Here is a 144,179-nt window from a genome sequence, read left to right as displayed (position 1 = left end):
TAACTTTACATTTAATGAAAAACAGTCTCTCAGATTGCTCCATAAGGCAGATTATTTGCCCTTCCACCACTTGCTTAGCAAAGAAATGTAAATACACCACACTGTCATGGTTTTACCCCAGCCAGAAACTGAGCCCCACGCAGCCGCTCACTCACTCCCCCCCTGCCCGGTGGGATAGGGGAGACAGTCAGAAAAGTAAAAGGGAGAAAACTCATGGGTTGAGATAAAGACAGTTTAATAGGTAAAGCAAAAGCCACGCACACAAGCGAAGGAAGACAAGGAATTCATTCCCCACTGCTCACGGGCAGGCAGGGGTTCAGCCATCTCCAGGAAAGCAGGGCTCCATCACGTGTAGTGGTTACTTGGGAAGACAAATGCCATCGCTACAAACGTCCCCTGCCCTTCCTTCTTCTTCCCCCAGCTTTACATGGTGAGCATGACGTCATATGGTATGGAACATCCCTTTGGCCAGTGAGGGTCAGCTGTCCCGGCTGTGTCCCCTCCCAACTCCTTGTGCACCCCCAGCCTGCTCACTGGTGAGGTGAGGTGAGAAGCAGCAAAGGCCTTGGGTCTGTGTAAGGACCGCTCAGCAGTAATGAAAACATCCCTGTGTTACCAACACTGTTTTCAGCACAAATCCACAACACAGCCCTGTACTTGCTACTATGAAGAAAATTAACTCCATCCCAGCCAAAACCAGCACACGCACAGATGGTGAATACTGCATATGGGATTTGCTAATGGCTTTCGTTGTAAGTATCTGATCAGCTGTCAGTAAGAAATATGAAGCTTTTTGGAACTAGAGCTTGATTTATTTCCAGATAGTCAATTATATAAATAAATAATTTGAAATATCGATCTCCCTTTCTTTCCTAGTAAAGACAGATTTTCCACTGCTTTCACTGAGAGTGCTAGAGAAGCTAGAAGAAGGGAAAAATATGATAATGTTGGATACCCCCCAAACTATCAGGATTTCAAAGTCAAATCACTTTCACGCAGCTTACTTCTCTATATCAAATGTAGAAGTCAATAAGAAACATTTTTCTACCAAACAGTTAAGTAAGCTAGGAGGGAATGTAGATTCCAAACCAACCAAAAAGTATCCCTTCATTGATTTATGTATTTTGACTTAAGCTTAGGGTTAAACTAAGGGATTATAACATTCACTAGAGGTATTTCAGGCAGGGACAATCTGACATGTATAACAAAAACAAAACCCTCATTTCAGTCCTGGTAAAGACTCTTCATCATAACTTGCACAACAGCCATCTCGAGCCCGACTCAACCACATGCCCAGAGCTGCTACAGTTTTACTTGACAGTTGGTCCTTAATGAATGTGGTGACTACTGAAAAGTACATGGTACTGGGTTAAGTTTGCAGGAATTTTAAGCCGCACAAAAGGAAAACCACAATAAATCTCTGTTCAATGATTCTGTGTAAAAAAAAATAAAAATAAATCCCTTGTCCGTTCCAGCTCCAAGTACATCCTGGTCTCTCTAGCCACTGTCCTGATTCTTTTTCATAATGTTTTCAGTCTCTGTGTTTGCCTGAAAGACCTGGTTCTTATTCCAAGTTCTCTAAATATTGCTTATTATTTTCTGTCTCAGGCGTATATTTCATGGACTTAAAAACCTGGGATCACTGATTCCTCTGCTATATCAGAGGCAAACCTGTGCTGAATGGCTCCCAACACAATATTTTATTTTGAAAATCTGGCCATTTGTTTTCGCTAAATAGGAAGAGAGGCCACACGTACTACAGCTACTTGAAACAGCGGAGGGATTGGACACAACAATAAAGCAAGTTCTTTCAGTGCATTTAAGCTTTGAAAACCTGTTTTTGGAGGTGCTAAGCATTTTTCAGTCTAGTTCCAGAAATCATATGAAAATAAATTTGGAACCCAGCTCACAGCACTAACTCACTTTAAACTTATTCATGTAAGTATGCAGATGAGTAGGAAAAGTAAAAAATCAATTTAATTCACAAAACTGTTAGAAAATCCCAGAACAGAATTAGATTGATTCATCTGAGGGGACATGAAAGGCTGTGATTAAACTTGTTTAAATTTAATTAGAGATGGCACTAAACCCCATAAGCCCAACTAGCCATAGTGAATCCCTAAGAGTCCCCGAAGGGCTGTGAAACGAGAGAGGAAGTACGTGGGATACTTCTGCTATCTCTGTTTCTTGGTCAAAGGGCATGTCATCCCTCATAAATAACACAGCAAAAGCAGCAGCTTATTGCAAGGTGTCACATGATGGTGAAATCACGTAGCACTCAAGTTGTGTTTTCTGCCCATGAAGGAAGAGTAGAGCAAGATTTTTCCACCGACACACGCGCTATGCAGCGGGCGTCCATCCGCAGGAGCAGTCCCCCTCCGAGTCAGCTGGAGACGGCGCCTCAGTGCCCTGCTCACAGCACATGCAGCACAGTCAGGTGTGTTCACGGGGGTACCAAATTCCAGAAAAATCTGTCATATAACAATCTGAACAAATTTGAGACCTTTCGTTGGTTTGGAGATACACAATCCAAATATTATTGATATTTGCCTCATTTTATTAGCTGTGTTTTCATTTGATATCCATTAACTTTTTTAATCTGAAAAACAGAGCAAAAAGTCAAATGGATGTAGGAAACAATAAATATTTATTGCAAGCTATGAACTACAGCCACTCAGTCACCAAAGAAGCAGATAGATAATCAATCAAAAGTACAAAATTTCCATTGGTAATCTGTCACCAGTGAAAAGACTTTTCAGCACAAAATCCATTTGCACAGTTATTTTAAACGCATGATTCATAAACTTTTAAAGTGTTTGTGGTCAAAGTCCCCAACTGACCAGTGGTAGATACTTGAAAAATAGAAAACTGACTTGCAACTACATAGAAAAGAGTAGTCAAGAGAGGGCATATGCCCCATGGGATTTATTCTCTGTATAGCTGTTCTAGCATTTATATGTACAAGCAGCATCATGTTTCACTTTAAAAAATCCTTAGGATTTAATCTTCCAATTTGTCTACATGTAGCCTATTTAAAATATGAATGCCCTACTTACTGCATAATTTTTCAGTAGCGTTTAGTCTTCAAAACATCATATAACAATATGAATCCATCCCATCACCCCTGTGGGTCCACTGATATCCAACTAATAGTATCCTGCCACTTACCTTCTACATAAAACCTAAAATTCAGCCTTTTCCCAACATCTCTATGGCTGAGCTGGGCTCAGTGATATTTCAGGTCCTCCTTTGATGGTGCTGCCCTGAACAAATCACTAGTCTGTCTTACCCTTCTTGCCGTACAATATTTTGAATTTTCTAAACAGATGTCCTTACTTTGACATGTCTGAAAGCATGATGTTATGATTCAGCTCTTCCGTTATGTTAAGTAGGGTAAAACCATGCAGCAGGGGTATGGACTCAGCTCCTGCTGTCTGGAGTTAAGTGCTAGAAACAAGTCTTTATCAATGTCATGTCTGAACATTTAAAAAAGAACCCCAAACCTTTGACCAATGTACTCCCAGTTAAAAAAAAAACCCAAAAAGTCTTTCCACAAACATATCACTGCGTTATTATGAAACCAGTCTTACTGTTATATGCATTTCCAAGAGCTCTTCAGCCTGTGGATTAATCTTTGACATCTAGTTTTTCTTTCTCATAACATACTAGTCTTATGTTTGTCAAACAGACCTTAAAAAAATCAAAAAAGAAAGTAAAACCCAGACACTAGGAGTCATGACATAGCCCAGATCGTACACCAAGGAAAGGCTCGCGGGTTTCTGGAGAACAGAAACCCAAGGGGTTTTAGAAGAATTCATGGCCCATTTTGAAGTATTCAAGACAGACAACTAAAAGCCATTTTCCACAATAGCTTTCTATTTAACCAAAGACCACACTTTTTGGAGTTCTCAAGGTGCAAAAATTGCCTATTTGATATTTCCACCTGTCTATTCAATAAATTGTGCCTTGTGAAAAGTTTAAAGCAACTGAGTGCGGACATTCAAAACGTTGAAAAAATGAGGAAAGCCTACTACTAGGCGCTGCTGTCACAAGCCTTCAGTGAGTGTTCTGAGTCACGTTTTAAATTAAGTCCACTTTAATTAGAAATCAATAGTAAATATCATGTGTGGGAAAAATGTATAGGAATAGGTTGGCTATGCTCACAACTTTGACATAATTAAGCTGGTCAGAACAGTGATTTCTTTGTCTTTTTGTCATGAAAATGTTTAATTTTAGGAATATTTATGGTCAGATATTGTCTTGATCAGAACACTGTGTCATGTTTTAGTCTTTAACACTGCTGAAATTCCACTGACTCCACAAGGGGTTTTGTCAGTATTCAATCCCCTTTGCAATCAGGTCAATATTAATTTTGTCTTTCTTTAGACTTCGACAGCTATCGACCTGTAAAAGCCTGATGCACTGTGCATTACTTGAGTTAATTTTGCCTTGCAACCATCATAATTTTCAGGTTTAGCACAGGCTAGCATGAACACTACCTATTTGTTTTAGCTCTGCACCATTTAATGTTGGAATTGGTGTTGAAAACAAAGTAAAAGTCAAGAAGCTGGATGCAGCTGCAGAGGCGCAGCAGGAAAGCAAGATGGACAGAGCTGCTGTGTCCCGTGCATGGAGGGGAAGGCTGGACCACGACCCTGCTCTGCGGGGCTCGCCTGATGGAGGCAGACCCGGGGGGGGGGCAGCTCCGACTCGGTGCCTGGGCAAAACTCTGAGCCAGATGAGGAAGGAAGAGGGAAAAACACAAACAAAGTGAAGCAAACTTTCCATTCCAGATTTTATTCATGGATAAAATAGGGATTCCAGCGGAACTGTAGCTCAATAACCGCAGAGAGAGCTCGTAAAAGTTAAGAGCCAATTTCCAAGCTTTTGCTTTGCAGAACAGATGGGAAAGCTCAGCTGTAGTTGCACAGAAAACACATCAAACCTGCAAATTATGGCAGGGAAAGATAAATTACCCTCTCAGATATAGTAGTATCCCAACAATGCTAGTACAATCATAGTGCAGTGCCATTCTTGTTGAAGAGATAAAGTAAATGTATTTTATCTTACTTGGGAAGTTTAGCAACTTTTGAAAAATAAAATACCATTGGCTGAAGTATTTTATAGTTATTCTCGTCAAGATAACTTGAAGCAGGGACAAAAAAAGAATAATTTTATCTCAGCGTTTTTATGCATGCACTTACACACTAAACTACATATAAATGCACAGAAATTTTAAAAATAAAACTAAAAAACATGGTTATGACTTCAATAAAGTAAACAGATTCTAAAATTTCACACCTGAGGTTGCATCTGCACAGTCATTTATTGCATGGATGCATTTTAATTTTACTTCTGAAAGTAGAAGCAATTAGTGTTGTTATGGGGAGCATATGTAGTTATTAGTTAGGTAATGGTTTTATTAGTAGCACCAAAGCTCTTATTCTTTATATTTCAGGTAGTCTATGATAGTCTGCTCAACACTGAATTTGCTTCAGACATGCAACTACTTCCTTCCTACTAAAGACAGTAAAATGAAAGGGAAAATTTTTATTGCTAGAAATATAAATATTGTAAAATGGAAATAGTTTGGACATTTCCCGAGAAAGGAGATGGGTTTTCTAGATACACTCACTATTCTGTTGGAAGAAATGGGAAAAAAGGTTTTGGGTGGGATCTACTGATTACAAACTTCAAATATTTAATAATAGACATCTGCAGCTTTGGAAATCAAATATATTTTTACGACATATTTGCAAATAGGATTTCCAGACCACATTTGGACAGATTGCTCCCCCAAATGAAAGAGTGGTAATGAAAGTCTAAATTGGGTAGCTCAGAAAGAAAGGCTTATTCTTCTCCCTGTTGTTTATTTGTCACAGAATGAAAGCTGGCAGAATTTCTTTTTTTGATCCAGGAAACTTTCCATTTGGAGTGGTTTGCTCTCTTAATGAGAGCAGCCGTGTTTTTCTATGAAGTATTCCATAAAATGTTTCACTTTGTCAAAAAATTTTGTTAAAAAGAAAAGGGTTGATGATAGAAAAATTTTGACAGGAAACATGACAATGTAGTAACATTATTTATTGCATAATTTATAATAGCAATGTCTAGACTTGTAGCTCTTTTAACTTAATATCATATAAGCACTTCCTCTCAACTGACTAATATATGAAATGTCAGATATCAAGAATACTTGAAGAATTTGTTGATATTTTTTCAATAGCATTTTTTTCCTAGATAAAAGAAATAATTAAAAAATATTATTATTTACAGCCTTGATTAAGTGTTTCCTCTGCAATAGACAAATACTCACAAATACAGAAGCAAATACAAAATGTACTATTTGCTAGGCTCATACTGCATAAGAATCAATGTTAATTGATTGTCTCCAGCCTGCTTCCTGTTGTATAGTTGCCAGGTTAACTGCTAGATAGTAATGTGAGCAACGAAGAAGCTTTGCATTAGCAGTGGGAAAATCAGTGCTGTTTAATCTCTTTCTGCACCCTCAGGAAGCATCTCTTCCCACTGTCCTGATTTCCTAATGCATATTAAACACACTTATGAAAAGCAGCTTCAAAAAAAATATCCTAGGGATCTTAGTATAGGTATTATTGCAATCGCAAATTTTAATTGTGGTTCTTGGTCTGAGAGATGCCCATAACTTGTTCTGTCTGGCCTGCCAAAAAGACCACATTAAGAATGAAAGGCATTACTTCACCAACACCATGAGGACCTGCTCCCACGGCTGCCAGCACGATGCACCGTGTGGCTGTGGAACAAGTCCCAGCTGCAGAAACCTATAGCACACACTTGGTCATGCTGGAAACTAAAGATGCAGTGATGAAGGAATTTTTTAGGAAAACACCAATTAACTCATTGTCCCTGCTTAAATGATTGACAAGGATACAACAGTGACATTCCTTGTGTACAGAACCACTGCGGTGTCCTTCGCAGTAACAACAATAGCATCCCCCCTGCCCCACTGTTTATCTACTCTGAATGGCAACTGTGGGCTGTTGAAATCAAGCTACAAAAATCATACAAGTTTCAGTGGAATAGTGAATTATCCTGCTTCATAATTTCATTGCTGACTTCATTTGAGAGATCTCACTCTTACTGATGGCCAGGTTCCTTAGGTCCCTTGTGCAAGTCAGGAGGCACCAAATGCTCAGAGTCTCCTGCTACGTAAACAGAAGGAAAGTCTCACATCATGTGCTGCTCCTCAGGGCTCATGCAATATTCATTTCAGATAGAGCAAGACTACTGAAATCATTTTAACTGAGATCTATTCAGTGGGAAAACACCTCATGGCACCCGCTTTTCCTTTTCATAACTCCAGACCTGTCGAAGAGACCATGGTGCAGCTGCTGCCTCAGAGTGTGGGAAACAGTCAGAAGTGTGGATCTTGGGGAGAAACCTGATGTCTGAGATATTGGGAATGTCCAAATAAACCCTTAGACTGTAGTCCCAAACCATAAACCTCACCTGGGAAAATCTAACAGGACCGTCACCAAACAGTTACGATCAGAGAGCCACAGCTAGTTTCCTGTTTTCCCTCGAATCCATAGTTCTCTTTCCTAGAACAAAGCTGTACTATTTAGCAAAATATGTGGGAGCTTACAGCATAACAGCTTCCCAGTCTTCTCCCAAGCCATTTTCACACCAAGTGCCCGGTCAGCTACCCATGCTCGGGTATGCTCGGTGCTGCCTGGCACAGCATTCACCTGCGGTTATCGCTCTTCTCAGCCCACCTCTGCCAGGCTTTGGTTTCCGTGCAAAAAGCAAGTGCAGTCTGATATTCAAGGAAACAGCTGGAATGGAAGATCAGTGAATGACAGATGTGAACTTACACATCCAGGACAATTTGGACCTTTCACTTATACTTCAACTTATTCCTTGCTAACCCTGACAAACATTCATTTTCTAGTTAAGCAAAGCACATGCTGAATTTTGTGGAAATCTGGCTTGGACCTTCACTAGTTGCTGGGATTATATTTTTTGCAGGTGAGCAGAAAGCAGGTCTTCTACATGCTTGCCAATACAATAGGGGAAACAAAATACTGCAGCTAAGCTATGACAGAGGAAGATCATTAGGAGATCAACTTTAAAATCAGAACAGCTATTTCTACTGTGTGATTTTTGACACCTACTCACTTTGATTTTCCCCTATACAGGCACATAAGTTTGCCAGATAGGCAGCTGGTATAAGGAATTATCTGTGTGGAAATACAAACAAATTCTGCTCAATTCATTCTGCATGCTGATTTTCCTTTGATCCTTTATTGTATATTATTTTACATCAGTCACCACTCAAGCCACTTTGGTTACAATCACTGAAGGAGTACACAAGTGTGTTTATTATTTAAGTTCCCATAATCTGTGTAAGTGAAAACACATAATGAAACAATGACCTGTGACATAAAATAATTAGATGGAAGGCAAAATGAGTGACATTCAGTGCAAACATTTGGAACAAAATATTTTAAACTAAATTAAAAACTAATGAATAAAGACATAGTAGAAGAGATGCTGGTACCAAAATCACTACAAATACGATAGGAAAAGCTGGACAGATTTGGGCGTTATAAGGCCTGTGTGACATTGGGGGTACCTCTGTAACACTTTATCTGTTTGAAGACGACAGATAAAAGATCGATCCTGGGTCACATCCCATCATAGCAGAGCAGTGATTGAAGAGACATTATTAGGCCTGAGAATAAGAGGCGTGGGGAAAAAAAAAAAAAAAAAAAAAAGACTAAGAGAACTGGGACCATTTAACTGCTGCCTTATCTGGGGATAATGCTGCCCCCCAAGTCGCAGTGAGAACAAAGACAGTGACAGTTACACAGAAGAAAGGAGAGCATCAAGGTGTAAAACTGAGGAAGAAAAAAAAAAAAAGACAATTACTATAGTAAAGGCTGCAATTTAGGGCATTTTTATATCACCCAAATGAATGTATGTTTTGAGGGGACTGAACTTCAGAGATGAGAGGAGAACCGCAGTGACACTGCAGCATGTGGGGAAGAACAGCTTCTATTCCTGATTAACATCTCAGCATCTCACTGTCCTCCTTTATTGTTGTGTCTCCAAACAAATAAGTCACAGAAAAATCTCAGTCAAGAATATTGTTTTATTGAAAAACTCACTCCTTTTTCCCCACTCTGCATCTTTTCCTTCTGCCCTGCTCAGTCTCTTTGATTTTCAGTTAGAAAATGCAGGGCCTCTGCTTCAAATGATACTCGGTTTTGAAAATTGGTAATATTTAACTGCAATTTAAAAGAAAGCAAAAATATGTATCACAATGTATCACAAATGTATTAAACACATTATGTATTAACACATATGTATTAAATGTATCACAAAAGAGAGGTCTCTGTGACGAATTGTTATCTGCAACCTTGCACTAGACTTAAAGCTGAAAGAAGAGACAAGCTTTGTTTTTAAACAATTTCATTTTCTTTACTATTCTGTCTTCTACCCGGGACACATGTATGAAGCAGAGTACATACACACACGCTGTGGGAGGTGACAGCAATCGTTATTTTGTTCTTAGAATCAGCAGTATAAAAATCATGAAATATGTGTAAGCAATTCATTCGGGCTCCAAGGCATACTTCTTAATGTAGAAAAACCGAATTCCAATTAAATGGAAGTGCAGCAATTGCTTTGTTTCTCAACTTGCTAACGGTCTTACGAAATCTGTTGCTGCCCTTGTTGGCTTAAAGATTGGATCAAGAATGAAAAAAGCCACAACGTTACCATGACCTTTAACAGACATAACTGCTGAATTTCTCATCAATAATGTATCAGGAAAAAAAGATCTCTTCAGGAACCTAAGATACAGCAATTTAAGTGCATAGAAAGAGGAAAAAAGTACTGTGAAAAGTCCAACGTGATCAGTTATGTTGTTTTCTTAATATTGTAAGTCATGTAACAAAATTGTTCAACAGTGATAAATAGTTACCATTAGTGTACAAAATGACTATAAGACAATCCTTTACAGTGAGGAGTAATTAGCACAGTTCTGACACTCCTAGATACAGAAGTTTATGAAAACTCAATATTCCAGCATTTTGATTCCTAGTTTCAAGCCCCCATCCTAAAAATACTTTGAAAATTATTTTATTCCATGTACATGGCTAATATATCAGTGTCAGGGTTTAACCCTGGTAGGCAGCTCAGCCCTACACAGCTGCTCGCTCACTCCCCCACTCAGTGGGATGGGGGAGAGAATCAGAAGGGTGAAAGTGAGAGAACTTGTGGGTTGAGATAAAGACAGTTTCATAAAAAGTAAAAAAAGAACAAACAAAAACCCAATAAAGAGGAAAAGAAACAAAACCAAGAAAAACAAGTGATGCAAAAAACCCCTCAGTGGCTCACCACCAACCAACTGATGACCAGCTGTTCCCCGATCAACGGCAGCCCCAGCCAGCCTCCTTCCCTCCCCAGTTTTATTGCTGAGCATGACATCATATGGTATGGAATATCTCTTTAGTCAGTTGGGGTCAGCTGTCCCAGCTGTGTCCCCTCCCAACTTCTTGTGCACCCCCAGCCTGCTCACTGGCAAGGTAGTGTGAGAAACAGAAGTAAAAGACCGTGACAATTTGCAAGCACTGCTCAGCAGTAGCTAAAACATCAGTGTGTTATCAACACTGATTTGGTCACAAATCCAGAACAGCACCACATGAGCTACTATGGAGAAAATTGCTCTATCCCAGTGAAATCCAGTACATATATACTGGTTGTAATATTTAAACAAAATCTAGCTCTAATCCTTTTCCTGTGAAATCAGCAGTTAGGTTCTACCTCATGACCCAAAGGCAGCAATCGCAATACAGAGGACATGAGCACGGGCAGAGAGGTCTTAGACAATGCGTGTAGCTGGCATGGCTGCTGTTACTTCCATCCATTTGGGGCTTCATTTGGTAACCCTAATGAACGGGATACTCTGTTTGTAAATGCGAAAGCCCCTTTGGTTACCGAGGCATCCTGCAGGAGTGAGGAAGCCTGTGCTGCCTCTGAGGGAGGTGTCCAGTACCAGGGCCGCTGGAAGGACCAGGACATCACCAGCCACAGAGGGCACTTGGTTTGGGCTGGTCCAGGGGGTCCAGGGTCTGAATTATAGCTGAGCTGCTGGATGAACTTCCCCTTTTACCTGCCCTTTAGTGTTAGCAAAATCAAAAGGCAAAGCAGCATAAAGGCAATTTCTTGTCTTTCAGTAAACTGCTTTCCCTCAGGATGGGTGTGGAGTAACCTCTTGGCATTGTATGCTTGAAGAGGCACGTGCTAAATGTGTGTGGCCATGCTGATGTGAGGATGCCACACCAAAACTACCAAAAATTGAACTGTTCACTTGGAGGGTGAGGTTTTTATATGCTTGTTCTGTTCCTGGAATACACTGAAGTTTACACTATTAGGTCTTCCATCTACACATAGACTGTCTCCCTTTTCACAATTTCATTCAGAGGTTTCTAATTGGTGAGCACGATAAATTATAGGGATTCAGAGGAGAGGGTGGATGCATTCCCATTCTTCAGGGGACTGAAATAGCAAAGGCCAGCTCTGGTTAGAAAAGCTGAAGATAGAGCCAGACCTCCTGATAAAGGCACATGAAATTGTTCCAAGAGGACAGGAAGAATTTTTATTGAGCTAGTCAAGTTGGTGCAAGGTTGTCATTAAAAACAATGAGGGATTCTGCTTTGCCATTTAGCTAATATATCCCTGATTGGATTATTGTTGTTTACTGAATTTTGAAACATTTAAAGACAAGTTCCTCAGGGTTTGTTTTGTTGGTTTATTTTAATGCCTTTACAATGTGAAATGATGCAATAGGCTGACTGAAAGCATCACACGAGGAGAGAAATGAAGTTCATCTTATTACAGTATCTAAATAATAATGGCTGCAGCATATGCATGAAAATCAGGGAGTCAAATCATAAATTCATTTCAATATTGGGAATATCTTTGTTAGTCCTAAAAGCTAGACACTTAGAAGTGAAATATGTCAGTTGTTTAGCAGCAAAATGCTTCAGTGCTACTAAACAGGTAGCAACAAACCCAGGCAGTCTTCAATCAAACAGTGTAAATATATCCACTGAATTCAATGGGACTGGTCTCCTACTGTTATGATTTGTTCTAGGACATCTAGAACAAAGATCTAGGATGATGAATAATATTATATCATGTAGAAATAATGGAAAGTATAGTAAATGAAATCTGGGAGAATCTGTGGATAGTACAGCATGCTAAAAATAACTTCCATGCTGTGAGTTGTAATAGTCCCAAGTGAAAACAACCTTATTTTTTTCTGTTTCTTTGAGGTCTAGTAGATTTAGTGCCATATTGGAGCATCAAGTGATTGTAGTGCAGAGAGAGGATTAATGACACACTCTGAATCTCTTCCAGAGGCAAATGGACTTTTTTTTAGAGGCAGGCCATCCACATGTTGATCCAACATGCCTGACAAAATGCAGAGATGTTTATTTACAGGGGTATCAGGACTTGGAAAAAAAGATATAAGTAATAGCCTCCAATGGTTCAAGTAACTCATCATGGTATCTCACTATATATTGAATTCCACCCCTGCACCATGAATGTGAATTATCAGACATCATTGTTTTAAATAAGGCCAGCTGGTGTTACTGCAAAAGATAATTAACTTTTACCACATAACTGTCTTTAATTTCCAAAAATACACACTGTGATTTCAACATTTTACTGTGATTTATAAAATACATTATGAAAGTTTGGGTTGGATTTGATTTATAAAGTTGGTTCCTAAAGTTTTTATTTCTCTCCAGAATCACTCTTCTCTCTAAGTAAAGCATGTCTAATAGAAAATATTTTGATAGCTATATAGAATTAGTATTAGGAATAGCCCTGGTCACAAAGGGCACCAGATTTGCTAGTAACAGCCTTGTATGTCTGAGTTTTGGGATGAGCTAGGAAGAGCTGGAGATGCATTTGGAAAGTCAGCTTATTAAAAATCCTCCTCAGCATGCTCTGTTCTTTGAGGCATCCCACTGTGGGCACTAAGCCAACACAGTGCAAATGCATCAACTTAAATGACCATTTGTCTTAAATATACTCTGATTTTTTGACCTTTGTATTTGCCTTGTAGCTTTTCTAGTTTTTGTATTAGATTTAGTGTGTTTATAACAGGACTTAAACACTTAAGTATCTTCGAGGACCTTGTGGAAGAGGTGTTGGTAAACACTGGGATTTCTTTTCTTCTTTTCTATAATCCCACCATGGATATTTTATTTATAACACAGAAACAGTCTACAGAACTTACACAGCTTCAGGACCATGTGTGAGATACTGCAGAGCTGCAAAAAATGAGATACTCTTGTAGAAAATATATTATTAGAGATCCCAAACTTGTAAAGCTGGTGACTAATGGTACTCAAGATGCTTGTTCCCATTTCTCTTACAGAGAATAAAATTAAGCATGGCCTCTGTTGTTGGGAAGAGGCAGATGACAGCGATATTCTTTCTCAGTTGACAACGCTGGCCGAATTTTGAGATACAGACGAAAACTAGCAGTGGATAAATGGAAGGACAGTTTTCTGAGCAAATGAAAGGCTATCTGGTTTGATTTCATGCAGAATATGGTTGAGGGAGTTCATGCATCTAGTCTGCGCTGGGATACTGCATCTAGTACTCAGCCTGAAGCAAGTTTGTCCTCAAGAACGAATTATCTAATTGCTTATGCAAAATTTACGGAGACCCAATGTTGTTTCCCAGATGGATATGAAGACAGGGTTTGGGTTGAGCCCTGGTGCCTGTGGTGGGAGTGCTCTGGAGATCTGGTGCCCTGATCAGCCAGGACATCGCCACCACAGCTGCCCTCTCTTGCAGTCAGTGCAACAGCAGTGCTTTACTGATAAACTGAAAACAGCGTCACCTCCACTTACACCCCTTCTTAAAACATAATCATAATGTTTATTCAGAATTGAATAAAGACTTGGTTGAAGCTTTTGCTTCATCTTTTGTGACAGTAGCTGGATTACAGAGAAGACAAAAGCATATCACCAGCTGTAGGCAGCTAAGTAGCTCCCTGTACGCTCAAGAGGTTGGTGGCTTTGGGATGGCAGGGCTAGAGTCCAGATCTGGCTCATGAGACGCCTGCATGATGGATCTGGTAAATGAATCTGTCTGTAAGCACGCAACTTTATTATACTAGGCCCCAGTTTATTTAATTTGTGAAATCCTGCTGAATCACAAACCCAGACAGTGTGACAAAATTCATAGCACTACATTCATTTCTGGCATTATTTCTTTTATTAGATTTATTGTGACTGATTGCTATTTTCTGCCTGACTGTAGTTATATATGAAGATATATGAAGTTATTTTCACTCATGGATATGTCTCCATAGCATGTTGGCTCACTGCAAGTAAATAACTGTAAAATAAAATTATTCATAGATATAGAAGACCCATTTAGCAAAGATCTGTCTGGAAAGAGGATCCTTGTATATTTTTTGTCAGTTAGCAAACATGAGCTTGGATGGATTTCCAATAGCGTGGAGTTCAGTAGGAGGCATTTTGTGAAAGGAATGGGTAATATGATAACAAAATTTATCTTCTTGTTACTGGTTCTCATTTTCCTCCTCTCACTTCATCGTTCCAAATGTTCCCTTTTGTGCAATATTCTAGTCATGCTAACTGAAAACATAAGTTTTGGTATTTAATACTGTGGATACTGAAATACAATTCATCTGAATAGTCAGAAAACTACCAGCTGCTATAAGCCTTCACACATCTTTACCTGCTCTTTGCAGTCTCCTTTCGTGCAATTGTGCAATTTGAACTATCTGGTTTCACCGTTATGTGTCTCTCTGCTTTGTTTCTTGAGTGACCTACAGAGTTCTTTGGGTTTTTTTCCCCCTAGAGGTGTAGTCTCAAAGTTACGTTTAACAGGCAGATCTTTTGGGTACAAATGTAATTTGATAATTCACTATCAAAACTTCAAGCCCTTAGTGATTTTGTGTGGTCAGAAATGAGCCTCTGAAATACTAAGAGATTGATGCCTAAGTGTAAGAAAAAGAGAGCTTCAGTTAAAAAAGAAACAATCCGTTTCCTCTCTTGATATTTAACTTATTGAATCATGTGGAGAGAAAGGTACAGATGAATCAAATGAACGTTCTCACTCAGTCCAGGGCAGTGAAACCAGTTCTGAGAAATTTTCCAGATTTTTTTTTTTTTTAAAGGGCACTAAGTGAGAGACTATTGCCTTTTTATCTATATAAAACAGAAGATACCCAAAGTCCAGAAGGGTCAAAATTGTAAAAAGTTTAGCAGTGGGTTATTGCTTACATTACAAGCATCTTTTTGAAAGTTTTGCTGATTTGGTGAAAAAAGGTCTATATGTTATTGTATGGACATTTGGTCATCTAAGAATTTCAAGGTGGTGGAAGCCTATTAGCTAGATGTGGAAGAATGTAATGAAATGCATTACAACTGCTGATTCTCAGTACCCATTCTACCTATTTATGCTGTATTAAAACAAATGAAGCATGTGTTTGCTATCTGTCTAAAGTTTACTGATTATGTAATATAGGTTTTTCATTAAAAGTCATGAAAACTTTCAAAGTGAATTTAATTTACCTAACATTGGATTATAAATAAGATGTGCAAAAGACCTCATTACACCTTTTGGACAAAATGTCTATCTGGTGTTTATCAATCCAATATTTTTGAAAATGAAGATGTTCATTGGATATCCCTTTGTTTTTTAGTGGTTTTAATCTGCACTTGGTGGTGGAAATGGGAAACATTCCTAAGAGCTGTTCATATTTTTCATTAATATATAACATAATATATTGCTGTGCACCCAACCCAGAACATGTATTTATTATGTATAGTATGTGATTATGTCATTCTCTCTCACAACTATTATCTTACTGCCTGACTTTCTTTCACTGGAAGCCATGGGAATTCTGCTGTTGACCCTAGGCAAAGCAGCAATCAAGTCCTTGCTCAGCAAGCAGTCCTATTGATTTCACTCAAATCACTTGCAGGTCATAGTACTACTCAGCATGAATCAGAATGATAAAATAAAGCCGTAGGTCCCCTTTTTACATAAGGGACTACAATAAAGCAGAGAACACAAACTATCTGAACCTCTCTCCTCAGACTATCTTGATATCGAGTCCATTTCTATTATGGATACATAGATTTTTTCCCTATGAAATATGTTTGCCCTAGTATAATATATTAATATTTTTATTCAACAAATGCAAGATCAGAAGCGGGAAGACTGCTATCTGTTCTTTGGGCAAACTTAAGCCATAATCACACGGCACAAGGTCATCATCTTTTGTGGTCTTTCTTTAGATGTGTGCTTATATATTTTATTTATTCCATACTTGTTTTCCTATCTATGAAATTTCTTCTTCTTCATTGCCTATGCTCTCATTTCCTTCTTTACCCTACCCTGTTTCCCACCTCCAGTTCTTTTGTAGCTTTTGTTTTGCTTTCCATTTCTTCAATGATGTTCTTCATTACCATTCTTTTTGTTGTTATTTTTCTTACTCCTGCATTCTTTCCCCCCGCCCTTGTTTATTGAATCTTTCTCCTACATCTTCTTAAACACCATTTTATTTTCTGCTTCTGTTCTCTGAGAAGACAGTCTTCCCCTTTTTAATGATTGCTTTTTCCATCTCAATTGCTGTACCTTTAAATTTCCTGTTCACTTTCTCAGGTTGCAGTAAGTTTTATCTGGTCCACTTTTCTATTTTCCTCCAAATCTGCCTTTCCACTTCCCCTTCATTTAGTCTATTCTAGCTGTTGTCTGTGGTTTACCTTATTGTAACTTATTTTGCACTTTATTTCGCTTGATCCTCTGCCATCTTTCTCTGTTTCCCAGAGGAACATGGGACCTGAACCTGTCATTAAAACAGCACAATAGAGGCAGATGAGAGTTGATTAATCCCCTCCCACCTCCCTTCCATTCTTCTACAGTCACTCAGCTCAGACCTTGAGAAGTGGGACAGAAAGGTGGGAAGATGTGAAATTCCATTTTGAAGTGCGATAACTAATGTGCTTCAGACTACATAATTATTACAGTCCTGATTGCTCGTCTAATGGGGAAGCAGAACTCTCTAACAGACAGACTGGGGCTGGTAGGTTTTCCTGAAAAACTGGCCAAAACTAAAATTCAGGTTTAGTTATGTCCTGGTTTCAACAGGGATAGAGTTAATTTTCTTTCTGGTAGCTGGTATAGTGCTGTGTTTTGAATTTAGTATGAGAATAATGTTGATAACCCACTGATGGTTTTAGTTGTTGCTGGGTAGTTGTAGTGCTCACACTAAGCCAAGGACTTTTCAGCTTCTCACACCCTGCCAGGTGCACCAGAAGCTGGGAGAGCACAGCCAGGACAGGCTGGCCAAAGGGACATTCCCTGCCATGGAGCATCATGCTCTGAATATAGCTAGGGAAGCTAGCTGGGAAGCGGGATCGCTGGTTGGAAGCAGATTGGGCATTGGGTTTTTTTGCATGTGGTGAGCAAGTGCACTTGTACATCACTTGTTTTTTTAAATAATAACTCCTACTACTACTAATAATCTTCCTTTGTTATCCTATTAAACTGTCTTTATCTCAGTCCACAAGGCTGGTTTTTTCTCCATTCTCCTCCCCATCCCACTGAAGGGGGAGACTGAGTGAGCAGCTGCCTGGTGCTCAGTTACCAGCTGGGGTTAAACCACAAGAAGTTACTATGGAAATAATGCAGAACATGCACACGCATAATATGACCCTAGTTACAAAGAATTTACAATGAAAAAAACCCACTCCAAAATCTAAACTAAAAGACAGGAATAAAATGGACTTATAAGTTGAATGAGTATTTGCATTATGTTCTTATCCAGGCTTTAGCTAGAGATCTTATTCTTTCTTGATTTGCCACAGTGAAAATATGTTCAAATGAAATTTATCAATTCCAAGAAGCCCATGTTAATTTTACATAGATAACTGAGTTTTGGATAATTACTCAAATTGCATCAAAGTAGTAACTGCTTCAGGATTCTCCCTCCCTGGGAGAGAAATCTTTGATCCAGTTTCTACACAGATGGTCAAGCTGAAGCAGTCTGAGTTCATGCAAAACAGTTTATTGAGAACAACTGTGGAACAGGCAGCAAAATATTCCTTTACAAAGCAGGTCCACTAATAGATTTTGCGTTCACTTGAACAACTGAACTCTTGGAAGATGTCAGTGGTGACCACTGGGTTTCCTAGTTGAGGAGAAAGCAGCAGCCCACTCCTCGTTCTCTTACATGGCAGGAGAAGTTTTGTCACTCCAGATAAAAACACAAAGCTTCTCTCATCCCTGAGCCCACATTTCAATATTGCTCGTACACTGTGAAGCCCTCTGGAAAATTTCAGTTGGGGAGCAGATATTTCTGCTAAGGCTGTAATCCTCGCATGCCACAGCTGCTGAAAACCACCATTTGTGATTGTCTGCCAATTATTTTCCAGGTGCCATGGCAACAAAGTAGAAGAGGAGCCCACTCCTCCCCTGGCCCTGAATTGCTGAAGGCATGATCCTTCAGGCTACCTTGGAGCTGACTTGGGAAGATTCAAGCAGAATGCAAATGTGTTGAAGCAAACTACTCTCTAAAAAGCAGTGGGGGAAGTGATGACTATTTTCTACTACTTATGCATTTAGTAACATCCAAAGTTTTAGTTTTGCATGGAATACTCTTCTGAATTTAGGCAAAAATTGGTGCTCTGGCCATGTAAACATTACTGTGTTTACCTTTCGCTCCAAGCCATGTGGTGCTCTGTTATGTGTTACTTTGCAGCACATTTGATTTCCACAACTGTATCAATCAATTCCTTACAAACAGGGGTTATTTGCCAGCCAAAAGGTCGCTTAGGACTTTTTTTATGAGTCAAGAATGCATTGGTGTATGAGCTAAAGCTGTTTTAATTAGCTTACTAAAAGTGGTTTATTTTGCTTTGTTTTGTTTTTAACTCTGGATTGTCCCTCATATCAATAAGTGTTATCAAAACACAATACATTTTTCAGAAATACATATTCACTAATGGCAGGTGCCATTAGATCGCTTCTCCTGATTGCCTGCCACAGACCACAGAATCTCCCCATGCTGGCTCTGGCTCGAGCTCGGTAATTTTGTTTTACTAAATCGCATCTTCTGGGAAGGCATGTGGGACTGAAAAGGTAAACACAGACCCAAATTATGTAGTACGTTAAACGTATGAGTCTTTCACCTCCTGAGACTTAATTTAGACTTTGATTCTGAAAAACAAAATGCACCAAATAAATGCATTTAGAAATTGTTGGAGAGAGCGGCATGGATGATACGTAGGGAGGATGGTGCATGAGTTTCCTGCACTCTGGATTTAGTATGCCTTTGCCTTTAACTGAGTAACAGACAGACTTAGAAAGATGTTCAAAGCAGCTCACATATCACCAAGCTGTTTTATAGGAGTGAGGCTAACTTTGTAGTAAGAAAACCTTTTGTGAGTGTAATGCACTATTGCTGGGCAGAACTCTGCAAACTAATTTTTCAGTTCAGCAGTGGAATTGAGGGAAAATAAAAATTCGTGTCAGGCAGAGAATCATTCTTTTGTTTTACATACTGGTGGGATACACACCAATCTCCATTAATGTGAGTCAGTGCTGAACATGCTCCCGGGTGGCTGCATTTCTTCCTTCCTTCCTTCCCCTTTATAGGGATAAATTATATAGCTTTAGTTTAGTTCTCATTGTTACATAGTGAAACCATTCATGGGCAATAAGGGTCTATTCTTTATTAAATATTACCAAATTTTGTTTATTTGCATCAAAAAATATTGCAAGAAGTTGAAGAGTTTCATCATCTTAGGAGACTCTGTGTTGCTTAGGGTCTTTGAAGTACTCCCATTCTTTTTTTTCCTAACCTTTAATAGAGATGACTTTCTGCTGCTAAATGAAAGGGGTTTTTGTCCTTTTGGTGGTTGTTCATGACCAGTTACATAGGTAGTCTGCTGCATATTTCCCATCACTGAGTTACTGTTGTTTTGCCCACACATCAAGCAAGCATCCTCCCAGGCTGGGGCGTTGTGTGGGCAGTCCATGGGCGCAAACGTGTGGAAGCTCTCCCCACTTCTGAGTACAGTAGTGCCGGTGAAACAAACATAGCCTTAATAAACAGAAACAAAGGCAGTGAAGGTAAAAAGGTAAAAGATAACAAACACCCAACCCTTGCTTTAGTTTCTTTATATCCAAATACAGGTGATTGACAAATGTGGGTTGTGGTTTGTTTTTTGTGGGTTTTTTGTGTTTCCTTTTTTCCTAGCTGTATTGTATGGGGTGAGTGGGAACTGTAATGAAGGAAAATTACTATCAGTAAGATTATCTTGCTGGATTTTGTCACCAAATTGAGATGTAAGAGGCGGCTCTTGGTTCAATGAGCGAAACGCTGTACATTTGGACACCCTCTGGTAGTACTTGGTGTATTCCACACTTGGCCAGGGAGGAAGACCTACTTTCAGATATATCTATCGGTACTTTTTAAATATAGTGCAGAATCTCTTTTGTTTAAATCTTTTGCCCCAGACTCTTTTCAGTATAATCCCTGTTTTACTTGGCAATGCAAATACCCATACAGAGTTAGACAGGATGGTGACAGCAACATGACCTAATTTGGGGGGTTTCAGCTGGAGTACTCAGTCCTGGATAAAGTCATCCATACCTTTTAAATTGTTCATGCAATGGTTCAGTTTCGTTTGCTTGATCAAGAGTCCCTGAGTAGGATGAAAATTACAGCCTGACAGAGGTAGTGGTTGAGAAAAATGCCACTTCTATTGCTTAGATTGTCATTATTTCAGTGCTTTGAATTCTTTTTCAAAAAGAGCAAAGGGACTTGCAAAGGCTGTTTTCTCAGTTTGCATGTTTGATCAAACACTGATTTTCAGAAATTGCAATTTTCTCAGGAAAAAGCAAAAGTGAATATTTAATTTTTCATTCATAGCAGATCGGTGTTATCCTCTCTTAGGGAAATGTTCTTAAACATTTTAGAGTTTGACCTGCTCATAATTTCAGCCAACCATGTAGTAAAAGAATAAAACCAGTAATTATTGGGGGAAGCTAATATTGGTTTATGTTCTGTGTATTTCCTGGGATACTGGCGTTTTCTCTAGGCTGGTTCTGCCTCACCTTTATTTCCAGAGTTTCTATTGGTAAAAGGGCTTTTGGAGTTGCACTTCTGGGTGGTGCCACCTTCTCGCAGGCACTAGACTAGCAAGGGAAGGGGAAAGTAGAACAGGAACTGTTCCAGCGCACTACCACTTCTGACGAGCCTGAAACACAGAGTTTGCAGCAGGCACGTACTGAAGTGTGCTTTACAAGGTTGTGCTACAACCTCTTGACTTTGGACCTTTCTGGGTCTGTAATATGCCAGAGCTGATCCTTCTGAAGATTTCTGCAACCCATCTGAGCTCCCAATATACTTTTGCATCCCAACATTTGATATCTTGTTATCCCTAGAAGGTATTGCGTAAGGATTCACTTACATACAAGCAAGTTTTCACTCGTCTCTTGCTCGGCATTTTCATGCCATCCCTCTATGCCAGGAAAAACAGAGCCCGTCAGACTTAAGATCCATCTCAGTATTAGAAAAACAGAAGATTATAGGGAGATATTTGAAAAGGTACTGTAACACACTGATACACGTGCAATTATACATTTGCCCAAGTTCTGCAGACCAAGAAAGTTTTTCTGTGCCTAATCTTAATAGTATGGCCTATGTAAAATTTAACTCTTTTCTTTGTGAAAGCTGTGAATAATGTTTAATCTCCATATTATTTCAGCTTTTTTCTCCCAACACCTTTAGTTTGAGCCTCATTCAATTCCAGTAGGAAAACATTCAACAAATGCTCAAGTGAATTCTTAAGTCATGAGTGTGTGTTATAAATCTGTAAGATTTTTGTTTTGTTTGACCTCAAAATTTTGTCTCTTAGAATCCATGAAATTGATGAAGTCTGATAACTTTACCATAAACCTGGCAATGTGTGATGATTTTCAAGAAGTCCCAGTTGCTGGAAGGACTTGTCTGTTTGAAAGTCTTACCTTTCCTGCATATCCCTCCTTTTCTTTTTTAAGTCTGTTTTCTCAGAGACAAGACATCCATTCTGAACTTTAGAGAATCAAACTAAAATATTAAGTACATGGTTCTAAAGTCAGTGTCATGTTTTGAATGCACATCTGAATATTTGGAAACAAGAAATCTGAACATTTTGAAATGTCTTTTTTTTTTCTTTTTTTTCTTCTTTTTTTTCTTCTTTTTTTTTTTTTCCTATTCAAGGAAAGGAGAAAATTCCAGTTGGAAGTCGTATTACATTTGACAGAAGCCTTTGTGTCAGTTCATTGCTACCAGCACCACACTGGTCTAATTGCTCATATTTCACACTGGGAAAAAAAATGTTTCATTGCCGAAAGTGCTGGAGGTAAGTGATAAGTTAACAGTTTAACTTTTTGAGAGAAAGGCACATTCAGTAAGTGGAACGTGGACTACTCCAGCTCAGGGCAGACTCAAAGAGGTGAAGTTTATAGTGCGCCCTTTGTCCTTTGCCCAAGGGCTTGTTCTGAGGATGTAGAAAGCAATATGATGTCCAACCAGCAATGGGCTTGATGGTGTCTCCATTAAGATCTTCTATGTCTTTTAAGGATCGCAGCTCCCACATTTTGTCCAAAACCAGTTTGGCACATATGCATTAACCAGAGCAAGAACTTGTACTACGGTTTTCTGTATTGCTGGTGAGTGATGTAACTGCTAGATAAGAGAGTAAATCACACTTTCTCCATTTAGACCAATGAATATTTAGTTTATTGATATAAAGTAAATCAGCTTCAATGAAAGAGAGAGAGGGAGAGATAAAACTTCTGCCAAAATAACCCTGAGGGTGACTAATTAATGGAATTATTAACTCCATTATTGATGAGCTAAGGTGTCTAGTTTGTGTTCAAGAAGAAATCTAGCTCTCATGTTCTGGGTGAGCGCTCTGACTGGCAGCAGATACCTGCTGTGAAAGAAGAGATATCCCCACAGACTGCATTCTGACAGCAAGAAATCCTCATTATTATTATTATTAAAAACTGACTATATTGAAACTGATGTATTTGTAAGTACATACATACATAAAATGCATGTGTGCTTGCAGAAAGTTTTGGGTTTGCCAATTCTGTATTTTTAAATGAACAGCTTTCTGCCAGAACATTTCTGACCAGCTGAAATAGCAAGGCAGGCATCGTGACTGATTGCCACCTGCATTTTACCAGAGCTTGTATTTGATCATATTTGACATCACTTTTCACTTAGGTTTCCTTGATAAATAAGTGAGATTTAGCTGGAGAACAGTATGATGTTAGATTTACCATGTGATAAACCTGTTGTTTATGATTTCAAATTATTAGTTCTGTAACATGTTGTACTATATGTTTGGGACATGTACAGATTTTAAATCATTAGTATCATTAGAAATGCAGTAAATGGTGTGATAAGGAAAACACGCTCTTATAACAAGTATTATCATTAGGCATCTAGACAGTTCAGTAGTCTGGTTCCTTGGGTGTAGGGAAATATTTATCACATGGTTGTGAGGCCGTCAATTCTCAAGTAAAAAACCAGCCAGTTTAGAGCTCCTAGCAGCAATAAGGAAACTGTCCACAAAGACACTGAAACAAATCCTCCACTTACAGGAAACAGCACAGTATTTTCACACAGAAATTGCAGGGGATGTACTTTTTTAGGGTGGCATATGAAAATCCACAAAACAATAGACTGCATAGTGCTCAGTTATTCCATGATGTAGGAACAAACTCACTGTACATTCAGGGAGTTAAAAAGAAAAAAAATAATCATACCTGATATTTAAAGTTAGCTCAGTGCCTCTGGTTGGGATTTGAACCATTACTTCAGAATAACAGAGAAAGGAAAAAGAACAGTTTGGTTCTTTTTTTTTTTGTTTTGGGGTTGGTTGTTTTTTGTTTGTTTTTCTTTGGTTTTAAGGAGACTATGATAGAGAGAAAAGGTAAAAATGGCTTACCTGTGACAGGTGTCTTCTCTTGTGTAAGCCTCATCCAATTTAGGCTCAGCACAAGCCATGACAGGGTCAGGGAACAGATGCCAAAGGTAGCACATAGGTGCTGAAGCTTCCTTAACCTTCATTCAAAGTTCAACAGATGCTTAAAAAAAAAAGAATGAAAAAGTCACCACAGAGCACTTAGGTGTTTACAGTTGTGATGTAATTAAGCAGTATCCAGATGTGATTATGTTGATTTTATTGTATATGGAATACAGTATTTCCATAATGACTGGATGGGACATTGCATTTACATTGTTCTGTACTTTAATCTTAGACTTCATTGTTACTGATATCATCAGCGGATACCATGGCACTATCAGAGTTCATGTCTGTAAAGTCTCTCGACAACCATCCACGTCGTTTTGGCTCTCAATTCGTCAGATGTTAAACATTATAAAACAGTGCAGGATTGTTCCCACCTTAAAGTCCAACATTCTTCTCTATGCATATGACTAAATGGATCATTTTATTGTTCTTCGCTTCTTGTTAAGCATAAGAAAAAAACCCTCTTTTACACCCAATAGCTTTTTTTTGGTAATGGTCTTCTTGTTCCTCTGATGCTGGCAGTTATCACAATGAGAAAAAGCAGTGGTAGAGATCCAGCTTGTGTGCTATTGGTCCAGATTTTCTGTCATAGTCCATTGCTAGATAATTTATTTTTGATTTTTCAGTTCAAAGATCATGGGAGGTGGATCCCTAGAGCTGCTGCATATTCAAGGCTCTTATTCTACCAAATAAAACTCCAGATGCAATTTAGTCCTACCTAGGAACAAAGACCTATGGACCCCAGATTTCAGAAACCTTGAAGTGAAAAATAGGCAGGCTAGCAATCCCCCATCTTCCCAGTGAGACTGAACGGTAGGGGAGTTATAGTAGATAAACCTGAAGTTTATCTTTTGACTCATTCTTCAGATAGAGATCTATACCACTGAGAAGTCACATTTCAGTTAGAAACTCAAAGCTTATGCAATTGTATTCATGATCTTCTTACGCACAAAGTTAATGAGACAGAAAGTTCCCTACCTTCTTAGCAAACACCAAAAATACCTGCCAGCAAATAAATATTTATTCAATTTTTTTTAGCAAGTGTTTATTCCAGTTACTGAAACAAATTTCTTAGTTAACTAGGATGCATCTCATTTCCCACTCTTCCACTATGTAACAAACATTGCCAAAAACTTGAACATGGATAACAGAAACTACTTTCCTGGACTTGAAGGGGGAAGCCAAGGACACACTTCAGCTGGAGCCATCCTGCTAAGTGGTAACTAATGACAACATGTTGACCTTTGTTCAGCTAGGACTTCCTTAACTGACTTGATCATGACCTGGCAAAAAAAGAGTCCTAGGCAGAACTAAATTCAAAAGGCATAATTTTTCAGCTGAACTAAAGTTTTATAGCAAGATACCTTTATTTTTTTTCAGTGGCCTTTTGAGCTAGGACACCACTGCATAAACCATAAAGAAAGATTTAAAGGCATTTTTATATAGCTGCAGGTTTTCCCAGTCTATGTTTGCAGAATAAGAGATAAAGAAGAGGATGAGTTTTGCCCTGGGGTTTATTACATCCCATGTTGGTAGCATGCAGTTAAAAGGCAGTATAACTTAGATTTTTTTTTTTTTTTAAATGTGGTAAATTGATTTTCTGGGGGAAAATTTTTGGAAAAAGTATTTTGCAGTAAGGCCCAAAATACTGCAGAAAGAATCTAGTGTGGTTTAGCTCACAGGCCACACAGGGCTTCTACAAGTACATATGTGACAAAAGGAAGACTAGGGGAAATGTGGGCCCATTGCTCAACAAGATGGGGGACCTGGTTACATGGGACATGGAAAAGTCTGAAGAACTGGATGTCTTCTTTGCCTCAGCAATGTGCCCTTGCAGCAGAAAAGGCTAATGGTATCCTGGGCTGCATCAGGAGGAGTGTTGCCATCAAATTGAGGGAGATGATCCTTCTTCTCTACTCAGGACTGCTGAGAGGACATCTGGAGGACTGTGTCCAGTTCTGGGCTTCCCAGAATTGGACATATTCAAAAGCCATCTGGACATGGTCCTGAGCAGTGTGCTCTAGGTGGCCCTGCTTGAGCAGTGGAGTTGGACAAGATGACCTCCAGAGGGCCCTTGCAATCTCAACCGCCCTGTGATTCTGGGATCCCATTAGCAGATCAGAGGGTCCCTGACTAAGGCACGTGAGAGCCATTCTTTCTTTCAAACAAGTGAAACAATTAGGGTACATGATTCTGATGTAACTTCAGGATCATTGTGTTTCCAAAGTTATGCCTTAGAGAATAAATTTGCTTCATGATATTAGAAGGGAATAATTGTTTTCTCAGATATCTGTATGTAAATATCCGTATGTAAATATCTGTATGAGGATGTGCTGGTTTTGGCTGGGATGATAGAATTAATTTTCTTCATAGTAATAAGTACAGAGCTATGTTGTGGATTTGTGCTGAAAACAGTGCTGATAACACAGGGATGTTTTCATTATTGCTGAGGCGTGCTCACACAGAGTCACTTCTGCTTCTCACCCCACCTCACCAGCGAGCAGGCTGGGGGTGCACAAGGAGTTGGGAGGGGACACAGCCGGGACAGCTGACCCCACCTGACCAAAGGGATATCCCATACCATATGACGTCATGCTCAGCATATAAAGCTGAGGGCAAGAAGAAGGAAGGGGGAGATGTTCGAGTGATGGCGTTTGTCTTCCCAAGTCACCGCTACGCGTGATGGAGCCCTGCTTTCCTGGAGATGGCTGAACCCCTGCCTGCCCGTGGGCAGTGGGGAATGAATTCCTTGTCTCGCTTTGCTTGTGCGTGTGGCTTTTGCTTTGCCTATTAAACTGTCTTTATCTCAACCCAGGAGTTTTCTCCCTTTTACTTTTCTGATTCTCTCCCCCATCCCACTGGGTGGGGAATGAGCGAGCGGCTGCGTGGGGCTCAGTTGCTGGCTGGGCTTAAACCACAACAAGGGAACATGCTGACATCAATAATTTAATCTTTCACATGCTTTCTAGTAGTTCATAAAGTCTGGTTACAGAGTAGACCATGAAATTAAGTCACCACTAAACACAAAAGGAGAAACTGTCTGCTTACACAATTAAAGAGAGTGATCACATCACCCTTTTGCTGTTCTAAACTTGAACTTCATGGAGAGTTTGTATTTTCTTGTATCTATGAATGGTTGCAATTAATACAATACATATAGTATAGTACAAATGCCTGTAAACCAGATGTTGAGATTGAATGAAAAATCTCTAGTTTTAAAAATCCCATGTTCTCACAGCCCGAGATATGAAACATGAATGCTGTATAAGCATTGTTTAAAATGTTTTTTAAAGCATTTTGCACATGTATCAGTGTATGGCAGGGGAGGAAGAAACAATTGTACAAAATGGTTATGCATAAATGAGTTGTATCAACATGGGCCAGATATAATAAATGATGAAAAAAATGCTTTTCCTTCCACCCTTATATTCTCTGTAGCACGCTGCAACTTTTCTACAGTTGAAGAATTAGTTGATGTACATATAGAAAAATAAAAGAGGTAGTAAAGAGTACCTCTACAGTACTATAGCTCACAGTAGCAAACATTGGAAGGGGAGACAGGGAAAATAAAAAAAATACAGGAAAAGGAAAGATAACATTTGTTAAATTGAAATTTTTTTTCCAAAAGAAAACAAAATAGGTGACACACAGTCTTCCCACAGGAAATCTTACATTGAAAATGTGGATATCCTCAGGAAGTAATCACTTTGTTCACTATCCAATATCTCCACAATTATTTTACCCAGAAAACCCTACATAATGCATATAGCTAATTAGTGTCATCATGTGTCTGTCTGTGTGTCTGTTGTGGCATCTGCATAATTCTGCAGGAAGTGCCCTAGGGCCACTTCCCAGTAAGGTACTGGAACATATAGACAGGCTTGTGTACTCGAACTGCTAGCAAGATGTTCAGGCACACACACCTGACAAAAGGCCTATGCTGAATGTGTTCTCGGCTTAGCCCGTAACTGTTGGGTGACCCCAAAAAAGACATGAATTTTTGTCACCCAGCTTCTTATGACTGTGTTTCCCCCCCATGACAGTGCAGGTAACCTCATTTAATGTGATGAAGAACATTGTGGGTGATGCACAAGGGCTCCGTGCGGGTTGTTAATCACCGCAGGAGTTACCTGTGCTCTTTGCCGGTGGTCCTCTCCGGGGAAATGCTGAACAGCGTATGTCTCCTGTAGATTCCAGGAAAGCAGCAAGCACTCAGCCCTCTGATAGTATTTTTTTTAATTTTTTTTTCCTTCTCTTTCTTTTGCAATTTGTATATTCAGAGCAGCCAAAATGCACAAGTTTTAGAAGCAAAAAAAAAAAAAAAAAAAGATTTAATCCCCAGCAGTATACATTGTACAGTCTACATTCAGAAATTAATGCAGCTGAAGTTTGATTCAGTAACATCACGACCTATAAAAATTAATTTACATTATTTGACAATTTAAGATAAATCTTAAAGCAAGCACATATACCTGTGAGGTTTTTGTGACCACAGAGTTAAACAATACTCAAAAAGAAAGCATTAGAATGAGGAGATAGATCAGCCCTTGCTGAAAGAGCCTAGGAAAATTGAGCCACAGAAGGAAAAAAAAAAAGAAAAAGGTAAATAAGTTGGGATCGCTAGCAGGGAGACTAAAGAGTGCGTATTTTTCAATGCTGTTTTCAGCTCTTAATTTGCTTGGCTTATCCAGGCAGGTGGCATTGCTTTTCTACCTCAGTCTATGAGTGAGGACTGTGCCATTGCAGTCACAGTTGATGAGTTTTATTCTGGAGACTGCATGGTGTGCTGATGAATGTAGTATCTGTTTACATACTGACAAAGACAGAAAGAGGCTGCATTTCTCGAGAAGTAAGGAAAAAAGCTCTGTAACTGAAGCCAAAGGAAGTCCATATATAAGTGCAATGAAAGAAAATGAATGCTTGTATTTGAAGTGTTGTCTATACTTGCAGATTGTTATATATATAAAAAGGTAACACTATTCAGTATTTGGAAAATATGTGTTCAAGTTGCATAAGATGTAAAAGGCTGAAATTGGTTATCAGGGTACAGGAGGACAGAGGTTGCTTCTGGCAGTGTCTATGTGTTACTGTGTCAGCAACATGTTCACAGGAGTCCAGGGCTGCACACTGCCCGTCTTCCCTTCATCTCTCTTACGCTGAAGTCAGACCCAGAATGTGAATGTTTGATCTATATCCAAAAAAAAGAGGGCTGGATTCTATGATCTTTTGAAGGCCTCTCTCAGTCTACTTCTTTATAATTTCCATATTTAAGTGGTACATAGGAGATAAACTACTGTGGTGGGTTGACCCTGGCTGGGGGCCAGGTGCCCACCAGAGCCACTCTATCACTCCCCTCCTTCTCTAGACAGGGGAGAAAAGGTGCAATGAAAAAAAAAACAACTTACGGGTCGAGATAAGGACAGGGAGAGATCATTCTCTAATTATCATCATGAGCAAAACAGACCGAACTTAGAGAGGGAATTCATCTTATTTATTACTAAGCAAAACAGAGTAGAGAAATGAGAAATAAAACCAAATCTTAAAACACCTCCTCCCACCCCTCCCATCTTCCCGGGCTCAACTTCACTCCCGGCTTCAAACTCCTCCCCCTGCAGTGGCACAGGGGGACAGGGAATGGGGGTTACGGTCAGTTCATCACACGTTGTTTCTGCCGCTTCTTCATCCTCAGGGGGAGGACTCCTCTCATCGTTCCCCTGCTCCAGCGTGGAGTCCCTCTCACGGGAGACAGTCCTTCATGACCTTCTCCAACGTGAGTCTCTCCCACGGGGTGCAGACCTTCAGGAGCAAACTGCTCCAGCGTGGGGTCCGCCACGGGGTCACAAGTCCTGTCAGCAAACCTGCTCTGGCCTGGGCTCCTCTCTCCATGGGTCCACAGGTCCTGCCAGGAGCTTGCTCCAGCATGGGCTTCCCACGGGGTCACAGCCTCCTTCAGGTGCCTCCACCTGCTCCAGCGTGGGGTCCTCCACGGGCTGCAGGTGGAATCTCTACACCCCCTCATGCTTCCTCCATGGGCTGCAGGGGGACAGTCTGCCTCAACATGGTCTTCACCACGGGCTGCAGGGGGATCTCTGCTCCGGCACCTGGAGCACCTCCTCCCCCTCCTTCTGCACTGACCTTGGTGTCTGCAGAGTTTCTTACATCTTCTCACTCCTCTCTCTGGCTGCAAAAGCTCTCCCTAAGTTGTTTTTTCCCTTCTTAAATATGTTACCACAGAGGCGCTGATTGGCTCGGCCTTGGCCAGCGGTGGGTCCGTCTTGGAGCCGGCTGGCATTGGCTCTGTCAGACACAGGGGAAGCTTCTAGCAGCTTCTCACAGAAGCCACCCCTGTAGCCCCCCCCACCAGCTACCAAAATCTTGCCACACAAAACCAACACAACTACCAAAAAGTATTTTTCCAAATCAAATAGGAAGGATCTTTACCTAACTTCAGATATCACAATTATTGTCTCCGAGGATCACTGGTGTCCAGCTAAGAAATGGAAGGGGGGTAGAAGGACCAACTGCCTGCCAGGCTGGCCTGCACAGGATATATGTACATATTTTTGCTTACAAAGTTTGGAAGACTTTTCCTAAAGAAGTATGTGCTTTGCAAAGACAGTTTAACATTTCTTTCATATACCAGCACAAATAAAATTTCACAACCTGCAACTGAGTTCATGTGTTTGTTTCCAATGAGAAAAACAAACTAAGGAAACAGTTAGTCATTGCTAATGAATTCTATGGTAATTAAAAGAGCAACAATTGCAAAAGCGTTTGCTCACTTGATCATATTGAATCTCTCTTCTCTTTTCAAAAGAACAGTCTGCTGCTTGGATCCAGATTGTTCTCTGTCTAACACAGACTTCTTAATATCCTGCTGTTTGAAGCCATACTTTATCCGCCTCATTATTGATTTGTAGATCCATTATAACTGAAAATCAATCTGAGTATAAATCCTAGTCCTCAACAAGCTAAAATGATGGGAAGGATGAGATTTCTATCTCAATTTTTCAATTCTTCCATGTAGCTCAATAAAGAGATGTAAAAACCCCCAAATCTCCAAGTTTATCAGTGATGTCGGCGAGAGGAGGAGCTGAGGAGGAAACAGTTTAAGAAAGCTTAAGAACAATGAATTAGAAAAAAGTGTTAAGAACCTATAAACAGAAAATATTTTTAACATTTATGTTCTGAGTAAGATGTGATCTTATTCTGTAGTCAACTGTATTGTGTGCTGTATAAATTTACAGCAGGGGAAAAGGAATTTTCTTGTGTTGTCTTACTAAATCCTCAAATAAAACAAAAAAGTATGAGATGGTACATGATCATCTCTTATTCATCTTAGCGGAAAGTTAATTTTTAACCCCATTTTTGTCACTTTTAAAAGAAAAGAATCTACAGAGAGAAGTGGAATCAGTAATAAATTATACTTAGATTAACAAAAGTAGAGTTTCCATTCTGTTCTACATTTACTGCATCCTTGCTGTGCAGTCACTTAAGCTTTTTTTGTGTCACAGTTTCCCCAGCTGAAAAACGAACACACTTACTACAGTAATCTTTGCCAGGGTTCCCTCTGTGTTTTGTTCCTCCTAAAATACATGGAGTCAGAGTGGGTTTTTCTGAGCTGCTCGAAAACTTTCCAGCGCATTACCTGCTACTGGAGCAAAAGATGACTATATTCAGATGACACAGTAAAAGCTCTTGAGAAAAGAGTTAGGATGAAGCCTTTTGATCAAATTTACTAGAATTAATTCTACCCAAAGGAAATGGAGAGTGGTGGGAGGCCTAGAAAATTAAATAGATTAGAAACCTGTGCACAACTCAGCCACAGCAGAGCGAACTTGATCTTAGCATCTTATGAGGAACTAAGGGGGCTGAGCAATGAAGTATTTTTCACACTCACACATGCATGGCTTAAGGTATTATGCCTTTGATTATTCAGCATGGATGAGAGAATTCCAGGCTAATTATGAATTTCATCAGACATCACCTGGTTTTCATCTATGGAAAAATGCATCTGCTGCTTTGCCAACTGGGATTCAGAACAGCAGTTTGCATGGAAGACTAGTCAATATACAGCAGCTCCACGAATTAATACAAGTTACTGATTTTATTCAGCTAGTATTTTGGACACTTGAGTATATCAATAGAAGTAGCAAGGTTGTTTCTCACACATCATGAATTATATCATCCCATTTCACAATAGGACCATTCAAATATATCAGCCCTAACCATCTTTGAGATACAGGTAAAACATCCTATTGATAAGGTCAGTTAGAGCAACTAAACTTTAATGGACAATTCCAACAGCAGTATTTAACAGTCTGAACGCAATCCTTGCAAGGAAGTTTGTTTCCAGATAGCTTAACCATCTAACAATGAATGTTCAGGGTTGTGGTTTTTAGGGTTTTTTTCGGGGGGATTGGTTTTTGTTTTGTTTGGGGTTTTGTTTGTTTGTTTGTTGGTTTTGTTTGGTTTTTTTTTTTTTTCTTTAAAATGATGGCAGATGACTGTAAAAATCCCTCAAAGGAAAAGAGATCTTAGAAATGTTTAAGACATAAGTCTATTAAAGAATATATCTGAGGTCACAAAATGCAAGATATGTACAGTCTAAAAATGTGTTTGATAACATGTAATGGCATTTTAAATGTAGGTGCACTACTGTAACCAGGGATAAATCAGAAGTCAGCAACCAATAATCACACATTTTGCTACTCCTATAATTGTTTTTACTCTTTGTTTTTGTTTGTTTGGTTGATTTCTTTTGTTTGTTTTCTGTTTTAATCCATTTTAGTCAACTACCTGCATTGATCTCTACAGAATTAAAATGTTTGTGAAGCAAAAGGAAAAAAAAAACCTTTTGGTGAAGCCTGAGATCTAAGAATCCTCCTCTCCTCTGCCTTCACTGCTGTCCCCTTCATCCTCTTCTCCCCTAAACCAGATGTGAGATCTAAGAAGAGAGCCAAAGAGAAGAGAAAGGATTGCTGGGATATGGTTGGGACTTAGAAGCCAAGACGTGTAAGGGTCAACTGAGAAAAAGAAAATCAAGATGAATTAGAAATTACAAAAGAGAGTATAGAGTTCTGGAAGTTGAGGAAGGAAGAAGCAGAAGCAAAGACTAAAACTGTAAATCAACACTAAAATAATACTTCAGCTCAGCTTTCTGTCTGCAGACTAACGGTGGAAACAAAAGGAAAGAATTATGGTGAATGAGAAGGAGAGGATGAAAGCAATATGATCACAGCTGAGCTAGAAGCAGAAATCAAAGGCTATGTCTGTGCTGCAGGGGAAAAGCAAACACAAGAGACACCATTCGTTCAAGATGTTCGCTTTGTCACACCTGTTCTGCTACTAAGCAAGTAAATTGATTTCATTCAGATAAACCAGACACGGTTCTTTGTCTTGAGGTGGTCATGTGGATTCTTGCTACATCTCCAACATTTTAAGTTAATTTGTCAATTGGGTGAATATGATGTGTTTTGAGCGTGGACAAAAGAAACGTAAATAACAAAATGCTGACATTTCAAGGCAGCCTGCTCATTTGTTTCCTCCAGAACAACTAAGCTCATCCCTGCACAGCAGGACAGAGCCAGGAGACCCCAGTTGTCCAGGTTGCAAGATCCTTCACAATATTTGACTGTTTCATCTTTTCTATACGGCTCTTTTCACCAAAAAAACATGTGCTTTGGGTGCTCAAATAGTCATTGTATGACTTAGCATTAAGCCCCTGATTAAAAGAAAGCACAGAGTTTGTTATTTTCCAGATGAGGCATTAGGTGAATTCTGCTTGTGTCTTTCTACTCTCCCCATGGCTGTTGCATGCTGGAGGTTGGGCAGCACCCGCTGACCTGAGGTAGGGAACATACCTGCTGCAGGGTGCTGTTTCATACGCGCCTCCATCATCCCGTGCCTAGCAGCAATTTGGGTATCATCAAGTACAGAAGATTCAGGGTTTTCCCATAACTCTGCCTCCCCTGCTGTCAGGCATAAAACCAAGTGTGATACAGCACAGTTCTCACTGTCATTGCTGAAAAGTATTCATGTGAAAACTAATTAACTGGGCTGCCTTTAAAAACAGACCATGTTTGTTTGGGTTAGAAATTTTAGTTGTTCCAGCCTGTACCCCTTGGATGACATAAGACATTTAGGAAAAATCTGTTTTTCCATTGTCTTGCCAATAAAGGCTCTGTTATATTCAAATGGTAACTTAAAAAAAACCCAACTGTGTTACCTTGTTGATTCTGCAGTTCATCCTCTCCTGTTTGTTTGTTTCTGTCCAAGTTATTTCAGTACCTCTTATCAAAATGCAAAAATGTAGTTTCTCCATCAACATCCCAGGTAAGATCATCCTATCCCATTTTAGCCTTTTCAAACAGATTTCTCACAGGCACCAAGGCTGTAATTCCCAGTGACAGCACATACTGGGTTTTTACAATTGTAGATACTATACAGCTTATTTAAACAGCTATGTATGGCCCACAACTCTGTTTTTTTTGGCTGAGATGTGTGAATCTGTACAAAACTGCTTTGTCTTTATGATGATTTCTTTCAGCAGCTTCCGCAAAGAGGACCACGGGCTACATGCCAGCTCTCATAAATCCAGCAACTGATACAGCAGTGAGGTAGCAAGCTTCATCACCAAACCGAGCCTAGCAGGCAGAGGGCTTTTTTCCTCTGAGGAAAGGTCCTAAGTGGAAAATACTTCCAGTTTGCTACCAATTCGGTGGTAAATGCAGACCAAGTAGGCTAGGAAAGTGAAACTCTACGTCATTCCACTAAAATGTTTCTACTTTTTCAATGTGGCTATGAGGCACCTTAGCAAGCTAAGTGCTTGAGGGAGTGCACTGGTCACACCTGTGATCGCCTGCTGCCTGCATGCCTTCCTCTACCATATGCTTTTTCTATGCGGCAAATCTACCGGTAATTAAGAACTATATGGAGTTCATTAATGAGTAACAGATCTAGATTTATGATCTTTCAGAGGAAAACTTCAATTTCCTCCAAGCTTCCTCCTTCACACAGCATATTGACATTAGAGGCAAGAGAAAGAGAAAACAATGTTTTTATATACATCTCTTATCATGTCTTCCCAAACCATGTGAAGACGAAGGTGCTATAGCTTTCACGGAAACAAAAAGCAGTTGCGGCAAATTTTAGTTTCCATTGCAGCAATGATAGCAGAAGCAATGAATAAAACCTCGTCCTTCATTTAATTATACACTATATACACTGTAAGTAAGTGTTTTCTCAGAAAAAGTGACATTTACAGTTGAGCCTAACTCTGGTAAACTTGTCCATGTATTATGAAATATGAGTTCTAATCTATTCTAACTCCTGGTTCTGTTCCTGTGTGCCCAGGCTGCGTGATACCCCAGGACGACAGAGCCTGAAGAGGCTCTTTGTAGCGCAGAGCAGCCGGCAGTCTCCTTCCTCACAGTTTGGGCAGAATGGTGCTGCCTTACAAAGGGACTCTGCGATTTTGTAGCTCCAAGCATAAACAAGGAGTAAGATGAAAAATAGCACCTCTTTGAGACATTCCATTGTTCCTCCTCAAGGACGTTTACTTCTACTCTGTTTCTGGTAGGGGGCCAGGAGCACAGTATAGCTCTTAAATGTGATAAAATCTGTGTGAGTCAGCATTAATGACAACCAGAAAAGCTTGATATCCCCACCAGCTATTTTAGAATTGCCTGCGATTTTTAAACCTAAACAAAATCCTTCTATATAAACCCATTACACAGACTAAGAACAACAAAAATTGATCAGAGCATACAAAACACACTTTTTTTAGTATTTTGAAAGTCAATAGTGTAGTTGAAAATAACTGTTTAACTTAAAGATACAGTAGCCTAGAATCTACAGCAGTTAGGAAAATAGTTGAAGACAGTTTTTTTCTGGAAGTTATTTTCACTGGTTGACTTCCACTCCCAGTAAAGCTGTTTGAGCTAACGTCAATAATGTTCTAATTATTAAGATCCTTTTAATCAGAGGAGTTACTATTGAGCCCTATTAAGAAATGAAAGAACAGTCGTCGTGGCTCAGAACAGCAACAGATCTTCCAGTTTATTAGTAGCTCTTTGAAGCCTCTGTCTTTTGAGACAATTATCCTAATACAGTATTGAAGGACTTTGACTCAAGACTAACTTAATCTGACATCATTTTGGTGGTTGTGATTACACAGTTAGTTACACCCACACAGTGATATTTTACAGGAAAAAAAATTTGTAAGAGGATTCCTGGGATGCCCAACTGATGTACGGTTTTAATGGAGTATGATATATATTGTATGATTTCTGTAATGGGGAGATATGTCAGTCATGTAACAGAAAAGAGGAAAGTCAACAAGCATGTGTGAAGCATGTGAGAAGAGAGTAAACTATACTAGTCATTAGCATTTATTCTTTACTATACCACTGAGCTACACACCAAACGGTTTTCCTGCTACAATTCCAAGCTAAGCATGTGAAACTAATTGGTTTCTTTAGTTGGTTGATTAGTTTGTTGGCTGGCAAAATTTCAACTCTAATCAATTCAAAACCAAACAGAAAAGTCAACTATTGGACAAATCACAAATATTATTTTGGATTTGAGCATTAGTTTTATTAAAAGACTTTACATTCAAATTGAAAGAAACTTCAGTTTCTTTGAAATGTCGGAAGAAAGCATTAAAATACCAAAATGAATAATCTAGTAAAACTACAATAAATTAACTAATTTTCCATGTCACTGAATATAAATCCCATCAAAAAACAGTTTAGTTGTTAAAATAATTTTCCTACAACAGCTCCAAGTGAGAAATAATTTCTTAGGCATATTAAAAGGCTTGCCTCCTCAGCTCAAATCTGCATGTCCACTTTCCCTGCTCATGAACCAAAAATAGAGTTTAGAAAATCTTTGTGTTTAACCGAGTATGAAACTTCTCCTGCTATATGAAACTCTCTTTAATAATTTCTGCATAATGATGTTAATAAAATAACAAGGTTTAAGAATAAATATAAGCTGTGAAAGCGTAATGCTAGTAACAGGTTTAAGGGCCTTTTTCCTTTTAAAAATGACGTGTAAGGCATAATGTATCTTTCCTTCCTTATACAGATGAGAAAACTGATTGGTCTCATCTTTATTCTCCTCAGTGCTTTGGAAACACATCCTTACATACTTTAGCTGTATCTAAATAGCAGGTCCTATCGAACTAGGAGGCACTAGGTTTGTTACACTTTATTCTTCCTGCATATCTTTTCCATCTCTGAAGCAATACCGGATAATTTGTTAGCGAACACCACTGGTTTGGTGGCCAGCCCGAGCAGCTGTGGGATCCCCTCAACTCCCTCTAACTTGGGTGCTGCTGCACCCGTTGCACGACCAAGCTTTGAAAAACCTGGGCTGAGCACTGGTGCCATACTTCTGGAAAGCACATCATGGGGTCCTCAGTGGAAGTGGAGGGCAAGCAAAGGAAAGCCTGAGCAGCTTTGTGACATCAGGCAGCTCTGGCACGCTGGCACAGCACCTGACAGAAATTGGAGAGTTCACCTCTCCACTGCTGGATGAGCAGTCATCTGCCAGAGCTGGCATCTCCTCTGCAGCTGTCAGTATGCCGCACTGCAGGGGGACCTACAGCTCTCTTCAGCCTCCAGCAGATGCCCACAGCACCCCACCCTGTGCCCCTGCTTCTGCCCACAGCAGAAGGCTGTAGCCTCTAACAGAGCTTGCAGAATCATAGAATCACAGAATGGAAGGGTTGGAAGGGACCTTAAAGACCATCTAGTTCCACCCCCCCTGCTGCGGGCAGGGACACTCTCCACTAGACCGTGTTGCCCAAAGCCCCATCCAACCTGGCCTTGAACACTACCAGGGAATGGGGCCTCCACAACCTCTCTGGGCAACCTGTTCCAGTGTCTCACCATCCTCAGAGGGAAGAATTTCTTCCTAATATCTAATCTAAATCTACCCTCTTCCAGTTTAATGCCATTACCCCTTGTCCTGTCACCCCATGCCCTTGTAAACAGTCCCTGTCCAGCTTTCCTGTAGGCCCCTTCAGGTACTGGAAGGTATCACCATTGGGCATGTAGAAGGGGACTCTTTGGTCCTACTTCACTTTTAACAACTTTGGAAAAAAATGTCTGTATTGTCTCCATGCCACTTTTGACATCTAGAATGTTGAAGACATCTCCAGGGTAGACAAATTAGTGCACACCAACAAGATTTTAAGCATTCTAGATACATCATTAAAAGAAAAAGACCCATAAAAAATACGCTGCTGCTCATATGACAAAAGTCAAGTGTCAATATTTAAATGGTTATATGTTTTAGTTACTTTGCTGCCAAACATCATTTTACTTGATATTTCTTGGTTTACAGTATGTGTGAGTCAGCTGTCATCAGGAACTCATGCTGATCCACAAACAAAAGTAGACAATCTGCTAACAAAACAGAACGGATATGTAGATTGAAAATTATTTCTCTTTCATTTAAAGCCAAATTGGCTAACGCCAGCCTCCAAAATGGAAGACACGTCAGTCAACAATATCTCTCACCATCGTTTATTAATCCAGGCCTTGATTATTCTATCAGAATCAAACTGGCAGTGCATCTATGGTTACACATACAGTGTTCATAATCATAGAATCATAGAATCAATCATAGAATGGTTTGGGTTGGAAGGGACCTCAAAGATCATCTAGTTCCAAACCCCCCCGCTGCAGGCAGGGACACCCTCCACTAGAATTATAATGATTTCTCATTTATTTTAAATAGCTATTTACGTAATAAATTATTTATATAATCTGTAATATTAACAATACTGACATAGGATTGCCAAATATTTTCCTGCAGAACTGTTTTTCTTCTTTTATTATTCCCCAAGGAAAGGAAACTCTGGGTTCTCTTAATTTTGGTCTCCCTATAACTAAGGAAACTCAGTTTTTGCTGCTTCATCGAAGAAGACATCTTTTCACAACCTTGAACTTACTCATCCAACCTGATTTTCCTATAACCCTCACATCTTTCACAGAGTAAGATTCTTCCTATGGAAAATGACAGAACCTGACATAATCTTATCCATCCCATGGCTGCTTTTCCTTAGCCAGTGGCTTTTTCCTTGTTATAGTTGCAGAATTTTCTCGATCTATCTTCACGCTTCATGTTTTCGCTTGAACCTGAAGGCATCTCTTTGCAACTTTTGAATGCTTATGCTCAGGCTTTCTCACATAAAGGTGTGAGGGGGCTGAGCTATGTCTCCAAGTATTTCTTATTTGTTTTAGAGGAGCCACCTCCGTATAAGCCCACATTACCTACTCTTTCCATTTGCAAGCCGGCACCTTTATGCTCTGCTCTGTGCGGCCCTTCTCAGGCCTCAGTAAAATGGATCATTTAGGGGACTGCAATTGCCAGGGGCTGCTTAGGTGAGCCCATGTGTGGGACACAGAAGTGCACTTGCTTGCTGGTCTGCATGAAGGTGCCAGGAGAAAGCTCTGGCAATGGAAACCTGGCAAGGAATAGAAAGACAGAGGGTGCTGCAAAGCCGTTCAGGCTCTGGGAGAAGGGAATGAGTCTCCTGAGCAACAAAATTGCTTTGTGCCCCCCTACAAGTCCCATACACCTCACACCTCTTTTCACCCTTTGGAAGAAATCATCTATCAATCCCATGCTGAAACACCATTAAAAAATTCTACCCTCTTCCAGCCTCACCAGCACGCCGCAGCCTGAGATCTCACCACGAGACACACCTTCGGCTGCAGACACGTCGCCCACTCTCCCACACAGAACAGCAGGCAGAGGACTGTCCCCGCTTCCAAGATTGACATTCCCACTGAACGCATCCTTCCCACATCACGAAGGACCTCAGCAAGATGAGATGCTCCTGTGGCCTTTGCGAGGAGGGTTGGCAGGTGCTGGGGAGGGGGGGCAAAGGCAGGCTAACTGGGAGTTAACTGCAGCAGCGCTCCAGTTAAAAGCTTTGAGGAGTGCTGTCAGGGTTGAGTTTCCAAAGTGAACCCAGCCCACACACAGCAAAACTGCTCTGAGAACCAAGCCAGACAGGAAAAATAAAACCAGAGGATTTGCTTCACATCTACACGCTGCTCTGAACCAAACCGCTGGCGTAGGCACGGCGTGCCATGTTGAATAAGAGAGATGCAACAGCTCGGAAGGGGCAGCTCAGATATGGGGTGTCCCTATTCCGGGGTGCCCCTCATGCTCTGTTGACTTCACTGGGAGCCTGAGACAACTGTGCTCTTAAGGCAACAGATGCCGAAAAGGCATGTGCTGCAAAGACTACTTCCTCTCTTGCTTTCCTGTACTTTGTCGCCATTCCCTTGTGGTTCCCCCTGTACTGCCCGCATGTAAAAATTCATGACTGCAACTCCTGCCTATCTCTGGCCCTCAGAGTCCAGAGGTGGTGGAGTAATGGGGTTTAGTAAAGGGGCAGCTTTACCAGCAGCTCGGGTGCCAAAAAATGTCCTCAGAGTCTGACAGTAAATGAATAGTGTTTTTAAATGATGGACATGTATTTTTAAATTATTTTTTAAAAAAAATTTTACACTACCAAGGCTATTTTCACACTCTCCAGACACAGTGACTGAGAGGCAATGGAAAATACAGAATTTGGGTGTAGAAACAAGGGGCCTCTTCAATGAAACACTTTCTTTTTTTGGAAACAGCTCCTTTCTGAGTTCTGCTAAGCAAAGGAAATGGGACCTCTCAGTTTATTATTTCAGGAACATAGGGAAAGAATTGAGAGCAACTCAGACTATAACCCCTGAGAAGTGGGATAAGTAGTTTGTTCTGGGGATAGGGAATGGTAAAAAAAGTCCTCTGCTCATTGGGGAGATAGAAGAAGATCATGTTGTCTTACAAAGTCTCCCGTCTTTCTTGTCTTCACTTTTCAGTTGCTAGTTTCTCACTCTACTTAACAATAAAAAACTTTCTCACTGGAGATTCACCAATTTCTTGTCTTATTCCCTTTTCTCTCTCTGTCTGTCACACTTAACTCTGGCCAGGGACAAAGATAGCTATTGCTGTGCCTTAGGTATTCAAGAATCACTCAAGTTCTTGCTAACAAGCTCCCTAAGTCAGTTTGGATAATACAGATGCGTAGACTCTGCTTTCACCCTTGGTGGCTGCATAAAGGATTTTGCTTTGAGCCTAAAAGCTGGAGGAGCCTTTTGCCAGCTTGATATCAGATATCAAATATGAGTTTTAAGTAAGAGTTCTCATAACAGCTTTGGAAAGCAGGTAGAAATTCCTTGTGACAGGAAATTTGGTTACTGTTGGTGCATGCGTGTATGGGTGTGTGTGACTGAATGGGTGTGGAAAGGTGTTTGTTCTGTACATTGAATACAGGTGCTTTGTTCTTTTTACTAAGCCTTTTTTTCCTTTAATGTCTAAATCCCTCCTGGAACATATGCATCTCATTGAATTATAAAATGAGATCTTTAAGATGGCTTCTGCAAGCAGAAGGAAGGGCTTGCGTGTATTGAGGAAAATACACCCAATGATTACTTTACTGTTAAGCAATAAGTTACTTTACCAGCCTGCTTATGAATCTTTGGGTTTTTGTAATGCAACAGTATAATCACGGGTCCAGGTATGAGTACCTCCTTTGCAGTGAAGAGCTGTCATTATTGTAAACGTATCCTCAGTTTGGCCTTCTCATGTCTGTAATAGACAGCTAATATTGACAAGATCTATATGGTCTTTGGGAAAATGCATTACAAGTCTAAACTACAGTTATATTGCACTAGCTGGAGAGGTCAGAAATCTGTTTCATAAGAATTTCTCCAAATCGCTAAAAATTCCCTTATAAACATTTCCCACTGAATTCAGAAATAACCTTGAGCAATAATGATGCAGAAGTCTCTCTCAAATTTTCACTATGGAATTGACGGGGCCATGAGCAATTTTAGCTGCTTGATTTCCTGGCACCTCACTGTGCAGCATCTATGAAGGCAGCGGTGGGAGGAAGGATACGAGTTATCCAAGCAGAGAAGTAGACTTGCTACCAAAGGACAGACTTAACTGGGGAGATGTACGGATTTTTGTAAGACAATACATCATAATCAACATACTCCTGCTGAAGGCTTTGCCTCTTCAAATCATCATTTTCTAGCAGAAGACTATTTCCCTGAAAAATTTATTATTATTGTAATCTAATTTGGAAAAAAACAGTTTCACTTTTTCCCCTACAAAAGCTTAATAGCTTTGTAATTATAAAACTACTGCCAAGTATACCTTGAACATGAATTTTTAAGAAGCTTGAGGTAGACAAAGGAATGTTACTTGAAAATGCAAACCTTGAACCAGTTTTTTCTGCCTTTTCCTTTGTGCTATTTAAATTTAGCTTAAAGACAGTTTAATTATTTCTCTCTGAATCTGGAGGTAATATTGGATTAAAATTCCATGTCAAACTAATTTTGCGGAATCAAAATTATAAGAGTGCAAAATAAGACAGACTTATTTCGGTTGTAACTATGGAGAGGCTACCCATTATTGTCCAAATAGATGAATAATTATTTGAACTGTTTCCTGTGCTCAGCCAAAGCTCAAACACAAGGTAGAGTGGATGGAGAGGCAAACACTGAAAATGTAGAAGTAAGTGTTACCTCATTCCAAAAACAAATAGTGGCGCTGCAGAGCCTTCACTATTAATGGCTGTGCCATGTGAGCTTTATTAAGAGAAAAGATTGTGTCTGTTAGATAAGGTGTTATGGAAGTGCAGACATACGTCTCTGCTAATGGGCTTTTTGTACGAGTCTGATAGGGAAATAAATGTGCCGTGCTCCAAGTGAAGTCCCGGTACAAATATGAGACACGGTCAGATGAAAGACCTCGCTGGGTGAAGGTCGGGCATCGCAGCGGATGGCAGGCGAAGCAGCTGGGGTGCAGGGGGAAGGAGGGGGCGATGGGGTGGGGCGGGGGGCACGGGTCCTTCCTGGACGGACGAGGGTGCCGGGCTGGGGCTCACATCCGGGAGCTTGCCGTGGGAGGGATGTCACTGGAGGGCTCCAAGTGACAAGGAAGGGTGAAGTGGTTTTGGGGGGTTGTCCTGGGGGTGGAGGAGAGCAAGGGTGTTTTGAGGTGCTGTAGGAGATACTGGAGAGCTGGAGTCGCCCCTCCATGAGCCTCCCCCCGCCCCCCCCCCCCCCCCCCCCCCCCCCCCCCCCCCCCCCCCCCCGAGCCTTTCCCGGCTCTTGGCAGTGTTTGCAGGTGCCACAACACCAAAAGCAGAGTCAATGTCTCACTCTCCTACTGCGGGAAGAGAAAAAGCGGAGATGAAGGAAATAGGAGGGGGCTGCAAAGGGATTTCTGCCCCTGCTGCCAGGGGGGCTGCCTTCTGCCCCTCCATCCTGGCTTGTCCTGCAACACCGAGAAGAAAAGCCTTGCAGGATGGCCCTTCCCCTCTCCCTGTCCTGGGGCACAGAGAAAGCCGACAGCTTCCCACCCCAGCTGCTGGCGGGGGTGCCCGGAGCAGAGCACGAAGCAGGCTGGCCGGGAAGCCTGTGGGGTGGACATTGAAGGGGGAACCCATCTGGCTTTGGTTTGATAGATATTTCTCTACTAGGAATGGTTTAGCTATAGTTTATCCTACCCTGCAGCTGGGAAGGGGGTGTAATGGGCTACCCCCACCCCTGTATTTTCTGTAATTTTTGTTTCTGGGAAGCATCCAGGCTATCATACTGCTCAGAGAATAGAGACAGCCTCCTCAGTTCATTTGTCACCAGCAGCAGGTGACGAGATACTCCGTATTACACGTCACCAAAAGCGTCTCAGGCTTTTAAAATTTCTTTTCTCCTGCTAAGCTTCTGAAATGTATTGTCTACCTTGTCCTCTGATATGATCGAGCTGAAACAAATGAATAGCAGATTTGAATTTTTAAGAACGTGGTTTCTTGGCAGTAGCAGCTGGAGAGATTGAGGTCTCTGGAATATCTCTTGCCCAAATTATTTACGTCTCAAGTGACACCTCTGAGCAGCACTCCCTGACTCACAGGCTCGGTTTGCTCTTGCCCTTTTATGCTGCATTGGAAGTGGCCAGGGACACTCCCCGGTCGCTCTCGGTGGCGTTTGCAGACAGCTCAGAGTAATTTATCTTGAGGAATGATCTAAGCTGGGCAAAAAAAGCGCGAGTTGCTATGGCAAAGCCTGCTTTTCACAGGTAAGGGTGCTATTTTTCAAACCACTGAAGGCTGTGAAAATAAATATTTCCATTGGATATTTTTTTCTTGAAGTCACATAATCATATAAGTTCTGATCATAAACATTATATCTAATCGTCAGACACTTTTTGTTTCATTTTTGCTATTCCATTTAAGTAAATACTAAGCTCCTGCTTGCTGGAGAAGGATTTGACCCTAAATTAAGTATGCAAGACTTTGGAGATAGTTGAGGATTTCTGTTGTAGCTCCTTTGGAAACCACGAATAAAAAAAGTCATCTTTTCCCGTATATAATCTTCTACAGGCACAGTGAATGAAGAAAGTTCAACCACTTTGCCACTGCTTTGCCACCATAATTTGCTTTGCTGCTGCTAGGTATTTCTATGTGAAATTATACAATTCAAACAAGTATTAGCTACCAGTATGAAATTATGGCATTATTGTTTGTCTGCTGCATAAAGGCAGCTCTTGAAAGGAATGAAGTTATTGACCTGGATTTCTTCTGAAAGCCTGCAGAAGCATTTACATTTACTCCGTAAAAAGAAATGTGTGTGTTTCAGAGTGTCGTGGCTACTGAGGCTGAAGAGTAGGTAATTTCCTTGTCCTACAAAATTATGATGTTTAAAATACTTTTTAAATTCCTATTAAAAATTTTTAGAAATTATTATGGCAACATGATTGAGAAATGAGCTTAGGAGTACAGGAAGGACATGAACCACAGTTTCCCTTGTCCTGATGAGTGCCGTGACTGCTTATTCCTTGGCTGTTTTCTATACATCCTGTTCACTAATTCTCTTTTTCATTTGATTGGAATTCCGGATTGAACCTTTTCCAGGAAAAGTTTTGAATTAAAAGTTGCTTAATTGAAAAATTCCTAGCAAACTTTACTGGACAGGTTTGGCAATATAACACAGGTCATTGGGATTTGACCTTCAATACAGCTGCAAATGTCGAATTAATTGTAAAACACAAAATCTCAGTATTATGTGCACTGAAAACATTAGCAGTATTATTCCAGTTTAAATAACATTAGTGATTTCTTCATTTTGTGAAGCACAATGTTAATAAAATAGAAAAAAATAAATAAAAAATTAAAGGGCTTGTTTGATTTACATTAATGGAATTTTCATTTTCCTATCACCCTTTTTTTGTCTTATCAGAGTGAAATTTGCAGCTACTTGTACGATCAACTAAAGAATATGTGCCATTCTGGTCCCTTAACTGATCTGCTTGCTACTTACATGGTGGAGACTTGCGTTATCTTTAGGTGTTCCTTCTTTTAGAGTCCAAAGACCTCAAACAATGTGGATAATTGTGGCATGCAAGAATATACAATCATCTGAGGGACCTGCCACACGTTTTTCTTTCAGCAGCTCCAGAATACAAAGAAACATGAGCTAATTTATGCTGTACCCTGCAGTGAAAAACAGACATCCAAAGGATTTTACTCTCTGGTCAGAGAAAGGAAATGCTGAGACACCATGGACATTTCTGCACAGATGTCAGAAGACAGACATGAACGTTCTTTGCTTCTGTGCTTTAAATTGTTTGGACTTGATCCAGCTGCCTGGGTGAGCAAAGCCCATGCTCAGCACCACCGTGCCTCAGCTCTGCAGGTTTTGGACCAGAGCTGGCCTCTGCCTGGCTGGACTGGAGAGCAGGAGATGGACTGGGGTCTCCCCACAACTCTCCTTGCTATCAGCAGGGGGGTTGGCAGCGGCATGCTCAAAGAGACCCACGGTGGTTTTCACCATCTCAGGGATAGTTTCTGCTTCATTTCCTGTGGCTGTCTTATTGCGGCATCTAGGAGAGCATGGCCCTAACTTTAAGTATTAGGTATAGTAAGACATCATTTAGTGTATAATTTAATATATCCTTACATGAAGTTATCTTCTTAAATCATGGTCTTTATTCATGTAGTTACTTACTGTTCTCAAAGACATTTTGTGCTAGTGAACTTTTTTTTTTTTTAAAAAAGGTTCGATTCCCTCCATTTTATTTATTCATAATCTGCAAACCATTTTTTATTTAAGAAAAAGATATCAGCAATTATCCTGCAAAGCCTCATTTTTAGCGGAAGTCAATTATGTTGTACATTTAGTACCCAATTACTCTGCGTCTGTTCATACTGATGGCAATTCTTTATCCCAGAGATTTTAATAAAAATGTGTTTTGTAAAGCAGCCTCCTTCTCCACGTCCTGTATAAATTAACAGTGCAATGGCAGAAAGCAGCCTTTGGGTCCACACACGCTGCTCAGCATATCTGCGCTGCACCCAACCACCAATGTGCTCCTCAAGGCCGAAGGGATGGCACATGAAGCTCGCTATGAAAGCAGCTTAGAAACCCTAGAGACCCATGCGTGACTTTAGTAAGATGGGAAAGTGGGCAGGAAGGATGGTGAGGGTAAAGTCTCTGTAGACCAGACTTCCCCTGCCCCCTTTTCCACTAAATGTCACTCTTGAGCCTCAGGGAGGGGGCGATGGTTGGAAAGGCAAATGTGGGTGGTAACGTGGGGATGGACTTTGACTGAGGTTGCCCAAACAAGAGTCAAGAATAAATGTGCCATGGTCCAAAATCCAGAATCGCATTCTTGTTTTAAGAGATAATTAACTATAATTTATAGAGGAATGAAAAATATTGACCTTGTGCAGTATCAGAATCCTTTTGCATTTCTAGAACTGAATAAATATATTTTCTTTGCCCTGTGTTTTTCTTCACTTAAGGAAATTTGTTGCTTTACAATGCAGAAGTCTTTTGTCCTTACATATGTGTTTAAAGAGATACTTCCAAGTAGTTTAGACATTACATTTCAGCTAACGGGAATGAGTACATCTATATTTAAAACAAAGATCTATCATTGTCATCCCAAAATAAAATAAGTAATAGCAAAACCATTAGCCACTGTTAAAGCTGTGACAGGCAACACTGCAGCAGAGGTATTCCTTGAGACACCGCAGATAACCCTGAGGAGCTGTGCTACTGGCGAGGAGTCGCGGCTCTGACTTCAGCAGCAAGAAGCATAAGAGCCATCACCTCCAGACCAGCGTTTAGTGTCATTGATGAGTAGAGGAGAAGGTCACATTACGAGCTCATGCTATAGCTGCCAGGTGTTGGATAGATCCTTATCAGAAGCCTCAGAATTTCTCAACTATATGATACAGCTTGTTTCCTCCTTGAATTTAATTCAATTATTGAGCCGAAAACTTGCCCTTGTAATACAAAGTCTATATCTCACTTGCATTCAGGTCAGAGTAAAACGTGACCGGGATATAAACAGTATGTAGGTGTTGTGCTTGCTTTTTGCAAGGCGGGCGGCGGGGAGTGGATTTTTTACCCTGTGTACCACATTTCAATGCGACCATGACTCCTGAGTGCAGCTGTGGCTCTGTGCTTCATGGGCTGTCATGGATAATCATGATGAAGCTGTTCTTTTAAATGACTCCAGAGCATGTTTGTGCTGCAAAACAAAAGGCGGCTGGGGAGAGCTTTTATACTGGAGCCCTGCTTTTCCGACTTCGATATTAGCTCATTCCCCAATTCCTCTGTAGTGTCATGTCAGCCAGCTTTCTCCAAGGACAGTCTGGAGGTAGTTCATTCCAAAGATGGATCCCAAAAGGCAGCGCTCCCAAGACTGAACTAGATTTGGCTCCCTAGAGTGCTGCAACACTTCTCCAGAAAGCTTTGGAGCCTCCCATACCTTCATACCAGACCTCAGGGGATGCAACACAAACCTCTGGTTCTCGCTCTGGGAGCAAGACTTTGGTGGGCTTCAACATCACTTCATACATCTTACAAACTAAAATAATATTTGTCTTTTAGGGCCACAGAGCACCAGAAGAAATCCAGGAGCGTGCAGAAGGAGGAGTCTGTTCTGGACAGAGCTAGCCTTAGACACTGTGTGTCTCTTGACAGGCAGACACTAGCCCCCGCTTCTCTTATTTAGCGGAATGGGAGAGCAAATACTCCCATCAAAAATGGTCCCTGAAAGTATTAGACTATAGACAATATCAACTACAATACAGCTATAAAAGAAAACTTTGGTTTTAGGAAGGAAATAATTTTGTTTCTCAAAATTTGTTTTAGGAACATGAAGAAGATGTAACTTTAAAAGTCCGTAAGCATCTTTAGCGTTCCCTGTTTTCCCGTCATCTTTTACTACATACAAGACAAAAGACCGAAACACCTATCCTCTTTCTCTAGACAAGGAGCAAAGGCTGAGGCATCCAGCCAGGGTCACGAACGCCGTGACTGTGCTGAGCTCTGCCCGGCCACTTTGCTCGCCTGGCTGAAGCCCAGGGCTTCTCGGCTGCGCCGACCCTTCTGCTACCCGCTTAGCTGCACAGACGGCCCACAGGATGTGCTTCTGGGAGCTTGAGGGTGTCACCCGAGCCTGAACGGAGAAAAGCGACAGCTCAACTTGCTGATGTCAAGCACAGCGTCCTGTTAAGCGCGCTGACTTCTGGGGCTCCTACTCCAAGGTGACTGCAGGAAGCCTGAGGGTACATAATGGGCTCCAGTGCATACGTGTCAGACATAGAAACATTCGGTGCCTTAGTCCCGTTTAAAAGGAAATAAACCTGGATTTCAAGTAAATTACATTTTCTGCAATGTCATAAAATCCTCTAGAATACAAATCATACGAATGTGTGCTATGTTTCACACACAACATGGAATAAAATTAGTTTAAAAATTCAAATTGTCACCGTATTGGAGAAGCATACCCTCTTCATTCCCCTTAATGCCAGATGAAAATAAAGACAGTCTGTTTCAGAAGGATAGTTTATATACATATTATCTCCTCAGTGTGATAGCAGCCTGCTAGGAATTAACTGCATACTTCTTAAACATTTAGTGCAAAACAAGTGCAAAAATAATGTGCAGTATGCATACCGATGCAAGTCTGGGTTAATAAATCTTAATCTTATGTCTTACAACAATATTGTCATTTGAATGCAATATGTAAAACATTTTGGCTTGGAATACTAACAAATTATATTACTTAGTTTTAAAAAGAATACTTGTGTAATTATTTTATGTTTATTCATTTAAGATGACTTTCCTTCCAGAGGTTAAAAAGTGTGTTTCTGGGTACAATTTCAATTGCTGCTAATTCTATTACCATGGGTGCTGAAAAACATGTTTTCTGCTAGTTTGAAAATATTTTACTGGAAAATTTGGCTAACTCTGCTGTTCCTGGAGCTTCATGTCTTTGAATAGTTGGAAGCCATGTTCTCGAATATTCACCGTTATGCTCCATAGCAAGTGAATGAATAGCATTAAAGTATATGCAACTTGTGTGTGCATGCTTGTGTGTAATACTGATATCCCTCACAGTATTACATGTGCGTACACATGTGTAACACAGAAGAGATCCAGTAAAGCTTATCTTTTCCCTAATTTAGGGACACAAAAGAGTGATATCACTGACACATTTTATTATTACAATAAGCAAGTAAACACACAAAGCTTCTGTATTGGCCCCTGCATGCTAAATCAGTGTATACGTTAAAAAAGAAACTAATCTATAAGGTCTCTCTGAAAAGATAAGCTCTTTCAAATCTAGGCACTTCTCTAACACCTAGAAAAATTTGACTTTTCATAGAAACAGCCCCAAATGTCAAATATGCTGTAGATTTTCAACAGGGTTTTAGTTAGTAGAGACAGAGGAGGGTAAAGAGACAGAAAGACAACGGTGGATTTTGCTCCCTTTGTGCGCTGCCCTTTTGGCAGTGCAGACCCCAATGCAACCCCCTTGCCTTGCCTTGCCTTGCCTTGCCTTGCCTTGCCTTGCCTTGCCTTGCCTTGCCTTGCCTTGCCTTGCCTTGCCTTGCCGTCACATCATGTCATGGCCTGGCCCGGCCCGTCCCTTCCCCTGCACAGAGCCCCTCAGCTGGTAACATGGAGCTTTAATCATCACTCCTGCCTGAAACTGGTGCTTATGTTCTTTGTAAAGTGTTTTATTTACGTCAATGGCTGAGAAATGCTTTACAAGATACAGCCATTATTGTTATTATACTTTGCAATTACTATGTTTTCAGTTCAGTGGCTGCACAGATAAAATGTTTTAAGGTAACCAGAATGATTTGCTAGTTCTGCAGTGAAGAGTTGCTTTGTCTTTTTACAGTTTAAAATCTCTTTAATCTTTACTTTATACTAATGTAATTTTTTTACAATACCTTTAGAAATACCCTTGATCTATTACCTCAATGCCATTTTTAGCATTGTCTTGAAATGAAAATTGTACTAAAGATTTATTTCAAAAAAGTTAGATTTTTTTAAAATCATAACCCAAGAGATAAACTCATGCGTAAAACTGAATGAATTTTAGATATTATTTTTCACCTCAAAAATAACAAATAAAAAGTAAAATATTTCAGATTTATTTTGTTGAAATAACCTGAATTCTTTCTGTGCTAAAAACCTTAGCACAATATTCTGTCTAGAAATCTAGTTATTTCATTAAGAGTCTTTTAAATAAAACTGCAATTTTGTGTTTAGCATTGCTTCTTTGGACTGAACAAACTGTATGTTGTTGACTCCAAAAAGCTATTTTCCTGCTTTTCTACACCCAAATCATCTGAAGACTCATTTATACAGCTGTATTCCAGCACAGGTATTTCCATACCGAGTGCTTTGGAAAAGAGTCACTTCTGATAATTGTACCGTAAATTGCATTTTAAAAAAATTATCTTCATATAGATAGTGGTAGGATATCTATAAAATGCCATGCTGAGAAGACATGAGTTGGGGCTAAAAGAAGAGTAAAAACCCCTGGACTTGCCACCTGACCGAGCTGTGCATCACAAACAGCACAGGAACACCCTTACAAAACTCTTCTTGCAACAAAAATATCAACCTGGCTTGAGTTGATAGAAAAACACCTTTAAGATTCACAGAGCCCGGTCAGGAGCCAGGTTTTACTTTTACACCTACAATTGCCATGAAATAGCGTCAAGCTAAGGAGCAATAGTGTACCAGAAGGTGCCAAAGCTGTGAGTGTCCCACGCGCCCGTAGGCAAGGCAGCAGGAGGTGGAAGAGGGCTGACTGGGTGCAGGAAAGTGCAGGCAGGACAGAAGGCAGCTGGCCAGACAAAGCCCCTGGTTTTGAAGTGCTGTGTATGGGTCTAAAGGCTAGGGCAGCAGTGACTGTCAGCGTGCCAGGGGAATGCTAACCGGGAATTTGAGGTTCCCTCACCCCGACGCCTTTTCAAGCAACTGTAGCAGTATAATTGTGACCTGTCAGTTCCTCCTCTTATCTAGACAAGATGCCTATTGCCATTAAAATTGAATCTAATATTGTCAGAGTTAACTAACTTAATGTTAGTATGCAGGTATTCAAAGTGTGCAAAATACAGCCACTTTAAATTTTCAAAAGACTATTTCTTGGTCAAAAAAGAGAATACAATGAAATTATCTCTGTCTATTACAAACGCACCAAATTTCATTTTTCTCTAGGAATCTTTTATTGCTCATAAATGTGAATATTAGCACACAGGAATCATTGCCAGTTCTCTTTCACTGCCATTGATATTCATCAAAAGAATATAAGACAACCTTGTGACTTTTCTATCTCTTTGCCAGACTATGACCATGGAAGTAGAAAAAGGGCAAGAAAATTGCATTTCTCACCACTTCTGTGACACTAGTGCCAGCAGAGTTCAGGCTCTGTGAACAGAAACTTCCCTTTGAAGTCTCGTGTTTGATGAGATTGACCTTATCTGTGTATTATCCTGTTCCCATTCACCCCTGCCCAAGGAGTGCAGGCAGGCAGGACCGTGCGGACCCATCAAAGCCAAAGCGGAGCTGTACCCACGGGCACAAAGGGCTGGGCTTTCACCCTGTGAAAGGCAAATAGAGGAGGCTGGTGGGAGGCAACGTGCCAAGGCACCGAGCGAATTTTGAGGGACTCGGGTTCAAGGTCTGCCCTCGGCTTGCTGGGCAAACTGCTTCCCCTGCTGGCTTCTGCTGATGGCAAACGCAGGTACTGCCGCCTGCTAACGCTGTGCCAAAGAGATGTCAGACACAAGGCTTGGACTGTTGTGCAAAACTGCCTCAGAGATTAAATCAAAGTTATTAAATGTTTTTATTTTTAATTTTTATGAAGAAGCACACGGAGTTCAATGCACTGGAGAACGGTCAGCAGCCCAGTGCAAATGCCTGGGCAGAGTGAAGGAGAGGTGGGATTTTGGTGCAGACCTGCATTTTAATTAAATGATCAGAACAGCCAAATCTTCCAGCATTGTTTATTTTCCAGCAATCCCACGCAGAAAGAGGTCTCGTGTGCTGTATCCCCAGAGCAGCTGTGATTTTCAGTGAGAGCAACTCCTGTCACATCTGGAGACACCCCCTCTATTTGCCACTCAGCATCGGTGGCTGTACTGGATGGTAGATGAGAACAAGCTCTATTACGAGCATGGAAAATCTTTAGATAACTACCTAACCACCCCCTCCATCATGCAGTCCTAACAAATTTCACACAGTTGTCATGAAACTTTGCAATATTCATTATTTCTCTAAAACCTAAACTCACGGAATCATGTTGTTTCCAGAAAATGTCAGCTTTTGGGTTTATTTACTATGAGCAAATTGTTTCTCATGGTTTCTGAGACAACCTTTAAAAATCATGGTGAGCCTATTGCTCAGGCTGGAAGGGTGGGAGATAATTAAAAGGAGAATCCACAGCAGTTTGGGCACACATCCCCCAGAGGGTGCCGCATCTCTGCGTGGCTGGGCCAGAGGACGAGGGGGACGCGGTCACGCAGGAGGGGGACGGCAGTGACCTGCTGGGTGCCCTTCGGGAAGGAATGGCACTCCGTGGCCTGCATTTCAGGATGGCAAACTTTTCCCCAGTTTTCAAAAGGTAACAAAAAGATGGATTGCACCGATAACTTATATTTACCCTTGGCTTTCCCCTTGATTTTGCTGTATGATTAAATAAGAGAGCGAGGTGGCTAATAACTGTCACAGCCATAGGCAGTGAGTGGAGGTATGTGCACTCACACCTCCAAGAACTCGCTGAATGATGCGCAGCAACACGATTATCAATCTCCAGCCACCTAGGTGTCTTTTATTACATTAAAATGAACACAGCAAAATTTGATAAACCAGCCAGGAGCCCTGAGGTTAACACACGTCCCGGAGAACTTGTAATTTTGAAAATGAGTATTTCTTTTCAAACTTGGTTTGGAAAAACCCCAAGGGTTTGTTAACAAATAATTTGATTTATAGAAGAAGTAACTGGCTCATTGCTGCAATACCGTAGGGATTTATTCTGGCCATATTTCAGACATCTCTGATTTGTAGTACTGGTGTGTTGACGCCATAGGTTTTCATACTTTTCTTATCTTCTTGCAACTATTAATTTGCTTTGTTGCTTAAGGTTCTTTTTTAATATATGTGGTTGGAGACTTTTTTTACTTTGGTTATTTTCCTTTTTCTGTCTTTGGATTGGTGGTGGTGGTGAGTGAAAATATTTTCCAGAGAGGCAAAAACCAGCAGGAAAATGCCAAGAAAATACCAAAACCTCAAATAAAAACCAAAACCAAACACAAAAATCCAAACAAAAAACCAAGACAGAAAACTCACAGGCCCATCCCCTCATCTCTGGCTTTTCAGGTCTCCAGGACACTGAACGGTTGCTCCTGACTCTGACGTACCTCTAGGGCTTCAAACCAGTGACGGATTGCACGCCTGCTACGTTTCAAAGGATTTTAATTCTGCTACAACTCTCTTCTTGTAAATGACAGAGACTTAAGGACTGGAACTCTCAGAGCTAGCTGTAAAAAAGTATTTAGGAACCTCAGGTGTCTTGTGGGGAAGCCAGGGCCTTCAGCGCTGAAACGTCCACCCCAGGCAGCTGCTCTGGCCGCCCTGGTGCTCCGGTGGCACTGCCGAGGCGGCGCTGGGCACGCCAGGCACCCCACTGCTTCACCCTGGCTCAACATGAGGTTGCCCAGCCAGGCATTTGAAGGAAAGGCTGTAACATGCCTCCTTCACTGCTTTCTTTGGTTGAGAATAAGTCTCCTAAAGGGAAGGGCTGAAGCTTTTCCCTGCTGCCTTGTGCTCAGCATGGCATCCGGGGTGGGATGGCTCCTGGCCATGCTCCCCCTGCCCTGCCTGCCTCTGGACCTGCCCTGTGATAATCCACTGTGTCCGTTTGGCATGGAAGGAGCCTAGGCACCAAACGCGTGGTCCTGCTCAAAGAGCATGAAAGGGAGCCTAAACAGAGCCTAGATTTGTAGGCAGAGTCCTTCCTTGATCGCATCTTTCCCCCTGCACTTTGTGTGTAAGCACGCTGCAGGAGAGCATGCTCTTTGGAAGATTTATTTGCAATAAGAGAAAGTTAGAAATCAGTGATTCAATTATAAAGAAGTGTGGGAATTAAAAGAAAAAAAAAAAATCCTGGCAGTGCAAAACAGAAACCTCAGCATGCTGTTTATTCAGTGCTGGCAACTCAAACCAGCTTTATTGGTTTAAAGCACAACAGCCGGTCACAGGGTATTGTTCCAGCAGCTGGGCTGCATGGTGAAGTGAAACTCTAAGGCCAAGGGAGGTGCAGCAACATTACAGGGAGAACTAAGGAGGACATTATGAGAAAAGGATAAGGAGTTGGCTCTTATGAGGGAAATTTTGAAAGACGCACACAAGGGATTGGCCAGAAGAAATTGAGAGTGTATTAACCTGAGTCCTCAGATGACTGTGTCGAAAAAGGAGAGTGAGAAAGTAAGAGAATTTAGCCCTTGAACTTGGAAAAGAGGGAACAAGAGTATCGAAATGCAACTCAAGGTCATGGGCAGCTAAAGGACACTTAAAGCAAAAGATGGACTCTTTGAAAGGCATTATTTCAAACTAATAACGGACTTCAGAATAAACAAACAAACAATAGCTGGATTTGTCACAAATGAAATGAGAGTATGAGATGAGGTTGCCAGAGTGATTTTATTAGCAGAGAAAAATGGGTTAAAATGCAAGAATGAAAAGGAAAGAGGAAAATCTAATCAGCATGAAAGGAACAGATATGAATGTCTGAGTGCTCAGGTGGCTTTGTGGTGGGTTGACCTTGGCTGGACGCCAGGTGCCCACCAAGCTGCTCTATCATTCCTTTCCTTGGCAGGACAGGGAGGGGTAAAAATAAGATGGAAAAAAACTCATGGGTCAAGATAAAGGCAGTTGAATAAAGCAAAAGGAAAAGGCTGCACGCAGAAGCAAAGGAAAACAAAAGATTTATTCTCTACTTCCCATCAGATGTCCAGCCACTTCCTGGGAAGCAGGGCTTCAGTACACATAGTGGTTGCTGTAGAAGACAAAAGTTATAAATAACAAATACCCCCCTCCCTCCTCCTCTCTCTTAACTTTTATTGCTGAGCAGATGTCATATGGTATGGAATATCCCTTTGGTCAGTTTGGGCCAGCTGTCCTGGCTGTGTCCCCTCCCAAGATCTCGCCCACCCCCAGCCTCCTGGTGAGGGGGATGCTGGAGGGACAGCCGTGGTGCTGTGCCAGCGCTGCTCAGCAGTAGCCAAAGCACTGGTGTGTTATCGGCACCTCTCTGGCTACCAGTACCCAGCACAGCACAGGGGAAAATTAACTCCAGCTCAGCCAGAGCCAATACAGGCTTTGAAGGCAAAATTAAAAAAATGAGAAGAGAGAATGTACAAAGCACAGAGCTGTAGTACGAATACTTGTCATCAGCATCTTGTTTCACGTTGGGGTTAGCTGCTTCCTTGTCTGCTTCCTTGTCTGCTTAACATATAAGCCATCTCAGCGTGAGATTTCTACCCTTACCCTGAGCAAAGCAAAGGGGGAGGGTGAGAAGCAGATGTGGGGGCACAGTTCTACAGCGGAGCATGAAGAGGAGACTGGGGGTCCCCCGCTTCCTCGTGCTGCATCAGTGACCCCCTGGGGATGTGTGCCCGCCTGGCCCCCGCACGGCTCAGGGTGGGCATGGGCGAGGGCAGCCCCACTGCTCTGTGAGCAAATCTGCAGTGGCAGCAGCAGAAGAGATAAGGGAGATGGAGAAGCCCCATGACCGTCTGGAATAAGACACCACAGCCAAGGAAACCTTGGAGTACTGGGATGTGGACATATGTGGATACTCAAAGGACAAATAGCTGGGTATTACTTGTTCTCCAAAGCCACAGCATTGAGGTTCAAAGCCTTCTGGCCTGCATGTAGCAAGTGGTGTGGGCTTTAGAAGATCCAGTAGTATAAGACTTCTAGTGCAGGCTATCTCAATTGCCTACTTTAAAACTTGTTTTAAAATCCTTCGGCATGTTGTGCTTTATTGGCCTACGAATGCGAAGCAAATTTAATACTTTCTATCCAAAAGTTAAAAAAAAAAAGGCTCTAACAATTCTTACAGTTATTTGTATAACCTTTTCAGAAATGCTCTGTTTTCTTTCTCTTTGCCTTTTGTTTACTTTGAGGTTTGTAGGTTTTGTTATCAGTAGTAACTTTGAAATGTAACAAGAAAGCAATTTTTAAGAAGCAAACATGAAGTGTTTCACACTTTTGAAGAGTGAATTGTTAAAGCAAACTTTTATTTGAACAACACAAAGGGCTAGCTCTTGTTAACAAAAGGTCAGCTTGGTCTGTGGCAGCTTGGATGAAGATTTAAATGTCACAGTACCAGAGCTCGTGCTTGCTGCTAACCCAGCTTTCACAGTTTTGGTTTTGCACTGGTTTTGTATGTGCGTATGAGAAAGAGACCGTGGCTAATTCTGTGGGCTAAATCCCAAGGAGGGCTAATTAGCCTGTTTGACCATATTATCACCATGGATATTTCCACTGACTACAGCAATGAGCCAGCTAGAGGAAGTTCAAGAACTTAAAATATGTATATATTTTGTTTCCCAGCACTTTTGTGTGTCAGAGATAGCATGCTCTGATGCTAAGGTGAGAGCTGCCCATTTTGGGAAAGGAACATGCAAGGGACATGCCTGTGTCCCATCACCTAGATTGGTCGTGATGTCTGAAGAGCCTCATGCTCATGTGTAGTCAAACATGAGAAATGAGAAAATATAAACTTGGGACAAGATATTGTTAAACTGAAAATAAACAAAAATGCCTTTTTTTTTTCCCTTCCCCTCCCCCAGCTGGTATTTTAGAATATATTTAGTAGCTCAAAATATATTTTTCATTTTATGATTGTAATTTCTGGGTCAATCCAATAACATCCAATACTTTGAAAATTCAACTGATAAATAAAGAAATTGCTCTACAGAACCTCTCTGTCAAGCTGCTCAAGAAACAACTCTGCAGCTCATAATGTTATATGAAACAGTATGAAAAAAAAATCCAAAACGAAGAAGAGATTAAACAGAAGAAAAGACAAACAAAGGGACCTGCTTACTAAAGCTTGGACTTTTAATTCTGGGTGAAATTCCAATATTTTGAAGCTTTTGTTTTCAATGGGAATGAGGAATGACAATATTTACATTTTCCATGAAAAGGGAATCTATTAAAAGAGTTTCTTTGGAAAAACAGGAACAAATCTTTTCGAAACAACACAAAGTCTCCTCCCGAGCAGCCATGCTGCAGGATCCACCAGCTGTTTGGGGTGTGAGGTCCCAAAGCTTGCAGCCTCCCAGCCCCAGCGCTGGGAAGGTGTTGGGGTCTTTTTGATCAGGAGGGTCCCCTGCCTCCTCCAAGGTCCAAGGACGGTGCCTCCCATGCCTCCCTCCGCGAGTCCTGAGAGCCTTTGCACCTCCTGCCCTCCGAGGGGGGACACCCTTCCACCAGAAATGACGTAGGCAGCTCAGCAAATTATCCAAATATGGGGCAGATTTAGGAAGGGCTGGAGGGTTACAGCAATCATGCAAAATACATTTTATTTAATATAGAATTTACACACCAACTCATGAGCATTTTTCTTTTGTGACTGCTTATTGTTGCAAAAACACAGTCAAGTTAATACTGAGATCATTATTATTTTGCAAAAATTACAGTAATATTTTCAGTAATTCTGTTGTAACTATTGCAACCAACTTCTCTCCTCACCAGACTGCTGACAGAGGCTGTGTAGCCTGTCAGTGGCAACTCAGAGTTTAGGGTCCAATCAACTCCACTCGTGTGAATTGTAAATTACAGCCAGGACATTTTTGGTTATTCTTACACAGCAATGTTTGAATTTCAGTGTTACTCTCTTTCCCAGGAGGGTCATCAATCTACTTTTTAAAATATACCCTCAAAGTATGATTTCAGCATGTAAGATTGATTTTGAAATGTAAATAGGTTGTGCGTGTAAAATTTCATTTTTCTGATAAAGTGGAAAGCATACATATTTTTGCTCTGCTGGTATGCTTATAAATGCATAGGGAACTTCCATTATAAAGTTTTGAAGTGCAATTATTCTGCATAAAATTGTTACCCACGGCATCCAAACTAGTCATCTGCAATGGTAGCAAGTTTAACATTCTCTGAAAGTGTACAAAAATAGAATGATAGCTCCAGTTAATAGGTGAGCAGTATAGTTCAGCGTGAAGTTCAGTATTTTCCTCTCTCCATTTTCTACCAATTCATTGCACAAAACAGAAAGTATCTGGTTACATGGATTAGACAGCGCTGCTTTTTCATGGCTTTTTGTAGTTAATTTTTTATGATTGTACTTTATGATTGCACTGTCTTTTTAATATTTTGCTAATCAGTAGTTGTTGAATAATAAATTATACCTTTCATACCTTATTTTCATAGTGCTCGTCATATTTTTTTTTCAGGTTTCATTTGGGGCTATGCTTGATGAAATGTAAAACTTGTCATTTTAACATTATAATTGTTATTTGTAATCAAAGGTACATCATACTCTTTTCAGGACAGACTCTAATCACAACAGTTCAACTGCATTGATGTGCAAAAGTTGGGATGTCTACCCAGTAATGTTATCTTTCTGTGATAAGTAGTGTAAAATTACTAAGAAGGTGGTACTGGGGGTTAAAATTATTTCCATTGGTAAACACGGTAGAAGAGGGCCTGACTGTACACAAACCGGAACGGAACAAACTGTAAGACGGAGGAGCAAGCCCCGAGGGTGACAGTCTTGCTGTCTTGCAAAACATTCCCGGAGCAAGCCGGGTCGTAGGCTGGGAACCACCGACCGGGTGTTAACGGCACAGGAAAGGTCTGGAAACAGGAGGGAGCTCAGCCTCCGCCCTGCCAGCCCGGGTCGCAGCGATGGTTACAGGGACGCTGCTCTGGCTTTTTAATCATCTGTTGGTGGCCCAGGGGCAAACGAATACAAAACCCGGTTGAACTCCTAGTCCGGCCTGGATTTTTGTCCCCATTTGAAATCGCCCCTGATCCATTCTCTGCTTAGGCAATCATGTTCACACTGTTTTTCTGGGCTGAGTTCAATACCAATTTTTTCCCAAAACCGTGGTCTTTTTGGCCATGTTGACATGAAACAGCTCTGCCAGACGCAAAATGTAGGAGAATAGTTCTTGGCCCTGTTTGCTTTTCTCCCTAAAAATGGGTACAATATATCTGCTTTGGCAGAACCGTTGCAGATGGTATTAGAGTGGTTTTGAACCCCAGCCACAGATTACTCCTCAGATTATTTGCTATCATCTGAGACCTAGCTATGTATATGTAGATGCATGCAGAGCTCTCCTTTAGCTTTCCCTGGGTCTAGTCTCCCAGGAACACCTTTCTGAGAAACTACAAAGACCAGGATAAGACACAGGATTGTGGCAGAAAAAAAATATCAGTGCTGTGTTTCTAATGAGCATGACAAATCTCGTCTAAAATTTGAGTTACACAGGTTAATACATTTTATAATTTTAAGATGTTGTCCAAGGCACCAGTAAATTTTTATGTGTTTAAAGAAGTTTCTGAGAAGCGTTTGACCTCTGTGGTAGCTGTGGCTGATTTTCATGGTTCCACATCAGATCCTTCAATCACCATCAGTGATTCTACTTTTGTATTGTTTTCCATCCTTCAATCTTATCTGCAGTTTCATGACAACAAGTTTTCACAAAGTGAAAAGACACCATCTAAAATAATATCCTAGTTTTAGAATATGCTTTATGGTAAAGAATGTGAAAGAATTCACTCTTAGGAGTTGCATTGTAGAGCAAGAGACATGCTCCCCATATCCTGTATTTTCACTCTTCTGCTCCAAGCAGGAGTTCTGTTCAAGTATTATCAATAATTTCAAATAAGTTACTGAACTGGGAAGGTGTATCTAAAGCACAAAAGTATTCCCAGTCATGCCACATCTCAGCTTGGGAGAATTCGACTTGAGTGAAGTTTTATATATAGTATCATATACATTTCTTGCAGGTGGCTAAAAGAAGTGGAAGACCTATTTCTTTGTCTGCTTCTGGCTCCTTTCGCTTCTCTCCACTGAAAAGTGCACATGATGTAAGCATTGTTTTCCCAACAATTAAAGTGAAGCAATAGATCCTTCACTAGATATATTGCTAACAATTAGTTGGCAGAAGATAGAAAACCTACGGACTGTACTTCTATGTGGTTCTGTTGGCCCTGTTTGTCTCACAAAAATAGCGACGCACAAATCATATACAAAGAGATAATAATCGGTCCATAACAAGGGCGTGTATAATCAAACTTCCACTTTCAGCCGGCATACAAGATGGAGAGTTTGGACAGCCTTGTTTGTTTAGTAAGTTTGCCAGCAAATGTGGCTAGGATAGAATTGTAGCGACCTAAACACAAGGAAAAAAACCCATTAAGATAATTTTCTGGGCATTGTTGTTCCTGCTATTGGATATGCAGGCATCGGATCAGCTGGTTTCCAGCTTGTGGAGTCCTTTGTCCTGTGCAGGGGAGTGAAAATGTTAGAGAATTGTTCCCACTGTCATTTAATGCTTTTCTTAACTTTCTGCAACATACGAAAGTTACATAAAGCGTCCTGCAAAGTTGCAAACAGTATGTCTGTGTGCTGTTAGTTGCACGCCTACGCTTCACACACAGGCAGATGTCCTGTTAGGATTTTTCTAAAGGCAGTTGCAGTTACTTGCCTTGCATTTGTGATGCAAAATGTGTCTGACATTTCTTTCCCCAAGCTGCGGTGTTTGGCTTTGAAACTCCACTACTTTACTGCTAAGGAAAAATAAGGTTGACGCAAAACAAGACAAACGTGCGGCTTCCTTCTACGCTGATCGTAATAGAGCTTTCCTAGAAACTCTGCTTCTTCATAAAGCCAATCTGGCTGCTCATAATAACACCCACCTTTTACCAAACAATTGGTAGGAAGATGCCAGGTTAGAAAATAAAAAAGCAAACAAACAAAGCCCATGCTGTCTTCAGAAGGCTATTTTAAATTGAACTGACTAGTGCACTCAACTTCAGGCAATTTCCCTTGGGTTTGATCTCAGACAAACGGAGTTTCAATTACACCTTGTATACTGTAGGCAATATTCAGACTTGAAAGGTTTTCAAGGATCAGGATGAATTGTTTACTAATTCAAAAACTGAAAGGTTCATCCAAAGACATAACCACCAGGAGCTTCTTTGCCTCTGTACGTAACTGCCTTTCCCCCGTGGATGAACAACTTTATCCTTTCAAAGTGAAATTCAAACATTTAACATTCCCTTCTGTCAGATTTCCTTTTTATATATATATATATATATATAAATACATGTAATTTATTTGCTAACAAGGGAAAACTCTACTATCATTTTCTTAGTACCAAGTAAGCAGTTTGAAGACAAATATGCCATGTTGCTTTAGTGAATATCCATGTGTATGTATCTTTATATTAATCTCTACAAACTAGTCAGAATTACATAAACTCAGTCCCACACAGCGTTATGTTATTTGCATACCTTTCTGCACATCACCTCACTGTGGTATAAAAAGCACAATGAAGTCAGCCTCACCTGCTCTGATGGGTGTTAGAGTTTATACATGAAAATAGACTGCTCCTACACAAAATGTTGTCAATGCATACTGCTTTTCCCTCATTTATGTTAGTGAGGATGTAAGTAGGTCTTTGAGAACTAGATGAATTCAAGTTGCATCAATTTTAATAGACTCAGTGTCAGATTTTGCCCCAGTCTCCTATTCTAAATTAACTTTAATCAGTCTGCATGCAAAGAGAACTTATCTTTTGAGGTTAACAGGAATTGTTCATTACTTTAGGAGGTGCTGGACTAAACTAAAGTGACCAGAACTTGGCTAATATTTCTGATGTTCTGTATTCTGATGGGTTTCTTAGCCAAGGCTATTCAACATTTAAATCTTCAGGATTCATTCTAAGTGACCCATAGGCTCTGCATGTGAAAATTTAACCTTAATGAGATTAGAAAAGAGAGCATCCTGCTGTCAGTCATTTAAAATAATCTTTTAATGTAGCAGAAGATTTATGTTATCTGGAGAAAATACAAATAAAGTTCCACTATTAAAAAAGATAAGATCCTAAAAAGTGCTATGGAAATTATAGACCTTAAAAGTCTGATGACTATACTAAGGAATTTGTTGAGTGGATATGTGTTGAAGATAATTACATATTTGGATGCATTTGGAAAGGACAAATTAATAGGTGTGATGTATCAGGGAATTAATGAACCAAGTCAAGCCAATGTAAGTACTTAGAAGGAAGCCAAAAACAGGTTTAGGAGATATGTATTCTGGTAAGTGTGTGCAAAAACTGATCAATTTTAGCATACTCACTAAACGCTGATGATGAGATAAGAAGGATTTAGAAAATTAGAACTAAAAATGTAAGAAAAAAAGCGGATGACAAGTGGAAAACAATAACTTGTTTTTCAATACAAACACCAACTTAATGAACTGAAATTGTATTTAAATCACTGTCTATGGATAGATATTTACTGCAGTCACTAGGGCAACCCTCAAGTTGATCAGGTTTCATGATGAAATCCCTAGGAAATGGGCTTTCAAAGAACTATCAAAGCTCTTCCTTCACTCAAAGTCACTTTCAAGATTGTGATCTAAGTGCCGTTCGGTAAACTTTTATATACATATTCAACTGCTCTTAGATAAATCTTTTTGACTTTGAATTTAAGAGCATTTCCTATAGATGTTTCCTCCAGAGTGTATGCAGGGAAAGCAGAAGCATCAGAAGCAGCTAGTAAGTAGCTGCAGTCCTGAAGCACATAAAAAGCATAGGATATATGGTAGCTCAGGAAAGGACACATTTTGGTATAGGGAAGAAGAATATGGGTACATGGGACTTACTTACTTACTTAAATTCTATTCTGAGTAGGATATCATGTTTTATGATATTCACATTCTCTTTTGTGAGTAGTCAGCCAGCTCTGCCTCAAAACCTTAAAACAGAATTTAGATCTCCTACTTAAAATGATAGATAACTGTGAAAATTCTCTGCTTTTAAATTGTAAGTACTTGATTTCAGTAAAAAAAATTCCACACTGGAGCAAGTAAAGTACTGTTACCTTGTACTTCAATGGATGCTACAGTTAAATGAAATTTTGCAGATAGCTATGTAAGAAATTTGTCCTCTTTCTAAAGCACCTAAATGTGAGCTAGGATTGAATCGGAAGCTGTGTAACTAAGGTTAGCCCAATCTAATAAAACCTGCTGGAGAGGAAAAGAATATTACCATTGGCTCAGCCCCATACTAAAAACACATGGCTGGTGGCCAACATGGACCATGGGAAAACTGTGGAACACCTTAAAAGAAGCCTAGAAAAATAATCACATAGTGAGGAATCTCATAGGTGAATGCATGGACATTCTGCTTTATGCACAGAACATACAGAGAGGCCACAGGAGGAGAAGTCTTTCTGATTCTTGGCTGGTTTTGTTGGAAGAAACTGCAAACCTTGATAGTGCATCACAATGAATTGCTGGGACGAGGGAGGACACAGCATTTGCGCAGGCAGCTTTCTAAGCAACACAGACAATAGCAGGGATTCCCAATTGCTGTCACTCATACATCCAGCCTCAGCAAGAAGCCATTCAGGAATCCATATGCAATTTCTATACAAGATATTTTCTCTACTGTATTTTTAGTGATATGGAATGAATATAACATATTGTGGTCTACAAAGACATCCTTCTGTTACATTTGGTTTTTTGTTTTGGTGGGGTTTTTTTATTATTTTATCCTATGAATTTCCTTGCTTTTGACTATAGGCATCTTTTGACAATTCTGGAATTTCAGTTACCGAAACAGTCATAAACTAAAGAATTATCTTACATCGAGCAACTCAGTGAGTATTTTCTTAACTTTGGAAAATAATATTAATGGCATTGCATTAGGTCAGTGTTTCACATTACTTCTAAATGCTTCTTGGCAAGGTAACGGCTTCTGGTTCCTATCAACTGGCTTTGCATGCCAGGAAAAGTCATCATGTCATGCCACCTAGAGATATTCTTTCTGTCCTTGTCGTGCTATATCATATATCATCTAAATTATCTATGTATTAATCATTATATTACTCTGATCTATTCTGCTTGATGATGCCTTGGTTGTATAGCAAACTGCATAATCATGACCATATGAAGTTTAGCTGAGCCAGAAACAACAGTGCAGAAAAAGTGCATATTTCTGTTTGCTACGTTTGGTCTATAGACTGAGAATGAAAACTACACTACTGTCCAGTATATCTTCTCAACAAATTGGAAAAGACCTCCAAGCACGGTCATCATCTTTTCTCTTTTAATGAAAATACATTAATCCAAATCAGAGAAGCCAAGGCGAAAGCAGAGAAAACAGGAATCGTCATCTTCTCTGAAGTGACACCAGCTTTACTGAGAGAACAAGTGAACAAAAAACGTTGCATAGCACCCTTTGGCCAACAACAGGAAAGTAAACTTTGTGATGGTTTTATAACCATTTCATAATCCCTAAACTTTGCATGTAAAGATCTTTATTGCTCAGCATTTATATAGAAATTGTGTTCTCTGTTAAGGAAAAAACTTGCTTTGAATGGCAAAAGTTTATTGTGCAGTGAATACATAAAAAAAAAGGAAATATATTCTTCTAAGAAGGACATTCTAGAAAATAAGAATATCTAAAAACGAACAAAGGTTTCCTGAAAAGCTGCAGCTACAATTTTTGTAGTGTTTAGCTATTTAAATGGTGTTGGATAATGGTAACCATATTCACGTTTCTCTTCTCTTCACAGGAAGAGTATGTAAGTGCTACAACATGAATGCTTCTGCCTAATTTTTTAGACTTTTTTTTTTTTTCCAAATATCCCCTATGAGAAGATTGTAATGAGTGGCTTCTGTGAATATTCATTCAGATAAAACCAAGGTAAAGATGTTCTCCTCAAACGTATGGCCCAAGTTGAGGTGAAGGGATCAGCCATGAAGAAGTTAAAGCTAGGAGCAAGAGCATCCTGTGATACAGAAACAAGTTCTCTTGGTTATTTTTTAAACTCTAAGCTTTTTCTTCCTACCTAGAGTTTTTATCATATAATATATGTTTGTTTGCATGTTTTTACCACATATATATATATAGTTATTTAATTTTTAACCAAGGCTTAATTTTACTTTGGTGTTTTTCTATGTGCTTTTGGTCTTATCTATCCTTTTGATTGCAGAAACAGCACACGATCAGCTTTTGCAGCTTGTCATGGATATAGAGGTACTCGGTGTTTGTCATAAAGATGAGGCTCGCCTTGAAAAGTTCAGTACTAGGAGTTTGCTGGTGCTGTTCTTTGAGGCTGCAGAGAACATTACAGAGCTGAACACTAATGACTGAAGTCCGTCAGTTGAAGAAGCAGTTACCCTCCTCCAAACTTCTTCTTAAAATGCTGTAATATTTCAGCTAATCACAGGCTTCCTTAGGGTTTAGTTTTCCTGGACAGTCCCCAGTATCTGGTGCCACCTATGCCCAGCAGCCACAGCCTTGTCCTGTGTTTTTGGTGGCTGATTTCAGAGTACCTCACATGGAGACACAACAGGGTGTGTGGGGTATCCCTGTGGCAGTGTGGGGGCTGATGGCCCTGGGGTTGTGCTGGGGACCCGTGCATGGTGCAGAGACCATGAAAGCCCAGAGGCGGCACCACGAAGGGCTGGTGTGGGTAGAAGCAGGTCTCTCATGGAGAGTCCTGTGAAACACTCCTAAAGGCTCTCGGTGTCCTGCAGAGCTAGCCAGGATGCCTAGCTGCACAGTGGGGTGTATTTTGAATAAGCAAATTCAAAATCTACAGCTCAGAAATAGTCATTATAATAACAGAAAGATGGAAATTGACTCTGTTAAGTCCTCATTTCCAACCTAACTGCAATCTATAATGCTTTTGGAGCTTTACTGCTTAAAAGACAGAGAGACATGCTGAGGACAACACCAGCCAAACATGGCTTGTAGAGCCAGCACTGACTAAATACAAAACCCTTCAGCAAAATATAGGAGGAACAGTCTGTAAGTCAGAACAAAGTGTGACCTTGTTCAGTATGTAGTCTATGATTGAAGATGTCCCAGGGTACATTTAATGAATGCATCCTTTTCCTGGAAGGTAGTTCAAAGTCCTGAGTTCTGCAGGTGCATTTAAACAAAAGAGCTGTAAAAATCTGCATATGCCTTCCTAGATGTCAGAAGTGTCTTGTTTGTTTCTTTGTTTTTATTCTGTTAGTGAAACACTAATCTGTGTCCTTGCTGGCTATTCAGCAGCCAGCAACCACTCAGATAATAAATCAGGGGGAAATTAGAAAACTGTTTGCTCTTCTGAAATAAACCTCAAGGTTTCATGTGAGCTATCAATGATTTAACTAAGTTACTTGAAATGAGGAAAAAAATGTGGAAAGCTAAAATACAGCGAGAACTAGCTTGTACTCCTGAATCTAACAAACTCCTGTGAAAAACAGCAGCTTCCTTCCACCCATGGACATGGCTAGCATGGAAGGTCATACCAAATGTTCTGAAAGTTGGAAGTAAATGCACACAGCTTTCTGTGGCTAAGGCTTCATGAAGGAGTCCTCAGAGACATCACTTGTTTGGCATTGGGACCAGTTTGGTACTGGCCAGAGACCAGAAGTGGAAGGCGTTATCAGTCCTAAGAGGAAGTTTGTTCCTGAGTTTTATAGATGACAGAGGTCTGATCGCTTCAGATTATGAACATTTTTCCACATTGATCCAACATTTAAACTTTGAACAGTCTCTTGCTTGCCAGTAGCATATTTTAAACCTGTTCTGGTAAAACAAATCAGTATTTTGACTGTAAACTGTCGATTCATTATAACTGTTCAGGGGTAAACAATCTGAGCTCCGTGTGAAGGTTAGAATTCTTTGCATCGTCAAGTACGATGCCTTTTTTCACCTTTAGGACCAAATAAGAATAGCCTCATCACACTATATATCTCTGCTTAGTGCCTCACTGATTGCACTAACAGATGTTTTATTGAAAGTTGCCTCCAAAACACAAAAAGGTTTATTAATTATTTCCAAAATATTAAAATTCTGTAATTTTTGAAAGCCATGAAAGTGTCCATTCATCTTCTGAGTTTTGTATTTTATACTTTCTTGAATGTTTTGAACCACAGATAAATATTGGAATGGCATCCTTTTTCCTTTTAAAAAATATTTCTGTTAATTAGCAAAATATTGGCTATGAATGTTGAAATTCTCAGAAAACTTGAGACATTTTGTAAAGACTGATGTGGGGATGGGCAGGGAAGAAGTAAATAAATTTTCCATCGAGATCGACAGTGCGGATAAAGGCAGAAGAAGGGATCTTAGGGGTGGTATTTCAGACCGAAGTGTTGAATTATAGAAGCTTAACGAGTTACCTCCAAGTGATTCAACCATGCGAGCTGCCTACAGCTGCCCCGGTTGCAAAGTGTAACACCTCTGCTCAAACCAGCCTCGTGGTGCTTGGTGCCTCTGACCTCACGGTACGGGCAGCTCCCCAGAGTGACAGGTCAGGGCACAGCCCCATGCCCGAGGGACGAGGGAGTGAGGTGGGACACCAGGTCATTTCTGGCCCAGGGGTTTGTCTTCTGGGGTGACAAAACTGTCGGTCCGTAAAGGGAGCTTGTAGGGAGATGACCACTGACCCCTCAGCTCTGTGTGCTAATCAGAATGAGTTATTGAAAGGTTAAAAGTGTATTAACAGTAATCTTATTGTCTCTTTATGTGTGATTGAGCTCTCTGTTTCCTGAAGTCTTGTTATTAAAAGAACTATTTCCTTAATAGATTGCATTAGGATATGCAGCAAAGGTAAATTATGATTTATATGCACTTTAACAGCATGCTAAAACAAATGTGGTTCTACTTAAAGCAAGCATTAGATTTGGTTAAAACTTCTGAGTGTAAACAATTCTGTAGAAATAATTATTCATTAAGAGGTTTCCTGTGATCCTGAATGTGGCAAAATGCTAGTTTCAGCTCCACTGGCAGTCTTCCAGACAAGGCTAACACCAAGCTAGCAACATGCACTTAATGCTTAACATAGCATATGTATCTTAAGTACATGAAATATCGATTCCCATCATGACTTTTTAAGGCAATTAGTTCATAGCGAATTAAAATATGAATTGTCTCACATCTTTTTTTAAACAACAAGTTCTTGCAAGATTTAAATGTAAATTAAAAGCATTGGAGAGTCTTCATAACTGGGAAGGAGAAAAGCATTATAAAACTTGGGCCCTGATTTATTAATACCACTACATACATGTCCTGGCAACTCCATTGCTGCATAATCCTTTCATAAGCACCATGGTTTAAAAAAAGGTGCTGTTGGAGGAGGAGCAGGAAGTTTCTGACAGAATTGGAGTAAACCCCCAGTTTTGTGGATTCCCTGTTATAGCAGGACCAGCACATTGGAAGTTATCCTTCTGAAGTGTACCCTTGACAGAAGGAATAAATTCCTTCCAGGATGATCCATGTGGAGAATGGAAGACTTAATGAGCTGGAATTTGTACATTTCTTGCCAGCAAGATGAGGAACACTCTGAAAAAGGGCATCTTTTAAAAAGAGAATTACTTTCGTAGGAGTCATCTTATTTGCAGGATAAGACTTACTGACTCGCAGCAGATTTGCTGCAGTAGAATAAAATATATTATGAACCACTCAGGACATGCACTGATTTTGAACAAATATTTTGGGGTAAAATTATCTGTGTCTATAAACAGAATCTGTTAATTTTGATGTGAATTTGAGCAGTTGCACCAGGAAAATAGTGTGGCTTTATATTTACTTTATTCTCCCTGGAAAATAATCTGAAAATAAACATTAGCTTTTCCTAAACCCAAGTCAAGTGAAGAAGGAACAGGTATAAATTCTACATTTGGCAATTCTTCTCTTCCTCATATTCCCTTACCATGTGTGTTGTGTAGTTATTTCTCTTCTGACTTGAAAAATCATACTTTTGATTATACTAAGCCAGAGACAAGCAGATACATTTGACACATATAAATTACCTATTTAGAAGCAGCGCTTCTGAAGTAATTGCTTAAATGGAGTTTAAGCCTAGATGTCAGTATAATATTCACCACATATTTGTTTGATCTTTTCTCAGTGTGTCATTCAATAAGTTCTTTCAAGGTCAATTTATTTCTATGTTAGTTAAGATTCGATTTTTTGCTGATCTTGACTGTAAAGGGAATCTTTTTATTGGTGTGGGTTTTTTTGGTATCATTCTAGTGAACACTTTTACCCAACTTGGTCATTTCCAAGTTTGAAATTCCTGAGATGCTTCAGGAAGATGTAATTGCATCAGGCTTTATACAATCACCATTATGAAAAGGGAAACACCTAACATGCCTTGCACTTCTGGGAGTGAATATCACTTACCCAGTCAGGGAAATGCAAAATCCTCAGCCCTGTTCTGCCTTTTCAGAAACCTGGACTTCTGCATTTGCTTCAGTAGAACTGTACAGACTCTCGGTGTTGCTGAGATCCCTCTCACCGCCTTCCACCGTGTGCTGGCTGCCAGCCTTTCAGGAAGATAAAGTAGATGATTTCAGTCAAACAGCAGGTTGAGCTATCACTAACGGGATGTGTTACTGAGGACCTCCTGAAAATAACAGTGTGTAGGGTATTTGCAATCAATCAGTCCTATCTGCCTATTAGTCAGCCCACACTGACTAAATGTTAGAGATACATGAATTCCTCAGAATTTTTTAGTTAAGAAGGCTTACCACTAATACATAAAAAGCACAATTAAGGTATGAGAAAACATAATGAAAACTGAGTTTGGCAGCCTTTCATTCAAAGAAATTAGAAAATTATGTTTCCTATGGAATACTAATACAAAACAATATAATTGGATTGCCAAAATAGATTATGTGTGATAGGGTGTAGTAGGGCTTAAGCCATAGGTCATAAGCAGATTTTGAAATTCTGCTAACAGAGGTGGGGTGAGATATCAATTGGATTGCAGCAGTGTGTTTGTGTCTGAAACAGCAGAGACAGGGAAAAAAAAAAAAAAAAAGCAAAGAAAAGGAAAAGAAAAGCAGCAGAAAGCAATGGACAGCCACAGAGTTTACAGTATGACCAGAAATGAATCTCAGACACAGTCTTTGAATAATATGTATTATACAATACTGGAATAGGGAGTAAATACATTTTTCTTGTTTGATTCCTTTGCATTCAGAGGAATCAGAGTTTGACGTAATCCTTTTTATTTACAAAGAATGTGTGCAAAGAAATACCTGGCCCCACTATCAAGTTCTCCCATACAGAAAGAACACAAAGAAATTCATTTTGATGAACTAGTCTGGTGGAAAGGGGTAGCAATATGCTACAAACATACAGAATAACATTTTCTGAAGATGCAAAAAGAGTTAGTTTTAATGTGCAGCAAGATGCTGACTCCCCAGAACCTCAGTCATTTTTTTAAATATAACATGGGCACTTCTGAGAAATAACACCTTTGCGAGTCAGTTCCACTGAAAAGACAATCACTTGCTAACCTCCTATTTTTATATTTTTATTGCTAATTATAGTCTCTTGTGTTATGGGATGTTCCTAACAGTGATCCCATGAGATAATTAGAAGCTGTGCATATCATCATCTTTTTCTTTTCTTTTTTTTTTTTTTTTTTTAATTCCAGAAGAAGATTCTGTGGAAAGAAAGTTCTTCACAAATGTCCCAGATGCCCTCTGTCTTCTGTGCAATAAAATAATCAAGATCAGCTTGCAAAGATTTCAAACAGACTCTTTGTTATCTCCTTTTTCTTGCTCGGGCAATGGCTAGGGAACACATGCATTTCAGGAAGCCTTCTATGCTTTCTTTATACATAGGGCCAGAGCTTGGCTTCGACATACAGTGAAGCAGTCCAGAAACTTCTCCAGGGTCTTTATCGACTCCATGTCGTGGAGAACAAGTACACGTCCTCTTCCTTATGCTTCTTCCCGCTAAGCAGCCTCTTCTGGCAGCTGTCAGGGACAACCGCGCAGAGCACCCCAAAAGCAGGGGGTTCCTGTCCGATGGTAAAACCTTTGGCTGGAGGTTTAAGGCAGGTTTATAAAGGTCTTTCTCCTCCATGAGCACTGAGAACTGACCTGTTATTTAACAGACAATCTTTTTCATTTCTGGCTTTGCTCATGCACTAGGGGCATTTTTGTGAACTAGATAGAGCATAACTATAAAAGGGAGAGTAACTATACAGTAGAGCAAGAGTTGTGTTTTATGTGCATTTCAGATCTGTTCTGATGGCTTAATAAAAGAGTGAAAGGACTTTTTGACCAACTGAATCATGTGTATGTATTGGCACAAATCTTACAATAATTAAAATTAATTATTCTATACTACTGTTTGACTAAGAATGTATGTTCTTATAGTACATAAAATATTTAATAATTTAGCGGTTTTATAAAACAATAATATTACTTGGTCCACAAGTAATACCACTGTTAAAAATTGAAAAACTTGCTGCACTACAGTCAAACTAAGCATTTAGGGTCTTGGTTTGCACAAAGATGATGGAATGGCAAAGAAAATTTCAGTATAAAAAAACCAGTAAATTTATTCCATTGCGGTGATTGAAAATAGAAAGTGGAAGAAGTTAAACTTCATCAAAGTCCCAGGAGTTGCTGTAAGAAAAATCAAGAAAATCACTAGCTTTACTAAAGTGGGCCAGGTTGGCACTGATTAGAAAATACTTTTTCAAGTGGTGGAGTCTGAGAGATGGGCTTCAGAAATTTTGAAAGAAACAGGGGAATAACATTCTTTAAATTAAAAGCTACTCAGTATCCTCTGTACCCAATCAAGCCAGTCAAGTATAAGGACACTTGTGTGTTCTGGTCTTAAAGGATTTACAAGATTTGAGAAGAAGAAAAGAGCAGATTTAACCTTTATACTTGTATGGCTGTTCAGATAAAATTGTATTTCATTGGATCTGTAATAATTTTGATAAAAGCTCTACTCCTGTGAAAACAGAAGGCTCTGGATTCTTTTAGAATAGTCAAATAAGGAAAATCTAACTTAATAATTCAGACCAGGGGCTTTAATTTAATTCTTTCATCCCAGTGACTTGCTTAGAAAACTGTTGTTTGCTCCACAGCGAGTTTCTCAATATTTGCTGTTGGAAATAGTTAGGTTACTTTCTGTCTGTCTCTGTGTCTGTCTATCTCATTATTTTCATACAGATAACTCGATGCTGTTGGAAAATACAATTCCAATTACAATTCCTGTGGCCTGAGGAAGTGGCAGAAACTGTGAACATTTGGTGGAAAGTCCTTAATTTGTCACACACACTGCAGGATTTTCCTGCAAGAAAAGTTCTGAAATTGCACAATATCAGTCTGCATAGTTATTGTTTTTAATAGCACATCATGTACAATCAAAAATTAATAAAAATATTAGCAATGACATTTGCACGATGCACAGTGACATTTGGATAAAGGTGTACAGAGAAATAAAAGAGAATCTATCTGTTTCCCATTACTGCATTACCATGAGTCTTAGTAGCTATCTGTAAGTCATTACAGTACTAGCTACTTACGCTTACACAGTATTTCAAGCTATTCTTCTTCCATCTTAGTAAACTACATTCTAGCAATTCCTCTATCATGACTTGCAATCTTCTGACCCCTATCTCATTTTTCTCCTTTTTCTTCAAATCCCATCTCTTCTGAGATCACATAGGTGGAATTAATCTGGGCCCAAAGTCCACAAGTCGCTTTTCAAACTGGGACTCAGTCTGCTACACTAATTTGATGATTCAGAAAAACACATATGTGTATAGTTAGTCTGCAGTAGCAGTATAAGTCCTCTGTGAAATAATCTCTGAGAAGGGCCGTAATTAAAATATTAATCTGTGTGCAAGGTGACAGTGTAGCCCTGGAGTGCAACAGCAACTAAGACCAACGATGCCATGTGGAAGGATTCTGGTGGCATCATTTTAAAATTATGTTGCATACCTGTTATATTGATGTAAAGAACTATAGTATCACACTTTATAACAACCTATGACCATATTAAGATACTATAATAGTCAGTAACAAAAAAAGATAGTGGTTGCCATTAGAAAATCCAACAATTTCCTAATCGTTTTTAAAGGATGTTGTTGATGGCATTTTCCTATTTTTAGAGTACATGGTTGCTCAGAATCCATGAGAGAGATAGAAAACCATAAGGAATGTAATGAACTACATGTTATTTATGCTGATTCAAAGGACAGAAGGTTTACACAGTTGAAAAACTAGATTCACAAGTTTAAAACTTGATGCTTTCCACCACTACATATGGGGATTCCTTTAAAATCTGTTGTTAAATCACAACCAGTTGGTTTTGTTCGTGTGGTGCTGACACTTCCTTTAAAAGATGCTGGTATTGTATATTATTGTCCAAAATAGCAATCTATTTTCATCAAAGGAAAGAGAGAGCTCTTTGATCAAGGAATAGAGAACAGGTGTCTTTTGGGGTCCACAGTATTTTGGTCAACCTCTGACGGTGATGATGTCTGTAATGACAGTGTCCCAAGGATGTTCAGAACTGTCTTTGCAAGAGGTTTCACATTATTTGCATCTCAATATTTATTGGTTTATATCCTACACTAGTAAAATCCCTTTTTTCAGCTCAGTGAGTGTGTTTCAAATTTTGTTAATCATAAATATAACATTGTCTATAGCTCCAGCCTGCGATGCAAAAGCCAATACACCTAGTATTTATTTTAGGATAAAAAGAATGATTGCAAACAATCAAACTATTGCTTGCTAGAAAAGTCATCAAATTGGGCCATATGCATGATCTTAGCACATTACAAATGCTGAATATAATGTGTTTGCTTGTATCAGAAAAATAGTTCACTCACAGTGACACAATACAGCCGATACAGTTCAGGTGGCTCAGTTGGAACTGTTAGTCTTCAAGCCACAGGAAATGGAGTATGTTCATGAAACTAAAATCTGGTGAATGTGTATTTTATTATTTTTATATGTAATGATCCAGTTATCAATAATGGCATTTAATCTGTCATTTAGTTGCATTCATTTTGCATTGATGGCATTTAGAAATACATGAGCACGTGCATAACCAATCATTTCTATGTAATGAAGAAAAGACATTCCAATGTGGAAGGTTCACTTTTATATTACATCTTATTAAGTACCAGTAGCAATTCATTCTTCAATGTAAAGATTTTTAATATTTTAATTTTAATCTTACTGATTCTGTTTAGGCTTAACAAACTCAATTACTGATGTTCTCAGTAGTAACTGTGGAGTATTTGCCAACAATTAGATAACAATTCAGATAACATTATAATCATCTGTAATCTCTAGTTTTGAATTTTAAGTTTCTGGCAGATCTTATTAGCTTTTATAGTTTAAAATAAATATTAGAATTCAAGAAGGAAATACAGAAGATAAGGAAGTTAAAATAGAACAAATGAGATCAGAAAGAAGAATGGATGGGTGGGTTAACCTGAAGAACAATGAATGGGTGGGCTTGTCCCCATGGAACTAGCAATGATTTTTTTAAATTTAGAAAGTCAAAGCACTCATGCTCTCAGTGCCAATTTTAGATCCCATGTACATGAATCTGGATTCATTGATGTCAAGAAAGTAAACTTCCATCAGGTTTAAATTTGCTCCACTCTGCTAATCAACAGGATGAACCAAAGCAGGTTCTGTCTTAAAGTCAGTATACCTAGAAATAGAGTTGAAGAACACCACTGACATCATGATATTCCATTAACACCAATATACATGTTTCCATGTGTTTCCAACAGCAGGGTTTGTTTTTTTCTTTTACATTAACAAAAGGTTGGTTTGCTTTTGCAAAAGCGATGTAAGATCACAGAAAACAGGTTCAAGTAAGGACTCATCTATTCCATTGTCCAGATGGTGCCCAAGCCATTTATACCACGTTCTTGCTTAATTTATTTGCTATTACAAATCCCTCAGCAGGAGTTTCTGCAACATTCCCTTTCCGTACTTCATCATCTTTACTATTAGAAAGTTTTTCCCAGCTCAACCTCAGTTGCACTTGCTGTAACTCAAGCCTATAACTTCTTTGTCTATGGCAAAAGAGTTTATTTCCTTCCTCTTTGTAGCTATTTTTTACATGTTAAAATACTATATCTTTCTCTTTGGCTTTTTGTTTGGTACACTGAATAAACCCATTTCTGCCTTTGAAGATTACTTTTTCTAAACTTCCAGTAACTTTTGCTGCTTGGATGCTGTCTCAGCTGTTCAGCACCTTTTTTAAAAGTGGAGGTTAAATTTGGCCCTTGAAGTACAGTTGAATAAAGCCAGAGGATTACTTCATGTCTCATATGTGTCTTGCTTGCACAACCAGTGAGATGCTTTGCTTTTTTTCAGAATAGGCATCACTCTTGATACATGTCTAATTTATGAACCATGATCATCTGCATAGTCTCTTGCAGAGCTTGCAGTCAGTTTGTCAGTTCCCTAGCCTTAAATATAATAACCTGTATTCATCTATACTGAATAAGATGAGTTTCGAATCAAATTGAAAATTATTTGAATTGAAATCCTTTCCAGGAAGGTGCTGCTAAGCAATAATGATCATATTTGAAGAAAGCTGAGGCATATAGAGACATAGTTTAGGAAAGTGATATCTAAAGAGATTGTGTTGGTCGTGTCCTCCATGACCTCTGCTCCTCTGTTTCATTTGAAAGTGAAAAAGAATATGATTGTTGCACTTCCAACACATGAATGAAACTCTTGTCTGTAACCACACCCAGGAGCACAGGCTTCTACTTGGATAATGACCCACTGGTAACCACTCCTTTAACACTGTTTTCCACCTACCGGTGTTCTTGTCCACCGTATTTTTCTACCTTTCCTTGGAGACTGCCATGGGAAAAAGTGTCAGATATTAATGAAGATATATAGTGTGTCCTTGCCGAGTTCTCAAAGTTGAGTCAGCCTAATGACACAGAGTACCCATCAAACAGGGAGAATTTGATTTTTTTAAGACTTATTCTCTGTAGTTTTTCTTACAGTTGACTAAAAAGTTGTGGCTATGAGGTCTACGTAGGCATTGTGGTCTTTAAGTTCATAGGCTCCAAAGCCAAGGGTAACTGATTGGAGAATGAACTGGGTTTGGACTTTCACTCAATTACTAGATATAGTTACTATATCTGTGTATGAATACTCTCTTCTCAAACCACAACTATTATTGTACATTTACTATTGATAATTATTTGGGGAACTGCTGGCACCATCAGTTTAGACAAGTAAATTGTCTGTGACTGATTGTGAATGAGTATTGTATATTCATAGCATATTATGTGATCATCATATCACTCTATATGTGTTCATAGAGGAAGCTTCCATTATTTCCTTTGGATTACCCCTGAACTGTTGCAACTGTGCAGGTCTTTTACATGAATAATGGGAAAACTTTCCAGTTTTGCTCTTCAGTGAATAAAGGGGTATGGGGACCCTCAGTGTCACTAGCGTGAAACTCAGCAGGTTTCACAAAAATATTCAGAAATCCCATTATGCTACATTCATCCAGCTCTGCTCCCGGATGGATGTTGCGTTTGTAGTGCCATCCACAGAGCCGCCATCTGCACCAGCTGTTCTTCCACACGTAAACCTTATTTCTGATTACAGTTCTGTTTGCAGTGCTGTGCCTGCATCAAGGCACCCTTTGCATGCACTGCAATTACTGATAGGAAATGTAGGAAGAGTTACAAATATGAGACAGAGTGGGCAGGCAGGTAATCCAGGTCAGCTTTTGTTATGTATTAGCATAACCAAATGACCAATCCTCAGTGAGAGAAAATTATTTTGTCCTCAGGGAAGCTGTGTTTGGACCTACCCACAGAGAGTGTTTCCCACTGCTGTAGGAAATCTTTAGACTTGGTTGGCAATCACACTTAGAAATCATAATCAAAAATACCTCTTTCAGCTTGATAAAGAAGGTTTTTGCTTTTTTTATGCTGCCAGTTTCTGGCATACTTAAAATGAATCTTGCAAGAAACATTTCTACTCATTAACTGATGATGACAACGTGGTACTTAGGTAAGACAAGTCATTCTTTATGTCATCCATAGACCTACCTCATCAGTGGATATGCCATTTGGATGTCAAGGTAAAAATGCTTTTTAAATCATCTACAAAATATATGCAGCCACCATAAATATTTTTACCTTTTCAAAAATAAGGTAACAATCATGCCTGAAACACTAATAACCAATTTGGGAGCAGGCAGGAGGAAACTATAATTATAGTGTGTAATTTACCATAATGCTAACAGACACTTCAGGAAGTGATGACAATCTGCCAGAGATCATTTGGGAGGACATACAAATGCTAAAATCCACCTACAGCATAGAGTCAGTAGGCTACGGTAGTTGTAATTTTCATGAACTCAAGGTGGTTTTATAACACTGTCAAGCCTAGTAATTACAGAAATTACCATGACATTTTTGCTTATTTTTAACAGACTTTTTGAGAGCAATCATCAATACTCACAAATCTAGACAAATGTAAATGTTTCTTTCACAGAGTTAAACTGAACTTTCTTGCCACAGAATATTGAGGATGTCAAGAGCCTGCACAATTTCAAAAGTGATTACATAAATATATTATAAAAATGAATAAAAAAAAAGGAAAAAGAAAACCACCAAGGCTATTAAACACAAAGATCTACTTCTGGCCCAGCATACCCTTAAACTGTAATTTGTCCTGTTCTGATAGTCTTCTTCAGCCATCTGGTATTCATGGCTGTAAGAGAGGTCAAAGACAATTTTGGTCTTAGCCACTGTGCTGTTCTTCTCTTCTCATCCCCAGACGAGAGCTGTCAGCCCCAGAATGCTTCTTCACCGTGCTCTGCTCAGCTATGCTGACCTTGTCCTTATTATTTCATAGGAAGCCTGAGCTTAGTCTTATGTCCTCTGGTGGCAAGCAACAGCTTTTCCTTCCAAGCAAGCCCTGCAGATATGTGACCTAAGAGAGGATGTTTAGAGCCAGGTGGGAAAGAGATTCACTGAAATCTGTGCACAGAGTATAGCATCATTTCTTAACAATTCAAAGGTTTTATTAAGCTCATGTCTGAGAATGGGCTTGAACATATACGATGTAGTCGTGGTAAGACCATGTGGGCTGGTCCTTATTAAGCAGATAGATGTATGTAATACTAAAACCTGCACTGGTTTGTCTGGTGTCATCAAAAGTGACATAGTGCTGGGGTTTGGCTTTAAGAAGAGGAAAACATGTAGATACAATGTTTTGTATTATTTCCTCATGTTTCTGGTTTTGATTTAAGATTGGCTCAAATTTTTAAGCCTTTCTCCACAGTACTTCTGCACAGAAGACTTTAGAATTACATTCAAGAATTAAACTGAGATTCTCACATAGTCGTAAGGGCTTGTTAGAGTGTCACGAATGAGGAACAGGACTTGGAGTCTGATTATATGAATTGAGATGCTTTAAAATAACAAGTTACCCTGAAATGTGAGACTTTTTATTTTACACTTAGACCTAGTGATGATGTATAGAGCATATACAGCACATCAGAAACATTCAGTCCAAATGATATGACATTCCTAATTTGTCGTGACAGGCTGCTCCTCTTCTCCTCTCCTCTCCTCTCCTCTCCTCTCCTCTCCTCTCCTCTCCTCTCCTCTCCTCTCCTCTCCTCTCCTCTCCTCTCCTCTCCTCTCCTCTCCTCTCCTCTCCTCTCCTCTCCTCTTCTTTTCAGCAGCAACAATTTTAAATATTTGAAGATAGTATAAAATTATTCTTCGGACAGGGAGAAAATGAGGGAATATTTTTAGAACACTTGTTACTTGTCAGCTGTATATACTTTCCACTGAATTAATTACAAAACCATTCAACGAAAGTTCACATTTAAAAATGAGCAGTTGCTGACAATTCTCAGGAAAATTTGACTCAAATTTAAAATCACAGTGAGAGCTAGCCCTCTAAATACTTATGATGATGTAACACTAAATGTTTATATATATTATATGTCATACAGCATTTAAGAGCAAAGGACTTATTTCTTTTTTGCAAAAGGAATGTTTCATTAAGATTATTTTTTCTACTTGGTTAAAGTTAGTATTCATTGCGGAAAATTAACTTTGACTGAAAGCACTAATGCTCTGTTTATGCATTGTAACCAAATGTTACCTCTGCCCCTGATTTAAGGTCTGTAAATTCATTCTGGTCATAGTGGTCTCTTCACCATTTCACCTGCAAAGTGAGGCTTTGTGCCACGATAGATGCTTTTTGCTGCACCTCTGCCAGGGCACAAGGATGAAATGGAACAGTGACAAGTGAATTCAAGCTGGGTACCAATTCTGAATTGCAGAAGTTTGATGAAAGAAGCATTTCCCTGAATGTTCTTGTCTCTCCATGACCACTATATTTGGATTTCAAAGAATCAGCTGCCTTTTGTTTTGCCTCAGTTAGTATCACTGTGAAAACACTGACATGAGGTTCTTCACTAGGAGTTTCCAGGTCACTGATCCCCTTCCGTGGAGATACTGTGCAGCTACTTGAGGGTTGCCTGCCAGTGTCAAATAGATAGACTCATAAAGGGGCTTTGGTGTTCGGTTTTATCCTGAACTAAATAGTAATTTATTATAACATAAGCAAACAGAAATATGGCAGCCACTGGTAGAGCTGTATCTTGCCTAATATGTTAATGTAAGCATGGTTCCTGTCTACAGTAATGTATTAGCTGCTTGCTAGCAAAGGCAGCACAGAGACCTTTTTCAAAGCAGCTATTTAAGACCAGCTGCCACTTCCTACAATACAATGTCCAGTTCATTTAATGAGTCCAGACATCCATCTATCAGTGTGTCTTTATGTAAGTCAGAAATTGCTAAATCTAGAAGCAAGTGCTATTTTGTTGTTCCTTATGAGTGCTGCATGACGAACTTGGGGACAGAGAGTCCTAAAGGGGAGTATCTGAGCACTGAAAGTGAAATATATGTGGGTTGTTAATAGAACAGTCTTGATTAATTATTTCTTTCTTCCTGAAGACTTTTCTTTGGCAGCACTCTGTAAGCATTATCTAGGATTTTCATCATTCTTGTGTTCATGCAATCGTCTACTTCTGTAGTTAAATGGCCTTTATCTGAGCCAGCATATGCATGGATCCATTAACACTAGCAAAGACCTGAATTTGGCAAAGAGCGTAGGTATTTGCCTCAGTCCACTTTGGGTAAGCAAATGGCATGGGTGCACACGTGATGCTAGGCTCAGTTTAAATGTTACGATGAGTAGGAAGAAAGCCTATAGATTTCAAAGCTGAAGTCATGTATGTAAACCACTTTCACAGTTTACGGGTGGGTTAGCGAACAGTCCAAGCACACTGCTGAAGCGGAGAATTCAAAATGTGTGAGGTGCAGGATATGAATGCTTCCACTGGCACATGGTACTGTTTATATATCCTGACTGGATGCCGCAAGCTTTAGAAATATGAAAACAAAGAACATCAACAAGACATTTATGATATTTACTGAATTTATTAACCTTTTTTAGAAGCAGTTTTGAACAGGGAACAGCCTAATCCCGTGGGAAATGTGTATTATCTCAATATTTACATATGAAAATATTTCAACATGATTTTTTGTATCCTCTCACTCAGTTGGGGTAATTTAGTTCAGAGTAACACCAGTCAGCCTTCTACTAGCAGATATTTTTAATAACAGTTATAGAATTGTACTATAAGAGTTCAGCATCTCAAAAATTTACGTCAAAGGTGTGGAGGGGTTTTTGAGCATTAGGGGACTAATTTGCTTATGTTTCATTTGAAGTGTAAATATTTTCCTTTATATTTAGCACTTCAGATTTGGATGCTTACAGGATTCTGACTTTTTTTTTATATTGTGTGTTTCCATGTCTGTTTTTCAAAGACTATCAGTGCAGTTATGAATGCACATGTAGAGTCTAGCTTGTTTTTTAATTCATCATGATGTGTAGTTTTGAACTCAAATATAATTGATGAGTTGAGCTATAAAACCTCTTAGAGAATCCATTCTGACATCTTATTTGATTTTTAAAATTATTTTTTCACAATGGTATTAGATATGATTTTAATAATCACAATTGAGAAAGGAAATATCATGCTCTGAAACAAGTTAAAGCTATACCTTCAAAAATATTTCTCATCTTGATGTGTAAAAGCCAGTAAACGAGAAAGTGCAAAATAAGCATGAGAATATCAAAAGGCTTATTTTCATACATTATACAGGTATGGAAGAAAGCAGAAGTACAAAACCAAATGAAAATTGTATGAAAAATGGCTAAAGGTGATAATCCTCTATTTTGACTGACTTGCCATTTTCAATATAGACGTTGAAATACACAAGATTTAATACAGAGTCCTGTGGTGAAGCAGTAAGTTTTCCCTTATTCAGTTTAAGTATATGAGTCAGAAAGGCTTTCCTATTATAAAGGATACAACCTTTCAGGAGTATGCATTCTTAGTGACGGTACTTTCTAACACAGAGAGTGGGGGTAACAAAGACCTGTCCTTGGGGCTGACTAAGGCAGACACACCTTGCCTCAGGTGACATGTTCTGTGTGGCTGAGATGCTGATTTCAGATGAGCTTTATTGACAGTGAAAGGAATTCACTGTGTTTCCAGACAGTGCTAACATCTAATAGGTTGCTGATAGACTTGGTATCCTAAGAGCTTTTGCGCAAAGTGCTGCAGAAGGTTTGTTTTTACATATGCCAAACAGGAGAGCGTAGGGATGTGCTAACATTGTGTGACTGTCTTTGTAAAGTGACTTTTGCAGACTACAGATTTCCTCAAATCTTTGCATGGGAGTAGCTGCTGCTCTTCATTACTTTGTACCATTGTGCTCCGAGCTTGATGTCTTTATCTTTCCTACCGTTATCTTCTTTTTTTTAATCTTAGTTCATGTTCACAGCCTTTTGTAGCCACAAATACAAGATTTAGTCATCTGCTCTTACAGTCTTTCCTCTTTGCCAAAACCTCCAGCACATCCTTCTCTTCTGCTCCTCTATAACTTCCTATATTTTCCAGTCTCAATATGAAGTACCTCTTAAGTACCTTTATATGATAAAGAGGTGCAAAACTGCCAAAACTGAGATGTAATGCTCTAAAGCAAGAATCTTCATCTAAGCTACTTGCTTACATTTTAATTTTACTGGTATTAAAAAAAAAAAGAAAAAAAGAGAGATGGCAAGAAATTTTAATTTACTGTTTCTTAAATTCATAAGGTGCTATTATTACTTACAGCAACCAAATTGTGTCAGAAAAATCTTCCCACAGTAAAAAGTGTAATTTTTGATTCCTTTAAAACACACACACACACACACACACACACACACTACATGATGAAGTTTGGCTTGGTTTGCAGGTTTATTGGGTCAGGTATATCTAACTTCAAAACATAGTTCACCTGGAGGTCCAGTGGTCTGGGACTGCCGGTAGATGGAAAGTATCATAAAAGAGGTAAGCACTGCACAGCACAGCAAATTGAGTTTGGCTTCTCTGGTGGAAGAGAGACATTCAGCTAGGGGCATGGGCAACACAAAAGAAAGGCAAAAGCACAAAGCTTTACATTGTTCTAAGGGGATTTGTGTTTCATCTGCTCGCTTCTGCAGAGGTTTTCTGCGGTGTGCCTAACAACCTCTGCCTGCCCACAGCTTTATCGCATACCTCCGTGTGAAAAGAAGTCTTAAACTGTGATGAAATGGACACACAACCCAAAACGTTACAAGTGAGTCAAGAGTGGACTGTCACATCTCCTTTAGTGAAGATAGTGAACGATCAGTTTGTTTGTTTGGATCATATCGTGTTGTTTTCTTAAGCTAAGAACGATCCTGTCGTAGGTGGCCACCTCTTTCTGACTCCGTCCGTCTCTTCTTCTCCCACCAGCAGGTAGGAATATCTCAGCAGATTGCACTTCCCTGAAGCAGATGACAGACACCTGGTGACATAGTAGGATAAACAGAAGCCTTTTCTGTAAGAAATTTTTGAAAGTAAAGGTAACCCAGAAATATTTAAAATAAGCTTTTCCTCCAGTTGTTTTCTTTGGGCGGGTGAAGGAAGACCTGCAGTTGTTCTTGGCGACCACTGTGCTAATATTCTGACTCTGAATCGATTCACCATTGTGGTTTATATGGCAAGGAAAATAATAGTTAACAGAGCTCCTCGGCTACTGTATCAGCAGGGTGTCAGAGCCTTGGGTAGCAAGTAATTAGCACCTGGCATTTTCATGTTTTACAAAGGAGGACATATCACGTGTACCAGCGCTTTTGAAACGTTCTCATGAAAACTTTGCTTTCGACCTAACTTTATGAATCAGTGGTTCAGCACCACAGGGACATAAAAAAAAAATCAATTTGGTGACTGTGGGAAGCCTTACAGCCTTCATGTACTCCACTCTGCTCTCCACTATAAGCTCTAAAACTTGGTCCTTGAGGGACAATAAGGTAAATTTAATGTCTTACTCTGGGAGTGGCTGTGATAAATCATAGTGATGACAGCATAATGCAAACAAACCATCTGTTTGCACTGCCTGGGCTATATATAAGGCTTGCCTGCGCTCAGATCCTGTACTAATGGAATAGTAGAATAAGAAAATGGGATATAGCTGAAACATAAATTAACTATTCCCATGGATAAGGAGCTCCAGAAAGTAAGTGCAAATACAAGCACACTGACAAAGTGCGAGAGAGTTGCTTCCATTGGTAAAGCCTGTCGCACTTTGCCTTTGTTCCATTCAGCAACAGCCTATTGTATTGGCAACATTTATTATGAAAGAAGCATGAGGAGGGAGATTTTAATGATTATAGAAATTTCTGTAGACAAAGCTTTTGTTGATACCAGATTTGGTTAAAAATTCTGAAAAATTACTTATTCTTTTTGACTTTGATCTAAACAAGCACTTATGATTGTTTCTTTTTTCTTCCTTTTAATTTGTGTGGGAAGGTAATTTGCATTCAAAGTTCCAGTTCAAGATCATTTGAGAGGCAGGTTTCCCTCTTCTACAGAATTAAATATACAATGTAACTTTTCCTACTGAACAAGTTGAGAGGCTGTAATTAGCAGATCTCCAGATTTCATTTAGGAGACAGTTACATATACAAGAGAAAAAAAGAAAAATTGAGCTATTCTTTCTATGTAGCTACAACATGATTTTTCTAATCCAGCAAACAGAAATCTCAGATAAAAGAGAGATGTTCTCCATTGGGGTTATATAATTTTTTACCCTATATTTTGCATAGTCAAACCCAATGTGTAAATTTGCTATCATATATTATTATCTTTCAGATATTGAATTTTTGCTATAAAATATTCTGGCGAGCCTTTGTTGAAGTGTTTTTTCTTTTAGAAAAAAATGTCATTGGAGGAACTGGAGTTAAATGGGAAAATTTTATTTCTGATAAGTTTAATGATTTTTTTTTGTTGTTCTGAATGTAATAAAAGTAATTGAAAAATAAGACTTGTACATTATCCTTTTTATCTGCAACACATGCCACTTATAAATGTATGCATACTACATTAAATTTGTATGGTTCAGTTCTTTAAAAGACATTTTATTGCCTAATAGATTTTTTTCCCAAGATTTGTAATCTGTGTAATATAAAACAAGAAATGTGAAAATGGTTGTGCCAGCTGATGGTTAATTAAAATGGTAAACAGCTTTTATTTTTGGTAATAAGCATTGAAAATGAAATATGATTATATGTATTTCTGAGAGTTAAGATATATGTAGAAATTGGAATAGTCAATGGTTTGCATAGAATAACATAGTGCAAACTGCATGAAAGATAAAATTCTAATGATAAAATTTATGATCTATAGTAGTAACATAAGATGTTATGTGTCTAATTTTTCAAGAAAAATAAAAAGGGCTGAAAGGAATTTAATCTTAAAAACATAATGAGGAAGCAGATAAAAACAGTCTGTAACACTGAAAAACATAATGGCCCCTTTCTTAGATCTACAAAAGTTCATTTCTTCCAGGTATAAATAGCTAACAATTGCCAAAGAAAAAAAAACAACACAACAGAATAAACAGTTCAGACATGGAAATTGCACTATAGAAAACCAGGATGTCATGCTTTCTGAGAAAATTACAACTTATTAAAAAAAATAAATGTACAAACTCCAATGGCATTCAGAAGCATCCTTTTGCTTTTGTTAGGAACACATTAATGTAATAGATATGCAGATGTTTTTCTCAGCATGGGTTCCAAGTTGCAAATGTTCTTCCCATGGGTTCCATGAGGGAAGAATGGTACAATCTGAAACATCAAAATGTTAGAGTTGAAGAAACACCAGGCAGTTTATTAAAATTGCAGACCTGGCCGTATAATATTTGCTCCACAGAAAAGAAGAAATGTATGCAGCATTTTATTTTACCATAGTGCTTTGCACACTGCACATAAATGAACTAAATTAATGAGTATTAACAGAGCATATTCTCACCAAAGCTCTTCTGTTCCCCAGGTATGTCTGCTTGTACCCTGCCCCTTATGGTGCCAAGTGTTTCAAGCGAAGGCTACATGGGGAATCCTGCAGTTTCTGCTGACTCCAAAGTATTTAAGCCCTTTGGAAAATGCTGTTTTCCCCTTTTTTTGATTCCCTGATCTTTGGGGCTTCCCAGACACCACCCAAAGTGGGGTGCTGAGCCCTCGCTGCTAGGGAAGAAAGATGCTCTGGCTCATGGAGATACCTTAGCAGGGTTATTTCTTTACCGGTATAGATTATTGCTTTCTGAGGCAGGAAATGTTCTTGGCACACAATTAGGAATAGCTCGGCTAAGACAGAAAACAGCAGTAGTAAAACCTGATAGCTGGCACACACAAGCCAATAGTCAGCTCTTTGTCAGGGTCACCCTGTTTGTCTTGATGTTGGCGACTTGCTGGTGATGGGGAATGAAAGACTGACGCTGAAGAACATTTTAACGATGAATTTTCAGCTGTCAGCATTTTGTGGCTTCCCAGCCAGCTGCTAGGGCGAGCCAAGGAGCGGCAGGGTGCTTTATTCCCTCCTCTCGCCATGGCAGTCACACATCATTTTTAGAAATGTATGCGGTACCCACCAATGCAAGAGAGGTGGTTAAAGATGCTTGTCTGAAAAGAGAGAAGAAGCCCTCAGAGGGCAAGCCGGCAGGTAGGGCTGGAGGCATGGCACAAGGGGACACGGAGTCTCTGGCCCTGCTTCTTCATAGGGGCCACGGTGGCGATCCTCCAAGGTACCCTGTGCTCCTCTCTCTGAGCCTGTCACACAGGCAGCGCTTACATCTTCATCCATGATGAACGGGAGGGGAGCTCTCCCTGTCACCTCCAGACACTGGTGACTGTGGAGCCATTGTCCCTTCCCACTGCCCCCTCCAGGGTGTCCCTCCTGCCCCTGCTTGGCCAGGTGTCCCCAGGTGGAAGGGACACTTGCCTCCACCACTGCCCACATGGCAGCAGAGCTAATTGCAACCTGATGGGGTTGATAACAAACATATATGGTATTATGGCCTATAAGATGTGATATGCTTATGTTTAGTCTTATTCTCATGTAAGCTGGAAGCCATGTTATAAAGTAAATTTACATCACTGACATTTTACTCATTTTTTTTGAGGCAGACACCTTCTATGACAGTTTTTTACAGATTATGCAGTAATCAGTGCTTAGGAGTCCTCCCACTGCATATGGAAACATATCTAATTTGACTTTTCATTAGAAAAAAAAAGTTATTATTTATCACTGCAGGCAGACAACATATTAATGTTAAACTAAACATAGTCAGATGAAGAAAATATTAATTTTCTAGGATTTACTGCTAAACTTGTATGTTGCTAATAGTGTTACCCTGTAGCTCTACAGTATGGTATTGCCACTGCTAGCAAGTGGTCGTAAGTGTTGTACTGAGTTTGCAAGACCTTAAGTCTAAGGATTGTCATGCCTGCTCAGTTTGAACTTTCATTGACCTGCTAGCAGCTTTACTTTAATGTGGTTTAGCTGTAACAACATTTTTCCTGATTGCCAAGTGTCTACAGCTAATTTGTTTTCCTTTGTTCTGTCTTTGTATGGTTTCATCATGATTTGATGACTCTACTGTAATGATGTCACATACAGAAACACAGGTTGGTGAGATAGCAGCCTTGAGAAGTGGAGGCACCAAATGCAGCTGAATGGTGAGATGGGGCAAAGGCTGTCGCTGGAGGGACCAAAGATACAGACTGCTCAGCCATGGTCGGTCAAAGAAATGCAGACCTGGGCGTGGAAAAGAGAACAAAGAAATAGTATCCAGCATAGAAAAAAGATGCCGTATGTAATAAGTTTGGACAAAACATGGAGCTGCAGACCAATGAAGAAACAGCAAGGTATGAAGTGTGTTAGCAAACATATAAGAAGGATGCCAAGTGAGGTGAAACCATCAACCTGAACATGGTGTTCCTCCAGGTAAGGGACTCCAGTTGCTGAGAGCTTCTCATAATACCCCCCCACTGCTGCAGCAGGGAGAGGGAGAGCATAACCCCAGGAAAACGGGTAGAAACTAAGACGTGTGCATATACCATTACTAATTCTATTCTTTCTTTTTCCATAGCAATTATATGTGGACTAAAAACGATTAGACTTTTTCAATTTTGATCATACGAGCAATAAACTCTTGGCTTTATTTACGTAAGGTGTGCTTCTTCTGTGCCCATAAAGAAGATTTGAGCGTAACTGTAGGCATTGACTTTAAGGAATTTCCTCTCCTCATTCATTTCTCCTTCATATGTATTAAACTCTGTCATAAATAAGGTGTGTGGTATTATTCTCCATTCATCCTTAGCTTCCAGCACGGCTGTCTGGTCTGTGATATTTCACTGTGACTGAAACTGATTATATTTAGCACCAGCTCCTCCACAGCGCAGTGATAGCTGCTAAATAATAAAAAGCACGAGAGTCATTTAACATTTACCCAGCATTAGCACTGACACCCCTAGGCACTATCAGTCCCGTTTGTGAGGTGCTACACAAATATGAGTGAACACTGCCCCAGCTCTGAGTTTGTAGTTTCTGAATGGAACCACACTTCACGTGAGATAATCCGATTTCACCAAACAAGTCAAGTTTATTTCTGGCTCCAAGTTATGATTGCAATAGCATAGCTTCTAGGCCTTAAGGACTGTGTTAGTCTGTCCTTCCCCACATTTCTTATTTCAGTTGCTGCAATGACTGCCACCGGCTGATCCAGCCACGTAGCTGTGACGTGGGCCACATCTTTGTTACTTAGAAACAAATATCCCTTTTTTCCTTTTCCTAAATATAGCTGCAGCTACAAATGACCAACCATTAGTGGACTGACTATTTAGCAATTTCAATGAAATTGATTGGAGCAAAGAAATCAGCTATACTTTAGTTTTCGTGCAGCATGTCTGTGGTATGTGGATGGAATGTGGATTGAATGCCTCTCTTACAGATCGTGTTATATTTCCAATCCCCAAAAGTGTATGTGTTTGCCTTTAAAGAGGCAAATAAACCTAACAAAGTCATTGTATGCAGGATTAGAAGCTATGATTCTACAAAAGAGTAATTCTTTAAACTGTCTGCTGTGATCCCTAAAATTACAGGAGATTTGAAAGGGTCTATTGATTCTATGGCAGAACAATAGATGTCCTGTACTTAACTCCTTAATTGATTTTAATGATCCTGATGGACACCAGCCAAAGAGTTGGAACAAGTTGTAAGGTCAAACCAAAGTATTCCTTTTGTACATTTCCTCAATCAAATCTTCTTATGTTATAAATTAATTTGAAAAGGAAAATGATCAATTATAGCACTTCATAATTAGAGACACACATGCAGAAAAGCTAATGAGACATATCTGAGATTTTCCATGCTCCATGAAGGCTTGTAGTAGAAGAAACTCGATGATCTGTTTTGTGCAATATTGCACAATTTCCCTCAGCAGTAAAAGCACTCAAATCCATTACACGGGGGATTTGTTTTGGTCAGTGTATAATTAAATGTTTCATCTATGACACAGTTTTAGGCAAAAAAGAAACTTTATACTTCAAGCCAATTTTAATGTTTAAGAGTACAGAATACTAAAGGTTAACATTTTACCTGACAATCAGCTCATCTGCAATAACTGTCTGTGGCTAGGTACACTTACACCAAGAGAAATGTGATAAAATCCAAATTATCATACCTCTGTTCCACTGTGGAATAACTATTTCACTTTTTCAGGCAGGTTGCTTTTGTTTCCTGCCCCGTCCTTCTCTGTCCCACACCCTGCTCTGTTCTGTTTTCCCTCCTCTGTTCTCCACCCTGGTGCGCACCTCAGGGCAGAATGAATTTGAGGGAGTCATTGTGCCCCCCACGCCATTGGGGACAAATTGCCACCCTGCATCGGCAGGGGTGCAGGGCAGTCTGTGGAGCACTGTGGAGGCATTAGCAACCTTCTGCTGCTCACGATGGAGATCTCTGCTTATGCATGGACGCGCTCTTGGCTTGAGTACAATACGATATTAACCACCTGTGCTTCAAGCAAAGTTCAGAGATGATATTTCTGCTTTGCTTTTCTCCCTTCCTCCCCATTCCTCTGTCCCTTCCCATTAATTGTCCCTTTCCATTCCCTCCTTATCATGCTTTTATCAATAATTAAAATATTTATAGTGAAGCACAAACACTGAAGTTAAGTCAACAGGAATCATTATGCCAATAGTGCACATTACCCTCCCTCATGAGTCACCTTGGTTCAGGCACCCTTTACCACAGGCAAAGAGACTTTGCAAGCAGGCTGTACACAGCACAGAGCGAGCACAGCAGTTATTTATTGGGTAACGCATGCAATAGATGGCCAGGACCAACACAGTGCTGAGCTAAGCACTAATATTCTTCTCAGGCCGGACAAAACTCTTCTGCAGGTAGCTCTCAGTCAGGGATGGACCAGGGAGCCTTTGCTGCAGCCTGGAGCAGGCTGAGCCTCAATCTTGCTGAGTTACCCTCTATAGGTTCCCTTTAACCCCATTTTCCCTCTGTTTTTTTATTTTTTTTACTATTTCATGTCTGGGGCCTTGAATCCTTGAGTTGTTAGCTGTTAGAGCCCCAGCAGCTGCAGCCATGGGACTTCTTACTTGCAGTTAGGCGGCCGTAGCTCCAGCACCCTGTCTCACTTTACCCACTTTTGCAGTCAAACTGAGCCCAGGTCCCACGGCAGTGCTGCACTGGCACCAGGCTTTGAGTCAGGATGGCTGCAGCCTTGGGCCCAACACACACACACCCTCCATGACTTGGCCACCTTCTTATCTTATTTCACCTGCTTCCAAAAAATTTGGAAGCTAAATTAAGTTTTAGGATTGATCCTTTTCTACAGGATGTTCAGATTGGTTTTGCACCTCCTGGAGGGAGGAGGCGCCCCTGGGAGGAGGCATTGGTGTCAGGGAAGTATATATTTCTCTACCAGTCTATACTGGATCATTGCAGCAGGTGGGATCCCTTCAAGAGCAACATGTAGCACAGTTTCTGTGGTCTTTAGGACTGTATTGCTGCCTTTTCTTGTGGGGGGAAGAAGATAGCAGCGTATCCTGATGCCCAAGAACCTGAAACCTGTTTCAGCGAGTTCCTGTTGCTGGTGACCCCATCCATGACCTGTAAAATCTTATGAGGAGAAATCTTGTCATAACCACTTTTTTTATGTGGCAGGACACAGAACAAAAATTTAAGCACCAGATCCCAAGATGATGTAACTCCAGAAGTTTGCTGGTGCCACGACAACCTATATCAGCCCAAAGCCCTAAATCTAATAAATCGAGTGCTTTAAAAATGATTTCTCAAAGTTAGATGAAATGAATTGGCTGCATGACCTTGCTAACAAGAACAAAACTGGCTTGTTTTCTAGAAGGAAGTGCTTGTACTTCAGCAACCAATCTTGATCTTTTTCTGCAGCATTTTTTGGTTTAACAATTTCAGAGCTAGTGTTATTTTCATGTGCAACTGCTAATAGAAAGCTTTGAGACTGTAAAGAAATTAGCAAACTTTCATATTCTTATACTCCTCCAATCTACTGCTTAAAACAAATCACTGTAGTCCTGTCAGTTGACAACCACTTGCAAATGAGGTACCAGGGTTCAGTAGGTTAGAAAACTTATATGTAGCAAACAAACATGGACCAGAATGTGTAAACCAGAAATTTTTGTGAACTGGGAGAAACATGCAATGGTTACAGAAAAGTGCTTGCAGTGAAAACAAAAACATGAGACATTGATATTTCTTTTTATATGAGATATCATAGATATAGGTATATTTGAGGTTCGATAAACATTTTAAGATCCTAAAATGTATGTAAGTAAGGACCAAGTGAAAAGTCTGAGTGACCAAGCTATGACAATTAGCTAACCTAAAGCTGCATAGTTTCAATTAAAAAATAAATTCAGGACTCTTTGTACCTCAAAATAGTTCTTTTAGTCCCAATTAATTTGATGATGAAAATGTTGTAAGTCACGCAGATAGGATATAGAGGCAGTTCCTCTAGGCTCATAACATTTAAGTTTTATGTCAAGGGAAAATTGATGAGCACCTTGGTGGTTAGTGAGGGCCTTTTATTCATAGGCATTTGTTTCTTGCATTATTTTTAGTTGCAGAAGTTATACTTTAACATCTGTCTGTCTTCTGAGAAGACACATTTATATCTTCCCCCCCCACAGCCAGATGTGGGATTTCCTTTGTGCTGCCCAGACTGGGAAAAGATCCATGCTGCTGGCAGGGACCCTGCCCACCCCGCCTGACCCCCACCCCAAACTGCTGCACAAAGGTCTCGTGACAGATAACTTGATCCATCCCAAGCTGATAGGAGCTTTGGGGAATATTACTTTCTCCGAGCATGTGAAAATAAAACTAAGTCTTTAAGTTATGAAATTCATACAGATTTATGTGGATTATGGCACTGTCATGGTTTAGCCCCAGCCGGCAGCTGAGCACTACGTGGCCGCTTGCTCACTCCTCCCCTCCCCCGGTGGGATGGGGAGAAGAATTGGAAGAAAAAAGTAAAACTTGTGGATTGGAATAAGGACAGTATACTAGGACAACAAAGGAAGAGGAAAATAACAGCAACAACAATACTTAAAATATACAAAGCAGGTGATACACAATGCAATTTGCTACACGCCTAGAGCCTGCCCCTCTGCAGCAGCAACTCCTCCTCCCCAGCCAGCCCCCTTTATATACCGCCCGTGATGTCATGGTATCAAATACCCCTTTGGCTAGTTTGGGTCAGCTGTCCTGGCTGTGTCCCCTCCCAGCTTGTTCTAAAAATTAACTCTTATCCCAGCTGAAAACCAGGACAGGGGCAGGATGCAAGTCTCTTTTCCAGAGTGCAGTGTTTGTACAGGTTTTGCACAGGAAAAAGTTAACCAGAATTTTTCATTGCAGGACAAAGAACAACAATTTTCAGTCTACTTTCATTCTGGAAAATAGACAAAGAATTTTATCTGAAATTGTCCAAAAAATGATACACTTGAGATAGTGCTACAATATGGAAAAAATAACACGAATACTTAAAGTCCTGGTGACATTAAGATGCACTTGAGCGCTGAGTGTCATAGTGGGAAATATCTGAGAACCACAACAAATGCCACGTGCCCTACCTGATTAGGTACTACCTACTGTTCTCTGGAACTACTGTAACCACGACTGTGTATGATAATGAACATTAGCTTTTTGATCTTCATACCACTGGATTCTTGCGGTAAGGTAAGAGACTTTCTTAACAGCATGGAGAGCACATCAAGTTGATCTGAGAATGATAAAAAATTTATGTTGAGGCAAACTATTCAGGTGAGATGAGTTTTCAAAACTTTTGGAGTTTTGGGCAGTTTTTTTCCTAATTATTTCTCCTGATTCTTGTAAATATTTTATTTTACTTTATAATGGGTACTTTCATAGGGAATGCCATATCCTTAAAAAAACTTCCATGATTCTTATAGAGATAAAGGAAGAGTTATAAGCAATCATGCAAATCACTTTGATAGGTCAAGAAAAGTGTTCTTTCCAACGGTGCTGTACCACCAATGTCAGAGGTGGAGAATAAAAAGAATGCTAAAAAAACCCCCACCATAACCAGATAGAAAGTATGAAATGGGAACATGAAGATGATAAATACATTCCTTGTTTCTAATCATATCTCCAACACAGATTCTACTGCTAAATTATTGAAAAAAAGAGTAATTTCAGTTGGAAGGGACCTATGGAGGTCAGCTGGTCCCACCTCCTGCCCAAAGCTGGGCCAAAGTAAAAGCCGGTCAGGGTTAGTCATGTCCTTTTCCAGTTGAGTTTACAGTCTCTCCAAAGTGAGAGATTCTAGAAAAATCTCTGGGCAAATGGTTTGACCAACACTGAGAATTCTTTTTTCTTACACCTAATTGAAATGTTCTTTGCTGAAATATGTGCTTGCTGCCTCTCAGACTTTCAGGGTGCACCGGCAATAAATGTCTCATTCCATTTTCTCTATAACTATGCAGTAAGTAGAAGAAAGCAAAGAAACCCTCCCCTCTCCCAACCCTTTTCCACATTTACCAAACCATACTCTCTCAGCCTCTTCTCAAAAGTAAATTGCTTCAAAATCTTTAAGAGAGGATTCAGAAATGCCACAGGCAGTGTATGCAGATTGTGTATCAGACTCTTAATTGGGTGAGGTAAACCAGACATATTTCTTACATTTTTTTCCCACCTTTCAACACTTTTTCGTTCTTCTTCACTACCTATGTTACTTCTTCAGCATACTTTCAGAAAAATATTTCAGGAAAGAAGGTGACTGAAGAAAGCAAATTCTAACAAAGAAAAAGGGGAGGCAAAAGACTACAGCAGAGTTTCTGTAGAGATTTGCTGGGGGTGAACACCAATTCTAATCCAAATACTCTGGCTGCCCCAGAGTCCAGTTCACATATCATTAGCTTTTGAGTTGTTACTTAACACATATCTTTAACAAAGTCTCTCCAAGCAGAAAGAAGCAAAGACTATTTTCAGGGAAAGTTTTCCAAACATTAATTTAGTTCTTACCAGCCTGTTTTTAAAAATTGCTTCTCTAAAAGGCCAGAAGCAAGGCCAGGGGACAAAATGAACAGCCTAATTAGCAAGCTGAATGCAGTGCGTGTCTGGCATTGTATACCATCTGAAATGAGTGCACAGTACTTGCTGTATGAGAGATTCCCTTCAAGGCCTCTTATGCTGTTTAATGTGAAACGCATGAATTGTCCTGGGAAGAGGGCATGGATGCAGACCCCCGTCCCAGATGATAGAAATCGCCACAGACCAGCAGTTTTCATTATTTGGAGTACATGGCCCTCAAAGAGGGCCCTTTAAAGGACAGCTGCCTATGACTATGAAAGGAACAGGAAATACCATGAAAAGATTGAACCTGGAAGTGTGAAGCTTGTAAAGTGAAATCTGGCCTGAGATAGCACTATTATACAAACTCCTTGGGAGGGCAAGTAAGTACACATAGGGGAGCGATCAGGTACCAAGTTTTGGGGTGGGCCTTAAGTTATGGAGTGAAGGGTGTGGGCTTGTACAGATTCACTGTTCTGCTGCTGACTAAATGGGTTTGACAAATTTTTGTAAGGAATTTAAATAATTCCTTTACACTAAAATTAACATCAGAAGAGATATAAATGGTTCAAAAGGGAGTTTTGAAGCCTACAAAGTGCACACTGCTTTATTTTGATAAAGTAACAAGACAGTGGTATGCCTAAGATTTCATCCAGTTGTCCCGAGTCCACAGAGTAAAAGGTTAGGTACACCCTAGCATGGGAATCACATGTGGGGACATCCTTCTCTGAAAGTCCCAAGTCTGAACTTTCACTCCCTGCACAGCACTGCAAAGTCTTTATTTTTCTGCCACTATACTCACCAGTTAATATGAGAACAGGCTGAAAAATTCACATCCTAAAGGGTTTAAAGTAAAGCCTCAGGTCTAGAGCTTTGGAGACATATAATGGCCTGAATCTTTAGGGCGTATTTGTGTTGAGGATTGGTAATTATGTAACCACATGTACATGTATGTCCAGTGAAATCAAAAGGCATCTGTCAATGTCATCTGAAATCCAAGACAGGACACAAAATATTCCTATTATGAACAACAGTGGATTTAGAGTAAAAACGGTCACCTTTAAAGAAAGTGTATGGAATAGACTGGAATTATTCAGGCAGAGCAGGAGTATACAAAAATACTGGAGTATACTGTTGAGTATTCCTCAACACACCCTGGGGAAGTCATATGTCGTTTGGCAACATTAATTGGCTTATGCTGTAAATTATTTCCAGCATTAAAGCCGTGAGGTTTTACTACTATTCATTAGTTGGGTTTATTTTTGTATTCCGGTGAGGCCCACAATGTGGTTATCATCTTGACTGTGATGTGTAGGAGAGTTTCAGCACAAGACACAAGCACAACAGCAGCTTCCAGTATGTTTCATGGCAGTAAGATGTTAAGGACACATCACAGATCACCCCACAGCAATAGAAATGCATATTTGAGTGATATGCCCCTTCTTCAGTTCCATCTGGTGTGAACCACCCAATTATGGTAGAGAATATTTCAACATTTTGCTCTTCCCTTGTCAATATACTGCAAGTGGGATCTCCTCCTTCTTGCCTTGCCCTGCCTTGCCTTGCCTTGCCTTGCCTTGCCTTGCCTTGCCTTGCCTTGCCTTTCCTTTGTTGAAGCCCTGCCTTGAAGCTCAGGTTCAGCTGATGTAGACATTCTGTTTCTAGTGAGTACCTGTGTTTTTACCTGTGTATAAAAAGTGGGGGTAAGAAAGCTAAGAAAGCATGTAGGTACACAAGAATATTATTCCAGAGGCTGGTATTTAGAGAACCAGATTTTTCAATCAATTACAATATCAAAATTTTTTAAAAATATGTGTTTTCTTCTTAAAAAAACAGCACCCATTTATTTTTTAATCCCCAATTTCTGTTCATTAAAAGCAACTCAACATTAATCCTTCTTATGCTTATTAATTTTGTAATATTTAAAAAATCTGAAAGCAGCACATGCAATATATCATGTTCATATGCAGAACCAGACAGGTTTTGTAGTTTCAAGTTGTATTTTGAAACTTTTGTATAGCTGAGCCATTATTTATTCTTCCTTATCAAATGTTAACTTCTGCTGAAATCTAAATTTTGTCTTCCTTCTGCTTGGAGCAAAGCTGTGTACCTAGTGAGTGGTAGACTCACAGCCTTTTCTTTTTTGTGCTACCTGCATATTCATGCAGAAGTTACTTTTGTTCCAAGCATCATTCAAGCATTCAAGATGAGTTTCTGGGAGCTGCAACCTCCTCCTTTTTTGCTCATCTCCATAGCCTACACAGGTTTGTTCCAGCTATAACTATGCACACAGCTCCCAGCCTAATAAGTGAAACAGAAATTCCAACAATTACAAAATAACCCTTCAGAGTAATTTAATATTATTCATATCTTACACGCACTGTCCGCTAAGACTTAATGAGATGGTAGACAAAAAATAAAAAAGGTTTCTCATAAATGTATAACAGAAAAATATTGCGAAATATAACATAGATTTTTTTACCAGATGAAGGTAAGTAAATTAAATTATAGGAAAAAAAAATGAATAAGGTATCAAAATAAGACAGTAGAAATAACTTGCTAAGAGGGAAAAAAATACTTAAAATGGAACGTGTCCAGGATTCTTCTAGGCCATTAGGAAGTTTAGCTAACATGTCACTTACTGTACAACTATGAAGCATTTTTAAAAGTCATGAAGAGGATTGATGATGATCTGAAGGATTTCAGAAAAACAAATGCAGCACCAAAATTCACAACCAGAAGTTGATTACTTAATGTACTTTATATTTGGCTCAAAAGCAAAGGAGTAAATGTGCACAGACACACTGCACATCCACGCTTGTTTCGCATTAAAAAAGCTATAAACAGCAAGTTATGAATATTTTTTAGAAAGTCTTTTACAGTAAAGCACCATTTTATTGTTATATGAAATATCAACTAATTGCAGCTATAAAGTACTTGAAACAGTCAAGCTTTATGACAATAGAGTTTGTTTGTTCTAACTATCAATTCATATTGCCTTAAACAAGAAAGGATACATCTTCCTAAAGAGTACATACTGAAAAGATAATAAAAGATGACCAATTGAGCTATGGAGAGATATTACAGTGATAAATAGTTCTTATAATTTTAACATGGCTATTATTGCCCGATACAAAGGGGGATTATAAATCTTCAATAACATTTATAAATTAAGTTGAGAGTTTGTATTAGGTTTTCATGGCCAGGTTTTGGTAGCAGGGGTTCTACAGGGGTGGCTTCTGTGAGAAGCTGCTAGAAGCTTCCCCTGTGTCTGACAGAGCCAATGCCAGCTGGCTCCAAGACGGACCCACTGCTGGCCAAGGCCAAGCCAATCAGTGACAGTGGTAGCACCTCTGTGATTGATAACATAATTAAGAAAAGGAAAAAGTTACGGCACAACAGCAATTGCAGCCAGAGAGAGGAGTGAGAATATGTGAGAGGAACAGTCCTGCAGACACCCAGGTCAGTGAAGAAGGAGGGGGAGGCCCTGGAGCAGAGATCCCCCTGCAGCCCGTGGAGAAGACCATGGTGAGGCAGGCTGTCCCCCTGCAGCCCATGGAGGTTGATGGTGGAGCAGATATCCACCTGTGGCCCATGGAGGACCCCACGCTGGAGCTGGTGGATGTGCCCAAAGGAGGCTGTGACCCTATGGGAAGCCCATGCTGGAGCAGGCTCCTGGCAGGACCTGTGAAAATATTATGTCTTGATAAGCCTTGAAGAATGTTATTGCATTATAGAACAAAAAAAAAGTTTTCAGTGAAAGGTGAAGTGAAAAGTGCAGAAAAGATATGAAAGTAATTCTATTATAATATAACTGAGAATGAAGTGCAGGTTGCCATTTTACTGCAAACTGGTCTGGAGATATATTTAATTTGAGGTTCATGTGGGGAATCGCTGTATGAGATGAGTTCAGTAAACACATAGATTATTGTTTCCTGTTTTGAACATAACACATAAAAAACCCCATACACACTATTTTTAGTATTTAAGAGCTAGATCAGAGAATAAAGTATCTGGAGAAATTGTTTGAAGTTGAAAACCGAGTGCTGCATTTCATATAACTTGCCTGAGAATTAAATGTGTGACAATAACAGAGGAGAGAGATGTTCAAGCTGGAAGAATCAGCAGTGGCCATCTTGATAAATTGAAGGCGGCAAAGTGTACCTTTAGTGCTGAGGAAAATCTCCTGACAGTTAGGCGTTGCATTGAGACACAGCCTTCTTAAAAATGCCTGGAAGCAGAACAGATTGGGATATTGAACATTTTACACTAAAACATATACTGTCGTGACTGATCTCAGTCAAATCTGGATGGGAATGAGGTGAGTCAAGGGCAATTTTTGTCTCCTCTTGTCTGAGAGAGTATAAAACTTGGAGCATTGAACTGGACCTACTATTTTGTCAGCTCAATTTTTATACAAGTATTCCCTAAGCAGTGTTTTGTCGTGTCTCCTGATAACTCTTTAACATTTAGTTGTATTCAACTTGTGCTGCTCTTCTTTTGTCAAAGACTCCACTAAAAATTCTGTATTCTATTTCTGTGTTTGTCTTTTTGGATGAGAATCTCTGCTGCATGTCTTAGGGCCGTTTCATAAAAGTAATTGTCCAGACCTTTTCCTGTCCTTCAGAGGGAATGATGATTCCAAGCTTTTCAAGCTTTTTACTGTTTTCCTGTTTCTGAGCAAAATGTTGCAATTTCCAGTATAAACATCCTCGCTGATTTGGATCTCTGATGTTTCTGTGATAGACAACAGTATGTGTTTGACAAATTAAATGTAAAATTTAGCAATTCTAATTCAGAAAATAAATATGCTACTGAATCGTCAACTCCTATGGACAATATGTCTCTGGCGATTCCTTATCAACCTCTTAGAGCAACTTTTTAAAAAAGATTTGGTCTTGTAACTGACATCATCATAATTCTTAGAATAACTTATCCTGGGGCTCACGAAACAAATAGATGCAATCACAGGCATGCATATCTGCAGTAAGACACATTGTACAAGCCAAGCCAAAAGCAAGAAACAATCAGTACGCTTTCTGATGCCTCACTGTAAGCTTAAAAGGTGCTGCAAAACACATGTGAGATGAAGCTGGGTATTCACTGGGTACCAGAATGGTCATGTCCCAAACAACTGCACTTGAAGCAGTAGACAGGAGCTACTCATCTGTAGCCAAGAAGTGTGAAACAAACATTGACTTTCTTAAAATGTCAGTAATAAACTCTCTCCAATTTCAAGAAAGACCAAATTTCACCTCTAGCTTATTCCCAACTCTGGTAAGAATTTATGTAATTGCATTTCTGAGTTCCTATTTCTAAACATAAACAAACACAATAACAATTTTCCACCCTTGTAAATTTGCTTTTGATTTACAAATGGCAAGTGTCAAATGTTTATTATAATCTAAACAGGTTTGGTATGATCAATGTATTGATTACAACTCTGACATTTCTACTACTGTTATCTTTATTAAAAAGAACCTACTATTCCATGCATATTTTAAAAATGTAAACTTAAATGTAACATATAGAATTTAGACTATAGGAATAAAATAGCATATATATATATATCATCCTAAAGGTTCGATATTAATAAAATATAATATGTTCACATGCATCCTAGTTTCTGCTCAGATATAGAGTTAATTTTCTTTCTAGTAGCTGGCATTATTATTCTCTTCCTTTGTTATCCTATTAAACTGTCTTTACCTCAACCCACGAGTTTTTTTCTTTTCATTCTCCTCCCCATCCCCTGCGGGGAGGGATGAGCACCCACTTCATGGTGCTGTTACCAGCTGGGGTTAAACCATGACAATATACCATGATTTCTATAAAAATTAGATTTATGTATAGTGTCCAGAAACTTTACACGATCACACTAGAAGGCTTCAAATTGTGATTTAAATTATATTTTAAGTGATTTTTTTACTTGAATGATGACCAATAAAAATGCAACTCCTTGTTCTTACCATCTTTCTACAGAAAATAAACACTTTCATAAAAGAACTCATGTGTGTAGCTTCCATTTGTCATAAATATTTTTGTATCTTGATTTTTATGGTTTGAAAACAGAAGGGAGTTTAAAAATTAATCCTCTGTGTGCTCATTTTGAAATGATGAATGAGTTCCAATGTACAGAAAAGTTTGTTATAAAATCGTTTATGATCAGATGGATTAAAATTATGGTATCTATAACTGTGATTTTATTTACTTTCAAAGACAGGATTTGAGCTTTTGTCTATTCTGTATCAGATAAAAATGCTCACAGCTAATCAGTTTACACATCTCATGTAGTTTGAACAGAACTTCTGAAGCAGAAAATGGATACAATATTTTATACTTTAGGTGGGAATTCAGTCATAGAAAGGCATAATTTTTATTATTCCTTGTTAGTGAAAGACTACAAAAAATGAACTATGATGCTACCACTCAGCCCCAGTGTAAAATGATAGTGCTTCCACACTTTCAGAGTGCTCTGTATTGTAAGAGATAATGCTTATGTGAGAGTACTCCTGAAAGGCAAAAAGCAACACTGCCAGTAGGGATGACTGTTATCCCCATTACTGAGCTGTATGGCCAATTCAACAAACAAACAATATTTCTGTGGAATCACAGAACAGATATTTTGTATGCATTTAATTTTACTTTGAGTGCCAGCATCACAGCTGTCATCAGGTTTCCAGTAAATCCCTCCTGGCATTCACAAACCTAAGATATTTTAATTCAAAAATAGAATGCTTCAGTAGACAAAAGGGGAAAAAACCTAAAGGGATTTCCCTGTTTCAGATATCTCAAGTGTAATTTTAAAATCTCAAAATCTGACTATCTCTATAATTTTACATGTCTTTGAGACTGGAAAGACTAAAGAGAGTTCATAACATAACATAACATAACATAACATAACATAACATAACATAAAAGTCATCTGTATAGTTAAGGTAACTACTAGTATAAACCAGTAAAATATTTGCATAATTAAAACCAAAACTTTAATAAAGATAATGGCATTCATTTGTAGTGTAATACTTCCTCAATTCTACCACGCTTATCCTCTACTCTGTTTTGCTTGGTAATAAATAAGATGAATTCCCTCTCTCAGTTCAGTCTGTTTTGCTCATGATGATAATTGGTGAATGATCTCTCCCTGTCCTTATCTCGACCCATAAGCTTTTTCGTTGTACTTTTTCTCCCCTGTCTAGTGAAGGAGGGGAGTGATAGAGCGGCTCTGGTGGGCACCTGGCCCCCAGCCAGGGTCAACCCACCACAAGTGCCATGTACACTGACAAAGGGTCTGATACTCCAAGACACTAAACATTTTGGTACCCAGCCATCCAAACCCTTCAGTTAGTGCTTAATTTTAAGCATGGATAGCTCTCTGTAAATCAGCTGTGGATTCAGCACTTACAGGATTGCTCTTCAGATGACTTTATCTCTTGTTACTATGAAGAAAGTTTCAGTATTTTGCCTAACTTGCTCAAGACTGTTAAAGTAAAGGTCACTGAAAAGAGCCCAGGTTGTATCTGATTCTTTGGGGGAGGTCAGTGTCCTACAGACAACTAAGAAAACACCACTCAACGGAAGAGATTACATGGGTAAGAACATCCCAGTGTAGATTTACATTCTGCACTTTCAGTGTCCCCTAACAGTGAAGACGAATGAAAGCAGACAAACAAGGATGCTGCGCTCACTTCCCTGAGCCTGGTGGCCATGACTCTGGACAAGATGAGTGCTGGGGCTTGCTTCTCCATTGAAGCTGTTATGGAGTTGTGGTCTGCACCTCTGAGAGTCAATGTGCAGAACTCGTGCCCAGAGTGACCCGAGACAAGGAAAAGTCACTTCATGGGCAACTCCCTGGGCCGGCAGGCCTGGGCACAGATGGCCCCCACAGCTGCCTGCATTATATCAGCTCCTCCCTGTTTGCCCTGTGAGCTCCTGTGTCAGCCCGGAGACACAGTGCCACTCCAGTTGTCCTCTCTGAGAAACATCTCATGTCAGAGGTCCCCAGTGAGGCTTGTAAATAACCTCAGGAAGCCATTTCTCACTGTTTTCCTCAGCTAGTGGAACGGGAGCTCTTCTCTTCTGCAAATATTGAGCTTTTAGGGTCCTTTAAGCGACTGTCCTCTTTTCCCAGGGCTCCTGACATCCATGTAAGAAGGCTCCTTCTGACTGTTGCAATCTCTGGACAATGAAGTTATCTGTGACAGTCATTGACTAAGCAGAGCTTCAGAAAGAGTACTGGAGCCCAGTGAGGCTATCTATCTCAGTAATTAATTGGTCTTAATTACCCTTAATTGCTTTGCATTGCTCATGGAAAAAGCCACAGGGGGAGACAAGGCTGTGGTGGGTTTTGTGACTCTGTCAAAAGAGAATGCTGCGAGCTGCACTGGGGGTAGGACAGGGACCCCCGGGGAAGACACTTGGGGTACAGTGGGCAGCAAAAAAATTACCTAGGCAGAATGAGAAATGGGGACATTTCATTTTTACATGCTTTTAAAGATATTTGCCTGTTCTATATTTCCAGCCCTAAGGACAGTGATTTAGAACAATAAGATGTTGGCACTTTCTGAATACATCAGCCAGTAAAAGTGCCAGTTTACACAAATACACACATATTTCTGAGATTTCAATGCAATAAACACTTATAACACAGACAGCCTTATGTGACTCGCAACCGAGGCCTCTTTAATATGCATTGGATACTCTGGGCAACATTTGCCAAAAGAGAAAGCCATAATGGCTATGTATTACTTATGATCACTACTGGTGGATGACATTCTCTCCTTTTATGTAAGTGTATCATACAGTCATTATTCTGGCAAAATTCCTCTTTGGAAACAATGAGTCTCTTACATAAAGAAGGGGAAAGTGCACTTCCTATAGAGGCAATTGTTTTATATAACTTGTTACTAATTAAATATTTACTTTCTTCTCTGAAAGCCCACTTCATTGTAACTTTGAAAAATAAAAGCCACAACCAGTTTTTCTGGTTGAAGAATTTTGTTTCCTGGTAAATAAAATTAAATTGTGCCAATAAAGTTGACACCGCAATTTGCTAGTGAATGAGAACTATGTAGTCAACTATAACAGAACAGATAAATATTGCTTTTATGCTCTGGAAAAGGATATTTTTTATCAGAGGCTAATTGTGGAGGGAGCAACACTGAATTAGTTGATGATATATGTGGATAATCATAATATACAACCAGAAGTCTTTACCAGGCTGGTTTAGCCTGCAGAGATTTATTTATGTGTTTCTGTTTATCGTGTGGAAGTTTGTGCTGCTACAGAGCTGTAGCGTGCCTAAAAATCTGCCAGAGTTACGAGTGAGAGAAATGAAACTCAAAGTGAAAGTAAGAAATCACCAGCTTCTTTTCAGGTTTTTAAGAGGTTTGCAGTACAACTATATCAAAAATTCATGTGGCCAGGACATATGTGTTGACACTGAGAACAACAGGTATGAGACAGCCCATATCTGTCCTATGAAATGCCTTTTCCTCCAGAACAGGGCAGCCACCTCCAGCCTCTGTCCTTGGCCCAGGCTGACAGCCAGACTGCTCCAGGGCCGGGCAGGGGGACTGCTTGTTAGCCTGGGCCCACACCATCCATCTCCGTTTGACAACACAGACTACTGACTCTCACTGCCCAAGCAACGTTCTCTGGCAATGTTTTATTTACTAGCGTAGGTATATCCAGAATTACTGGACAAATTACTCCTAAAACACCCATTTTCTAAGCAGCTAAGACTGAAAAATAGAGACAGATCATAAATGCTTCACCATTTTAATGTATGTTAAGTTTTAGAAACATTGAGATTTTTGAGTTACTTCTCTGTGCAGCTTCCTCACAAATTTGAGATTTTCTTTGCCCGTTAGTAAACAGAACCTCCTGCATCAACGCATTTACCAACAGAACATAAATGTTCTTTTGTTTTTCTTTTCTCATTCCAAACGGCACCTCAAGAGTCTACTAGAAAAAAGTCAACGCAGGCAAAGGTATGTAAAGCGGTAAAGAGACAGCATTCATAAAAATGAAAGGCTATCGCCTTCACATGTCAGCTCTCCAAAAACTGGCCTAACTTAAAGTTTTGATGGGGTACACTTGTATGAAGAGCTAAGGAGCTACTGTTTTCCTGCAGTAGAGGCTTACACGCAGGGACAAGAGCTTTGTTCAGGCATTAAGTGCAAAAGCCTCAGTCCCAGGCCCTGGGTGAAGGTTCTGAGTGCTTGGTCTGCTGCTGGTAATTTTAACCAGAAACACACCAGTGGCCTTTGTAGAGCTGTGAGACCTTATTGATATTCCCGTCTTTTTTTTGCTAAAATGTTTTCCTTTTCTTTTCTTGCATGTTCTGTGACAAATGTAAATCGTTAATGGGATATGGGAATTCTTATCCATGCTGGATCTCATTAGGAAGCTTTGCCAGTCAAGTGATAGTTATAACTATGCTTTACTGTATAAATTGTAGCAAACCCCCACAAAATTCTTAGTAAAAGAAAGTTTTAGTATTTGCCATTAGCAAGCCACAGCTTATAAAGGAGTAATGATGTCTGTAAAAGTAGAAACCTGCCTAACAATTTCAGATTGGTTTACAGTACTTTTTTGTTGTTCTTCATACAAGACAAACACAATTTTGGAGAGTCTTCTGTCTCAGCAGACAGGAACAAAGTGAAGCGGAGGTTTTAGCAGTGGCTTGGAGGAAGTGTTAAGAAGACAAAAGAATGAGGGAAAACTTCAGGTAGCAGTTTAAGTGAGCTGCAAGTTTGTCTTAAATTATATCCACTTCGCAGCTTTTTTAAAGAAGTATGTTGTATCCGTTTATGTTTAGATCGACTTGACATACATCACCACAAACACTTACACTAATAGAGGCATCTTCTGCTTCTCACACCACCCCACTGGCGAGCAGGCTGGGGGTGCACAAGGAGTTGGGAGGGGACACAGCCGGGACAGCTGACCCAGACTGGCCAAAGGGATAATCCATGCCAGATGACATCATGCTCAACATATAAAGCTGGAGGAAGCTAGCTGGGAGGCAAGATTGCTGCTTGAAAGCAGATGGGGCATCAGGTTTTGTTTTGTTTTTCCTCCTTGCAGGTGGTGAACAATTGCATTTGTGCATCACTTGGGGTTTTTATATATACATATATAAATATTATTATTGTTATTGTAATAACATTATTATTATTGTTATTATAATAATAATTATCATTATTATTGTTGTTGTTGTTATTATTATTCTCTTCCTTTGTTATCCTATTAAACTGTCTTTATCTCAACCCGCAAGATTTTTTCCATTCTCCTCTCCATCCCAATGGGGGAAGGGGTGAGCGAGTGGCTGCCTGGTGCTCAGTTACCTGCTGGGGTTAAACCATGCCAATGACTTTTCTAACCTTCCTGCTGACTTGCAGGGCTGAGCACACCATGATCTAATTGAAAAGCAATACTTGACTTCTTAGTATAAGAGTATAATCAACAGCCCTTGTGAAAATACTTTGTTTTTTATCAGCAGGCTTTATTTGAGGACTTACGACAAGGCGAACTACTAGAATTATCTGAAACGCATCTGTATTGATCAACATGGAAATTCTCCTGAAATTCAGGAAGCTTGGTTTTCTGGAGGGGGGATTTCAGTGTAAAATTGGCAGCATGTTCTCACGGGAGCAGATCCTAACAGCTGAAGTGAGCACAGTTCGTGCCATATTTCATTAACCAAAGTTGATTTGTCATGTATTTTATGTCAAGCCCACTGGTTCTGTTGAAAACTATGTACTTTGGTGCTGTGTGTATGGGCTGCTTTATTCCCAGAACATTGGATTTTGTATAGAGGGGAAACAGTCTCCAATATTCACAAAATTTGTTTTGAGAGCAAGAAGCTGTTTACTCTGCAGGATTGTGATACAGAGTTTGCCTTTCTACACCTTGATGGTACTCAACATGAGAAATTGTATAGCAGTCACATCTTCAGTCCACTTACAATATTATTTTCTTTAGATTTGAGTTCATTTATTATCTTCTATAGTTGCAGGAAAAGTGATGCTCAATAAAGTTCCTTCCAGAAGCAATGTACCATTTTTTTAAAGTGATATATGGTAACGGCATTCGTCTCATAGTGCTGGCAAACAGCCTTAGTACAGGAGCTGCTTGTTGAATGCCACAATTGTATTAGTCTGCTAGTTTCTGGACAAATCCATACAAGACAAATCAGCCATTCAAGTGAATTGTTATAATCTGTCTTTGCATTTGTGTGGTGTCACACAGGATGTGAACGAAATCTAGTTCGCTTCCCATTCAGGGAAGATGACTTGCAGAAGGAGTGTGTATGAATTCCCTGTCCTCTGTACCCTGGCTTCCACTAATACAAGGATTTCAAGAAATGACAAACTATAGTAAACTAAGAAAAATATCTATAATGACAGCACATTACTTTCAAGCTAACTGAATTTTTCAGAGAATAAAGGTAGCCCATGTTGCTGTAGTTATTCATGAGTTTCCAGAAACCTAGTTGTTGGAAAGAACATCAACTGAGTTTCTCTGCTGAACTGCAGTAACTAGAATAAGGGGGCACCAGCCAACATGAGATTTTGAAAGTTTAGCTCAGAAATGCTGGGTACAGACACAGCTCCCAGGAAACTCCAAATTCCACATTGGACATGCAGCCTTTTGCTGCTATTGTTGCTTTTTCACATTCTTCTTGGGCTGAAATTCTAATAACCTGTCAAGAAGAGACTGCTACATCTGAGCTGGTCTTTCCCTGAAGGTAGTCACGTACACTACTCAGTAGTCAGAGAAGTAACAAGAGAGACCATCACTTCAATAGCAAAGCTACCTGGTTTGGTAACCAGTCTGCAGTCCTCTAAAGTAGCCAAATGGTGATTTTTTTTCCGAATAGCTTTTGTGTAGATTTCAAAAGTTGCAAAGAAGAGAGAATAGTCACTCTTCAATCATTTTAGCAGCTGAAGCTGAAGAGAAGCTGTTTAGGCAGTTAATAAGGTAGAAATAAGCTTGACTTTCAAAAATTGATCTATCAGTTTCCTGTAAGAGCTTTGTCTTTTAAGGGAAAGAGCAGACCTAGCCTCCTAAAAGCTCACCATACAAGTAGATGACAGGGTACTCTGTGAACAATGTCTTCATGAGTGAGGACTTGCACCCTCTCTAGCATTCTGCAAAAGAATATATTTAGCTGTGAAAACAACTTGAGGAGAAGTAGGTGGACTTTGGGGCCAGTAGGTGCCGGCTCCCTAGATACTAGGGTAAAAAGTTTTAAACCCTAAGAATATGATCAGAGAACCTCAAAGCATAAGAAATAGATAAAGTCTGTTTGGATAACAAAATCTTGAAGTGAAAAGAAAATAAAAATCAAACCTCAGATTGAATGTCCTAGGAGCAACCCAGATACAGCGCTGGTATGGCAGGGTAAAAGCAGCATTGATATAGCAAAGCGCTGACCCAATAATTCTTGTGAAAACAAAACAAAACACAACCCCCCCACCCCCATCCCCCCCAAAAAACCCTCACAAAACGCCCACCAAAACAAAACAACACAAACAAAACAACCCAGCCTGCACTTCCCCAGAATCACTGGAGTCTGTTAGTTCCCTCAGAAATACTCCATCCTTTTAGGAGTTTTTGATGAATGAAGTTAAGCTTGTGTGCTCCTGCAGCTCCAGTCAGTATCATGCTGTGCTCTGTGCAAACAGAGTAAGAGACAGTCTCTGTCCTCAGGGGTTTTCCTGCTCTTTGAAGGTGAAGTGTGGTGATTTGGGTTAGCAAACAAATAAAAGGAACAGAAGAAATAGTGAGGGATGATGGCAGCACTGGAGAGCTGTTCATGTGTCAGCAAGCTGTACAGTAAAACTGGTTAATAGCTACTGAGGCTTCACCTCTTTCATAGATCTGTTAAATCAGAAGGGACCATGATGGACGCCTGGTTTGTCTTCCTTCTTCACAAATGCTATTTCTCTCTGCTCCTGCAGTGAAAGGAATTACTGTTTCTTGCTGTATCAATCATTGTTACAGTTGTTAACTCCAAGACTTGGATTAATTACTTTATTCAACCCTTCCTCAGAGGCTTTCTGGGCAAATCTCTTTTTACACAAAGTGTTTGAATTTAAGCACTTGACTCCAACATAGAGCAGGTTAAAAAACTCCTCCAAGGTGATGCCTAACACTGAAGGTGTTTATTTTCCTAAGCTCTTGCAGTACTGGTTATGCCCAGCGGTCACCAGAAGTTCAGTGGCATCAAGAACCTGTATTGGCCTGAAGCTCTGCACAATCCAAAATTACGTTACCCCTCTGCACAGAGTGAAAGTGCCTTCTGCAAAAATATTTTTCAAGGAGTGTCCATTGGAAAGTGAACCTCTGACTTAGTTTTTAGTAAAGTAGGTTTACATTGTTAGCGTATGCAAGAGATGGTCTAAGAGGCTGAAAACTCTTTCAAGGAAATCCAATACAGATGCTTCAGATAAGCCCTAGTTGGGCACATGGTGAGATGGAGAATGGGGAACTTTCATTCCTTTTTGTTGAAAAGTTTCAATTCGCATGCAGTATTTAAAGAGTCATTGAACCAGAAGTCGAAAATTAGGGAGAGATCAACACTGCAGTCCAACAGCCATGACCCACAGGGAGTCCACGGGAGATTCTTGCTCCATTTTTTTTTTAACCTTAAACTACCAGAGGATAGCCATACACAGGAACCAGGCAAAGAAGAAGGGAAATCCCATTCTTCTTCTATGCAATCTTTCTCATTTCCCCAGGTCATAAATCAGAAAGTATGCCATTCAAAGGTGAAAACATTGCTGTTGAAATAGGAGAAATGCTCTCATTCCTTAAACAGCTAACAGTCTGGCACTAAGAGTCACTCTTGAGAAGTGTCTAGGCCTGAATAACATTTTCTAGCCATGTCTTCCATAGCTTACTGGAGATCTCCAATTATCTACTAACTGTGAAGAAGAGGCATGGATATGTACTCTTCCACTTTTAAAAGAAAGATGTACCTTTACCATTGGCCTCTATTTGTACTATCAGGAAAAGGGTCTTTCTCCGCCTTACTGAAATGCCTCTTAAATATATATATTAAATAAATTTGAGGTGCTTGGGCACCATGACAATAAGCCTACATGAATATTTCACATTAAATTAAACTAATGAGCATAGAGAAAGAACAGCATCTCTTGGACGGATATCTATCAACCTGAGAGTTAAGTGGAGATGAATTTATTATTTCCCTGACTAATCTTAGATAATATTTACAACATAAGTGTTGTATAACAATCACAGGATAAAGCTTCCTTTAAAACAATCCAGAGTGTGGATAAATGTGTTCCTCTCTGGCTCTCTTGTCCTTGCAAAGAAATCTGAAGACCCTGAGGGAATCCGTCTCCTTTGTGTTATTTTCCCCAGCTGAGAGCACGGGAGGCGAGTGAGTGGGTGCAGACCTGGTACAGCGCAATAGGAAACCAGCAGGATATTATCTGGAAGATTGCTGAGGGCCTGGAATGAATTTCCCTCCTTGATCTGGATCAGCCCAAGTTTGTTGATAACAGTGCACAGGTTTTCCTCAGGCATTTAAAAAAAAACTGGGGAAGAGTTTGGGAAGTAGTAACTGTAGGAGGGGAAAGATGAACTTAGCACTAATTTTATGGCTGTTGGCTTTGCATTTATGCCTGCTATTCATAGAGTTTAAGACCAGAGGAGGCCATCAAATTAATCTTTTGGGCCTTTTGCCCCATGTACTCTACTGGATTTTTCCCAGTAAGTCTTGCTTCAAACCAGCAACTACACAGAAGAAAGGACACAGTCTGACTGCTATGGCAAGTGCATTGCTTTGCTGTTTCCGAAGCAGAGTCCAGAATGTCTTACTCCAGGTGAATGGAGTGCCAAATCTCTTGCTGGTGTTGCTTTATATTAACATATTTTAAATCATAATAATTTTCTGATGGAGCCATTGGTGACATCTCAACGAGAGTGAACAGGACTCCTTTCCTTTCAAAAAGGCACCTGTTTTCAGACTGATGGGGCCCAGGGAAGCATGGGCTGTTTTTCTCTCACCTGCCCTGCAGATGAGCAGACAGCCTTTCCAAAATGCAGGATCACACCACGCAGACAGGTTTCTCACAATAGGATGGGAACCAGCGTCTGAAAGGCACAGGTGCAGTACTATTTGCTCCAGCAATGTCATCCCTCACTGTGCAGAAGCCTGCTTTATCCTTTGCTTCCAAATGGTTTTAAGCTCTTGCAACATGTCAAGCATATAACAGCTAACAAGTTGTTATAAGCACCACATGCCAAACCCATTCAGCTCTGACAGCTAAAGCAATAAACGCTATACTTTGGAAGGGACACTGATGCTGCCTCCTGGTCCTTGCAGCCCTCATTATCCAAAATACTCTTGTGGCAGAAGTATTCTATATGCAATTACCAGAAAAGCATGTCCACAAACTCCTTTTTTAAAGATCTACTTATTTATTTTTTTTTATATTACAGGGTTGTGAAGATAAGGTGATGTTTAGACTCTTCAGACAGGAATTTGCTATAGGAATTTGAATAGCCTCTTAAAGTTTCGGAAATAAATCACTCCATTATTGCTATGGCTACGATGGTGTCCTGCAGAAATTAATGCTCATGTTTTCCAGTGAGTGTTAATCTCCAAAGAATGTAAGGATGACCGGGATAACTCCTTCAAAACAAAAGGAAAATCTACATAATCCTCATGCATCACTGAGTTCTCAATAGAAAATACATTTGAAGAATTTATGAAGCTTGATTTGATGACAAGAACTCTTTGGAAGGCAGCCATTTAACAGACAGAAAATGTATCATCAGGTTTTTTGGTAGGTATAAGGAAAACATTCACATATACTTTTTTTTTCTTTTATGTTGTAAAACATAAAATGTTATAGTATTTCATATGGTGTGACTATTCCTTTCTGAAACATAAAGATTATGACTTCAGTTAACAGTGGTATTTCAAACTCTAAATACGTCCATTTACAATGCAGGACTTTATTCTATTGAAAGATCATATGTTATTTTGGTAAAGTAACTTCTTTCAACAAAGACAGCTTTTACTTAAATCAGAGTGAGATGCTCTGATTTTTCTGTAGGAAGAATGAGGTTTATTGTGTATGTTTGTTGAAGCTTATTCATATGAAAATTTCAAATCAGCATCACTGTGATTTAACTTTGGTTTTAGTTATATTCTAGGTACTTCAAGGTCACCCACAGTGGAACATTCAGATATAAAGGTACTTGAAATGAGATACGAAATCTGCCTTTTTTTCATTTTTCATACTTGGTGCTACAGACTTCACAAGTCACAGATTTTTTTCCCCCCACTTTCCCTTAATACACAATGCCTGATAATCAGTACAAACAGCGATGAAGTCCAGATCTAGCTACACAAATTTCATTTTAACTTTGAATTCCATATTCACTCAAATATCCCACATTTCATTTTTACAAAGTTAAAAATTGTGTAATTTTTATGTTTGTCAGTTTTAGGATTGGAGATTTTAAGGGAAAAAAAAAAAAAAGTAAAGTATGACAGGCTCAGATATGAGTAGAGGTTTGAACTCCAGGCTAAAGATACAAGGTCATTTCTAATATACGTACTGAGACCCAGATAGTCAGTATCTTAGGGATTGAAAGAGGTGACTTGAGCCACCAGAAAGATGAAATATGTTATTTTTTAAAACTTTGCTTATTTGGATCTGACTAAAAAATAAATCCAATTACATAAAATATATTATTGAAGAACAAATGGATCATTTAAGCTTTCTCTGAAGTTAATCCAAGATTTTGTCTTTGAACGTACACTTCTCAACATCCCTGTACTTCTACTACTAACATATTCTTGCAAATAAGTAAGACTGGACACGAGCTTTCATGCTCAATAAAGAAAAATCAATACCTATTATTTCTTTAGATCACTGGAAGGTACTTCCAAAAGTTGCTGCTTCAGTCATATCTTTGGATCTCACATAAAATTTTCCATCAGTTCACCAGGTTCTTCTGTTAATCACTACAATTGGATTTAAAATTTAAATTGCAGCCTAAGTAAGACTAAAATATGTGGAATAACTAGTATGAATGACCAGTTTTCTGCAGAGCTCTTTTCTTGTGAGCAGGACATTTCGTGGAGAAGGGGAATTTGAATAGCAGTGTATTTGCATATTAATACAGCGATATAGGAAATTTAATGAGACACCTGCACCAGATGTCTGAGGAGGTCAGTTTTTCTAGATAGTTAATGCAGAGACAGGTAACTCTAGAGTAGCCTAGCAGAAGGACTTTGACTCTTCTTGCTCTTGAGTATATGGAAAGCAAGCTGCTTAAATCAACGAGGTAGATACACCTAGTTGGAAGGTCTGACTCTTGTCACTGTAGGTGTGGGCAAAACAGGCATTTTCATAGCCAGGATGAGTGCTGCAGTACAGCAGGTGTCCCATAAAGAGACTGCAGGAGGGTGTCCTGTCCGCTATATCCTGCAACACAAAGCTGCAGAGTACAAAACCCTTTTTTCCAAGCAATGGGCCAAAGAGTCTGGGAAGCAGCTACTGCAATAGGAAATGAGGAGACAGAGATGACGGGAAAAAAAGAAAATAGGAGAACAGACACTTTGCCAGCAAGCAAGGTACACCTTCTTGTACCCTTTTCATTGAGGCAGAATAATTCCATCTTGCTTCCACCGCTGAGAAGTCTTCCACCAGCCCTTCTCCCACGCATCTTGCTGACTGATTCAAGCCGTGAAGTTGTTTCTCAGGGTAAATATTAACCTGTCCACTAAAATGTATCCTCTTTATATGCTCACTTTCTTAATTAGTGTTATTTCAAATTAATGCATTCTTTAATCAAAGCCACTTCCAACAGAATCTTTCCACATATTTTGGTAGAATAAATCTCAAACCATCATTTCTCTCTTTTTATTCCCAGCAGTGGGAATTGCATCTCCTTTTGTATTTTGAAGTGATTCCCAGGTAACATATTAGCAACCTGTAAGAAACTCCATTAAAATGAAAATGAACAGGTAGTCCTTTTACATGTTGAAGGGCATACATCTCTATTTAGAAATCAGATGATAAAAATGTGGGAGTCTCACCCTCGGTAACCCTGGTAAGAATGTAGATACGTCAATGGAGCTGCTCTGGATTCACGCTTATGTAGCAAAACAGAATTCAGATTCATGAAGATCAGGCTGATAACGCTTAAAAATTACCCTTTCCAAGCATGACCACTCCATGACTGAGGATATCGTAGTCTGCAGATAGTTCCCTTAATCCAAGTTCAGTGGTATGTTGACTTTCTTACATTTCAGCTTATGTAAGGTGATCAGTCTCTGGCATCTGAAGGAATGGGGAAGCCTTGATCCAAACTATTCTGTTTCTGATTTGTTCTGCAAAGTCAACAGAAGCCTTATGTTTTCCCATCAGAAAGGTGCAGGGGAACTTTACCACAAAGATGACCTTTTCATGTTATTTTTCACTGTTCTCTCAGTGAAGCTGATATTCCACTTCTAGCACAGGCTACGCGCTCACAGCGTTACACAACTCCTGGATTTGAGGACTGGGAGGGGGCAAGGATGGAAGCAGAAGAGACACGCAAAACACAACCTATGGCAACATAAACAAGATATACATTTTTCCTCAATAAATAAGATTTAAAAAAATATCTGTTGGGGGTGATTTCTGGAAAAAAGTGGGTGCCAAAGGACCCAAGCTGTGTATTGCACTCAGGCAAGGGTGGGGAGAGCACAGACGGACGGCAGAGGAAGGGAAGAAGGAGCAGGACAGCATTGTAGTCTCACCACTGGTTCTTTGCCTTATAAGGGCTACAGACATGGTAAAGTATCTTTGTGATTAAGCACGTGCTCTACTATCTTTGTGAGGGCAGAAGTGTGTTGTCCCCAGTCCCTGTTTCATGATAGGAACCCTGAGTCTGGCACCTTGGTTACTCAGTCATTTCCTCATGCCAGCCATTCCTGCAGTCAACTCGGGACTCACTACCAGGATCTTCAAGGTGACTTTAGTATGATATCATCACAACTCTTGTGATATCTGATGTTTTCCTTTTAGCCACAAAGCCTGAGTCCATGCCAACCTTTACTTTCAGCTAAGAGGAAGATTTCCCTGTGGTTGCAGAGAAAACATTAAAAATGTAACCTTAATGAACGTTACAAGTTTCAAAACAAGTTGATAAAGACAATTCTATTACATGAAGGAAGAAAAAATAAAAAATAAAAAATATTTTTAAGCCTATCATTTCTGGGTGTTTACTTCATTATTTAGACTGGTTTTACTTGTTCATTTCCTTTTTTTTTTTTTCTTTTTTTTTTTCAAAATCAAAGAGAATTTGCTTTGGACAGTGTAACTTTGTAACAATACAACATAATACATACCACATGTATTTTTTGTAAAACTATCCAATACATTTAAAAATAAAAACTTCTCTCATGATGATTTTCTAAAGGGAGGACTGCAACTGTGCTGTTGCATAAGTAGCTCTGTTGTCAGAATTGCCCAGCAAAGCAGAGAACAAAGTCCCATTGTGTGGCAGTCTCCAATGACCTCATGAGTGACATGCAATAATTACCTTGTTAAGAAAAATACTCTCACACAGTCTCTGCTCACAAGAAGATATTAAGCACATTTGCATGAAGAACTTCATGGTTTATGTGAAATGGTAAAGATTGCTGGTTTTAGAGACTATGTCAATAAGACTAATAAAAAATTCACCTCAGCAGGAGAAAAACTGCTTCAGTTTACTCTAGGAGCAGGAAAATTTTTTCTAGAATTCTGGATTGCTGTTAACAAGCTGATTTGAGCTTTTGTATGTTAAAAAAGTGCTCCCTTGAGAAGGCACATGGCAGCATTCACACACGCAGAGACACAAAACTGTCTGGCTCTCCTGTCCTCCACGACCTGTAGCCTTTTGTTTTCTACCTTCTGGAAAACATCTGTAACCTTGTCTCCTGGTACATATTTCTAACCTGAACTATGTATTTACTAGTTACTGCAGCAATTGTCAACTTCCTCAAACACTTACGTGGGTGTGAGGAATTTACCCGTTCTTGTACAAGAGCCAACTGTCACGAACAGTATCTAAAGGAATATTTACATGCCAGCTGTGCAACGTTCATTTTTCTTGTGTCCTCTCCCTAAAAAATTCAGGAGATGTGATACCCGGAAAGGCCTAAGCAGGCAATAAGGGATCATTCCTTTGCCATGCCCACTTGAAATACTGTGCTGAGATTTCCCTAAATAAAGGAGTAAAACTGCATGTGTGGAAGTCAGTTTTCATTTCAATCAATACTAGTGTGAAATATGAGAGCAAAATAATTTATTTTTTAGTTACAAAGATTATTTTTGAATATGGACTGTAAAAAGAACAAGGCTCTGTACCTTTAAGATAAGCTCCTGATTGAGGAATCATTCATTCTTTCTGTGGAAAAAGGAAACTGAGTATGAAATTAATGCCATCTTATACAACCCAGTCAAGATCACTGGCTTATGCCTTAATAAAGGTTTCTTTGTTGTTTGTAAAAAGTGGGTTTTATTATCCAACAGTCAGAGCTAGAAATCTGTTCCTCACCAAAAATGTCAGTCCCAAAGCCTAACATTTTCTGTGGGAGAAAGCTAGCTGGATGCTGAACCTTATTAAACGTTGGATATAGGGACCTCAAGGTCAGGGCCCGTAAGGAGACAAAAGGTAGCGCTGGGCTGGGACAGCTCTGCAGGGAGGCACCAGGAGTTACTATTTCCTTGGCATTTATTGCAGTTCAGCGGTACAGGTGCTGGTAAGCTGCTGGTGAGAATGGGCTGTGTATCAGTGAGAGAGTTAAGCTCAGGTGCAATTTTAAAACCTTGCCACTTTGGCGACTTTGGGCAGGAGGAAATGATACCCTGCGGTGTCGCTGGGCACCCGCTTGCATGCACGCGGAGGGTGGAAGTCGGTGTCTGATTCTGAGACAACCTGAATCTAACATTTCACACAGGAATGTGCTGCTTTTTTTATCTTCTTCCTTGCTGGGTGTGCTATCTTCAGATTAGCTTCAGTCTTTAGTGAAATACCGCAGCCTAGCAGCGCTCAGTGTGTGTTTAAAAGAGAAGACAGACCTTCATTACTTGAATAGGTGATTGTGTTCTTCTGTAATCAAAGCTAATAGAAGCAGCACTATGTTAGGAGAAAGAAAAATAGCTTTGTAAGACAGAGAGGCAATTATTGGCAGATTTTTAAGAGTTCAGGATTTCCTAAACATAAGCATTCCATAATAATATACAACCTCCTCTTCTTTTGGCTGCCTTGGCTAGTTTGAAGTGTCTCTCAAATCAGAGGATCTGGAGGAGGACAAATCCGTAGCACCTTGTAGCTAGATTATAAAAATTCTGCAAGTTGTGAATGTTATCTCATCATTATGCAATTGGTCAGAGGACCCACTTTTTGCAATTTAGACAATTTGCCATTTCATTTTTTGGTCAATTTTTCTGACAAATTATTACCAGAGCTTGTTGCTAACTTACTAGTAATTACTATACATGTGTGTATACATATGTGTGTCTGTTTGTGTGTCCAAGATGCATATTTGTTGTACATATGTACAGAAATTCCCATTTGTCACCATCTCAGGGTATTATAGTGTTTTGGCTCTGATTTTATCCTCCAGCCTTAAGATGCCCATTTCATAGGAGAATTTCAAGCCTTTGTGAGAAGGAGTCCTAGGAGTCTGGTCATCTGTAGGCCAACAATTTTGGTGCCAGAATGAATAAATCTGTCCTCAAACCTCCACAATCACTCTTGCACATTACATTAGCATTTCAGCCAAGGTGCAGATGTTCTGGTTTACCATTTAGGTCTTTCCAAGGCCATGGCCATTAAATTTCAAAAGTAATTAGACATAAGCTTCATGAAACCTCTTTTAATTTTACCTTTTGCTTAAGTGGTAAAGCGTAAAAGGACAGCTCAATTTTGACTATGGCAACCAACCTGAATGCAACACTCCTTGGCTAATCTTCGCTTACTGACAATTAACATGTTGCCCTCTCCAATTCAGTACTGCCAGCAGCTCTCCACAGCTTGCAACCATCAGGAAAAAGTTCTGAAAGCAGACCCATTCCTGTCTTTCTAATGTCTGAGTTTCTCTGTTGGGGTCTACTCTGACCACAGACTCCTTTTCCCTGTTATAAAAAAGTTCTCCTAGCTAGAAGTTATCTGTTGCACACATTTTTGTAGAGGGAAAAAGTCTTTGGCCATGACTGTGCTTTTCTGTGGGCTTCAGTGCAGTGTGAAACGCTCTGAGGAACCACCAAGAGAGACAAGACCTGTTCCAGCATTTGGAAACATGCTTGAAGTCTAACAGAAAGAGCTTCTAATATCAGAGAAATCAGAAATCAGTCTTAGGCCTATTCTCCAGGTCTTCACAGTAATTTATATCCCAGTCTATTGCACTTATGTGTTGGTAGCTGGATGACGGACGAAAGCATGAGGGTCCACGAAAGCAGAGACACCATCATATTTTGAGGTGATCGACTAATTTGTATTCTGTTGGTGACCTACTATTTTAAAAAGGTAGGTTTTTTCTAAGACAAAGAATAGGTCAGATATGAATCAGGAAAAAGCATAAAAGGCAGCATCTTTTTCCAAAAAGCTTTGTATTTTATTTGCAATCTGTATTAGAAATGTTTACTTTGTGTACTTTGTGTACTTTGGAAAGTACATTCAGGAAAGATGAAGAATGGCGATGCCTGAGCAAACGCCTGGTGTCTGTTGACTTGCCTTCAATGGACTTAAGCTCAATGTTATGAATGTTTTATAAATATATAGATAGAGATGTATATGGATATTCTAATATATAGTATAAATATGGTCTAATAAAATTATTCCTGCTTTTGAAAGAGGCTAAAAAGGCTTATCTCAAGTTCTCTCTCTCCTTTTATTTTCCTCTGCATGATTTTCCATGTATCCATGGTACAGAATTCAGAAGTACAACAGACCCTGGCTGCATCAGTTCCTCAGGAATTTATGGTCATAACTAGTAAAATCCTTAAGTCATGTCTACACTAGCAAGAAGAATGGTCTAACAGGAGAGGCTCTGTAGAGCAAAACAGATGGTGTAAGGACCTTTGTCTGCACTATAGTCACTTTCCTCCAGACAAATGTACTTTGACCCCATGAGCAGATTGCCAAATAGCAGCTACAATTTATTGTGTGTGATCCCAGAGTGCATCTTCCAGTTCAATTTTATCTAAAAGGAATAGAGTTTGTGCCTCCTTAGACCTCTCTACTATGCAAGCCAAGGTGCAGTGAGTGAGAACAATTGCAAAATTCACTTGGAAAGCATCTTCCTGAGCCAAATTAAATCATGTGGATGTATCCTCAAACACCTAAGCTTAAGTTCAAGCCTCCAGAAGGATATACACAACTCTGCTTTGGGTGTCTAGGGGTCTTAGGAGATCATCTGATCTGCTTTCTTCTTCTAATGTAGGATTAACTGTATTTTTGTCTGGTATTTTCCAGCTTGCTTGTAAAGACCTCCAAAAGTGGAGACTCTATCACCTCCCACGTAATCTATTCTAGTATGTTCCCTCTTGGTTATTGCTTCACTTTACAATCCCTTCTAATAAAGACTAATCTGAATCTTCCGTCATGATATTAAATCCATTGCTTTTCATCCCATCCACCATGGACACAAACAGATCATTCTGTTCCTTTTTGCAATAACCTTCAGTATCCTTGAGGACTATACATTTCCTGGAGGGAATTTTATGTGTATCTATATTCCCATATATATAAAGCTCAAACAAGGAACATAAAATTTATGAACACTCCCATCCATCGAGTAAACAAGTAAAGATGTGGAAAACAGGAATTACTTTTTCCCTTGATAAAATAATTATATCTCCTAAATTTTAATTATGTATCAATCATCAACAAGGTTCTATGATTCCTTGCTCTATTTATTAGAAACTACTTCATTTTGTATACCTTTTTTTTCTATTGAGGAACATATTTTCATTTAATATAAAAAAAAGCATAATTGATTTTTGTATAAAAATAAGTTTGGTTTTGGTTTTGGTTTTAGGTTTGGTTTTGGGTTTTTTTTTTTTTTTTTTAAATGTGATCTAGCCCCTATCAGACAGGACGAAAATAATATGCTGGCTTCTCAGGGAGAAAGAGTGGCAACCTAACTAACTTTGTTTTCAAGTTTCTTCATACCAGTGTTAGCACTGGGTTTCTGAACATCCTGATCTTTCTAGCGTATTACTCAGAAAATTGCAAGTCCAGCAATGTAGACTGGTGCAGATAGATGCACTTCTGACATTATGCTGGTTTATAGGAATGTAAGTCCTGGCATCACTTGTGTGATACAAAGCATGAAGTTGCTGGTGGGATCCCGTGGAAATAAATGGGCACAGAACTCTGCGTTTAAACTCCAGCCCTTTGGTGCCTTTAATCCTTACATGTGAAACCAAAAGGGGTTTGATGTTGTTTTTAATACTTTACCCTGTGGGCTGTTAAAATGATTTTTAATTTACTACAAGATGATTCAATAGGTCAGTTATTATTGACTAGATTTAGTATTCTATATTGTTCCTCTAATAGCTCTTAATGGAATTAATATATTTGTTCTGCTCTCTGCCAGGAAATGAAGACAAGGAATGAAAAATATTCTATTTGAAATGTGACTAATTAAAGGAAAACAATTTAGCGAGAGGTTCAATTTTTTCATAGTTTATTGCAGCACAAGGAGGGGAAGGGAATCCAAAAAACATCTAGCATAAGGAGGCTTTATTGAAGGATTTAGTTTCATCTATAATCCCCATATTTTCCTATGCTATTATATGTAATTAGTCCAACTATAGCAATTTCCCAACTGACTTCATTTTTATTTAACTGAATTGCAGACAGCACCATGAACTGTATATTCCTCTAAACTAATATGAATTTTGTTTAATACTATGCCTTACAGAGTTAAGCCACTTCACAGATGGCTAAATAACTGGCTAAACCTGCATTATAATTCTGTGCCAAGTGATAACATTAATAAGAGGAAACCCAGTAAGTTTGCAGCTGGTAATAATTATGGCAGCTAGGAGACCAAGTGTTTCCTTATAGCATTGCTGTTACAAATCTAATAGTCTTCTAACCTCCCACATGGAAATAAACATATTGGCATGAGAGACTGGTGTTTTGTGTTGCTGTGTTATATTGTAAGATTTACATTTCTGGTGGTAAGAGATCAGTTAAAGTACAAAGGCAAATCCAGGTTTTTTTGTACTTTCTTCTTAGGATAAGCAATAGAAGTATATATTTCTTCACCTCCTTTGTCAAATTATTGTTGTTGGAAACAAAATAGTCTGGGTGTTATACAGAGTGGTTATTGGGATAAGCATAGTTATAAGCATGAAAGTAACTAGTTCAGGAGTGATTAAGTGATTATTTCACTTAAGTGCTATTGCTTATATTGCAATTCGTAACTGCAGCTGATGCACTTTATCAGTTTTAGTAGAGCTGCTGAACTGAATTCTACTGTGAATGGGCTCCTGAATTATGATATATTTACATGCCTTTCATAATTTAAATCACATTGCCTTCACTAACACCCATTCAACAATCTGCACGCTGAAGTGCGGTGTATACCTGTGGTTGTAGCAATCTTCATTTGACAATTAAGTTTTCGGTTATTTTTTTGGTCAGGTGTAAACAAGAAGAGAATTTGACTGACTCTTGAAGTATAGACTTTTCTCTATATCAAAATCACAAATGGTGTGTCATTTTATTTCTCCATTGAATGTAGAAAATAAACTGAGTATTCCTGGTATAGAACCATAATTGTTAGTTCAGAGAGGAAAAAAGTCACCTACCATCATATTCTTCCATCATGTGAAGGATGGACCATGAACACTGAGCAGGTAATCTTGGGGCAACTTTCTTTTTTCTGTCTCATATTCTAGCTGCCATTGCTTGGAATTTAGTAGCTCAGTCAAACATCCCCTTAAGTGGTCACAAAGATCTCAGATAAATGTAGTTAACTTTTTTTTTCCTGTCTTGTAGATATTCTGGCTGAATTATCTTATTTGCTAGCTGGCTATAACTGTATTTTTCCAGATGACCTTATAAATGGCTCTGGATTCTGCTCTTTGAATAAAAGCAAGTCCATGAGCTCAGCCTAAATAGTGAAGAGCAGAAAGATTTTTCCTGTCTCAATTACTGCTTCTTGTTTTAGTCAACAGCACTTTCTGATACTAGTGTCTCATCTACCTGTTTTTTCTGACTTTGGGAGATGTAGCGATTTATATGCATGGGAGAAGTTTTGACTGCACACTAATTGTGGCCTGTCTTCTGACTGGAACACTGCTTATTTCTTCTGAGCAGTCCATGATCTTTCAAATGTCAAAAAGTTCTACATAATTTCCAGTAATAAATGATGAATTCTAAAAATGTGACACAAAAGGGGATGAAATGAGGTATGTAGAAGAAAGTGAGATTGAAATGGAAGCATGGGGGAAATAACATCAGGGAGTCATTAAAGTCAGAGATGGGGAAAAATGCATTAGGTCATTTTTCTCAGCAGGACACAGCATGAGACCCTGGCACAAAACCCTTGCAGTGCAGGGCAGACTGTCCACTGACTTCACGGATTCACAGCACGTTCTTGTTTGGACCAATCTACTTTACAAAGAGCAGAAACAGCAATGAGCATAGGAGTAGATATTTAGCATTTTCTTCAAAGTAGAAGAAAAGAAAAAGACTTGGGGTTCAGGAGGTGATAGTATCACTTTTGCTGGGCTTGACCTGACTCACTGTATCTAGTTCTGAGATACAATTTAAGACATGTTTTACCAACTTAGCAAAGAATATCCTGCTTTTCAAATGTCACTTAGCATCTGTCTTGGTTTCAGCTGAGATGGAGTTAATTTTCTTCACAGTAGCAAGTATGGGGCTGTGTTTTGGACTTGTGCTGGAAACAGTGTTGATAATATAGAGAGGTTTTGTTATATAGAGATGTTTTCGTTGCTGTTGAGCAGTGCTTACACAGAGCCAAGGCCTTTTCTGCTTCTCACCCCACCCCACCAGTGAGTGGCTGGGGGTGCACAAGGAGTTGGGAGGGGACACAGCCAAGAGAGCTGACCCCACCTGACCAAAGGGATATCCCATACCATATGACGTTGTGCTCAGCATAAAAGGGGCTTGGGGAAGAGGAAGTATGGGGCAAGGGGCAGGGGACAGCGGTGTTTGGAGTGATGGCGTTTGTCTTCCCAAGTCACCGTTACACGCGATGAAGCCCTGCTTTCCTGGAGATGGCTGAACCCCTGCCTGCCCATGGGCAGTGGGGAATGAATTCCTTGTCTTGCTTTGCTTGTGCGTGTGGCTTTTGCTTTACCTATTAAACTGTCTTTATCTCAACCCACGAGTTTTCTCACTTTCACTCTTCCAATTCTCTCCCCCATCGTGCCGGGGGGGAGTGAGCGAGCGGCTGCGTGGTGCTCAGTTGCTGGCTGGGGTTAAACCATGACAGCATGATGGCTACATGAACAAGCGAATGCTTTACTAGCGAGGATATAAATTTTTAGGGTTTGTAAGGAGTGCTAGCTACTGATAACAGCTTTGAGTAAATTCCAGGCAATTTGAAGGAGTTCATCAACCTTTCCAAACATATTCCTATCAATGGAGGTGGGGTTTGCTACTACACACTTAGCACAGGTAAGTGTAAGCCTACATGAATTTGCTCTAGAGCAGCTAAACATCTGAATATCGTACCCTAGTTTGCTTCACAGTATGTGTATAGTGCAGCCTAAGTCTGAGTGAAAGATCAGGGACCAAACTTGTAAAATCACTTTTGAAAATTTGGTTAGTCTCCATGTCACAGGGCACTTTAGGAAGTTCTGCCTCACACCCATTTTCTGAAACTGAACATAATTAAGAACTAAAAGATACCAAGGCATGTAGGGAGCTACCTATCACCTAAGACCAGCCTGGTATAGCCCAGAAATGCAAATATCTATTTTATTATGGAATTATTTCCTGAAATCCGGTGGCTGAGGTCATGCAAGAAACAATGTTTTTGAAAATTATAGTCCTCTGGTATTAATTTATCCAATATTTTCTCAGTAGAATTTGTACCTAGAGGAATATAACTGGGTGCTTGTGCAAGGCAGCTACCCGTAGGTAAGAAAAAAAATTTTTAAAAGAGCGAAATTAAATGAAGCTTCAGCATGTTTTGTCATTACACATATTTTGCAAGAAAATAAATCTAAGCTTTTGAAGCTTTTTCCTGGCTTGTGACACTGCCCTCTAAGGGAGAAAGTAACATCCCTTTTCCTTTTGTCATGACTGTGCAAAGTCTTCTACCCCAGCAGAGGTAGTGTTGCCACTCGGATAATATATATGCTAGGCCACATGCAGGCAGCTGTCATCACCAGTCTGAAAACTACCACAGACCTAATTAACACAGTAATGGGTTTTCCACTCTTATAGTCTCTGAGTGACAGTATAATAAGGAACTCCACGGTGATCTTATAAATCAGAACCAACCTTCATCTTAACAAGATACAGCTAAAGTGTTCAAAAAATTAATTCTGAGGATTTCAGTATGTAATATTTCCAGTGGATAAACATTATAATTTGTTTATGCTAACTTATTTTATTATCTATATTTGAAAATTCCTTAAAAATACTTTTGCACTGCAGACAGCTATAGAATAGGAAGACTTTAGACCACCAGTAATCCTCAATCTGGCCTCAATTTAGTACTGAATATGTAAATTTAGTATCTCTAAAACAGCTTCATCAGAATTAATTGGATCCCTGTGCTTCAAATGAAATAACTTAAAAGTAAGCCACAGAGCACAAGCTTGTTGACTTTTTAATAAGGTCCATTTATGGTTTTGAGTGAATTAGTACCTGATCCAATAAAGTGATTGTGAGCATAGTTTGAAGTAGAGCAGGTGTTTAAAAGCCTCATTGAATCAGGATTTTAAGGACTCGCAGGGTTAAAAATTAATGCAGATTGAAATCCTTTTAATGCAGATTGAAATTATAATTCCTCGGTAACTTAATCCCAGGATACAAAAATATCTCACTTCTTTCGGGCGTTTTTATTTGTCTTTCATGGATAAGATGTTTAAATGTGGACAATGAAACATGAGCCAATGTAACTCAGTCTGTCTAGTTCCAATTCCAAGACCTGTAAAGTAATGGAAAGATGTGAGCAAAGAGATTTATGGTAAGGAAGGAGAAAAATTAAATGCTTTTTAAAATTAAATTGTGAACATGTTTTATTACGATTATTCATCTTGTGTTTTTTACGAAGATGTCTCTGCTTATATATGGCTAAATTAACTTTTTCTTTATTGCCATAACAGAGAATAACCCTGCCATAACCCGCAGCAGGGGTTTGGAACTAGATGATCTTTAAGGTCCCTTCCAACCCAAACCATTCTATGATTCTATGAATATTTGACGTATTTTTAAAGTTGCTGCAGCCATTAAACTGTTCTTGTGAATTTGCCTGTTGTGTCCAGAAGTTTTTAAATCCACAGATTGTAGGCAGCTTAGTTGCCACTTGTAGTTCTAGGGATCAGAAAAACACTTCTTTATTTGTTATTATTTACCCTCCTTAGAATGCAAAATCACCCTCTAAGTTCAATATTCAGGTAAGTGCAGGCATGCACACTTACGTGCACACGCACACACACAAATTCACTGTGCTGAACAAGTACACAAAATGGCAGCACAGGTAAAGCAAAGAGTTTGAGTAGGATTAAGTTTATTATGAAAGCACATGAAAATGACATGGGGGTTCATTATTATTATTATTATCTTTACAGATGTGTGCAAAGTGTCTCGAAAAGATTGAATCCTCAGCCATAGCTGAGATTTATAACTGGCACTGAACTGCAAATAAAGAGAAATAGAAGCGATTGAAGTGGCAAAGTCTCACAAGATATAGAATTACTCAGTGAACAATCTCAAGCAGAAATACTTGTTGCAATTGTAAGCCAGAGTAGGTGATGTCGTTCTGACCCTTTAAAACCCTTAAATGAGCAGTCGTCAATGGAAATGTTTAATAACAGAAACAGCTTATGAAAAATGGTCATAGTGAGACACTGACTGCCCTGCAAATTCTTCCAATTAGTAGCAAAACAGTAAAGCATTTATAAGGGAGAAATTCTACATATTATTTCAACCAAGAGGAAAGAACTCTGAGACCATCAAATTGAAAGATAACTTTGGTGTGAGTGAACATGACATTGCAGCTTCACGACCCTTTTGAGTGCACAAATCAGGGCAGAATAAAAACAGTGACATGAAAATTAGAGAACTGGAAGGAAAGATGGTTTCAAATGGCTTGTATGAGGAAATAGAAATTAGCAATTAAAAAGAATATTAAGGACACACAGCTGAGAAACTGTAAATATGATTAAATATCTCATTGGCTTTTTAAGCACATAAAAGAACTGCATAGAAAATGGACACCAGGTGAATCTACTGAGGATGGGTACAAAAACACAGCACTGCAATTAAAGTTTGGGTTAGAAAAACAAAGTCACAAAAAGAAACTTGTGGAGTGAATGAACAGCAAAAGAAAACCACTTCTAAGTCTTTCAGAGGTAAGATGAAAACAAGAGAGATGGTTAGTTTGCCCCTGCAGAGATTGAAATTGACTGACATATGATGGTGAAAATTTCTAAACACTTAATGACTTTTTTCACTGTCTCTGAAAAGCTCATTTGGTATCAGACACTATCATAATTAATATCAGCCATGAAGGAGCAAGACTTCAGCCTGGTATAGCAAGGAACAAATTGATGCTTGACTTAATCAGATGTTTTCAAACTGCCTTTATCTGATGAGTTTTGTTTTGGTTTTTTTTTTTTTTTTTCCTCAGAGCACTGAAAGAATTAATTAATAAGAGCTCAGTGTTGTTTCCTGTGAGAAGTTGTGACAGATGGATATGAAAAAATAGCAAAAGGCAAAAGTGATGCATTGATTTATAAAGGAGGTGCCAGAAAATTGCAGATATTCTAACTTCCGCTTCTGAAAAAGACATGGAACAAATAAGCAAGCAATCTGTGAATACACTGAGTAAAGCCGAGGGATGAATAACAACCAACCTTTGTGTGTCAGGAATGAATCATGCCAAAACAGCTTAATTTCCTCCTACAAGAGGTAAAGGCCTTATGGATGGAGGAGAAACAGCAGATGTCATATCACAGTTCCAGTCAGGTTTTCAACACAGTCTCATGTGCCTTTCCTAGAAGGAAACTGGAAAAGCATGGTCTAGATGAAAATGCCACAGGTAAATGAAAAGCTGAGCAACTTTCACTCTCCAAAGGATCTCTGCAGGGTAGAAAACTATTACATGTTTGCATGAATGACCCACAGAAGCAAAAAGAAGTTGTGCTTATTAAGTATGGAGGGTCACCAAGGAAAGAAGACTGTAATTATTAGCATGAAATTAAAAGAAATCTTGGCAAATTTTAGATAGGGTCAGAAAAAGAAAAATGACGTGCTATATTTCTAGGGCAAGTTCTTATATATAGACAGCAATAAGCAAGCTAGGTCATTGGTTGAAAAAAGACCTGGAAAATAACCTGAATCACAAAGAGAACAAGGATGAGTAATCTTATGCTGTTGGGGGGGGGGGGGGGGGCGGGCAGGAAAAAAAAAACAACAAAAAACAAACGCAAAACTTCAAAAAAATTCCATGCAGAAAAGTTGTGCCTACATTTGAAGTCATTACTGCGATAAGGTCTTAGCTGGAATATTACACCCATCCTTGGATGGTACAGCAAAAAAAGATCTTTGGTCAAATGGAGGTTGTTTGGGATAAACATAAACGCAGAAAACCTGTCCTGCAGATAAGTATCAAAAATACTGGATTGTTTAACCTGAAGAAGACAAAAGTGAAGTGAGATGTACCTGTCTTCAAGTATGCAAAACAAACAAACAAAAAGATTCAAAATAGGAAGATGACGTTCTGTTCTATTTGTCTTTGTCTGTGACAGACTGTATTAAAATATTTGGCTTAATTTACAGATTATCATTAACAAATGCTTTTCAAATGATAATGAACACAAGAATATATTGATTAAAGTGGTTGTTACAGTCTCCATCACTGGAACTCAAACCAACTTTGACATCAGTGGTTAAACTAGGCACAGGTGTCTTCTCGCCTAGCTTTAGATGCATGTCTGAGCTATTTAACTCCTACTCTGTACACTCAGCAAAACAAAATGGACAAATGTAATGACCAATTAACCTGGCCTGTTGTAGACATTTGCTGTGAGATGAGATTAATTTCTCTCTGGCATTGCTCTACTAACACTTAGGAGACTGTAGACAACGAGACAGATGCAGACATCTGTACTCCATATACTCAAAGCTGGCTAATTCACCTCCTCAAATCATTACCAGGTTTGTCAGTTTGAATGGCTCCAGTACAGCCGCCAAGCAGGTCCACACAGGTACTAGCAGTATTAATGACATATTAATCCTAAAGGTTGGGTACCAGGTATACTGTAGTCCTGTTTCATAGGTCACTGTATAATCCCAGCACAGATCATCGCTGCAGCAAGGAGGGGAGAGAACAGTGCTTTTGCTCAGCTTTTCTTCTGTTGTGCAGTCCAAATTTTGAAATTATTTCTTCTGTAATCATTACATATATATTACTGAGCTCACAATAAATCTAAATTGTACACCTAAAAGGAGACCTTTAGAAATGCAGTGGAAATCTAAAATTTAGTCTCTGTCTGTCCAACTTGATTTTTTAATTTTTTGGTCCACCTAAGGCTTAATAGGAATTTCTTTTATATAAAAGAAGATTCAGATCAAAACTTCATATTTTTTGCCTTTTACAGTTCTCTACAAGTAATAAAAATCAAATAACTTCCATTTTTATGGCTGTACTTCAATAAGTCTAAAATGTGTTCATGTTCTTATTTTTTGTCTTTTTAGATTACTATAGTTTGATTGGACATTTATGTATTAGACTTCTGCAAGCTAGAATTCTTGGCATATATTTAAAAATTCAAGATCATTTAAAATACTGATTGCTATTCAAATGTTCAAAGTTTCACAGACTATTTATCACGTTTTCTTTGAAGTTCCCCTCCAAATACTCCTTAAATTATAGGGTTTATTCTCTTGAATTGTACACATAATTCTCATTAGCACCAGTGGGAATTACATTTGTACATCAAAGGCATAAGACTTTTATTTGCCTAACAAGATTAGAGAAGCTGTTTAGAAACATAATCTTAGGAGTGTGTCTTGCCTGTTTCTCACTATCCTCAACAGGACTATAAGACTTCCCTTTTTGCCTTTTTCATATTTAAAGGTATTTGAAGTTTCAGCTTTAAATGTTTGGTCTTATATACTTCTAGCACAAATGTACTGTAAAGGCTCTAATGCAGAGGAATAGATTAAAATGTATATATATGCCAGCATAGCTTAGCTCTCCCGACAGATACTAACAGCTTTGAATAGCCCAAGTTGTGGCCAGAAATGCAGCTACTTCTGTGGCCTGCACAGTAGTCCTAGTCCTAAATTTGGGATTTGCAGAGAAGTGAGCTACTTGGAGTGCAGAATTCCAATGGGTCAAGCCATCCTTGCTTGACTCCCTCGGTGAGTCAAAGGTGTTTAAGAGCTTAGCGCCATTCGTGCTTTTAGATATCTACTTGTTGACTTCCAGTGTGAGTTAGGCACTTTGCTCACGTGTGTTCCTTGGGGAAGCTGTGATGACACACTTCTTTTCTCCCTTTCTTTTTCACTTGGTGCAAACAGCTGCCCTTAATGGAAGATATTTATGCTGCCCGCTATAGACACCTACATTTGGTGCAGTTCAGAGCACATAAAGTTAGAAGTCTCTGCTTCCTAGTTTGAAGGTGGAATAATTAAGGTAGCTCTGTCAGTTGTTCCCTGAGCTAGATGACAGGAGCACAATGTATAGTCAGTGCCTGCCACGGTGCAATCCCTCAGTTAGACACCTGAAGGTACAGCGTAATTGTATCCTTCTACTTGCTCCCAGGTTGTTGTCTCTTAATGAAATCCCATCTGTGAAATTAGCAACAGCATACTCTGAAATTCATCTGGAAGCAAGTTCCTACGCCTCCCAGCTAGCAAGTAGGTCCGAAAACCTGGGCAGCTAACGGTATCTCAAAATAGTAGATTGTTCTCGGCAATATTTGTACAGCTGTTTATGGCATATAACCTGTGGTGACAGTAACAGCCTCTGTATCACATCTGTGAGCTGAATCACCATCAGCAGCTCTAACACATCTGGTCTGACTTTCTCTATAGTTATATTGGCTTAATTCCCATTTGTATTAGGTGCATCTTGAATGAAAATATATCATCATGTTCTTTAAAGCAAGTAATGGAAAAAACACTATAGTCCTCACTATGTGGTTATTATTATAACTCTTGTGGTTGAAAATGGTGTGGGTTTTTTCCTTTAGTCTGAACTATTAAACATCAGTTAGTAACCATGGGACATCTAATCTCCACTATCAAACTCCTGTTTCCTCTGTAGGCACTTACAAGAGGTTATCAAATCACACCTTAATCTTTGCTAAGCTTTCAGACGCAGTGGATGACTTCTCGGACTCTAAAGCATCTTTCCAGTCTGCCAGCTGTTCTCGTGTCTTTTCCATGACATCTTCTCAGTCTGACAGTGCCTCTTTAAGCTGTGTCTCCTGGGCTATACAGAGAATTCCCGTGTGAGATGGCAACAGTGCCAAATACAGGAACTCTGACTGCCTCTACCACCACAAATTATACATGCCCAGGATTATTTCCTGGTGCTGAGTCCATCTGTCAAAGAACAGTCTGTATTCATACTATTAAAACCTCTTATCAACGGCCCTTCCCCCCAAAAATGTGATCATTCCAAGAAACCTACCGAAAATTGTCCCAGCCTCCTTCCTGATATTGAAAGGTTGAGGGAAATAGAGATAAAAGGGTTATACCACTTTGAGATCCCATATGGTCCTAATATTTTAAGAACTGCTCCTTTGGTCTGACTACTCTAGTGGGATCTCCTGTTCAGGTAGGCATCTTGTGTGCATTAGGGAAACAGCTTCCTATAATCAATTCAGCCTTGATTCTGTAACCACAGATTGTTTCTTGTCCTTTTTCTCCATAGATGATTTGGTTTATTTTTGTCTATAGTAAAGTACATAGGAAGGTATAAAGCTGGTCTGACAAGATCTGTTTTCCAAAAACTCATGTCGATTGGCATGACATTACTTTCCTTTAAAAGTTTCCTGAACTCTTTAAGGTCAAGTTTTCAAGTTACCTGAAAACCCTCATTTTAAAATGTCTAGCTCCTGCAACTGTTGCTAAAACTTCCCAAAGTTACTGATGCAATAGAAAACAGTTCATCATATGGTATGAATGAAGTAGTCATCTGGCATCTTCTGTCATAATATCTATTTCTGCTCTGTTAGAGTGGTGAGGCACCGGCACAGGTTGCCCAGAGCAGCTGTGGCTGCCCCATCCCTGGCAGTGTTCAAAGCCAGGTTGGATGGGGCTTTGGGCAACCTGGTCTAGTGGAGGATGTCCCTGCCCATGGCAGGGGGGTTGGAACTAGAGGATCTTTAAGGTCCCTTCCAACCCAAACCATTCAATGATTCTGCTGCAAGTATACATCATGCGATATGAAGTTCTTCACAACAATATTTAATATAGAAATTATAAAAATAAAGCCTCAGGTTGAAAGCTGTGAGTGTCTGGGGTTTTGTATGTTTGCTTGCTCTTTTAATCAATTGAACTATTTTCAATTAAGTATAAAGTAGATTAGAAGATTAAAATTTCTTTTTAGCATTTGTAATTTAATTTTCTGATTTTTCTATTATCAAGGCATATACCAGAAAAGCTAAAGCTCATTCAACCTACAAAGAATAATCTACTCATTCAGAATCTATTTATGCTCTTGCTGTCATAATAGTGTTGCTTAACTTTTTTAGTGTTGTTTAACTTTTCTGTTATTTGAAATGAAATGGGATTATTTACATATCAATGTGGTAAGTAGTTGTTTCCATTGATATTACGGGTTATTTATAAAATTTATCCCTTGAACTGAGAGATGCATACATTAGTAGAAACAGTCCAGTCATTTCTCACAATATTCTCACACTGAACAACTCTGATTTTTCTCCAGAGAAAATGAACATTTTGAGCTCATAAAATTCTCAACAACAGAGCAAAAGTTAAAATTAAAGTCTGTGATGGAGATGGAAAATAATTTCTCTTACAAAAGGAGCATAAAACTTGCTTCTCAACCACGCAAATGCAGACTATACAGGTTGGGCTTCCTGGTTGTCTCCAACGCTGAGCTACCTGCTTCACCCACTATAAATGTACGTCTTTAAGATCGATGCAAGTTTTGTCTTTGGTCTAAAACTAGCTTAAAAAAACTGAAAGTGAATAACTGCCCCCATGCCACTTGTAAGCTTCTGCCATTATGTCACTTACAGAACTTCTGTAAGGGGAGCAGAAAGTGCCTTGCCCCAGCCTGGTGGGGCAGTAGGAAGGCGTGTTTGGATGCCCATGAGGAGCAAGCCTGCCTGGGGAGGGAGGGCCATCCACCTTCAGGTTATGCCCAGAAACAGAGGGGAGGATGAATTTAGATGCCGGCTGAAGCAGCAGCCTGCTGCCGTTCTGCTTGTGGAGCCCTACCGATGTCCGCCAGAAATTAACAGCGGGGCTCTGCCTTGGTTTGACAGTGGTACATGCAGCGAGATGGCTTCATTTGTTCAGTCAGCTCCACGGTAAAACTCCAATTGCTTTTAAGGACAACAGTGCTTTTCCTCTGAGAAATAGCATCTTCTCCCAACATGTATAGATCCCATGATTTTAAGTTTGATCCTCTGAGTGAGAGAAAGTGTGGACTGGAGATCCATTAGTAAAGGGTGTGCTGTGGACACATCCTTTTTATTTTCTCTCTAGAACATATCAGTTATGTATGAATAATTCCGTGAGACAACCTCAGTATCTTTTTTACTATAGGTATTTCTATAATATCAAAACCACTCACTGCAGTAACTGAGGAAATTGTATAGGTTTTTTCCAAATATATTATTTTTAAACCACTCATCCATGAGGAAAATTAATTGCATGGGGAAGAGTTTGAGAGCTAAAAAGAGTCTGAGTTTGCAAACAGGGAACTAGAAAATTATAAAAAGCTACAGTACATTATGTTTGCAATTGTATAGAAAAAAAGTTACACTAGAATATGTTTGTAAGTGGCAGAAATCTTATATTGAACAATTTGCTTCATCAGTCTTCGACACTATCTTACCTGCTACTAATCCTACCCACCTGCCTTGCTGACTTTCATGGGCACCAGTGGGTACCAGCTTACAGGATCACCAAGGGTAATGGAAACCTGCGAGTGCAATACATCCCTGCTCAAACAGCAGTAACAGGACAAGAGCATGTGATAATGTTATCAGCAGGAACGAACTGGAAACCTCACCCCCAACAAGACCGTCATTTGCTATTGCCAGTCAGGACATGCTGCTTTTCTGTGGGAGATGGAGCCGCTATGGGGTCATGCTGGGGACACCTGGCATCAAACATCTCCCACCTGCTCCTGCGTCTGCAGCCTGGGTGGCCAGCATGGACACAGGACTTCCCTGAAGGCTTTCATCTGCAAAGGAATAGCCATTCAGCACTGATATTACCTGTGATGTATTCTTCTGGGCTAGCAACATGCAGAACAAAAGGAGAGAGAAAATACTAGTAAGTTAACTCATTTTTTCACCTTTTTTTGGAAAGTAGGTTAGCATTACAACAGTTAGGTTTGAATTTTCAAACACAGAAGGCTGAGTATGGAGTCCTCCTTACCCACCTCCAGCAATGCTTGCTGCTGTCTGCCCAGGATTGGTGGGCTCTGGGGGATGCACCAGACCTGCACATTTGTGGGACCAGAGCAGCTCCTAAAATGCTGGCCCCCTCAAAACTTAGTTACAGCTTGTTCAAGGAGCTCAAACTCTTTAACTTGCCCACCAACTTTACAATAGAGGAGACCCAAGCTCTTTATTGCCCGTAACAAGAACATGTCAATAGCCTTTATCCCTCTTTCTTTAGTTCTGCTGGATTGGAAAAAGGGATGTATAATTTGGATCCTGCCTTTATCCCTCTTTCTTTAGTTCTGCTGGATTGGAAAAAGGGATGTATAATTTGGATCCTGCTGTTGAAACAAGAAATATAAATAAAGTAAATGCATAACTTCTTTTAGTAATATCCAAGTATTTTCTATAGATGCCTATAAACCAGAACTGCAGAATGAAAATGAGTGTCCTATATTGCTCTGAATTGCAGACTCATAACTGTGAAAAAAGTCTTCAATAATCATATAGGTTTGGATATGCTCAGAGACAGACATCAACAATGGGAAATTGTTTCCAATTTTTATTGCAGCTATCTTATGAGCACCAAAAAGATCATTTAGTTACCTTTTATTTTTTGTAATGTGATAAATGAGATTTTTTTGGATTAGAATGGATTAGGAAATATGATAAACATATTTTCAAAGATTTTTCCAGTCATATTCATTATAAGTGCAGATTCTTGAATTACAACAAAACTTTGATAATTTCTTTTTACTGGAAAGCTGTTATCTTTATAGCATGTGAAATTGCAAAAGGTAAAAATAAAAGCAGGTTTAAGAGGAATTCTTGTAGCAGGATTCTGATATTTGCTGTTAAGGACACAGCTCAGGTATGCCTGGAAATCCGAGTATTGTCTGCAATAACAAAGTCATAGTAGTTTCTAATTCATTTATTAGTGAACAGAGTAAACATATTGATATGAAATTAAAAGCTGTGAAATTGAGAGGTAAGTCTGATAACTATAATCATTATGCAAAGTTTAAAAAGAGTCAGATGTATCTAAGTGGCATTTTAAAAAGTTTTATTCTCTGAGTATGAAAATAATTATTAGATCTGAAGACCACTGAAGAACAAATAGCGGATTTTCTTTTCTTTCCTACTGTTATTTAGCCTCATGCATGCTTTTCATACTCTTTTTTTAATTTTCCTTCAGGAAGATAGTGTTTGAACTGCTATCACCTACAGGAATTACACACAAAGATATTTATTGCCAGGTTTGGAGTATGATGCTTGACTACAAAATTGCACTTGGGTAAAAGGAGCATGTACATAGCCATCAGCAGTACAGCTTATATTTCAGTCAGAGACGTTACTGGGCTTGTTGCATGAGGTGGGATGAAGTGTAATGATGATGCTATGCAGAATGTGGAATACTCCTAGTTTAAAACTTTGGATTATGTCTTAAATTCAAATTCTGAATGAACTTGCAAATTTGATGCTTTGGGGTGATGATACTTTTGCTAATGTGTTTTGCATCTAATAAGACAGCATGAAAAAAGGTAAATATATAAGAGGTAAAAGTGACTTATAAATATACTTAGAAATTAACTTTCTTCCTAACATAGAAACCTAGCTCTTTTTAGGGGAGTGTGTCATGGAGTCATCCGTCCCTATGATACTAACTGCACATCACTTCAGACTTCCATGCTGAGGATATTTTCTTTTGTAGGACATAAGCTTAGGCTTGTATTTAAAATATTGAACAACAAATTGAACTTCAAATCTATCATCAAGTGAGTTTATTTCAACTGAAGTGGAAAAGCTAGCAACCAAATTAAAGATACTGAAAAGAAAGTCTTTATTACTGTCTGCTGTGTTACTAAACCTGGCATTATATTTGATGTATATGGTGAAAAAGAAAACCAAGAGAGCAAGCTTGTGGCTGTTGCCATAGCTATAAGCAGGTACAATTGTCAATTTGAAGTGAGTTGAAAGAGAAAAGAACAGAGAATCAAACGCAAAAAGAGAGTGCAAGATCTCATACGTGTCTTTAGGCACAAGTCTACCACTGGAAATATTGGCAACGAGCTTTGCAAGAAAGGAAAACTCCCGAGTTAATTATCACTTCAGGTGAAATTGTTGAGTCCAGCTGTTAAACACAGTGTGACATAAAATTTGGAGATTCTGAATATTGCTGAATGCTGTAGTACTTTGATACTGTGATTTACCAGGCAAAATTGTCTAAGAAATTCAATTTTTATAATGCAATTAGAATTTTACAAATCAAATTTTATTGGTTTTTTATACATTCCTGAAGGTATCGGTCAGGGACAGAGGTAAAAACCTAAGTTCTGTCTTAAGTTTAAATTTCATGACAACAGATTGCTTTGAGGAACCGTTCATATTCCCATGCAGACTCATCAGGGTCAGTTTTTCCACCTTAAATTCTCATGGACATACAGGCTCTGTCCAAGCGCCTCTTTTCCTGACACTGCCTCTGTTTCATTTCTCTGTCTCCTTTTCTCATGCACTTTAGACCCTCACTTTCTTATATATTCTCACATATGCATAGTGCATAGCTACATTGAGTGTAACACAGGAAACTCAAATGAAGTTTTCTAGTTGACAAACAGATGCTGTTTTCTAAAGTCACTGATTTTGCTTATAAAGTGGATGTGAAAAAACAATCATTAATTTCTCTTACATTTAGAAATGCATATCACAATAGCAGTGACATATTGTTTATTGCAATGGTCTATTTAAATAACCTTTCAAATAATAATAGAAATCAATTCAAAATCTGTACTTCTCTTTCATACCTTAAACCAACTGAATTTTCATGACATATTTTTTAAAATAACTATTTGAGAGGATATTTTTCATCATTTCTCATAGTTCTAACCTGTACTTTTCTCACTCTCCCAGACAATAAAACCTATCATTGAATTACAAATGAAGGAATGAGTAACTGAAGGTTGGAAAGCATGATAGAGCTTTTACTATTATAACAAAAGTCAAATGTTACAAACTCAAAACTTTCAGAGTAGAGCAAGAAGCATTCGTAGCTCTTGGCACATGTCGAGTCCTTTACCTACTAACCCGTCTGGAATCTATAGGGCGGGTCAAACATGGCGATTGATATACTCCTGTTCTCTGAGATCAGAAATAATGGTGGCATGAAAATTTATGCACTTGCTGAAGTTAAAAATAAATATAAGACTGGAACATACGAAGATTATTTAATTACTTAACTCTGTGCTGCTTCACCTCAGCATAAATCTCTCAATTCAAAATTCCAGTTGGACCAACCAATCAAAGAGCAAAAGTTAATCTATTATTTCATAAAGAATTGATAGAATATAATCTATATATTTTGATATATAGCCAAGCATTACACTGTGGTATCAACTAAAGCACTAAAGATTTGTATATCAAACTTAAAGGCTATGAATTTGAAAATCTAGGGAAAAATGCTTTAGTCCTATAAATTCAGAACTTTATCTCATAATACTACAAGAGAGAGTTTCAAATGAAAATTTTCTGAGTCCAAGGTCTAATTTTGGAACGTAAAATTAACATTTTGTACCTTATTTGCACATCCAGAGAAGTGTCCTTTTAATGATAACAATGCAGGAGTGCATATCTGATCACAAAGAATTCCCAGTTGCATTAAAAAATGCTTAAGAAAGGACATAATCTGCTCATGATGGTTTGCACAAGGGCAGTGACGGAGGAAAGACATTTGAGATTGCTCTTTCCACAGACATGGCTAGAATTTAACTGCAAAACCCTCCAAAGTTAAGAGAATCAACCCAGTGCCATGTTCCTAAATGTGTGAGGTTTCCAGATGGATCAACTGCAGCTGGCTATGATTACCCAGTCTTTAATAATAATAAAATTCATTGCAGTGCAAACTGTCTTTTCAGCTTCTTACATCCTAAACTGACAGTAACAATTTTTGCTGTTTAATTGTGATCATAATTATAGTGAGCAGTAGAATGAACACATAGTACATCATTTGATGGCAATTCCTTTGTAACAAAGCGTAACAGCCTTGCTTGAGAAAAAGCCAAAAGCTTTGTTTCTCATTGTTCTGTTGCACCTTTGGAGCTCTAATATTTCAAAAATATTCCTTAACAAATTACCTTATTAAAACCTATATGTGGGTTGCCAGTACAAATTACTTAATAATTTTATTGCATTAACGGAATAAGCAGATAGCATGCTTTTATCATTGAAAATGAACTGGACATATGTAAAAAACATGTAGTTACTAACTCTTCTAATGAATCTTGACTACCAATTGACATTTAATTCACATACAAGCTACAGTGTTCTACCATGTGAGTTTACAGTGGCTTTTGACTTCTACAAACAACATGACAGTGACTGAACTGTGGAGACATCATTGCAATTCCCGGATCTGCAGAGGAGTGACAGCAGTTGTGGATGTCCTTTATTCACTATGTATTTCATTTATCTTCATGCATCCAGCAGCAAATAATAACTGAAAACTTTATAAAAACCCTTCTTCGCCTATTTAGTGCTTCACTCCTGGGGTGAAATACTGGAAAGAAAAACAAAGGGGACAGGAAAATTACTTGAGTGATGTCCATTCTCATCAAAGGAATCTTAAAACAATTTAAAACCCTGCTTTAAGTCATTTGCAATGCCATAACTTTCCTTTCTCTGAAACATAAATAAAAGAATAAAAGTAAAAGCAGCAAAACCCAAGCATTTATCAAGGGTTTATTAAAGAGCTATAAGTAAGACTCTTGATTAGCTTTGCGTTAAGTAGCAAAGGCAGCTAATGGTACCCTGGGCTGCCACCAGGTAAAGGGAGGTGATCCTTCCCCTCTATTTAGCAGTGGTGAGGCCACACCTGGAGTGCTGTGCCAAGGTCTGGACTCCTCAGCAGAAGAGAGGTATGAAGCTACTGCAGAGAGTCCAACAAAGGGCCACGAAGATGATTGAGGGACTGGAGCATCTGTCCTATGAATAAAGGGTGAGAGAGTTGGGACTTTTCAGCCTGGAGAAGAGAAGGCTCAGGGGGATCTCATCAACGTATACAAATACCTGAAGGGAGAGTGTAAAAAGGACAGAACCAGGCTCTTTGTAATGGTGCCCAGTGACAGGAGAAGAGGAAATGGGCACAAACTGAAAGACAGGAGGCTCCGTCTGACCATCAGGAAACAATTTTTTACTGTGTGGGTGACTGAGTGCTGGCACAGGTTGCCCAGAGGTTGTGGAGTCTCCATCCTTAGAGATATTCAAAAGTTGTCTGGACATGATCATGGGCAATCAGCTCTAGGTGACTGTGCTTGAGCAGGGGGGGTGGAAAAGATGAACTTGAAGGTCCCATCCAACCTCAGCTGTTCTGTGATTCTGTGATGATGGAGTCATCATGTCTAAAGAAACACAGACTAGCTTGATTGTAGATGTACCGAAACGGTGGATAAGGACTAGGACAGAACATATGTCTCTTAACAATGATTCTACTGAAATACAGATATGAAGAGATGTATAGAATTCTATATGATTTCTACCATGGTCGTCTTAGAATATCATAGAATGTCAAAAGCAGAATGTATCTGCCTTTAACAGGATTTGGGGGAACATCATATTTACGTTAATTTCTATGAATAAAACATTAGAGGTAAAACTGAAACTTGCTATTTATCAAGGGTGACCAAGTCCTTCCAACTTGTCTAAGATTATAAACACAATAAATATTTTTCAAGTAGGGAAATGAAGTACAGCCTTCCTGCAGTTCAGAAGTCAGGCACAGGCCAACAGTCAGCTTGTACAGCAATTTCTGCTAAAGCCTGGAGCATCATGTACATTTCTTCTCACATGAAGATATCAAGAGGATTTGTGGAATCCATAAGAAAAGCATTAAAGAGTATTATCCTCTCTATTCTATTAGTCTCTCAATCATTGCGACTCCTCTGGCAGCTGGTTGCAACTAATCCAAACCGAATATGTATTATACTATTACGACATCTCTTTTTCTGAATTAAGCACATTGTACATGCATGCAATTTAGTAAAATAAGAGATTTTCTTACACAGGCTGAGATTAGACAGCTTATTTTTAGTTTTTAATATCAACAGAACAATGTCTCTTCATAAAACTAATTGAAATCTGCATAAAAACCTTGTAACCACTATTCATTATGCAGAAAAAAGGCACTGAGAAACTACCCATCTATCTTAGCATTTTCTATAGTACCTATGTAGTGTCTAGGAAAAGGAACCTGAAAAATATATTTCTAACAAAAATGCAAAATCCCATCCTGCAAATTATACAGAACATTCATTTTTCTTTCAAATTTTAGAGGTTATTTTGGGGTTTGCTTTTTAATGTAGAGTCTATACTACTTCCTAAGATTTATAAGATTTATATACAGGGGTAATAATCTCTGTCTCTTCTTAAGGTGTTTGAAGTCCATCCAGTGCAAAAACAAGTGATTTAAATCAACGTCAGCAACCTCAAAGCAAATTGAAGCTTTTACATCTCAAGTTTTGTATTACCATAATCAAGAAAGCAATCCTCTTCTGTTTATCGCTGAGGTTTTAACCACCACCTTTGGAGCAGTATTGGAGAAATCTCACTGGCTGTGTATTTAAAACAGCCATCACCCAAGCATCTAGCCACGCGCTGGTGACAGAGAGGTTCTGAGAGGAGCTGCAGGGTCTCTTTGCTGCAGGACCTACGCCCAGCCACCCTGCCTGGCTCAGTCTCCTCTGTTTTATATCTTCACTGGAGTCAAGCACGCAGTCAGGAGCAAGGTCAGTAATTACTGCAGTATGGGAACCTCGCTGAGCCACGCTGAGCTCAGGGCAGGATCTCTGCTGTTTGCTTATCCTTTCCCTTAGTCCATTCTCACCTCTTTTTCGGTTCTTCCTTAGACTCAAATTCCAATCAATTGATCGCCTGCTGCTTGTCACTTTCCTGGAAGGAAAATGTGTCCCAGAAGGCATCCCACCATTACAAACCCAAGAGGAAACACTTTAAACTACCTTTTCAATGATAGAAAGTCAACTGGCATAGTGTCTTTTTTAAGCTAGTTTGATCAACTTCAGCTCCAAAGCAATGACTGTTAGGTTTCTTCTTTTTTCCTGTGTTATAAGGGAAAGCAAGCAGGAGCATTTTTGTGCATAAAAACCTCAGAGCCTTAGGATAGCAGGCATTTATGTTTCTGCACATATTTTTCTAGATCTGGTAAGTGCAAGGTAGTTTGCGCCTTGCTGTGAGAAGCAGCCTACCTGCACTTTTGTAGGGCCAGCATGTGAAATCCTCTGGCTGATTCTTTTCAAATAACAGGTGTGCTGTAAATTAACAGACTTTCTTTGCAGTAACTTTCCTCATGCATGCCCTCTGTTCTGTCATCGTCTCTCTTCTTCAGTCTTGGCTTCTTGCCTTTTTGGCTCACATACCTGCAAGGTTTCAGTGACACAAGTTGCGCCTTTTTTGTCTGAAGGTGCCTTATAGTTCTACACACACATTCTCATAGCAGTTTTCATTCAAGTCGGTTGGCAACTAGTGTTTGCTACATGGTATAATTGTTGGTCTTTTAATGAATGAATGAATCTGTTGATTGATAACCTTAGAAGGTAAAAAAAAAAAAAAAGGCCAACTCTCCTCCCTCTTCAGCCTAAAATTCGAGAGGTAAATATGCATAGAGATTAAGAAAGATTTGATTCCATGAGAACCTTAACATTAAGGAGGACTAATTTTGCTTAAAGATATGAAATGTCTAACATTGAGTGGTACTTATTTTTTCTGAATTAATTTCTTCTGAATTTAGACATCTAAAGATAGGCATCTAGTTTAAAGTTGTTGTCTAGAAACCCTGCATCGTTAGAGAAGGGAGGGAGGCATTTCTAGAATGGCATCCTCGTCCCCGTCTGGGAAACTCTCAGTGCCACATCATTCATATCAATAGTTGTTCTCCCTCTGTTGTTCATGTAGGAAGCATAGTTGAGATGACTCATTTGGCCTATCTTGCCTGACTTGTAGACTCTTAATGAATCCTGCCCAAAGTATATAAACGTTTTGGGTAGACACTCTCTCTCTGAAAATAATGGGAATTTTTGTCAGTTTACTGCAATGAGTTTAACATTTAACTTTTAACCTCTTACTCAATCTGGGTCCAAATATTTAAAGCTCAAGATTGTTTTATAAATATAGCAAAAACAAATGGAAAGTTTTAAAGAATAAAGCATGCTATGCAATTTTACAACATTTGCACTGTAAGTAATTGTTCTTTATAATCCCTAAATCAATGGATAAGAGCAGCAAGGATACTTATCAAAAGGCTATATGACAAATAAGGCTAATCATACTTGCCAGTATAGCGCAGGTGATAATACCTGAACTTACAGCATTTGGAGTCAGTTTCCTTCAAAGAACAGACTTTTCTTCTACAAAGGCAGAAGGCTAAGATCTGAATAGAGAACTTTGAGGAAATCAGCTGTGGTAAACTAGCAAAATAGTTAATAATTTGCATTTGCTTATGAAATAGTCCCACGAGTATTAATCACTTGGAGTCATTGGCAAGGGTTCCTCATATTTGTGTTTCAGGGAAGAACACTTCTTGACAGCTTTCTGTAACTATCTTCTCAGAAATAGTTGACTGGAAAAACGAAAATCTAGAATAATACTGGAGACAGTCTGTATTTATGCTATTTTTTCCCCTATTCCTCTTCAACTTTACTATTAGAACTTGTTCTTTGAAATTTAAGTTTCAATGGGAATACTTAGAAATTCATAGCCTGAAAATATTTGTTATTGATTTTCATCTCTTTTGCTGTGGATTATTACTGCATTCAGTCTTGCATATGGTTAGTGGCTAGCAGCATTGCCACTCCATTTTCAGTCTGTCATGCGATGGAAATGAGCCAGATCATTTAAAATTTCAGCTGTGGTACAGAAAGTAAGAAGCAAAGCAGTGTTCAAGAAAATGAGTCCATGCTCAATTTTGAGGTGAGATATATTTATCACTCCAAAAAATGATCTGACACAGTGGAATACATAAAGATCACCTAGTTCCAACCCACCTGCCATGGCCAGGGACACCCTCCACTAGACCATGTTGCCCAAAGCCCCATCCAACCTGGTCTTAAACACTTCCAGGGATGGGGTCTCCACAGCCTCTCTGGGCAACCTGTTCCAGTGCCTCACCACCCTCACAGTGAAGATTTTTTTACTTATATCTAATCTAAATCTACCCTCTTTCAACTTAAGGCCATTACCCCTGGTCCTATCACTACATGCCCTTGTAAACAGTCCCTCTCCAGCTTTCTTGTAGGACCCCTTCAGGTACTAGAAGGCTGCTTGCCCTGCTGTCATGCTTCTTTTGATGCAGCCCAGGATACAGTTGGGTTTCCGGGCTGCAAGCACACACTGCCGGCTCATGTTGAGCTTCTTCTCCACCAACATACCCAAAGTCCTTCTCCTCAGGGCTGCTTTCAATCCATTCCCCGCCCACCCTACAGCTGTGCTTGGGATTGCACCAGCCCATATGTAGGACCTTGCACTTAGCCTTGTTGAACTTCATGCAGTTCACAGAGGCCCACATCTCAAGGCTGTCAAGGTCCCTCTGGGTGGCATCCCTTCCCTCCAGCGTGTCAACCACACCACACAGCTTGGTGTCATTGGCAAACTTGCTGAGGCACTCAAACCCACTGTCTGTGTCATCAACAAAGATGTTAAACTATGCCGGTCCCAATACTGGCCCCTGAGGAACACCACTCATCACTGGTCTCCACTTGGACATCGAGACGTTGACTGCAACTCTTTAAGTGCAACCGTCCAGCCAATTCCTTATCCACTGAGTGGTCCATCCATCAAATCCATGTCTGTCCAATTTAGAGATAAGGATGCTGTGCAGGACAGTGTCAAATGCTTGGCACAAGGCCAGGCAGATGACTCAGTTGCACTTCCCTTATCCACCAACATTGTAACCCCATCATGACAGGCGACCAGATTTGTCGGGCATGATTTGCCCTTAGTGAAGCTCTGTGGTCTGTCCCAAATCACCTCCTTATTTTCCATGTGCCTGACCATAGTTTCCAGAAGGATCTCCTCCATGATCTTGCCAGGCCCAGAGGTGAGACTGACCAGCCTGTATTTCCCTGGGTCTTCCTTTTTCCCTTTTTGAAAATGGGGGTTATGTTTCCCCTTTTCCAGTCAGTGGGAACTTCACTGGTCTGCCAGGACTTCTCAAGTAGGATGGATAGTGGCTTGGCAACTTCATCTACCAGTTCCCTCAGGACCTGTGGATGCATCACATCAGGTCCCATGGACTTGTGCACTTTCAGGTTCCTTAAAAGGTCTCTGACCTGATCTCCTACAGTGGGCAGTTCTTCATTGTCCCAGTCCCTGCCCTTGCCTTCTGCAACTTGGGCAGTGTGGCTAGAGCACTTGCCAGTGAACATTTAGGCAAAAAAGTCATTGAGTACCTCAGCCTTCTCCATATCCTGGGTAACAAGGTCACCCATTTCCTTCTGGAAAAGGCCCACATTTTCCCTAGTCATCCTTTTATCGCTGATGTACCTATAGAAGGTTTTCTTGTTGCCCTTGACATCCCTGGCCATATTTAATTCTACCAGGGCTTTAGCTTTCCTAACCTGATCCCTGGCTGCTCGGACAGTTTCTCTGTATTCCTCCCAGGTTTCCTGCCCTTGCTTCCACCCTCTCTAGGCTTCCTTTTTGTGTTTGAAT

Source organism: Balearica regulorum, chromosome 3, assembly GCF_011004875.1.
Source record: "Balearica regulorum gibbericeps isolate bBalReg1 chromosome 3, bBalReg1.pri, whole genome shotgun sequence".
Taxonomy (NCBI): domain Eukaryota; kingdom Metazoa; phylum Chordata; class Aves; order Gruiformes; family Gruidae; genus Balearica; species Balearica regulorum.
The sequence above is the reverse complement of the archived record's forward strand: the minus strand, read 5'-3'. Positions refer to the sequence as shown.